The 144,179-nt window shown below is 44.6% G+C and overlaps 3 protein-coding genes across 5 annotated transcripts in view; 2 read left to right on the top strand and 1 right to left on the bottom strand.

Moving 5' to 3' along the window:
* The window catches only part of LOC110306329 (interleukin-3-like), a 1,839-nt gene extending 29 nt beyond the window's left edge, over positions 1-1,810 (bottom strand). The window contains exons 1-5 of the mRNA XM_021178497.1: positions 1,646-1,810; positions 1,511-1,549; positions 426-521; positions 250-291; positions 1-127 (exon numbers count right to left, since the gene is read on the bottom strand). The exon at positions 1-127 is cut by the window's left edge and continues 29 nt beyond it. Coding sequence (XP_021034156.1) covers positions 1-127; positions 250-291; positions 426-521; positions 1,511-1,549; positions 1,646-1,810 — 469 coding nt within the window. The remainder of the gene's footprint in view (positions 128-249; positions 292-425; positions 522-1,510; positions 1,550-1,645) is intronic.
* A 36,448-nt stretch (positions 1,811-38,258) lies between these two features.
* Positions 38,259-95,335, top strand: Acsl6 (acyl-CoA synthetase long chain family member 6). Of its 3 annotated transcripts, none has more exons than XM_021175981.3 (21): positions 38,259-38,429; positions 54,274-54,494; positions 57,345-57,459; positions 58,090-58,154; positions 59,184-59,285; positions 59,674-59,773; positions 60,456-60,634; positions 61,831-61,863; positions 63,365-63,416; positions 68,492-68,565; positions 70,384-70,461; positions 71,867-72,001; positions 72,462-72,596; positions 73,911-74,006; positions 75,292-75,364; positions 78,691-78,779; positions 79,393-79,509; positions 84,296-84,439; positions 85,779-85,880; positions 86,785-86,856; positions 94,859-95,335. In XM_021175981.3, the coding sequence occupies exons 1-21, from the start codon at positions 38,381-38,383 to the stop codon at positions 94,994-94,996; spliced, it is 2,169 nt and encodes a 722-aa protein (XP_021031640.1). In that variant the 5' UTR covers positions 38,259-38,380; the 3' UTR covers positions 94,997-95,335. The 3 variants fall into 3 exon arrangements, with proteins under 3 accessions (XP_021031640.1, XP_021031641.1, XP_029339720.1); XM_021175982.3 differs by lacking the exon at positions 70,384-70,461 and adding an exon at positions 70,519-70,596 and having other exon boundaries at positions 38,260-38,429; XM_029483860.2 differs by lacking the exon at positions 38,259-38,429 and adding an exon at positions 48,961-49,219.
* Positions 95,336-104,775: 9,440 nt separating this feature from the next.
* Positions 104,776-143,094, top strand: Meikin (meiotic kinetochore factor). Its single transcript, XM_021177911.1, has 14 exons — positions 104,776-104,939; positions 105,032-105,125; positions 105,934-106,015; positions 107,690-107,750; positions 111,009-111,140; positions 115,179-115,298; positions 116,083-116,122; positions 118,945-119,009; positions 119,672-119,748; positions 123,941-124,096; positions 126,595-126,675; positions 128,782-128,901; positions 134,175-134,295; positions 143,012-143,094. Exons 1-14 carry the CDS (start codon positions 104,816-104,818, stop codon positions 143,041-143,043), a joined length of 1,305 nt encoding a protein of 434 aa, XP_021033570.1. The 5' UTR covers positions 104,776-104,815; the 3' UTR covers positions 143,044-143,094.
* The last annotated feature ends 1,085 nt before the right edge of the window (positions 143,095-144,179 follow it).

The following is a 144,179-nucleotide window of genomic DNA, read 5'->3' as shown; positions in this document are numbered from 1 at the left end:
AGACGGAGCCAGATGCAGGCTGAGGTGGTCTAAAAGTTAGCACTGTCTCCAGATCGTTAAGGTGGACCATGTAGAATCTCAGTTTCTTCCAAAAGTCATCCAGATCTCGAATGAAGACCCCTGACAGCTGTGAGGAACCAGAAAAGAAGGCATTAGATGTGAACATGCTGCTGCGGGCCACAGCAAACTATAAGTCTGGTCATGGGCAAGGGCACAGCCTGCTAAACACGTGGGGGAAGGGCAGCTTACCGCAGAGTCATTCGCAGATGCAGGCAGGCAACAGTTAAGTTTCTGTGGAGAGACACCAAGGCATAGTCAGATTCCTCCTAAAGTGGAGAAGGCCCTACTTTCCTCTCCAAAAATGCTGGGAAAGGTAAAGGCATGGAGCCCCACCCCCACCCCCAACCCTCTGCAGCTCCACACACCTGAAGATTGGACTTGATAACATATTTGTCCTTAGGATCCAATTTCCCTTGGCTTTCCAGGAATTTGGACAGGTTTACTCTCCGAAAGGTCTTATCCTAAGAGGGCAAGAAATCTTTATGTAAGGCCCAGGGATGTGAGAGCTGGGAGGTGAGAACCAGAAATGAAAGAGCTTGGGAGTTGAGAGCCAGGGAGGTGAGATCCAGAGAGGTGAGAGCCAGGGAGGTGAGAACTGGAAAGGAAAGAGCTGGGGAGGTGAGAGTTGGGAAGTGAGAGCTGGAGAGATCGGAGCCAGGGAAGTGTGCCTGCTATTTGAGATTTCTTTGAACAGCCTTATTCCTGTCCCTTCATTATCCTGGAGCTAAAAGCTAGTGTATATCTCAGACAAGGGCCTGTTTCTCCCAAGTACCAGGTCTTAACTCCTGGCAGCCTGTGGGCTGTGTGAAGGATCTAGGCAGATTTGTCTGTACTTGAGGAAAATACATCCCTCCAGAAAAACTCTAGAAAAGGCAGAAGGTTGGCCAAGGAAAATACCAAGATGCCAAAAACCCAGGCTAATGCTTTAATTTAATTAATAATTTCTAGATACTTAGAAGAAAATGCTATGGGCTCCAACATGTTCCTAGGGAGGGGAAATATAGACATTCAGCAAAGAACTTCATGTTAGGTCCAAACAAATAAAAACAAGACAGAACTATTGTATCAAACTAGAACTAGGAAAATAGCTGCAAATAGTAATGTCTGGGGCTGGTGGAAGTGGAAAACACAAACTTCAGTTCTGGAGGAGGAAGAAAAGCAAAAGACACAAAAGTCACAGAGGGCAATGGCATCCCCACTGAAAGTGGAGCCAGAGGCCTGCAGCAGGCAGGGTTCACCCACAGCTGTCTTCAGTGTATATCCTAAAAGGTAACTCATTATTGCAGCTGACTGTGGTATATACTGAGGCTTGAGAGCAATCTGATGATTTCCTTAACAACCCCACCGAGATAGATGCAAAAACGGAAGCAAGGCAGTGTGGAGTGATGGCTGAAGTCACCCAGGCAGGAGATAGATGGAACCCAAGAATATCCCAAAGCAGGGCTCTTACCCTCAGGGCTCTTGCATGAACAGTTTCGACTTCATATTCCTGTGGGGCCATAGAGAGAAAGAATCATGAGGCTCACTGGCTTGAGGCACCTGTTGGAGCGAGCCTACACCAGGCCAACCTCAGCCAGTTACTCACTGGGAGCTTCCCTATAATCTCCTTGACAATAGAGCTGCAATTCAACGTTCTGGTTAAACGGCGGGTACCCGGGCCACTGATTGAAGCTTGGAGTCCCTGGTGGAAGAGCATCAGGAGCAGGAGCAGCATGGAGTGGATGCTGGTGGTAGAGCTGGCAAGAACCATTGTCTCGTTCTGGTCCTCCAAAGGGGTTCTGAAGAAGCCACAGGAGCCTTCACCTTATATGTATTCAGAGAGGGGTGGGGCGGGGCCCGGCGGGGCAGGGGGGAGGGCAGGCATCAGAAGTAGCTTTATCTGACATGGAACCTCCATAGCAAACCACAAACTTATTCATCACTTTCTAGTACTCAAGATTATCGACATGGGAAGAAAGACTGCTTATTCAAAGGCCATCTTCTTCCTTTGTCATAGAGATGGACGGAGTGGAAACGGGTTGTGGGAGGAAGTAGCCTGGCTCTGAGCCAGCTTGGGCTTTCTATGCAGTGGAACCTCATCCTACCATCCCTTGTACAAACTTGACCCTGACTGTACACCCTACCTGATGGAGGTGGTCACCAGAGTCACTGGAGCAGACTTGAACTTGGTAGGCATTCTGGCACATGGTTAAACTTCCATGTGTGGGCTAGTCCTCTGCCTGGTGGTAGCCAGAGCTAAATGTGTCTCTAGGCAGCTTTCCCGTTGACCCTTATTCCTTGCAGGTAGTTATGGAGTTCAGCTCACCCTTTCATTGGCCTAGTCTCAGTGCAGTTAAGGCAATACATGAAGGCCCAAGTCCAGAGGACAAAACCCTCGATGGACATATGGCTGCAAACACTAGGGTATCCTTCTGATAACCCAGGCAGTTAGGACTGGGGACCTAAGGACAAAGGTGGGCCTCGAGAACAGTATTCCTGGGAGCTGTGGGATGGTTTAGCAGGTGGTATAACCAAGTCTAAACAGGGAGTGCAAGTGAAGAGAGGAGAGCATTGCCCTGAAGGAAAGCCATATCGAGGGATTTATATCCCAGTTGACCCTGGAGCATGAATGTGATGGGAGCCTGCCTGCAGATCAGGCCTGCAGAGGTGGGAAGGAAACAGGGACAGTTAGGGGAAGTTCTCAAAGGACCTGAGAAACCACAGCTAGGGAGAAAGTGGGAAGGCCAGGATCGAGGAGAGCCAGGGGACACTAGCCCCCTTCTCTATGGGACAGGTTGGCAGGCCACAGCACACAATAGGGAGCCAGATGAAGTTTTGGTAAAAGATGGGTGTGATGAGGCTGGTTAAATATTTCTTCAAGATGACTAGGCTGGGGTGCAGGGAAGCAGAGGCATGGTAGAGAAACCAGGGTTTGGGTCGGGTTGTGGTGTGATGTGATCAGCGTAAGGCGATGAAGGTTAGCACGTTATGCTGAGGCAGGGGAAACTGGGTGCTTCTGTCTTCAAAGTAGGAGCAAATATGGTGAAAGATAAGGGTGAGACAGCAAGTGGGGGTGCAAAGACTGATGCCATCTATGGCCTGAATACTCCCGGTCCAGCCAAGCAGACCTTGTACTAGGAGACTGGACTCCTGGATCCAGATCAGAGCATATTCTACACTTAAGGGGAATCTCACTAGGGAGCATTTGGGGGTTTGGGAACCAGTTTGGGTGCCCAGGAGGCATTACTCATCAAATAACTTATGTTAAGTAATTGCTGTGTGCAGGAACCATAGATAGGACAGACCTCAGCCTCGAGGGAAAGGCAGACTAGTGCTCTGTTCCTGTTCTAGTGGTCCTCAGGCCTGCAGGGTCAGCACCACACTCTTGGCTTTCAGATTTTCATTTTGACAAGACCCTCTGCAGCACACAAGGAGCTCTGATTTAAATCTACCAGTGACTGAGACTCAGAAGAGGCCCCCGGGCCCCAGAGACCAGCGTTTGTTTCTTGACCTCTCCATTGTTGCTTGCTGTTACTTTTAGTGTCAGCACCTTGGGGATGGAAGCATGCACCATGCGATCCCTCATTAAGGAAAAATGTCTATTTTTGTGTAAACAAGCTTTTGTTGAGAAAACTCAAAACAATGAATTTTAAAGCTGTGGCAACCAAACACTTTTACATGTAGTGTCTGCCTCCTTAAAACTCCCAGTTTTGTGTTGTAGTGAGGAAACACCAGCAGCAGCAATGGGAAGCATGGAGCAATGGGGGAGTAGAGTACAAGCAAGGTTTATGATCTACATTTGTGAAAATGCCATAATGACTGTCCCTCTTGTGCTATGAATATACACTAGTGATTTTAAAAAAGTAATTGGCTGGGAAGATGGCCAATGGGTTAGAGTATGTGAATCTTCAACACCCACATAAAAAGCCAGGCATAGCCATGTGTGCCTATAAACCCAGCACTGTAAGCCAGAGAGAGTAGGATTACAGGGTTCTCACATGTATGTACACGTGTATGCATACACCACACACAAACATATACTGCATATGTACCCACATACATATGTGTGTGTGTGTGTGTGCACCACATATACTACTCATACAAAAGAAATTTTTTTTTTTTAAGAAAAAAGGGGAAGAGGGATCATTGGCATTTAGTAGGTTTGTTCCTTCTTTGAAACACGATACTAAGCTAGATATGGCTGCATACCTATACTCCTAGCCACTCAGAGGCAGGAGGATTGTGTGAGCCCAGGAATTTGAAGGAACTTGAGCAACATGACAAGAAGCTATCTCAAATGCTAGTGTCAACACTTTTAATCAATGAAAGTAACTATAAAGTTTATTGAAGGGAGGAGCTAGAGAGATGGCTCAGCGGTTAAGAGCACTGACTGCTCTTCCAAAGGTCCTGAGTTCAAATCCCAGCAACCACATGGTGGCTCACAACCATCCGTAATGAGGTCTGACACCCCCTTCTGGTGCGTCTGAAGACAGCTTACAGTGCACTTAGATATAATAATAAATAAATCTATAAAAATAATAGTTTATTGAAGAGAACGAAACTTCATGCGAGTAGTATTGAGACATGTGGGTTGGTTGCAAGAGGAGGATATAGCAAAGTGTCCCAGGAAGCTTTATCTAGTTTGAGACAACAGCTGAAAGATTGGAAAACTGTTACTAAAGGGGTTGAGAGACTCCTCTGGACCTGAGGAAGGTTCTGGTGCCGATGGAGAGATCCAGATAGCACTGAGTGTTGTCTAAGTTTATAAAGTGCCAAGAGCAAAGTCCTTGTCATGGTTAATTGCCTTATTCTTCATGATGGGCCAATGAGGCAGTACTGTCATTTTCTCTGTTTTACAGATGAAGAAACTGAGGTTTAAAGAGGCTGGGCTCAAGGCACTAAGAGATGACCTCATAATCAGATGACTGAATGTGACTAGCCCACAGGGACTAGCTTAGGAGATGAAGTGGCATGGCTGGAGGGGCTAGGAGTTCAAGGAGAATGTGGCACTGGTAGAAGTTGGTGGCCTTGCACTGAGGAGTGAGTGAGAGTGGCAGGGAGAGCAGAAAACTCCTCTAATTTGTCCTTTTAAATTTTTTCTCACTTTTAAATTTTACTTTGTATGTATGTATGGCCTTAATGTATGTATGTGTGCCTTGTGCCTGCCTAAGAAGCCAGAAGAGGGTGTTGTCCCTCTGGAAGCAGAGTTACAGATAGTTGTTAGCTACAATGTGGGTGCTGAGAACTGAACCCCGGTCCTCTGCAAAAGCATCCAGTGCTCTTAACAGCTGAGGAGTCTCTCTAACCTTCATATTGGTATTTTGAAGAAGAGAGGCATAGAGGCAGCCAGCACAGTCATAGAGTCATAGAAGGACTTTTCCAGACAGGGACACTCTATATCTGATGAGACCCACTGTCAGAACAAGATGACCAGGTGACGGATGGATACAACATGCCTGAGGGGACAGGGAGGACCTTCTCACCAGAGGTCACACCAACTCCTAGGTGAGACCTGGGGACAAGGCTGCCTGCGAGAGTCTCATCTATCTGGTGGGGAAGGTGCAGCATGTTGGAGTCCCAGATTTGATGCAGAGAGAGGAAAAATGGCTTCTTTGTCCGCTGTGAGATACGTCACACTCTGAGGGTGATGGGGTCAGAGGTGAGAGGAACAGTAGGGTTGGATTGCTTGAGCTCCTTGTCCTGGGTGACCTTGAGGGGATGGGTTCACAGCCTTGTGTCAGAGAATGAGTTAATTGGGAAGACCTAGGCCTCTGATGGTAAAGCCACTGAGGCAGGGTGCTGGGCCCAAGAGAGTAGGCTCACAAAAGCATGAGGGAGCAAAGACATACTCAAAGGAGTCAGATGTGGTGCGGACAGCTCCCAGGGGGAAGCCTCTCTGAGCAGCCCAACACGCCCTGCTATCCAAGGAACCAGAGGCAATGAAAAACCCTATTCCTAAAAGCCAATGTGATTGTCAGAGGGCTACCCAGCTATCCCTGCTGCACATATCTGGGCACCTGTCACCTCTATGATGTCATCTTGTCAAGACGATGAACCTGGGCTTCCCTGGGAGTCTCCTTTGAGGTCTTAATCTACAGGAACAGCTTTGGTGAAATCACAGAAAGCCACTTCCTCCCTTCCCCGTGGGCCTTGGTGTCTAACCCCTGGGAGATAGTGATTCCACCCCTGACACTTGCGTCAGCCCAGCCCAGGGAAGCCTCTTCCACAGGCGGGCTGATTACTATCTCCAAGTCTACAGCTTCACGTGCTTTCGGCTAAAGCATGCCTGACAGAAAACTTGGCTAAGCTGAGGCCCCAAAATCCATCAAAAAGAGTTGTCTAGAGCCTGTAGCACAGAAGCCCTGGAGGTTCTGTGTTCCCTAGGCCTCACCTGCATGATCTCTTTTGGCCTTGCTAGGTCCACTGTGTGACAGTGTCAGGATTCTCACCCTAGGAGTGAGACTAGAAAGTCACACCTGCTTCTTGTCATCATCCACCCCCATAGCCCAGTGGAATTTTCTGAGGCATCCACCACTGGCAGGGACTCGGGCCCCAGTCACTGTGACAAGCTTCCCTGCCACTTTCTCCACAGCATCACATGACAGATATTGTCTGCCCATGACCTCAGTTGTACTTCCGCTAGTGGCACTGACCACACAGCCTGGTTTTGTCTCTATGGCAGGCATCTTAGGGCCCAGGATGGCTCAGTGGGTATCATCAGGTATCTTGTGCCCTCTTGAGAGTGAGGGGCCCAAGAAAAGGCCCATTGGATAGTCCAGATAGGAAGGCCTGGACTGCTGCCTCACCAGGCCCTGCAGACCTTCCCCAGGACTTCACTCACCTCCCCTCAACTTTCCATCCCATGCTACAGGGACACAGGCTTCCCAGCTCCCAATCTGATCCTTGTATATGACCACTGGCCCCATTCTGATAGCAAAGACAGGTAGAGACTCTCTATTTGGAAAGACACACTTGGCCACTTGACTTATACCCAGGCCAGCGGTACAGCTGGGTTCTTGCTCTTGCCCTATAGAAAATGGAGTCCAAGAACAAAGGCTTCTCATGCAGGAGAGCTCAGAATTCCAATGTTGGGGCTCACCGCCTTCCTGCTGTCCACTGGCATTGTGTCGCAAGTATGGAGCAGCCTAACTGAGCCTCGACTGTTGAGAAGACTGGCAGAAGGGACCACTAAGTCCTGCAAGATGGTCTGGAGCAAGGCAGAGGAAATGCTCTCAAGAACAGATGGAGATGGGCTGCAGGTGTTTCTAATATACTGGTAGCTGGGAGTGGCCATCTTGTTTCTAGTGAACCAAATACCTGATAGGCCAGTCACTCTTTTGACAGGGCCTGTCATTCTCTTGTTACCTACCTGGAAGATGAAGATATGCAACATGCATTCTTGTTGTGCTTGCCATATGTATCTTGGACAAAACCAAGGGAAAGGGCCAAGATGCAGAGTCCTCAGCTCCATGTTCTCTAGTCTCAAAGGGTGAACTTAAATGCTAACAACTCACTATTTCAGGCCCCCAGCAAATGCTCAGCTGGGTGGGTGAGCCTTCAGGGAGATAGTGGCTCATTAGCTGTGCAGATGATGTTGCCAGGCAAACTTCTATCTGCCTCTCAGGCAGAGATAGAAGGAGAAGCTTGAAGGTCTTAGTTTCTATCAGGATAGCAGAACCAAACCATGGCTAAGGCTGGGCAAAGACAGACTCATGTGAGCATAGAGCCTGGCTGCCCTTCCCCCTGTGTCCACTGTCTCCAGCAGATAGCCAGCTCTTCCTTTCCTTGGTGAGGTAAGAGGAAACCTTTGCAAATGCCCTTTCATGTTCTATCCATGGAGACTGTTTCACAGCAGACTTCTGGTTTTCTGGCTCTTTCAAACTTTCCATCTCCTTCCATGATGTTCCCTGAGACACAGATGCAGGAGCTGTGGTGTAAATGTATCCACTGAGGCTGGGCTCCCCACAGTCTCTTCATTGTGCTCAGTTGTGATTCTTTGCGATGATCTCCATTTACTGGCGAGAGAAGTTTCTTTGATGATGGGTGGTAGCTACACTTCCCTGTAGGTGTTAAGGATAAGATTAGACTATAGTAAGGAATTATGCTGGTCTAGCAAAGTGTGGTAATAATAGATCATTTTCTAAGATCCAAGACCTCACTAGCCCTGAAAAACTGACTAGGTTTCTAGGGGTTACACAAACAAGGCTGGCACTAGTGTAATATCAATGAATATGCTATTGTGAAAGGAGAATTTTGGGGGGGGTCTCCCCTTAGAAAACTATAGGCAACTAATAATTGCTAGGAGAGTTAGTCTCTCCCACAGCCTCTTTTTGGTTATTCAATGCAGAGTAATCAGCCACAAAACTATATGTATGTAACAATAATAATCAAAGGAATAGGCTAGCAGAATAAGGGGGATATAGAAGAGGCTAGAAATGGGAAGGGAGGGGATACTGATACAATTCTATTCCAATTAAGAAAATAAGAACAAGCTCTCTTTTCTCTTGCTCTCTTGCTCCCTCTCTCTCCCCATTCCCTTCCCCCCCTCTCCACATGGTCATGGCCGGCCTCTACTTCTCTACCCTCTCCCTCTCTCTGCCTTTCTCTGCCTCTACTACTCTCTTAACTCTGCTCCCCATGCCCTAAGTAAAATCTATTATAGAAGAAGAAGAAGAAGAAGAAGAAGAAGAAGAAGAAGAAGAAGAAGAAGAAGAAGAAGAAGAAGAAGAAAAGAAGAAGAAGAAGAAGAAGAAGAAGAAGAAGAAGAAGAAGAAGAAGAAGAAGAAGAAGAAGAAGAGGAGGAGGAGGAGGAGGAGGAGGAGGAGGAGGAAGAGGAGGAGGAGGAAAAGGAAGAGGAGGAGGAAAGGGGAAAGAAAGAAAAGAAAGAGGAAAGAGGAAAAGAGGAAAGAGGTAAAGAGGAAGAGGAAAGAGAAGGAGGAGGAAGAAGAAGAAGAAGAAGAAGAAGAAGAAGAAGAAGAAGAAGAAGAAGAAGAAGAAGAAGAAGAAGAAGAAGAAAAGAAGAAGAAGAAAAGAAGAAGAAGAAGAAGGAAGGAAGGAAGGAAGGAAGGAAGGAAGGAAGGAAGGAAGGAGAAGAAGAAGGGGAAGGGGAAAGGGGGAAGGGGGAGGGGAAAAGGGAGGGGAAAGGGGGGAGGGGAAAAGGGGGAGGGGAAGGGGAAAAGGGAGGGGAAAGGGGGGGAGGGGAAAAGGGGGAGGGGAAGGGAGAAGAGGAGAAGGAGAAGAGGGGAAAGGGGGAAGGGGAAAGGGGAAGAGGGGAAAGGGGGAAGGGGGGAAGGGGAGAGGGGAAAGGGGGAAAAGGGAGAGGGGAGAGGGGGAGGGGAGAGGGGGAAGGGGAGGGGAGGAAGGGGAAGGGGAAAGAGAAAGAGGAAAGGGGAAAGAGGAAAGGGGGAAGGGGGAAGAGGAAAGGGGGAAGGGGAAAGAAAGAGGAAAGAGGAAAGAGGAAAAGAGGAAGAGGAAAGAGGAAAGAGAAAAGAGGAAAGAGAAAGAAAAGAGAAGGAGGAGGAGGAGGAGGAGGAGGAGGAGGAGAAGAAGAAGAAGAAGAAGAAGAAGAAGAAGAAGAAGAAGAAGAAGAAGAAGAAGAAGAAGAAGAAAAAGAAGAAGAAGAAAGAAAGAAAGAAAGAAAGAAAGAAAGAAAGAAAGAAAGAAAGAAAGAAAGAAAGAAAGAGAGAAAGAAAGAGAGAAAGAGAAGGGAAGAAAAGGAAAAGAAAAGAAAAGAAAAGAAAAGAAAAGAAAAGAAAAGAAAAGAAAAAAGATCAATAATGATTTTTACCCCATGGTAAGTTCCAGAAAATGACACAGACATCAATGTACTTGTCAGAAAGATTACAGATCAAGAAAAGATATTAAGTAGTTCTTCTGAGTCTTCTTAAGCTCCACCACCATGCCATCTTCCCAGCACACCCCCCTCCGCCCCGCCTCAGAGTAAGCTTATATGGAAAGGTATGAGAGCCAGGAGTCCTTAGATCCTCACATGGTGCCTCTTGTCATGTGCTTGGACTTGGTTATGTTTGGACCATCGATGTATCATGTACACCTCTGATACATCACCAGCTGGGTGGCACCGCCCATTGCCCTGGACCCAGCATGGCACCTGCCCTTCCTCCCCACACCTCATCTTAGAGGAAGCAATCAGCCCTTGCTAGCAAAAGTGTACCCTCACACAGTTTGTAAGGAGTAATTTTGTCTTCAGTGTTGCCTCTCCAGAAGTTGTCTCCCTTTGACTCAGCCCAGGTCATGCTTTCTGTTCCACAGTTAATATCTTTGATTCTGAGCCGTGATTCCTCCTGGAACCCTCTCTTCAGATATCTCTGTCTTGTCCCCTCAATGGCCCCACCTCAGTCCTGCCCCCCGGATCCATCAGCACCATCAGCAACACCCAGCCTATGCCTCTCCTCACTGCCACACCAGCCTCCTAGTGCCCCTCTGTTCTAATTCTTATGAACTTCTCACTCACCCTGTATTGTGCCCCAAGGTTGGCCACCCAAATTCCTATCACAACTCCCAGGCTGTGCCTCCCTTGGTCATCCTGGCGGCCTCTCTAGATACTTGTGTACTGCTGTTTCCCTTCCAGTGTCTTAGGGCTGGTCCATCAGGACCAGGCCAGGCCCCAAGGAAAGCTTGTGCATAAGTCTTTCATCTTATGGATCCCCGTGGCATGACACTCCTAGGGCTGTCATGGTCTGGGGGACATTTGGCTCCTTTTCTTGTGTAATCTTGCCCTCCAGACTCTCTTAGCTTCGAGAAAGAGTTTCATTGTCTCCAACTCTGAGAGCTGGAGCCTGGAGTCACACCCTTAGTTCCCAGGAGCCTGCATCATAAGATATGAACCACGCTCTGATTTTTTTTTCATGTTCTGAAACCCTCCCGTGAGATTCCATTTAGAGCAACTCTAATGGACAGACACTGTGTGACTTCAGTGATGTCTTATTTCAAGGTTACTGCCATCCAGCAGCTGCCTGTTAGTGCTAACCTATACAATCAAGGTTAGGAAAGAATTTAACAGGATTCTGAGTGGGACCTGATCTATTGCTCTGGGAGACACAAGGGTCAGCTATCTCACTAGCCAGTGTCTAGTGTTCTACACACAGAGGGGGGCTGTGGATGGCAGACTGCAGTGTATTTTTTCAGCCAATAGAGAGGAATTTTAGTACCTCATGTAAAAACTGATAAATATTTAAGGAGAGGGATATGCTGGTTGCCCTGATTTAACCAAAATGTACTGTGTGTGTTGAAATACTACACTTGTACCCCATATGTACATATACTTATAAGGTGTCAATTCAATAGGAGACCATCAAGATGGAAGATCCTAGATTGTCCTCATCTTCTTTCAGACCTGCTCATCTGTCAGGACTCAGTTCAAGAAGTTGCCAGAACCTCCCACCCCCCAAAGTCAGTGAGATATTTCCTAATGATATTCTGCTATATTCATAGATTGGGGTCTAGCCCAATTGTCATCAGAGAAGCAACACCTAGCAACTGATAAGAACGGATGCAGGATTCACAGTTAAACATTAGGTGGAGCATAGGAAATCCTGTGGAAAAGAGGAAGGAAGAATTGTAGGAACCAGAGGAGTCAAGGACACCTTAAGAAACTCACAGAATCAACTACTCAGGGCCCACGGGCCAGGAAGTCTTCATGGGCCTGACGTAGGCCCTCCACACATATGCTACAGTTGTGTAGATTGGTCTTCTTGTGGGGCTCCTAACAGTGGGTGCAGGAGCTGTCTCTGACTCTGTTGCCTGCCTTTGGGTCCTTTTCCCCCTACTGGGTTGCTCCATCCAGCCTAAATACAAGGGAAGTCTTTCTACGATTTGATACACCATGGCTGGTTGATATCTATCAGAGACCTGCCCTTTTCTGGGGAGAAATAGAAGAGGATTGGTTGGGGTAGGTCAGGGGAATGGAGGGAGGAGAAATTGTGGTCTTGATGTAAAATTAATTGATTAACCAATCGATTAATAATTTTAAAAATGTTTTCAGAAATCTCCATCTTTGTAGGGGAGGAATCTATATCCCCAAACCTCGCAGAGGCCTGCTAATCTGGCTTAGGCTTTTTTGAGGTCAGGAGATGACTCTTGGGTTCCTGTGCCCATGGTGGATAGCTGTGAATTGCAGCAGCTAGGGATGTGTAGTGAGCATCCCAGAGCCTGAATGCATCAGAGCTAGGGCTGGGCACACTATGGGCAGCCTGAAGGTGCCTGAGGAGGACAGAGAGGGTTCCCTGGTGCTGCAGTTGCAAAGTGTTGTGAGTGCCCGACATTGGTGCTGGGAACTAAACTCTGGGCGCTTCTAGGAGCTGAGCCATCTGTTTGGGTTAGTTTTTTTGTCATCTTGCACAAACTTGAGCCCCCTGGGAGGAGGGAACCTGATGGAGTTGCCTCCATCAGATTGGCCTGTAGGTATGGCTATGCGGCAGTTTCTTGATTAATGATTGAAGTGGGGAGGCAGTCTACTGTGGGCAGTGCCATGGGGAACAAGCTAGTAAGCAGCATTCTTCCACGGCCTCTGCTTTGGGCCCAAAAGTCAGTGTTTTATCACAGGCTCAGACAATCAAACCAAGCACCATCTCTGTACACTGACTGACTACTTGAGCTTCCATTGTGTTGGGGGAGGGGCAGGGTTCTTATTTACTAGAAAACATGTCTGTCTTCTTCTTACTTGGAATACTTTAAGTGTTCTGAATGCTAAAACTCTGTGAATTGTCTCATCAGTATCTTTTTTTTCCCCACTCGATGTATCTTCTCACTCCACGCATCTTTCGAGGAATCAAAGCTCTGACTTTTAGGTAGCTCAACCTTCTCTCCATGGGCATCCACATCTTGTGTAGGAGTTCCATATGAATTTCAGAGACCTAAGATCTTTTTCTTCTGAGCTATCTTAAAGCTCAGTGGTTTTACCTTTCCTATTGATGCCTTTGATCAATCTGGGGTGTGTGAGCTAAGGCTTTAATTGTTAAATTAAAGTTGTTAATTGTTTCCATAGCACTGTTCATTTGCCCCAACATTATTGATTTATTGCCTTATCTCTGCTGATTTGCATTGATGCCTCTGTCCCATTTCAAAGGTTCATGTGGATGTGGGTGCAGGTCTTTCCTTGCTCTCTGCTCTGTTATGCTCTTCCATTCACACCTCCTTGAAAACTAATAACATTACATCACTATAAATGTCTTTATAATGCATCTTGGTATATGGTAGAGAAAATTCTCCCATCTTGTCTTTTTCCTTCAAGGGTCTCTCTCTCTCTCTCTCTCTCTCTCTCTCTCTCTCTCTCTCTCTCTCTCTCTCTCTCTGTGTGTGTGTGTGTGTGTGTGTGTGAGTGTGTGTGTTTGTGTGTATGTGGTGTGTGTGTGCCTCATACATCCTCCTCTATCACCCTCATTCTTATGTTTTGAGATAAGATCATTCATTGAACCTGGAACTTGCCAACTGGCTAGATTGGCTGGCCAACAGCTACATAAATCTGCCTGCCTCTGCATCCCTCCCCCACCAGCTTTGGTGTAATGGATTTGTACCTACATATAATACACATATCTACATATCTATATCTTTCATCTCTCTATCTATGCATTGCAGGGTCTACAAACTCAGGTCCTCACACTAGTTCAACAAACACTTTACCCACTGAACCATCTGCTCAAATGAGATGGATAAAGGTGCTTGCCACCAAGCCTGACAACCAAAGTTCAAACCCAGGCACCTACACTGTGGAAGAAGGGACACAAGTAATTCTCTGACTGCCACCAGAATATACTGGCAGGCATGATTCTGCATGCACATGTGTGTGCATATGTGTGAATGTGTGCACCCATGTGTGCACTCACGCTCACACATACTAAATAGCTGCAATTAAAAAAATTAAAAAGAAAACAGAGCATTTCTGTTTTTATTTTTGTAGTATTTCTCAGTTGGGACTGGAGAGACGGCTCAGCAGTTGAGCGCGTTTGTTCTGGCAGAGGACCTGCACTGGATTCCCAGCACCCAAATGACAACTCACAACCATCTGTATGCAATTCCAGTTCCAGGAAATCTGACACCTTCTTCTGGCTTCTGTGACATGCACAGAGTACACACACATACATGCAGGCAAAATACCTATATACATAAAATGAAAATATATCTTAAAATATCTCAGTAAAGTTTAACTTTTTGTTCTCAGCATGAGGCTTATACGACTCTTATCAGATTTAAAGTCTTAGTGGTTTAGAAACATTTTTTATGTTAAAAAGTTTGTAATTTTCTTTTTTATTGGATGTTTTCTTTATTTACATTTCAAATGTTTTCCCCTTTCCAGTTCTCTCCTTTGAAAATCCCCCTCTCCTTGCCTCTATTACAGTGCTCCCCCACCCACCAACTCATTCCCATCTTCCTGCCCTGGCATTCCTCTACACTGGAGCATTGAACACTCTCAGGCCCAAGGGCCTCTGCTCCTACTGATGTCCAACAAGGCCATCCTCTGCCACATATGCGGCCAGAGCCATAGGTCCCTCCATGCGTACTATTTGGTTGGTGGTTCAGTCCCCGGGAGCTCCAAGAGATCTGGCCTGTTGACACTGTTGTTCCTTCCATGGGGCTGCAAACACCCTTAGCTTCTTCAGTCCCTTCTCCAATTCCTCCATTGGGGACCCTGTGTTCAGTCCAATGGTTGGCTGTGAGCATCCATCTCTGTATTTGTCAGGCTCTGGCAGAGACTCTCAGAAGACAGCCATATCAGGCTTCCATCAGCAAGCACTTCCTGGCATCTACAATAGCGTCCAGGTTTGGTGACTGTATATGGGATGTATATGCCCCGGTGGGGCAGTCTCTGGATGGCCTTTCCTTCAGTCTCTGCTCCACACTTCATCTCCATATTTCCTCCTGTGAGTATTTTGTTCATCCTTCTAAGAAGCACTGAAGCACCCACATTTTGGTCTTCCTTCTTCTTGGGCTTCTTATAGTCTGAGAATTGAATCCTGGGTATTCTGAACTTTGGGGCTAATATCCACTTATCAGTGAGTACATACCATGTGTGTTCTTTTGTGACTGAGTTACCTTACTCAGGATGATATTTTCAAGTTCCACCCATTTGCCTGTGAATTTCATGACATCATTGTCTTTAATAGCTGAGTACTCCATTGTGTAAATGTACCACATTTTCTGTAACCATTCCTCTGTTGAGGAACATCTGGGTTGTTTATAGCTTCTGGCTATTATAAATATGGCTGCTATGAACATAGTGGAGCATGTGTCCTTACTACTTATTGGAGCATCTTCTGGGTATATGTCTAAGAGTGGTATAGCTGGATCCTCCAGTAGTAGCATAGTAATTGGACATAGTAATGTCCACTTTTTTTTTTTTTTGAGGAACCACCAGACAGATTTCCAGAGTGGTTGTACCAGCTTGCAATCCCACCAGCAATGAAGAAATGTTCTTTCTCCTCATCCTCACCAGCATCTGCTGTCACCTGAGTTTTTGCTCTTAGCCATTCTGACTGGTATGAGGTGGAATCTTGGGGTTGTTTTGATTTGTATTTCTCTGATGACTAAGGATGTTGAACATTTCTTTAGGTGCTTCTTGGCCATTAGAGTTTCCTCAGTTGAGAACTCTGTTTAGTTCTGTTACCCATTTTTAATAGGGTTATTTGGTTCTCTGGAGTCTAACTTCTTGAATATATATATTTATATATATATATATTGGGTATTAACCCTCTATCAGATGCAGGATTGGTAAAGATCTTTTCCCAATCTGTTGGTTGCCATTTTGTCTTATTGACAGTGTCCTTTGCCTTACAGAAGATTTGCAATTTTATGAGGTCCCATTTGTCAATTCTTGATCTTAGAGCATGAGCCATTGGTATTCTGTTCAGGAAATTTTCCCCTGTGCTCATGTGTTTGAGACTTTTCCCTACTTTCTCTTCTGTTAGATTCAGTGTATCTGGTTTTATGTGGAGGTCCTTGATCCACTTGGACTTGAGCTTTGTACAGGGAGATAAGAATGGATCAATTCGCATTCTTCTATGTGTTGACTAGAAATATTTTTAAAAGCAACATATCTTCTCAAATGTGATGCTAGTGAACCTCTGAGTGTATAGATAAATCTATAGTGTAGTTGATTTTTATAGCTTGATCTCATATCCATCAAAGGTATAACATTTACTCATGAACTGAAACCTCCTCTGTAGCTTCCATTGGATCTACATACATAGACCATCCATAAGTAATGACTTCTGTCTACTTTTTATGTTTCCATGCATTTTATTTTTTTCCTTCCTTGCTGCACAGGCCAGGCCCCTCCACCCACCCCCTGCATCATGTTACATGAGCTCATGCTGTCTGTCATCCCTGTCTAGTTACAAACCTCAGAGGAAAATATCTCATCTCTCTCATTTACCATTAAGCACAATGTTTCCTCTCAGACGATGGCAGATACATGTTAACAGATTAAGGAAGTTCCCATCAATTCCCAGGTTCGCTAAGAATTTTCAGGCTGAATACATGTTAATTGTTCCACAGATAGGCCATCACACACATTTCCTTCTTTCATCTTCTGATGTAATGGATCACACAAATCTACTTCCTAATTATGTGAAAAATCTATAGTCCAGATAAATCCAAGGTTACCACTTTTATGTACTGCTGGGTTTTATATCATAATTTCTTAGGTTTTGTTTAGACTTAAGTTCACATGTGAGGTTTAAGGAGGTGCATGTCTTGGTTTGCTTAGGAAAACTTCAGTTTATACATGTTATCCTGATTCCATCCATCCATCCATCCATCCATCCATCCATCCATCCTAGGAAGAATAGTTTGCTGAGTAAGAGAGTTGTGTTGACCAGTACAGCATCATCTGCCTTGAGCCATCATTGCTTTCAGCACTTCCACTCACAGAAATGCCGTGGTCAGGACGATAAAGTCTCCAGTCTCTCTGGTGATAGTGTCTTACCTGTGCTTTGCCCAGTTTTGGTATCCCAGGTCCATCTGCTCATGTTGTGCTTTCAAGAAGAGTCTGTACAAACAGAAGCCATATCTTCCCTGTATGTTCGATAGAGTGCAGCACTGGAGTCATCTGGGGATCAGAGCTCTCTTACTGACTATGGTGTTTATGTAGGCTATGAAATTATATGTGTATCTTTATTTCTTTTGCCAATTTTGAGGGTGTAATTGTCTGTTAATTTGTCATCCAATTTCTAGATTTTGCTAGTATATAACTTTTAAAATATGAGCTTCTCAGGACAGAGAGATGGCTCAGTGGAAAAAAACACTTGCTGCCAAGCCTGATAAACTGACTTTTATCCCCAGGATACACATGGTAGAAAGAAAGAACTAACTCCCACAGTGTCTTCTGATTGCCACCCTTGTGCCATGGTACACTCCCACACACACTGCACATACAAATAATTAATGTAATAAAAATTTAAAATAAAAAATGAGTCTCTGTTTAATGTGTGTCTATTCAGTAGTGATGTTTGAATGCTGTTAGTTGTATATATGTATATGCATATGTATATGTGTATGTATATATATATATATGTATATCAATATCATACCGTATATTGTATCAAATCAATTTTTTTCTATAAAGGGCAATGTGAATATATTTGGCATGGTAGCTCTCTCACAGCTATAGTGAATAATCCTCTCAGGGCAGACCAAAAGCAGTGGTAGGCAACAAATCACCAAAAATGAATGTATCCTTTCAGAAGTGGTAACTTATGCTTGTAAACTCAACATTTGAATGGCTAAGGCAAGAAGATCATAGCAAGTTCTAGACCAGTCTGAGCTATATAGTGAGTTAAAGAACCACCCAGGCTAGAACAAGAGCTTATTCTCAAAAAACAACAAGGCAGAATGTGTCTTAAAAGTCTATTTACAAACTTGATCCGTGGTCGAGTTTTGTCTTCTGAAGTGTGTAGCCCTTGCTTTGAATGTTGTTCTATGCAGTAGTATCCCCATAAAGTTTGATATTATATATTATTATTGTTTTCAACTCTAATATTTATTTTTATTTCTTCTTTGATATAAGACAAAATTTTGAAGTATGTTTCTCAATAATAGCATTTGGATGTTCTTAGTTTTGTTGTTTTTGAGTTGTGTGTTTCACTACAGAGTCTTATTTAGTTGAATATGGTCAAAGGATATTCCCTGTGCCGATGCTATTCAGTGGAAACACAATGCAAACCCATGTGTCATTTTTAATTTGTTAATTCCCATGTTTTCTAAAGTAAGAAGGATGGGGCCAATGAGATGGCTCAGGAAGTAAGAATGCTTGGAAACAATCCTAAGTGTCCGAGTTCAATCCCCTAAAACCACACAATGAAAGGAAGGCATAGACTACAGACTCTTGCATGTTGTCCACTGACCTTCACACATAGACTGGTTTGTACACGTGTACACACACACGCACACACACACACACACACACACTTAATTTTTTAGGTAAAAGGATCAGGAAGAACTTAATTTTATCACCTTTTATTGTAATATACCTAAAATATGTGTAATAAGTATAAAGAAGTATTTAAATGCCCTTTCCTTGGACAAAGCCTTCAAAATACAGTGTATATTCTCCACATGCAACACCATCTTTTTTTTTTTTTTTTTTTTTTTGGTTGTTGTTTGTCGAGACAGGGTTTCTCTGTATAGCCCTGGCTGTCCTGGAACTCTCTTTGTAGACCAGGCTGGCCTTGAACTCAGAAATCCACCTGCCTCTGCCTCCCGAGTGCTGGGATTAAAGGCGTTGCGCCACCACGCCCGGCTGTGCAACACCATTTTAGGACTAGCCATATTCCAAGTGTCTAGTGCATGCCATATTGAAGGATGATAGATGTCTTAGTCAAGGTTTCTATTCCTGCACAAACATCATGACCAAGAAGCAAGTTGGGGAGGAAAGGGTTTATTCAGCTTACACTTCCATGTTGCTTAGTGCTGTTCATCACTAAAGGAAGTCAAGACTGGAACCGAAGCAGGTTAGGAAGCAGGAGCTGATGCAGAGGCCATGGAGGGATGTTTCTTACTGGCTTGCTTCCCTTGTTGCTCAGCTTGCTTTCTTATAGAACCCAAGACTACCAGGTCAGAGATGGTACCACCCACAAGAGACCCTCCCCACTTGATCACTAATTGAGACAATGCCCCACAGCTGGATCTCATGGAGGCATTTCCCCAATTGAAGCTCCTTTCTCTGTGATAACTCCAGCCTGTGACAAGTTGACACGAAAAACCAGCCAGCACAATAGATAACCCCAGGCTTTCAAGTTTCCTAAGGTTGCATTGCCTGGCATACCATCAATTTTTAAAAATGCCCCATGCGTGTTTATAAGTAGCCTACAATCTTTTGTTACTGGACGCAGCATTTTATACGTGTTCATCGATCAGGTGCTCTTGATGTGTTATGCAAGCCTTTGTATGTGTCTCGGCTACTTTTCTAGTTGTAACAAAACACTGTGACAAGAAGTAACTCAAAGGAGAAAGGGTTCATTTTGGCTCAAGGGTACAGTGTCTCATGGTGAGAAGTCCTGGCATTTGAGGACTTTAGGGGAGCTTCAGGCATTTGGTCTCATTGACTCCACAGTCTGGACACAGAGAGTGATGAATCATATGCTCAACACACTCTTCCTTCCTTCCTTCCTTCCTTCCTTCCTTCCTTCCTTCCTTCCTTCCTTCCTTCCTTCTTTCCCTCCCTCCATCCCTCCTTTCTTTCATTCTTTCTTTCTCTCTCTCTCTCTTTCTCTCCCTCTTTCTTTCTTTCTTTCTTTCTTTCTTTCTTTCTTTCTTTCTTCAGTCCAAGATTCAGGGAATAGTGACACCCATAGTGGGCAGGTCTTCTTCACCTCAATTAACCTAGACAATCGTCCATAGACATACCCAGAGGTTCATCTCCCAGATGATTCTAGTGCTCATCAAATTGACTTCGAATGTGTTTTAACTCCTGGTCCCAGTTGGTAGCTTGGTTTGGGGAGAAGATGGAGCCTTTAGAAGGTGGAGCCTTGCTAGAGGAAGTTTTATCGCTGGGGTGAGCCTTGGGATTTTAAAGCTTCATTCCACTTCCAGTTTTCTTTCTTTGCTTCTTGAGTGTGAATGAAGATGTGATCAGCCAGCTTTCTGCTCTACCACCATGGTCTCCCAGCTTGCTGCCATGCCCTCTCCACTGATGTGGACTCTACTGGAACCCTAAGCCAAAATAAAGGTTTTTCTTCCTTACGATGTTTTCTGTCTGGGTATTTTATCTCAGCAACAGAGGAGTAACTGAAATAGTACCCTTACTGGATTTTTAGTATGCTTGCTTATCCAGTCAGAAGATATGAAAAACCTTCCACAAGTTTTCATTATGTTTTTGAAATATGCCCATAAATCTTAAATACCATGTCTTTTAAGTTCAACAACTTTTTTGTGATAAAATGACTTTTTTGTTCTAGAAAGGCTATGTACTTATATTTGTACATGGTGTTTTATTTGTATATATTATTGTTAATAAGTATTTAGCTAAAACATGATATATTGAATGTTAAATTGTAAACACTATTTCTTAATCTTAGAATTTGTCTTCTGGGGGTGTGAAATATTAGAGTTGATGGAATTCATCATGTGGTGGTCAGAAGAACTTGAGAGACTCAGTTATCTCCTTCTGCCCTGTGAGTCTCCAGGACTGAACTCAGGCCATCAGTCCTGCTGACAAGTACCTTCATCTACTGAGCCATCTCACCAGCCCCAAAGCACTGTTTTTAAAGGCTACAGTCTGTGGGCATGTTTCCTCTGTCTGGTGCTTGTTTATTCCTGGTGCTATTCAATGTATGCTGGTATGCGAGCATCTTGTGGTCTTTTAGGGGAGCAGGAGTAGATATGACACTCCTAGGACTGGCAACATTCCAAGTCCCTATGTGAGTTCTGCCTCTACAAGAATGTGCATGTAAAAGTTCAGAGTCAGGTGCATGTCTTTGCATATCATCCCAGAGAGTATAATCTAGCTCTCAGTTAAAAGTTTTTGTTTCTTTTATTAATTTTTAAAGACATTCAGTGACTCCATAACTGGCAAGTTGGGCAGCCAAGAGTGAGTCAAGAAAGGCAAAGACACCCAGCTGGCCACCCTTTCAAACAAAACCTCTTCACATGCTGCTGTGCTGAGGAGGTCAGAAGTTAAGCTTCATCGTAGATTACAAGGTCCTTGAATTCTGGACAAGGGCTTGGCTTTGTTGGTGCCTTCTCTGCACTCAATCTTACACCAAGTCCTGAGTCCAAGTGATGACTTAGCTTTGGACCTTACCTTCAAAGAGCACCACATCCCAGCAGGGTACATACACTCACTGTTACTGTTCTCCATGATACCAGGGCTATAGCTCAGCAGTAGAGCACTGGCCTCGCATGTTCAAGGCTCTAGATCCAACCCCAACACCAAATAAAGACCTACACATTCCTAAAGACAGTTCGAAGGACTTAAAGATACACACATGCTCCACTCACCCACCATTATAAAACTCAGCATAAAAGAGATACAACAGGGCTGGAGAGAGGGCTCAGTGGTTAAGAGAACTGACTGCTTCTTCCAGGTGCTGCTCAATTCCCAGCAACCACATGGTGACTCACAAACACCTGTAGTGGAATCTGTTGCCCTCTTCTGGGAAGACAGCAACAGTATACTCACATACATTAAATAAGTAAATCTTGGGGGTCAGGGATGGAGATAACAACAGATAACAGTATAGTCCTGGAATAGTGGATAAAGTCACTAGATACCAAGTGTGATGACCTAAGATTAATTTCAGGAACCTCATAAGAGTGGATAGAGAGAACAGACTTCTGAAAGTTGGACTCTACGTACCCACTGTGGCAACTGTACCCATATGCATGCTGTGTGTGTGTGTGTGTTAAATATATATGTTAAAATTAGGAATATATATGTGTGTGTGTGTGTGTGTATAATGTAAAGCTCATGTGATGTGTTAGAAGGTGATAAATGCTTTAAAAGAAGTAGAAATAAAAAGGAATCAGTCGTGTTGAGGAGAAGAAAGGTAGAGACATTGGTGTCAAATACCAGGTTAGATCCAGGCAGCCTCCTGGAGAACTTCAATGTTCAGGGGATGAGGGAGAATGGAAGGTTGCTTTAGATGACAGTCGAAGATGAAGGCTGTTCCCAGGGGAAGAGTCACATGAGATGACTTGGAAGGAAAAGAATTCAGGGAAAGGATTTCAGCAAAGGATGTAGTCTGGAAGAAAGAGACTGGGACCCAGGGAGAACCATGGAAGGCCAGGGGGAAGGACCCCTTGGTCAGTGTTTTGGTTAGGTTTCTATTGTAATAAACAACATGAGCAACTTGGGGAGGAAAGGGTTTATTTCATCTTATACTTCTAAGTAAATAGTCTATCACTGAGGGAAGTCAGGGCAAGAACAGAAGCAAGGCAGAAACCTGAAGATGGGATGCAGATGCCATGGAGGGATGCTGCTTACTGGCTTGTGCTATGGCTTGCTTAGCTTGCTTTCTTATAATACTCACAACCACAGGCCTAATGCAGCACTGACCACAGTGAGATAGAACCTCCAACACCAATCATTAATCAAGACAGTACTGTAGACTTGCCTACAGGTCATTCATACTCAATTAATATTCCTTCCTCCCAGATATGTCTTGACTTAATGTTAAGTTGACAAAAGCCAACCAACACCATTGGAAAGTTGTAGAAAACTCTAAAGCTTGTAGATCCTCTCAAAAATAAAATAAAATAAAAACTGTGCTGAGACCAAGTCTGCCCAAAGTTGCCATCCCCAAAATATCAGACGACTTGCCTCCAAGTCATGGGGTGCCCACCATGGGATGGGTGGGGGAGGGCAGAATAACCATTATCACATGTCTAGTCTGTCTTCTGGGAAATCCTGGCCCTCTCTTAGTATAACATCAGTTGGTAGGGCATGGCTGAGACTCTGTCTTTCACTCTCAGAAGGAGACAGGAAACTGTGGCCAAGGCCCCAGAAACATTTGCCCATCAGACAGGAGAAAGGAAGTTGTACCAGGAAGCATGTCTGGCAGCCCCTCCCTAGCCTGGGCTTTAGTGGCCCAGTCCAGCAAAGTCTCAGATCTCATCTGAAGCCTGTCATGGTAGCAGAGATCACTCCTTCACAGATGGCATCATGCACCTCCCCCCCCAATAGTGGTCAAAGTAGTCAGTATGGCTCCCCAAAGGCAAGGAATATGTGACTAAAGGCCCCAGGGTGACTTGAGATCTTCATACACACACTCTGCCCCCCATGGCCTCTCTGAGTTGGGACTTCCCATGAGTACAGGCGCAGTAGTTTCTCAGGCCCCTTTTCTTCGACATTTTTTCCATAGACCACTGGGTACTGTTGTAAAGCATCTTCTTGAACCCGGGTCCTGAAAGCCTCACAGATTCTCCCCAGAAACCTCTCACTTTCCTCCACACTCTCGCTTTACCCAGAAGCCTGTCAGAGAACTTGTGCACATTGCAGGGGGGCAGAGATTCCTATGACAGCAACCACAATCATATTCTGCCTCAGTGATGGCCCCAGATATAAGTGGAAATCGCAGCTGTTTCAAACACAGTGTTAGAACCTGAAATATTGCAACGAATGAGACAGCCTCTCACCAGGGAGTTCCAGCAGGAGAGAGAGAGAGACTACCAAGAGACACAAATGAAAACTTCAGATAATGTTGTAGTATCAATTAAATAGGACACTAGACCAGGGCAGTGTGTGACTGGATGGGTCCCATGACATTGAGTCATTGGCAAGACCTGCCTCAGAAAGGGGACATCTGAGTTCAGAGTGACAGGAAGAGTGGGGGTTATATAAGAGCAAGTGGTGGGAGAAGAAGGGGGTCTGGGGGGGAACAGGCCAGTGTAGTCAGAGAGCAGGCAGGGCAGGGGATGAATCTAGGCAGGAGACTAGGTGAGGTCACATGACTTGGTCTTCCATTCCAAGTCAAAATTTTTTTAGGCAGGCTCATAACATGATCTGATTTATGTTCTTCAAAGAGTGATCTGGCTGCCATGACAACGTGAACAGCATTAGGACAGAAGTGGGGACAGGGTCACCTGCTCCAGTGGTGGTTTCTTGGTGAGGAGTAGATGTTCCCCCTTTGCATTATTTTAAGATTTATTGTTACTTTTAGTGTGTGTGTGTGTGTGTGTGTGTGTGTGTGTGTGTTCGCGCTTGTATGCCATATTTATGCAGGAACCCCTGGAGGCCAGAAGAGGGTGTCAGATCCCCTGGATCTGTAGTCACAGGTGGTTGTGAGATGAGCTCAGGTCTTCCAGAAGAGCAGCAAGTGCTCTTCTCTGGTGGCTCCTCTCTCCTTCCTCATCCCCACTCATGTTTTCAACAGAGCTGTGTTAATGTTAATGAAAGGCATCAAGGGTGTATCAAAGGATCAGCTGTGTTCCTTCAAAGACAGGGCACTATGAGCTGAAATGAGAAGGACCACAAAGGACAGTGTGCTGGGGCAGCAAGACTATAAGAGTTCTGTTTGTACAATCACATGGGTCAGAGTGTCACTGCCAGCATATGATGGAAGACACATCACGCCTGGCCTGCTCATCAACTAGATATCTTGGCACCAATAATTGCAAAGTCTGGGCTACACTGATTGTTTTCATGGCAGAATATATGGCTACCGAAGAGGACAGGGAAGACTGGAGTCTAGGGAAGTATGCCAGAACTAACACCTACAAGACCACAGTTCACTGCAACAACTGAGAGAAGGGATGAGAACACAAGGGAGCAGCCAGTGGGGAAGGCAGAGAGCCTGGGAGTGTTTTGTTAAGTCCAAAATTAAGAAAGGAAAACAATTCCCATCAGCTGAGCAAAACAAGTGCCTTGGATGTGCACAGCCATCCATGACCTTGACAAGTGACAATGTCAGCAACACAACTCGATGGCATGGCGAAGAGACGGGGAATGCACATGACTTCCAGAATGTGAACAGGGAAGAGAAGCGAGGTATTTGGACAGTACATGGGGTTAAGCGAAGCTTGTATACTAAGGCTTGAACCACAGTGAGACCTTGTTCCAATAAAAGAGAAAGTAGAAGAAGAGGCCATGTTAGAAGGGGCTAAGTTGAGCCAATCAACAGTCCTGTCCTGCTGCTCCAGGGATTGCAGACCTGGGCCTGGCCAGAGGATGAGTTGACAGTGACTCATGGGAAGGACACGGTGATCAGATCAGGGCAGCTGTATGGGGCAAAGATGTTCCTTAGCCTGAACTTTTCTTCCCTCCCACTTGTCTTTCTGTTATCAGGATCTCACACCCACTCCTCTGCCAGGTCCCTTCCTGGGTACTCTTTACCTCCACTGCCAGAACTGCAGGTGCCCCATCAGCAGCACCACCCCCGTCTTCTCTACGGGAGCAGGGAGGGTATGACGGACATTGTGCTCAGGAAAAGAAATCCTGAAAACCAACTGTGATGTAGATCTCAGCTTGTATGCTTATAAGAATTAAGATTTTCTCCATTTGTATGTGTGTATTGCCTGCATGTATGTATGTGCACCATATTCATGCCGGGTACCCACAGATATCAGAAGAGGCTGTGGGATCTCCTGTAACTGATGTGACAGACAGTTGCGAACCATGTGTGCTGAGAGTCAAACCCAGGCCCTCTGCAAGAGCAACAAGTGCTCTTTACCACAGAGCCAGCCCAATTTAGGGTCTTCTACATTTTTATTTTAATTACATTCACCTGCCTGTGTCATAATATGTGGAGGGGTGGTTACAAGGCTGCCACTGTGTATGTGTTGGGGTCAGAGGACTATTTATAGGACTCAGTTCTCTCCTGAGGATTGAACTCAGGTCATCAGGCTTGGCAGTAAGCAGTGCAGCCCTAAAGCATCTCGCTAGCCCTTAACTTGCACTCTTTTAAAGCTATTAGCCTTTTCCTCTGTGGTCACAAATATGAGTTCTGTTCATGACAAAAATAATTTGTTGGTTGGGGATATAGTTTGGTGGTATACTGACTACAAGGTCCCGGGTAACCCTAGTATCACAAATAAATAGATAGATAGATAGATAGATAGATAGATAGATAGATAGATAGATAGATAAGCATAAAAAGTTTGGAGACCTCAGAAAAGGATTAAAAAGAATCCAAAACCTACCCTCAATCCCCAGCCCAGCGGCATTCACTTCTCTCTCTCTCTCTCTCTCTCTCTCTCTCTCTCTCTCTCTCTCTCTCTCTCTCTCTCTCTCTGTGTGTGTGTGTGTGTGTGTGTGTGTCCACCCATGTGTTGGTAGCATAGCAGGAAAGTCCTCATATCCACAGGTCTCCAGAGAATACAGGAATGTTATTTACACAGCATGTCTTTCCAATGGGAAAGAAAAAACAAAACAAAACAAAACAAAACAAAAACCTTCCATCCAGAAAGTTGGGAATTGGAGGTGACTAACAGCCTGGTGACCCATGTTATCTGTTAGACCAGGCCATATCAAGCTCCTATAACCAGGACCTGAGGTAGCTTAGTAATCTACATGACCCTGATAGCTAGAGGCTTCCCCAAGCTCCCATAAGCAGGACCAGAGGTGGCCAATAGTCCAAATGACCTCTGTGCTATCTGAAGGACTGAGAACAGGCCAGAACCTTAGGCCCTTAAGCTAGTACAGGTAGTATCTGTAGAGTGCATGTTCTTAGAAGAAATGACACTTACCCTGTGCTGAATTTCAATGTAATTATTCTTCCTTGGTACAACAGGGATTGTATTACATCAGGATTTTTTTTCCAAATTATACTGGGCTTAAATACATTGGGAATAGACTTCAAGGCTATTGATGAAGCTGCACCAGGTTTTCATTCTTATCTCTTCAAGTAGTTTACTTCTCTGTCTGACCCCCCTTTACTTCTCTCTCAGGGACCCCTGACCTGTGGGTCCTTGTGTACATGTGTGGTTGTGCATATGCATGTACGGGTGGAGAACAGATAACAAGATCAATGTCATTACTCAGGAGCTTTTCACTCCGTTTTTTGAAGACAGGCTCAGGTTGGTCTGAAACACACCCTGAGCAGGCTGGGCTGGCTGGCCAGTAAGCTCAGGGACACTCCCTACCTTTGCTTCCCCAGTACTGGAAATCCAAGCCCTCCTCACTCACCACAGCCAGGGTTTTTTACACCCGATTCTGGATGTAAAAAGGCAAGGCAAGCACTTTACCAATGGAGCCATCTCCAAAGCCCCAGGTGTTTTCTTCTGACAAATTTGTTTGTCTTTACCGACTCCTAAAGGCATCTTCTTTTTTATTAAGAAGTGGGGCTTTATTACATATAGTCACTCAAATATTTGTTAGAGAAGTAGACCTCATGGTCCTTTGTCAGCTAAGGCACAGGGATCATTTTCTGGGCTTATCACCGTCCTCTCCCACTGCTTTTAATAGTTATTATATTATTTTATCTTGCAGGCACACAAAATATTTATTTCTCTAAATTACTATCATTAGATACTGCACCTGCTTTAAAGTTGTTAGAGGAGACAGTATGCAGGATATCCTTGAATGTTCACTTGTAGCATCCATATTTCTGCGCATCATTTCCTGAAGATTAATTTGTAAAGTGAACCTGTTGGGTCTACACTGCTTACTAAAAACACTTTTTGAGACAGGGCCTCATGAACTCAGGCTGACCTTGAATGTACCGGAGGATGACTTTGAACTACTGATCCTCCTGCCTTCTCTTCCCAGGTGCTACAATTTGTGGTGTATGCCTCCATGCCCAGTAAAGATGTAGCCCAAACTAGCCTTGAACTGGAGACTCTCGTGCCTCACTCTCTTCGCCATCTGCCTACTGGCATGTGCCCTACAACCAGCTTACAATGTCTATATTTTGCCAAATTGGTATTCTCTTTAATTTCTACCCATGTCCTTAACCCTTTTTTCTCTTAATCCACGGCCATACCTTACTTTTAATAACTGACAAAAGATATGAATTGTAATGTTGTTGTTTGCTTTTAAGACAGTCTCGGGTGGCTCAGCCTGGCTTTTAACTTGCTATGTAGCTAAAGATGACTTTGAGCTCCTCATCTTCTTACCTCTCCCTCCTGAGTGCTGGGATTGCGTGTGAATTACTACATTTAGTTTTCTTTTTGTTTTTATTGCTATTTTCTTTTATTACTTGTGGGACTAACTAGCCACTTGCGTTTTATCTTTTCTGTTTTACTTAATCAATTTTTTAGTTTTAAAATGTTAACATTATATTTATTTTATTTTTTGCTCAAGATAGGATTACATATAGCCCAAGCTGCCCTGAAATTCTCTTCATAGCCAGTGATGACCTTGAACTTCTGATTCTCCTGACTCTACCTCCCAAATTCTATAATTACAAGCATGAGACAACCATCACAACCTAGTTTATTTGGTACTGGAAATCAAACCTGGGGCTTCATACATTCTAGGTAAACACTACCAGCTGAGCTGTGTCTCTAGCCTAGTTGGCTTCTTTTACTGTCTGTCCATCTGTTTGTCTGTACTACTACATCTGTGAGCATGTGTGTAAGAGTGTATGTGTGAGTGTGTGTCAGTATGTGAGTGAGTATGAGTGTGTGTGTGTGTGTGTGTGTGTGCGCGCGCTCGCGTACGCGCGTGCACGCGCGCACGCATTTGTGCATGTATTTGCTGTGAATCAAACTCAAGTCTTCTGCAAGAGCAGCCAGTACTTCTAACTGCAAAACCATCTTTCCAGCCCCTGGCAAATAAAATAAACTCATTTTGTTATGCTCAAAAAAAAAAAAAAAAAGAGAGAGAGAGAGAGAACAAATTAAATATAAACACACCTTTGGAGAGAATCTACACCTTTGTAATGCTCTACATATACAGACATATAGAGACAGAATCCAGGGTGTGCATGTATAGCCCAGGCTAGCTCAGACTCTCTATCCTCTACTTAAGCTTCCCATGGGATGGCAGGCATGAACTGCAATGGCTTATAAAGCTTAGTATTTTAATTGGTCTGTACCCCATTCTCTAACATCACCCATCATGGTCTTTCCTAGGGATGTAAAATGAATGATTAGCCTCTCCCTATCTGGTGGGCCTTTGCAGATTCTGACCTAGGAACCACTTCCTCAGGGGAATGGTTCCAGGCCCTCTGGAGGTTCGTATCTGCCTTGTGATTTCTCCTTCCTTAAGCAACTCTAGAGCACCAACTTTTTTCTTTCCCAACGCCAGATGGCTGAGTGACGTGCGGGCCTGCACATCGAGTGACAGAGGTGATGAATGGTCAGGGAAGCAGGGGCTGGCCTTGTGGCTTTCAGTTTGACTCTCCACAGATGTTGCTGACCGAGTCCTGTCTTTCACTCCTGATCCTGCTGCTGCTGGGAATTCACCCTGCAAAATCTCTCACCACATGGATCTCCTGGTGGCCTACCCCAAACGTTTAATGTTCCATCGCCACTTCCCTGTTTGGGCGTTTTCACTATGCAGATCTTGATATTTTTTTTTCCTTTTTTGGAAATTACTTTGCATGGGATTGACATATAGCATGCACTTTGGGTGGATTCATTCCTGTTGTGTCATGGCTGAGCACTTGTGGTTGGTCCTGGTGTTTCTACAAATACAGAAGACATTCTCTTTCATCCTCTCTGGGGTTTGCCCCCTCCCGGAACCAGGGCCTAAAAATAGCTTAGCGATGAGGTGACTGAGGTTTTGTTTATCCTTCTACTGAAACATAGTGGCTCCTGAGGTCCACACTCCTCTTTGAAGACAATTAGCTCTTGCTTTCTCCATTTTCCCAATTAAAAAAAAAAGTTTCTATTCCTAATTTTAGGAGAAGAGAGAGAGAGACGAAGAGAGGGGGAGAGTGAGGGGGCAGAGAGAGAGAGGAGAGAGAGAGAGAGAGAGGAGAGAGAGAGAGAGAGAGAAGAGTGAGAGAGAATGCTCATGCACCAAGCAGTTCTCTAGACCAAGTATTCTGACGCTATTCCTCCTCTGTAGGCAGATTGTTGTTCTTCTCTCCTCTGGCCAGGAGCCAGGAAGCTGAGTACACCTTTTCTCTCTCTGTACCTTTTGCCTCAGTTTCTCAAGAGAGCTCTGAGAATTGGGTCTCCTTCCAGGTCCAGGGGATACACCACCCTCTTAAGAATTCTCTTTGCTCTCCCTGGACCTCCACAATTTCCCCCTTCTACCCCTAACAGGAGCTCCCTGTCTTTCTTTTTCTCCCTCCATTTCTTCTTCCTGGGCAGACACGAGCTACTTAGAAGGTATTCACCTCCAACCCTCATTCACTGTGAGCCATTGATGGCACAACAGAATATGGGATCTTGGGCAAATTTCCAGAGACTGCAGGGTCCACAGGTGGTGGTGGCCATGATAAGTTATGCACATGTAATCCTGATTTTTCTTGCTTTGTGTTAAGTCCTAAGCCAAAGCAGTGGTGGTCATCAATGGGTAAGAACTTTGTAACATGGTTTACGAAGTGGTCTTTAGGAAATCAGATCCTCAGATACCCACATCATCTTTGATCTTCTTTTATTGCTGGAAATCATCTGGCCTAACTTGGGCGGAGAGAGGTTGATGCCTCACTGAGTCCTTAGAAAAATAGCCTTGGTGTTCAGGAGATGGAAGAAGTGATGATATTATTGGAGTTTTATACAAAAAGCCCCAGTTTCGGGAATCCCAACAGACTAAACTCAGCTTCCCATTCTAGTACACGAATTAGAGAGATAGGTTGGTCTGGGGATATGTTGTTCAATTGGTAGTGTTCTTGTCCATCAAACACAAAGTCCTGGGTCTCCTGCCAACATGGTGTAGACTTGGTGTGGTGGTGCATGCCTGTAATCCCCACACTTGGGAAGAGGAGACAGGAGGATCTGAAATTCAAGGTCATCCTCGGCTACATGCCAAGTCTGAGGTCAACCTACTACATCCTCCCCCCCCCCCAAAAAAAAAGCTTTAAATCAAGAGAGATGAATAGTTGTGAATGACAGAGAAAGGGAGTCTAATCTAAGTGGCTGTGTTAGGAAAAGTCAGAGATAAAGGGCTTCAGAGACCCAAAGTTTGTCATTGGAGTATTGGCTTGAACGTTAAGTTGAAATAGGGGATGAACTGGATTTTAGGTCACAATGTATACGTAATTAAGAAATCCTGGTAAAGGCCACTATCTCAGTTCTGGTTCTTTGAGGCAGTCTGAAGAAATTGTTATCACGTTCATCCCCAAAGATATCTGCTCCCACTCCAGGGCAGGGCCTCAACATCACAGATAAACACTACCATTTGGTGGGCTATCTGTCCTAGACTTGCTGTTTGTTATTGGAGAGTGACTTCAGTCCCTTGTCATAAAGATGTCTATCAGCCAGTCCTAATATCCCGGGAATACTGGGCAGACAAAGGCGATAGGGAGTCAGGAGGATGATGATAAGGAGGAGAAATGGAACCATAAAAGGACAAAATAGAGCGACTGAGGTTAGTGACTAGTACTCTCCTGTAGCAGTGTGGACGGGACAGGGATCCTCTCTCAGGGATCAGAGATGTGGCTGTGAGGTTTAGAGGAAGGAGACCCTTAGGCCATACTTTCTGGAGGAAGGCGATTAGACCATCCTGGCAGGTGCCTCATGTCTCCCCTCCCTAGGCAGTCAGGAAGTGCCAAACATGACAAAAAAGGGAGACATTTCTTATTCTGGAAACATCCATCTACATCTGTAGCTTCTCTCTCTCTCTCTCTCTCTCTCTCTCTCTCTCTCTCTCTCTCTCTCTCTCTCTCTCTCTCTCTCTCTCTCTCTCTCTTTCTCTCTCTCTCCTTCTCTCCATCTGTCTGTCTCTCTGTCTCTTTGTATGTGTGTGTGTCTGTCTCTGAATCGTTTGAATTACATATCAGACCCTTTGTTGTGGAATGGTATAAATATCTTTTACATTCCATTCCTCTTTTAGTTGTTTTGATGGTGGGTTTAGCCTGCAGATCTTTTAGATTTGCATGTGTCCGAACTTCAAGTCTACTAACATTTCCCTTTGTGGGTTCTACATAGAAAGACTTTCCCCATCCCCAGCCAATACAGCTTTCATCTATTTTTTTTTCTTGAACTTGCTTTTCAATGTCTTTACATTATACTTTGTTTTGCAACAAACCCCAGCCTTGTATAGCCAGAGACACATGCATAGAAGCCTTCTTGGGAACCTGTGGGAACCAGTGGTTTGACCATGGTTCACCCTCAGGGTGGTAGACACAGGAAAACCTACAAGGGTTTTGATTTGTCTTCCTGTAATTCTGAAAAAACAAAAAACAAAAAAACTCTCAGGAACTCCTCAATTATTAGTCTTTTAAAAAAATCTCTTCAATTATTGCCACAGACAGGACTCAGTTGGTCCTTCAACCCTCCGGGAACCAGGATTTCAGTAATCAGATGAGCAGGGAGTTCATGGGATGACAAACAGACATGGACACCAGAGGGATTGCTGTATCTGAATGTAATTTCTCAAAGCAAGCATCAGACTTATAATACCGAAGAGAATACGGAAGTTAGGTGACACATCAGCCAAGGTACAATGAGGTTACTGGATGCTTAATGACTCTTACACAAAACAGAGGAATGCATACATAAAGACTGGCAGAACTAGGCAATATAACAACTGAGACAAAGTCAGCTCTATCTAAGGTCAGCCATATTCTTAGAAGCCAGGTGTGAGGTCTTAATACTCCAGGGGCAAGTGCTTTCACGTCCAAGTCTTGGTTCTAATTAGGGAGTTCAGCTCTAGCTAACTTTCTCATGAATAATGCAATACTCTAGTTCCTCCTTAAACTACAGCCCAAACTACTTCTAAATCATTGTAAATTCCTGTATATGGGAGTGACTCGGCTTTTATTCTAAGTGATAGTGTGGGGGAACTTTCTACTATTAAGTAATGTAGTCTGCCATACATAACTATAATAAGAATTCTAAACTTACTCTGCTAAGCTTGCCCTGAGATTTCTAACTCTATGTAGTAGATAATAATGCCTGATTTATTTCACTATCTCTCTTACGATACTAGAGGTAATTCTGAATGTCACTGAATAGGCAACATTCTTACTGAATTCCAAGCCCAGGGTCAGCTCAAGGACTGCCTAGGACATTGGTGAAGGCCAGGAAGCAAAGTTCAATTTCGCTTAGGTATTTGACAAGTCATTTCTTGGAGGCACCTATAATAAAACAATACTGAAAGAAAGCACACAGATCCATTCACTGACTAATGCAGGGACAGGTTTGGAGAATTCGTTCTACAGGATGCCAAAGTTTTCAGTAGGCTAAGTTTCCGTGAAACTCTGCCTCAGGACTGTGTCCAAGCTTTTGGGACTGTCACGGCAGTCTTCACTGGAATGGGTGTGGCAAATTATGTTTGTCTAATCAGCTCATCACAGAGTTCCCAACTCAAAGAAACCTTTCTTAATAAATGGGTTAATTCCCGTGTGATTTCTGGGCAACAACAGTTCCCCAAAGTGAGGGCCTCACGAGCTGTTTCTACTATGACCCTTTTGACCAAGGGGGGGAAAAAATTAAGATTTATTTATTTAATGTGTATGAGCACACTGTTGTTGTCTTCAGACATACCAAAAGAGAGCAATGAATCACATTATAGATGGTTGTGAGCCACCAGTGGTTGCTGGGAATTGAACTTGGGACCTCTGGAAGAGCAGCCAGTGCTCTTAACCACTGAGCCATCTCTCCAGTCCAAGGAAAGATTTTTTAATTAAAACATACATTTACTTATTTATGTGTGTATGAGGGGTGTCTTGTGCTATGGTGTACATATAGAAGTTGGAGAGTAACCCGTGGAAGTCCATCCAGCCGTAAGAGTTCAGGGAGTTGAACTAAGGTCATCATGTTTGGCAGTAAGCCCTTTTAACTGCTGATCCATCTCACCAGCCCACAGGAAACTTTACTGTATACTTCTCTGTAGTTCCCCAAAATTCTACATTTCTACATAAATTTCTACATAAAATTTAAAATTTCTTTATTTACTTCTATTTCATATTTATGTGAATACAGTGCCTGCAGAGACCAGAAGAGGGCATCAGAACCCCTGGAGCAGGAGTTACAGCCAACAGCTGCATGACATGGGTGCTGGAAACTGAATTCAGGTCTCCTATAGATGCAGTATTTCTAAGCAAGGAATTGTCTCTCCAGCCTGAAGTGAAAAATTTTATTAAGTGAGAAGAAACCCAGTAGAGGACATGATTTGGGCATTACATTTCTCTAGCTGTTGTTTCTTATCGTCAAAGTCTTTGCAGGAGCTGGGATGGCTCTTCTGAGTAGATTCTTTACTGAGTTTCAAGAAGTTAGCACAGAGCCAAGCATGTGCACACACTTGCAGTACCCAGTCCTGGGAAGGCAGAGGCAGATGGGTCACAGTGAGTGAGACTAACCTGTTTTACATAGTGAGTTTCAAGCCACCCAAGGCTATAGACTTAGACCCCGTTCAGCTCAGCAAGCCTCACTAGCTAGAGTCCCCATCCCCACAGTATAGGCAGCCATTGGGGACCAGGTATGTACCATGTTACCTGCTTAGCCCCATAGCCATGAACTTCCAAGGGCTGAACAGTCCTTGAGCAATTGGAAAATGAAGGACATGATCCGAGTTCTTGGCCATAAACCACACCAAATCCATATGGATTCTTTTGAACATAAAAAGAGCATACTGAGAAGTTGCATAACTCACAGCATTTGTGGGAGGTCCAAAAAAGAGCCTCACATTTCCAAGAGAAGCTCTCACAGTACCCACCATCCACTGCTTCTGCCTCATTCCCAATGCCAGCAAGATGGATGCCACTGGACCGGATTTTCTCCAATTCATTTCTAACTTTTGGATCAGAGGCTTGTGAAGAGATATCTCATTGGTACTGCCTAATTCACTTACCTGCTCCTAGATTCAAGGAAGGCTGGAAAAGTGAGTTTTCTGGGTCCCTCCAGAAAATTACAACATGGAGAATTATCAAAATCTGGTCAAAACTGGCAGGGATAACTAGTGATGATTCCTAGTAATGCATCACTTGGCCTAGCACATGGGAAGCCCTGGGTTCCATCCCCCAAACTGAAAATGTGTTACAGACTTACAAATACCAAAGGGTCATGGCTCAGATGTCCTACATGTAAGATCAGCTGAACCCACTCATCCATCTGGGGCTATTTCTCATGGTCATTAGCAGACCAGATGAGGTAGATGGAGGCTGGTTTAGACCTAGAGGCTGGTCACTCAACCAGAACCCTCTAGATCAGTATTTACTCATATCCACAGAGACAGAAAGAGTAGAGACTTCCCCCTGGGTTTCATACAATGGCGCACTCAGAGCAGAATTTAGACTGGTATCCTTTGATCAACCTTGATGGCTGATGGATGTGTTAGTTAACTCTCTGACACTGTGGCAAGATGCCTGAGGAAAAGTCAACCTAAAGTTTTATCTTGGATCACAGCTTCAAAGGACTCAGGAGAGGATGCAGAGCTGCTCATCTGAAAGCAGAGAGAATAAGAGGAAAGAGCTAGGGATAGGGCACACCCTTGAAAGCTGTGCCTTCCCCACCTACTTCCTTCAACCAGGTCTCTATCTCCACAGCCCACTCAGCTATGAACTCACCAAGGGATTTCTCTACTGATGAATAAACAGCATGCTCTCTGTCTAGTTGTACCTCAGTAACACCACCATCTAGAGATCAAACCTTCAACATATGAGCCTTTCCAACGGACATCTTCTATCTAAATATTTACCCTAAGGTTAAAGATCCAATACAAATGATTCATCCCTGAGGAGATCCTCCCAGGGTTAGGTTAGAGCTATCCTTCTGTTTCTAGACTTACCATACTGGCCTGCTGTTATTGCTGCTTCTGACTTGCCTGCCCGTACTCCAGCTCCTACCAGAAGAGGGCACAGAATACACAGTAGCTTAAAGAGTGAATGAGTACATGAATGAGTGGGAACTAGGAGGTCACAGCTACCTGATGGCTTGATGTAAAAGCCTCATCCCACCTTGCCTGCACATCTCTGGATGCTGGCTTCTCTCCCTCTGTGTTCTAAGGTTGCTGGACCCATGCAGTCTAGAGATCTCAGAGTTACAGCTGCCTGATTCATGATGGAGATCTACAAGGAGGAAGAAGCCCTTGGTAACTCAGTACCGAAAACAACAGCCCTGTGACTCAGTGGAAGGGACACACGCAGAGTGAAAAGCGACCTGGCCGTGATCCCACAGCCAGCCCAGCGTCTTCCTGTCGATGTCCCTCAAGAGAAGCCAAGTACTGCTCAGAGAAAAGCAGAACCCCACTCGGCTAAGTTGTCATCAGCTCGGCGCCAGCACAGAGCTTTAAACTGTGATGCTCGCAAGAAACAGAGACATCTATAGGAAGAGTAACTGGATGCAGCATCCTGCAGGAGGCCAGGCTAAATGTGTCCCATGACATCACTCTGGAGAAGAGGCTGCCAGAAGCCACCCAGGAGCCTAGATGCTCCTGCAACTTGGTGTTGCAGAGGACTGGCCCCAGAGCCTGCTGCTTGCCTCCTAGGACCCCTGCTCTGTTAACAGGTATTCACTGTATAGATAGAACAGTGTACAGATGATAGAAAGACCAGGGCATCCAAGAAGGGGATGGATCTTTTCATCCTAACTATAATGTGAAATGGATATTGACAGAATGCAGAAGGAAGGCACAAGAAGGAAGAGGCCCTACAGTGCATATGATCAGAAATTGCAATGGGATAAACCCTGATTATGGCTTCATTGTATTAAAAAATGTGTGATGATATTCTGGCCAACTCCCTAGGCCAGTCTGACTTGAAACCATCTATTCCCTCTCCCAAGCCTAGAAGTGTCCCCTGACTGGGTCTCCACCTGAGCAGGCAGGCCTTCAATTAGTTCGCTACTGCTGCTGGGAATGCAGGAGGGATTTCTGATTGCTGTGTCACCCACTGGGAACAATCCTGCCACATCACCTCCATGATCTTCTCATCGAGGTGTCTGCCAAGTTTAAGATTCCAGCAAAACCCTTGCCAGGAAGAGACTGACTTCAAGCAAGAGCAGCCCTCCCAAGACCCGGTTCCTGTAATGGGAAAGAATGGTCTATTGTAGAGACTCACTGTAGATGTTTCTGCAGACTGTACATCTCTAAGGTTCACAGAGATAGGCCTAGAGACACATACCAAACTAAAGATGCAGGACCACCCCCTCCCCAACACATAGAGAGACACACAGATACACAAAGATACACAGACACACAGATAAGCACATACAGATACACACACACAAAGAAATTGAAGCCCAGCTATGAGTTCAAGTGCACAGAGAGCATGCAATCTCACCTATCCACCCCTTGCTTTCTGATCTCTAATGTGTGGTTTCTCCCCCTCTTACTCCTGGTCTGGGTCCTAGTCTTAACCAGTGCCTGACCAAGGTCTGTGCTGCTTGAGCGCTGTCCTCGGTGCTGGAAGCCTAATGAGTCCTGAATGCTTGAAGAACGAGGGGGGCTTGGTGAAATCCACTTGAAGATGTCCATCGAGGCCCCATCAGAATATCTACCTTTATTATTTTAGAAAATCACAGAGCCAGGCTTCCTCCTTTTGTTCCCAGACAAAGGGATTCCAACTCTTCAGCTCAGCAATGCGACCACCAACAACCTAGTGACCGTAGGACCATTTATCACAGCTAAGAGGAACTTGAGCTCTTATGTACCACACATATCCATCACTGCCTGTGTCCTTGGGAGACACCTGTGATTCCATGTGGCTGTCTGTGGCTTCATGTGACATGCCTGGGGACATGGCAGCTGGTGAGTCTTCCCGTGACCTTGTGTGGCCTCCAACCTGACCTTGAGCATTTTTATTAAGTGTGGGCATTATCCAATCTAGCCTCACCTAGATGGCCCCCCATTACTCCCTTCCCTCTTGGGTTTGCAGATGTGGCTCCCAGCAACTACAAAATCAGGTCCTAGGGGGGCGTCTGACTCAGCCAGGAACCGGCACTTCAGCATGTGCACTTTCTGGGACAGAAGCCCTGGACCCCCACTGCCATTTGAGCCTGCCTAGCCATAAAACCTTGGAGGCCGGTCGTGTGGAGGTAAGGGTCGTTCATGGGTGGAGGCACGGTGAGGTAGCAGCGGCAGTGAGCCCGTGAGCCCCTTCCTCCAGCCCGTTTCCCCCAGAACGTTGCGGGGCGGGCGGCCCAGGCCCCTCCCCCAGTCGGGCTCGGCAGTTCGGATGCCGCTGTCTCTTTGCCCAGGAGTCCCGGCGCGCTGCGGGGCTGGGAGTCGGGTTCCGTGAGGAGCGCGCGCTGCGCCCTCCCCCTCCCGCCGGGTCTCCGCAGCGGCGCGGGGAGGCGGGGGCTAAAAATACCCGGCGGCGGCGGCAGCGGCGGTGGCTCTGGGGCTGCGGGGCTGCGGGCCTGGGAAGCAGTGCGGGCCGGGCTGGGCCGGCACACCGACATGCTGACCTTCTTCTTGGTGTCGGGGGGTTCTCTCTGGCTGTTTGCCGGTAAGTCCCGGTCCAATCCTGACCACCATCTCCCGGAAGCTGTAGTATCTCGGCCCAGGGTGCGGGTGTGACATCTCCACCTTGCGGAGCCCTCTGCTGCGGCTGCTAAACAGTCCCTTCAAGGTCCCCGAGCCGCCCCCCAATTCTGGTGGGGGTCCATGGGCAGCGTTGGGGAAGCAGCTGGGTCAGCCCGGAGGAAGGGCCTTGCTAGCTGAGACCCCTATAGCTCCTTTCTCCTTGTGATGAGAACCGGTGATCAGATTAGGCCCCGTGTCAAGGGAAGGGCAGACTTTTTGTGTCTGTGTCCATCTCCAGAGACCAAAATCCAAGTTATGTTGCCCCCCCCCCCTCCCCAAGGTCCCTTGGTAGGTGAATTGTACGGCAGAGCTGACCTGGGTTTCCTGATCCAGCCAGAAACCTTTCTCACTAGCGGTCCCTGCTGCCCTTTAGCCAGAGGACAAGACTGGTTACTTGCCCCTTAGCTCTGCCCAAGGCTGTACCCTGGCTTCCCCACACCCCTTTCCCTCCCTCATCCCTGCACCCTCTTAGGAAGCTACAGGACTCCTGATAAATCTCTGCATAGTACTTTCCCCAAATTCCTACACCCATACCTGTACTCTCCCAACAGGCCCACCCCTTACCAATACTACTTCTCTGCACTGGCCTCTCCCCTCTCCAAGCCTCTGGCTAATACCTCTAAAGGGTTTCCAGCCCCACCTCGGCCCCAGCTCTATGCAGAATAAGCCTGATAATGTACGTGAAAATGCTTGGCCTAGTCCAGGCCAAATGCTCTCCCCATGCTAATATTTCTTATTGGGTATTCGGATAGCACCGTCAGCGGTGGTGACAAAGTTGTTTCTGAGCTAAAGGAAAGGCAGAGGTTGATTCTTTTGTGAGAATCATGTGTTTTCATGTGTGAGTTTGTTTTTGTTTTTTTTTTTTTAATATTCACAGTGAAACCTAGGAGGTTGGTGGGACCTCTTCTATTGTTGAGATTTAAAAACTGACTTCCCCAGTGCCATATGGATAACCCTGGGCAGATTGGAATTTGATCTCAAGTTTTAGCTGATCAACCCATGCCAAGTGCTTGGTTATATCCTGTCTGAACCTGAGGGGATGGTGGGCCAGGTAATTATTTTTCCCGCCCCCACAATTGTCCTGAGTTAGGCCACAGGGCCATAGTCTCCCTGAGCTGGAGAGACTAAGGCCTCTCTAATCCCTTCAGCTCCCTAAGCTCCTTCTGTATGCCAGTGTCTGGTGACAGGCTGCTCGGGGCCACTCTGGTCTTGCCAACAGGCAAGGATAGGCTAGAGTTGGGATCATGGATAATCAAAATATGATGATGATGATGATGATGATAATGATGATGATGATGGTGGTGGTGGTAACACACAGTATTTATTGCCTACATGACAAAATGGCCTATGAGCCTCTTCTTAGTACCTGGTCCTCTTTGCTCTACTCCAGGAAGAACCCCACCCGGCATGGGTTCAAAGCGTTGGTCTTTGGTTCAGAAGTTTTTGTGGTTCCAGGAAGGTGTCCGGAGGCTCCGGGGCCACTTGTGATAGGGGTCATCAGTAGCCTGTGAGAGAAGCCCCTGACTGGGAGGGCTTCTTGTCTACAACTTGTATACAACCGTCACTGAGTCAGGGTGAGCTTCTGTCATGCTTCCTTGGATAAGAAAAAGGGGGCACCTGCCTCACTGAGGGGTTAGACAAGGGCTCTGAGAGTCAAGCAGAGCTTTTCCTGTGCTCGGTGGCAGCTGCTTTCACAGAGGCCAAGCTGCTCTGATTGCTGGAAGGCAGAGTCTGACATGTGCTTTTTCTTAGATGCAATACCCCAGATACATGCATGGTGGGGGCTTTATAGGTCATGTGCCTGCCCTTCTTGGGGCTTTGCTAGATCTCAGACTTTCTCTTGGGATGGAAGGGTGGAAGGGTCTGAGAAATGTGCATTCACACACACACACACACACACACGGATGAATTCTGCTTTGTAATCTACTTTATAGCCCAGTGTAGCTCCCAGGTTTCTGCCACTCTGTCAAACAGAAAGATGCTCCTGAGCCAATGCCTGTGTGCTTTTTGCTACTCAGTGCGTCCCTAGGGAAACAAACCTTGGTCTGGCAAAAGTTGACCTCAAGGGCTCTCGGGGAAAGATGGGGGAAAAGCAGCCTGGAAGAGCCACGAGCTCTGGACTGCACAGTACTGAGCCATTCCAGAACTAACCCAAATGTTGAGTTGTAAACAAGGAGACAAGGATATGAGTCCAGCATGAGTCATGTGCCCAGTCTGGTAATAAATATGCCCACCATTTTCCAAGCACTCAGAGGACAACGGGATCAGTGGGTTGGGATTCCTGCCCACCTCTGTGACACCTGTATGTGGACTGTAAAGAGGTACCTCTCTTGATACATTACTAAAAGGTGCCCCTTCCTTCAGGCTGATGTAGCTCTAAACTCTTGTATAAGATCCAACCTGCTTAACTTCAGACCATACCTACCAGTGATGCCTGTATGGATTTCTGCAGGACGTGGGGCATTTATCAGAGACAGGTAGCCAAGTACCAAATAAAGGAAGTCAGAGCTGTCGAAGGTATGCAGAAAGGACTATGATGGGGCTGAGTTTTCATGTCTTCTGCCTTGAGGACCTGGGTTGTTGGATGGGTCCTGGAGGAGAGGATTTTTTATCATGGAGCACAGAAGGACCCTCTGTTTAGGCACAGTGGCCAGGCTAAGTCAGGAACAATATAGACTGGAGGCCTGTTATTTGGGGACTGTTAAGTTATGAGAATACATGTAGCCCAGGTTGGCCCGAGTGGCAGCTGGGCTCCAGAAGGAGGCAGAGATGAACCTCCAGTCCTGACTCCTGCTCTGGGGACATGGACCACACCCTATTGGAGTGGGGCTTGGCTACAAGAGGCTGATGTGACAGATCTGGCCCAGCAGGTGCAAACATGCTCAGTTCTGCCCTATCAGATCCCACCCCTAGCCCCAGACTCGACTGGGGCAATGAGGCCTGGAGCAATCAAATGAAGCCCAAAACAGTGGCTAAAAATTGGGGCTGATGGTGAAGCTCCAGAAAAATCAGGTATTTGGGGCATGACTCCCAAAGGAAGAAAGTTTGAATTTGTACTCAAGCCTTTACCTTGATTTTTTTTTAAGCTGCTTGGCAGCCTGCATGTGCATAAGGCTGCACTAGGAAGAGCAGGCTGGCACCAGGGGGCAGCAGAACCCAGCCATCCTGTTCCCCTGCTGATTCTCTGGGATTCTAAGGTTGACCTTCTTGAAGCTGAACTTGGCTCAGCTACAGATGCGATAGAACTCAGGGCTGTTCTGTACACGGGGTAGTAAGGAGTAGGTCTGTCTTGTTTGCAAAAAGAAACAAGTTTCATATAGTAGTAGGCATGTTGTTTATCTAACCAGCACCTGACACACAGTAGGTACTTAGACAGTCATTGAATGAAAGGAGGGAACAGAGTGTAAACATATCATCTGCACTTCTGTGTGACCTTGCACACACTGTACGTCAATCAAAACGTTTCTATGGTTCTGCAAGCTCCCCTTCAATCTTCCCATGATGCTGTGTTGCTGTTGTCACCACCTACTGCATGAAGCTCTGAGGCCCAGAGGAATTTAAACAGGAAGCCGCCCGTAGAAGCAGAGGGTCAGGATGTCTTCCCAAACTTGCAGCCCAGGAGAGAGCCAGGTTTCTAACAAGCAGAAATGAAGTAGAAAAAAAAGAAAAAGCATTCTAGGCCAGAGGGTTCTGATGGGGTGAGGTCAGCAACAGAAGTGTCTGAAGTTAAAGTTGAGTGCCTACAATCCCAGCCCTTGGGATGCAGACACAAGGCAATCAGGAACTCAAAGATAGCTTTGACTGCATAGCAAGTTCCAAGTCATCCTGGGGAATACAATATTGTCTCTCAAAAAAACCAAACAGATTGGATGTGTGCTGACTGCTCTACCCAGCATAGCTGAGAAGGATCTCCAGGCAGTGGCCTCACCTTGCAGGGACAAATTCTGGTTGGTCCCTGATATTGTCAGGAGCTCTAGAAGTGAAGGCGAAAGATGGATGGATGGATGGATGGATGGATGGATGGATGGATGGATGGATGGATGGATGAATAAGTGGATGGGTGGATGAGTGGATGGGTGGATGAGTGGATAGATGGATGGGTGGATGAGTAGATGGTGGGTGGATGTCTCACAGCTTCAGGATAGATGGTTTGTAGAAGGGAGATTTCTCTGAAGGCTCTTGCTTCCTTGTAATTCCAAGATCTAGTCTCCCTATGGTCAGGTAGTTCTAGGTACATTGCCTAGCATACTTGAGAAGAAGATCCAGTCAAGTCCCTGCCTTTGTGGTGGCCCTTACCTTGACTTAGCCATAGTTCTCACTCACCATCCACCTGATCTCAGGATCTGGTCTGAGGCTGTCCTTAGGATGCCTGGATATGGATGGATTCCTGCCCCTCTCACCTATCAGGTATAGTCATACCCAAATATTCTCCTGACTCATGGCACACTTGGGGTCTATGATAAGTGGGAATAGGCAACACCATATTGCAACAGAAATTCTAAGGTGAACTCCCCTATCTGTTCTAAGGTCTAATCAATAATCTCAGACCCTGGATTGTTTCATGCCAACTAGACCCACTGTAGCGGTGAGTTTTGCTACACCAATTTGGCACCCAGTGGATTGCATGTGCGTACCCGCCCAGGGGCTATCTTTGGATCCTCGAGTGAAAGACACACAAACACATTAGCTTATTTTTTAAAATGCCTTGGCTACCTCAAAGGTTTGGCACTCCTAAACCTTCCTCTGCTACCCCAGGCCCAATTGGGAACCCCACCTGAATTCTCACATAGCTTGTTGGTGCTCCTGTAGCTCTCCTCTTCCTTCTCCCATCACATCATGACGATTCTGCTCTATTCTTCTCTGTGTCCTAGCATGCACAACTCTAGGTGTCCTGCCCCGTGTCCAACCATTGGCCACTGACATCTTTATTGATCAATCAAAAAGCAATTGGGGCACTTGGACATCCAGATTCCCGGCTGAATCAAAGCATTAGAAGAGCATCTCCAACCACCCACCTGACTCTATCCATCTGCCCTTCCCAGAAATGGCCTTCATCCCGCCCCACCCTAGACTAAGCATTCAGGTAGAGGATATCTGTGGAAGGTTAGGAGTTGCTAGCTCTGGCTTGTGCTCTGCCCAGTCAGGCTTGCATTCCAAGATGGCTTTAGAGCAATAACAATCAAAATCTCAGTTTCGAGACCCTGGGATAAGCAAATCCAGATTGGGACCCTTTGGAGCCAGGAACCAGCCCAGTGATTAGTGACTACCAGGGGGAGGAGGGACAGGGAGAGAAAAAGCAACCCTTGGTTGAATAGGCAAACCCTACTAACTGGCTCACAGCACTGTCTGTCTCTCCTATGGATCTGGAAGCAGTAACCTGGACTGAGCCTATTATCAGCCCCATTTCTCCTACTACATTGAACTGTTGGGACTTTGACCCCCCTGCGAGATCTACCTGCCCACCTACTCCTGCCTTAGCTCCAGCTGCAGACCGGTGTGAACACTGACAGCAGTTTCTGAGGAATGATTAGAAAAGCCAGTCGACACTGAGGTCACCCAGAACCTGGACAGGAAGGTCGGTCCCAGGCTATATGGCAGGACGATCAGAGCTGAGACAGAGAGAGCAGCAAGGTAGGATGTGGGCCAGTCAGTGAGATCAGGTAGGGGAGTACTTAGAGGTGGACAGGATGTTCTCAGGCCAGTGGAAGGAACATACTTATCAATGTGGGAATAGGGGTGTCAGGCAGGAACCATCCAGGCTGGCAGGGACCATCATGGCTTCAGAAGTAACAGCCTCTCTGTTCTATTTCCAGAGCTGGGGCCTCATGAAGCCATCTAGACTCTAGCACTCTGCTTAGCAGGCAGAGAATTTCAGTAGTGAAATTCAGCAGATTGGATGAGGTTTTCTGGGATAAACCTGCACCTCACCCCTACTTAGCCTACTTAGCTGTCACTCTGCCAGCTTTTAAGCCTGGCCATGTCTGGGGTCCACGCTCTTCCCTTTGCCAGTAGACTAGTTGGGGATTTAGGTGTATGTGTTCCTGGTCTCCGTGCTGCAGGTCTGGCAGAGGATAGGATATAACTTGTGAAATTCCCATTTTCTGGGCCCACAGTGTCCTCTCTCCTTCTCTTCCTCTGCCTTTGATTCTCCTCCCTGGGTAGTTCTCTGAAATTTCATGGAGACACATCTGGCATCTTGGTTTCATAAATATCCTGTACGGCCCCACCCTAAAGTAGGACAACAACTGGAGGCAGGTGGGTGGTGGCAAATGGCCCATTTCCTACCAGGGCTGGGCCTTTTCATAGGCCTCAAAGCCAACAAGGTCACATGCCTTGGATTGTAGGAGATCCATGTAACACCTCTCTCACCCTTGTATGGCTTCAGAAGGAGCTGCTAAGGCCCTGCCCTGTCTATGCTTTCAGGCTAAATGATGCTGCCTGTATCACTGATTCTTAAGGCAGCATTCTGAACCTCACATGGGTCTTGGTGACCCTGGGGTGTCAGAGGTGAGGGGACAGAGACACAGCAAGCCACTGTCACCCTCAGCAGCCTTAGGTCTACTTTTAAGAACCTCCAAACCAGGACTCCCGGCTTCAGTGTGGAAAAGAATTTCGGGACTATCCAGTTCGAGATGAGACTTAATAAAGATGCCTTAACATAGGCAAAAGCCAGAGGGTTCAGAGGAAGAGGTGTGTGTACCCCGAAAGTGAGACACACCCAGAAGCTCGGGCTTGAGCTTCTCAAAGAACTGTGTTAAACTCAACAGGTTGTTAAGAAACTGTTCACCTGTTCTCGTCTTTATGAGTTAGATGGCTCGGAGATGCCTTGAATGAAGTTATACTGATCAGATGAAACCAGGGGCCCCTGGGGGGGGGGGTGCACAAGGGCATTGGTGTGCTTCCTTTTCATAAAAAAATGATTTTCTGGTGAGATTCCTAGAAAAATTACAGCTTTACAGCTAGGAAAGGGGAAAAAAGGCCTTAAGCAGCTGCCGGCTGTGTTGGAATTCTTGCTTGTGGTATTGTTTGCTAGTGTGGAGCTCTGACTGTATCTCAGATTCAGGAGGTCCAGACCTGTCCTCACGTCCTACCCCCCCCCACCCCCCACCCCCGACATCTCCCTGCCTCTCCACCCTGAAGAAGTAACAAAAGCACCTGTGACAACACTGGGAGTTCTTCTGGTTTCTGGCCCGTGCCCTTCCCTCTGTTCTCCCTTAGCATTCACCATAAACACCACAAGAGCTATCAAGGTCTCTTTATAAAAAAACAAACAAACAAACAAACAAACTTGTCCTCACTATCTCAGCCATCGATGTTGCTGCTTCTGAAAAGGGACAAGATCCACAGAACTGCAGGGGGGGTGGTCCTACTTGCTGCCCTAACCGTGATACCCACCCCATGCTTTCCTCAGTGGCCAACAGAGGCTTCTAGGGCACTCTCCAAAGATGCTGGGCTCTTTTCTTTGGATGGGAAGTCAGAATTCAGGGATGTGTACCCTCAGTAGGTCAGCGTCAACAGCCTCCAATAGCATTGCCTGGACCGGCTGGGGCCTTCACTTCGCCTTGGTCTGAAAGAGATTTTTGTTTTCTGGTGAGAACAGCCCCGGCCTGACCTGGCTGCAGGAGCCAGCAGCAGGAGTGCAAACCCTTTCATGTGACAGGCCCAGAGTGGAGTGATGCCGGCCTGCCAGCAGCAGGCCCTCCCCTGCAGCTTGGGAGGCAGGGCGTCCATTTGCATATTTCCCCATTCATCCTGCCCTTGAAAAGGAGGCCCGAGTTCTTAGTCCCTGGCCCAGCCAAGAGCCCAGAACTTGAGCCCTAAATTAACCCTGTGGGCCAGAGGCTGAGGCTGCAAGTGCTAGCTAGCCACCACCCCTGACCTCCAGAGTGCTGCTGCAGAAGACAGCAGACTTCTGTTTGTCAGCACTGCCTACTGCAGCACTGGAAGAAAATTCCCTTTTATTTCTTTCAGTGGTAGCTAGGAAGTGTGGTAATTTATCTTTGTTAGAAAATCTACCTTGAACCAAAGATAAGACTGATTAATTTATTGTTTAATATGTAAGGTACACACACACACACACACACACACACACACACACACACACAGAGAAACCTTACCTGGAATTGTGGGTAAAGGAGCCATATGGGTTCCAGGCTATAACAGCTGCACTCCTGGCTAAGACACAGCCTGCCTGGGACATTTTTGTATCTCAGGGTATCTACAGACCTTGCCTTGGAAGACACTTGCCAGCTGTAATCTCTTACCTTACGTGACTAATGTCCTCCCATTGGCCTCAGCTTGCACCTCTGGTCCTTGTTACAGCCAGGCTCCTGCCTCCTTCCCTACACTGAGGGATCTTGGCAGGTACAAACAGCTTACAGGCTTTTGTACCAACCCATTGTGTCACCCTGCCCCAGCTTAGCTGTCCTTCAGGTCCCCACCCTGGCTCTCCCTCCATTTCTTTCTGAGCAGTTATCCCCCAAGGAAACAGCAGTGTTCTTAAATGACAGGCAAACGGGGCACTGTTTAGTTTGCCCCTTGCCCCTTAGCAACCTCCAGTGTGTCCTTCCAGGACCTTTTCTTCCTCAGGGAACATGGTCCTTTCGAGAGGAAGCTATCCATCCCCCCAGAGCAGATGTGTCCATCACCAGGCTTGAACTTGCAGTATTTGTGACAATGTCCTCAGTCTAGGCTACAACGAGATGGACTCCTGGCCCTGAGGCCAAGGCACTCCAACCATGGACTTGACTGAAAGGGAAAGGATCTTGGTATGCCCAGGACTTGCCTTCCTGCACAGTGAGACCTAGCCTCCATCTGTGTGGTGATCACCTCCAACTGTGTGCAGTGCGGCAGGAGGAATAAGGAACGTCAGTTTAGCCACAAGCCCTTAGTCCATGACAGCCACCATTTCTAGCCATTCTGCCTGGTAGATGTCTCCAAAGGGGCAGCTACCATTGCTGCTGTTATCCCTGTGGTCTGTGTTTTGTCTCTGCCTGACTTTCTTCTCTGCTAGGGAGAGCAAGGCTTATCTCAGGGCCGGTGAAAAAGATACTGTGTTTCTGTTGGTGACTCTGATCTCAAGGCTCCTTCTGTTTCTGTGTCTCTGGAAGTTCAGCCTGAGCCTGGCTTCCTGCTCTGTTCATCACGTTTGTGTGGCCAGGGCCTCCAGCAGGGGTTTGGGGATGAGTGGAAAAAATTTGAGAGGTGCTTGTCTTGAGGTGAAGGTTGTTGAAGGCAGATGCTGGAGGCATTTGGTCATGGTAAGTATGTGGGTAGCCAGGGAAGTAGCTAGCTGCAGTAACCCTCCATCAGGGTCTTTCTGCATGTAAGGAGTTTTCAGCCACCCTTATGAGAGAGCTATAATCAGGCTCCCCAGAGAGCTCCAGAGTGAGCCACTTGGTAACTCAGCAACCCTATCTCACAAGGGATGCACACAAAGCCTCTCCTGGCAATGCCTGAGTTGGGAAGGCTCTTTGCTCGGTCATCCGTGGCTCTGTAAATCTAATTAAAATCCAGTGGGAAAGTGGGGTAGAAGCCCCCCCAGCCACACAGACCTGAGCTTGGACCCTTGTGCAGATGAGACCACTGCTAGGCTTAGCAGAGTCTGCCACATAGCTGTGCGGGGGGGGGGGGGGGGGTTAGAGTTATTCAGGTGTGGTAGTAAGGTGGGTCACACTTCCTGGGACAGAACTGCCTCTCCCCCCTCTCCCAGCTCCAATGTCCTGGCACATTGTAGTTTTCACCCCCCCACACACACACACACAAGTCTGGTTGCCCCTTAAGTGTCCTTGAGAAGCACCACAGGAGGTGTTTGTCCCCCTGAGAGCTGTCTGGAGGAAAGCAGAGGAGGGATGGCAAGATGGCTCAGTGGGTAAGGACACTTGCCCAGTCTAATGAACTGAGTTTGATCCCAGAAACCCACATGGTGGAAGGAGGGAATTGATTCTCATTCTCTGAGCATGTATACCATGGTACTCTTGTACACACACACACACACACACACACACACACACACACACACCACGTACATGGTGAGCAAATATAATTTTTTTTAAAAAAGTGAAACAAAGGACCAACCTAAGAAGAGAAATCTAGCAGATTGGGAGATGCTGAAGCCAAGTTCCCTGGGCTCCAATTGATGTCTCAGAAGAGTGTGTGAGTGTGTGTGTGTGTGTGTGTGTGTGTGTGTGTGTGTGTGTGTGTCTGTGTGTCTGTGTGTGTGTGGGGGGCTTTGTTCTCTAAGAAGCCATGGCCAACTCCCCCCTCCCATGACAACATGGGGTCAGGGAAGGCAGAAGGGCATGGGTTGAGGCCCTGGCAGGCTGGCAGAATAAGGGTTAAGACCTGGTTGCTTGGCTTTGAGCTGGCCTGAGCCAGTACCGCCCCATGTGCAGATGAAGGGGGGGCCAGTGGGGGCCTTGAGGGGCCAATAGCTCCTCACAGAGCTGCTCTGTGCCTTGGTCCCTGCAAGACCTGTTCCCACAGGCACCGGGGAGCCACTGTCCCTACAGTTAGCGCCTCTCCTAACCCCATCTTCTCAGAGCAGGCAGCTGTTGCTATCAGCTGTCCCCAGGGGCAGGGCCTTCGCAACTTTTGTCCTTTGATCAAGATGTGGTAACCTCTTTCCCTGGGCTCCATAGGCCCTAGAAAGGGAGGCTGGTTCTAGCAGAATCAGTTCCACCACCTCATCAGTGCCCGGAGCCTGCTGGAAAGGTAGGATGGTGAATGTATCGCCTTTTGCAGCTTGCCTTTGAGCCCCTTTGGCTGCAAACACATGAAGTAACCAGATTCAGCTAACTGCTCTCCACTAAAGGACTCTTCCTTTACTGTGTGCCCCGCATCTACTCCCCGCCCGCGATCTTATTTGAGAAGAGGTCCAGTGGGGTCCAGTGACTTGGCCAAGACCACATAGCTATCAAGAGTCTTAATCAAGATTCAGAGGCTGTTCATCCCAGCACTGGAATCTACCTTCCGGCTCTTTCCCTAATTTGCTTACTAGGGTGCTACCCCCTGGAGCCTGGCGAGGCAGCGGTTTGAGCTCTCCAATGGGAGGTGGGATGGTTTTTTGATGATTTGATGGCTTGGTTCATGTTGCCCACCATTACTGCAGGCTGCTGGGGTTTTCAAAGGTCCAGGACCCCACTAGACCAGGCCTTACTGATGGCCAGAGTATCCAGGGTGATGCTAAGGAATCCAAGAGAAGATTCAGGGGAACGTGGGCATCCTCGGGGCAAACACGCTGAGCCTGGACATGGGGTCCTGAGGCAGTAGGGAAGCAGGTGAGGCGTCTGGGCAGTGGCATGACAGAGTCACATCTGTGTAACAGGAAATTAACTTCTGTGCAAACGTAAGTACAGGTTAGAGAAAAGAGATACATGAAGAGGCTAGCTTGGGGGTCTGGGCTGCACTGGGTAGTGGCCAGCTGGGGGTTTGCGGCTGGGGAAATGGTCATGCCTGAGAGCTTTATCTACAGGGGCAGTCATTCTATACAGAAGTATAAAGGCAGCCTAGGAAGGTGTGGCGTACTGGGGTGGGAAGCTGTACTAGCAGAGGGGTCCCTCAAAGCTGGCTCACCGTGTCCTAGGCCCATTTCTATAGGGTTTGTGCTTGGTACTATGTACCACTTTATCACCTTGTAGTCAATGTATATCCCTTTGTTCTGTTCTCTCCCACCCTTGATGATAAGGGGCATGGCATGGACCATCTACTCCCCCAGGGTAAGCTGGTAGGCAGAAGCCTATGTGAGCTACTACTTGATCATCCAAAAGGGTCCTTGCTAGAGGGAAAAGCTTGGTAGGAAGCTAGTTTCTGCTGAGCATTGGGTCCTCCCTGCCAGGTGAATAGTTACAAACATCCACAGCAGCTCACTTGGCAACGGCAGCATTGGCTAGTCCCTGGGGTATTGTCTGTATACCCCCACCCGCCATGGGTGCTGCAACCAGAACAGCCTCCTGGGGCATGGAAAGAGGCAGCTGGGCTTGGACCTCAGGGACCACCCCAGGTAACAAGAGGTCAGAGGAGGCCAAGGCTGTGTAAGATAACCAGAGACCAAGACTCCCAGAACTAGTCTCTGCTCTCTCCTCCCACATGCCAAGGGTTTGGTGGTGGACACTGGCTCTGAAGCCAGTGTCCTCACAGGACCTGGACTCACAGCTCTGCCCCCAAAGTGGCTCCCAGGTCTGAAGGGAAACTCAGGGGGGGGGGAAAGCCCCAGCACTTCTGACTGTCTAAGGAGGTAAAGTTAGTAAAACAGAACCCTCTGGTTGCCAAGGAGGCTTGCAGGCCAGACTTGGGGCCAAAGGAGCCATGGCCACTGTAGACAGCTCCTTAAGTAGACACCCACCTGAGGAACAGTGGGCTGTTCTTCATCTAATGTCCTTCAGTGGTCCATGTGGGAAGAGATTTATGGTGTGTGCAAAGCAAAGCTCCTCCTGGCCGATCCCATGTCCAGAGTCTAGCATCTCTGCACATTGGCCACCACCACCCAGGACCTGGTCCTTCTGACCAGGAGAGAGGGATTTTTTTTTCTGTGTGTCCAACATGATTGCAAAGGAGAGGAACATTGTGGAAATGTCTGTGTTGGCAGGGGTGAGTGGCCACAGAAGACAACAGGGTGCATTCCGTGCCCCTCGCTTGCTAACATAGTCGGCTCCAGTTCCTTGCAGTGACTGTAAGAGCTGTTGTCATGACTAAACAGTGTGGTGTATAGGACAGGTTTTTCTAGGAAACAGGAAGTCAGGAAGTTCAATCAAGTCCCACTTTTCCTGAAGCTCGGGGACTGTCCTCATGGGCTTGCCGTGGTGACCTTTGTACAGGACTTCAGGGGCTCAAAGGCATTATTACCTGAGTAGTCTACTCAGTTCCCTATGGGTTCCCGGCACTCTCCAGCTTTTGCATGTTGGCTTCTCTCTATCTAGGACTCCCTATTCTCCTCACCCTTCAGCCTCCACTTCCTGCCAGAAGCCTGCTTTGCCCTGTCATAGCTGAGTCAGGCACCTCCTCTGCCGCCTTGTGTCTGATCACAGCCTAGACCATATTGTACAATGCTGCCCACTCCCTCATGTCTACCCTGCAACTGTGAGTTGGTGAGAACAGAGGCCATGTGGAGGGAGGGTGGATGGGTGACCGAGCCCTCCCACGGCGTGCCCTGTGACGGAGCCAAGCATTCCAACCCTCTTCCTCGGATACCTAGCTATTGCTGTAGCTTGAGGTCTGTCCATCCGTGAGCAACTGCCAAGGACCAGGGACTTGTGATCTGAAGATATTCTTTCATTTTCTTTAACATTGTTTTAAACCATCTAATGGAGTCTTTGGGGCTGGATAAGGGGTCCGCTGAGTCAGTAAACACCCTCAGCTCAGAGCCCACCCCCAAAGCTGGTAGAAGCGTTTAGATTTCCCACTAAGTAGTGAGTCACTCATCTGGTAGGTCTAGCAGGAACTCGGTCTTCCCATCTACATTTTTAGGTAAGGGGACGTTCCGAGAAGAGAAGGCCACCTGGCCACCTGCCCAGAGCCCTCCCTCCACAGAGAGGTTTTCCTTGGTGGAGTTACTTGGTTCATAGCTGTGACTCTGCTTTGTTGATGAGAATCTTAATTTAGTCAGTTAACTTAGAGAGAGAGAGAGAGAGAGAGAGAGAGAGAGAGATTGTTGTGGTATGTTTGTCCTTATAATTGGTCTCGCTTAAGAAGACTGCTTTCTAGAAGGAGCTGAAGAGGTGGTTCTGCAGTTAAGATCATTTGCTGCTTTTCCAGAGACCCAGACTCAATTCCTAGCACCAACACAGTAGCTCACAACTGTCACTTGCTCCAGTTTCAGGGAATCTGACACTCTGTTCTGACCTTTACCAGGCATGCATGTGGCACATAGACACACATGCAAGCAAAAATAATCACACACACATTTAAACAACAAAAAAGACTGCTGGTAAAATCAGGTTTCAAGCTCCACAGATCAGGAATGATGCCTTTGCCAGACTAGGGGCCCGCGTTCACAGCTCTCTAGGAACACCCGAACCTAGAGTATCCCTGGAAAAATCAGGTTTCAAGCTCCACAGATCAGGAATGGTGCCTTTGCCAGACTAGGGGCCCGCGTTCACAGCTCTCTAGGAACACCCGAACCTAGAGCTTCATGAGTATCCCTGGAACTCAGAAAGCCTGGTGCACATCCCATGGAAGCACAGGGTCCGGGCCAAACTGCCCCTGTCCAGTGTTTGGACCACCTGGGCTAGTCCTGCCTCTACCCTTCCCAGGGCTGAGCAGCCTCCTCCATCTAACAAGAGCATCTTGTAATTATGTCTATAGTTCTGTGACTATGCCATGCCCATTGGTACTGTGCCCATTTCAAAGATGGGGAAGTGGAGGTTCAGAGGGGGTAGAGTATCGTAACTGTGTCTAGCTTATAAACAGAGACTTGAACCGAAGAGCTTTCTTCCCTCTGCCTACGATGATTTTGCGTATTATTGACCTCATGTCATGTGATAACGTTATAGGTTAGCTCAACTACTATTAATTGGAGGAATAAATAGTCAGAGGTCAAGCAATTGTTTAGCTCCTATCCTGTGGCTCCAAAGTCACCAGTGCTGTCATTTATTTTTGTTTCTCGAGAAAGAAAGCCATAGCTAGCACCTCCATTAATGTCAATGACCCATGAAGAGGCAGCCTGCAGACAGGGTGAGGTGGTCCAGAGCCTTCCCTGCAACCACTGGAATGGCAAGCCTATGCATATCTCAGGAGCCTCTAGCTCCAGGTCATACTGGGTAGTGACACTAAGAGGCCCCAGTGTGAGTTCCAGCATCTGGCACCTGACCAATTCCTCTGCAACCTCTCAGTCCTGAGAAAGGTACAGAACCCAGAGTCTATCGAGCGGTACCTGCTCTGCCAATGTCTCATCACCTAGCAGCTAACAGAAGGGTGTAGGAGATCTCTGGAAGATGTCCTACTCACCTCCAGGGCATCTTCCATGTCTCCCTGCATTCTCTAGACTGCAGCGGGTGGGAGTGTACCCTGACCACCACCTGCACGTCAAAGGAGGTGCTGGTACCACTAGACCCATCCATCACTATAGTCCTTCCTCTTAGCCTTGTTTATTTTCCTCTTTCCATCAGTTTAATGCCTAAACACTTCCCTCTGCTCTGTTAACTATATTGGGCCAAGGACTGGGCCAGCTATGTCTGTTGGTACCCCATGTGTGGTAGTGCCACGATGGCCATATCACCTTACAGGTCATCACCTTCCCTCGAGCTATGTATTCGGGCTAGTCCACGGACTCTGCCAAATTCCCCTTCCTTCTCTCCTTCAGAATCAAAGCCTCGACTCAAGCTCAGAGGTGGATCAGGTAGAGCCTGTGTCCCTCCACCTGACTCATCCTGTACACAGTGATGGGTGCTTCTGCTATCTGTTTATCTTCTCTGTATCCCATGAGCAAACATAATCAAAGATCTGTGTGACCAGGGTCACAAAGGACCCTGAGGCCTGAGAGACTCTGTGCCCAGGGCTGCCAGTGCATACTGGCCCCTGGAAGATGTGGAATCAGCTGTCAGCCGTGGCCCCAGGCATGGGAATGTGGGTCTCAGGAAAACTGATGGCAGGCTCTCAGCTGTGAATACTGAGGGCTCTAGTGTTTCACCAGAGAAAAGCATCTCCAGGTGTCCAGCTTCTGGACTGTACTATGTTGTACTAGAAGACTGCATCTCTGACCCATCCACTGACGATCCCTCCACAGCTCGTCTGTCCAGTCTCCTCCCTCACCTATCTCTTATCTCCTACAGAGATTGCTCTCTCACTTCTGGAGAAGATGCAGACCCAGGAGATCCTGAGGATCCTGCGGCTGCCCGAGCTATCGGACTTGGGCCAGTTTTTCCGCAGCCTCTCAGCTACCACCCTCGTGAGTGTGGGTGCACTGGCTGCCGTCCTTGCCTACTGGCTCACTCACCGGCCAAAGGCCTTGCAACCGCCATGCAACCTCCTGAAGCAGTCGGAAGAAGTGGAGGTGAGCAGGGCAGGAGCTGTCCCATCACGCAAAGTAGCTCCAGAAGGTAGAAGCCAAACCTGTAGCTTGTTTGATTCCAAGTAACCACACACTCCCCCCCAAATATCCTGGAGTTCCCTGGTAACCAGCCAACAGGCTCTGCAGCAATCTTGGGAAAGGCTGCCAGCAAGATGGTCCTCCCACCTCTGCCAAGGACTGACCGTTGGCAGATCCTGACCTTGACCACCAGGAAGGCGAAGCAGGTCCTCGGGGCCTGCATGGAAAGTTCACTCCCAAGCTCCTGCCCCTAGTCTTGGCTGACAAGGACCAGAGCTGAGCTCATTCCAAGGCCTTCCCTCTCACAGCAGCTGGCTCTGAGGGAGGTTAGCAGTAAACAGGGAGATGCATGGTCTTGCCAGCAAGGAGCTATCGAGATTTGCTTACAGACTTTGGCCTTTGTTTCAGATTTATTTATTTGTATGTGCATTGGTGTCTTCCCCTGCATGCATGTCTGTGGGAGGATGCCAGGTCTCTCGAAGCTGGAATTACAGATAGTTGTGAGCTATCATGTTGAATACCAGTCCTCTGGAAGAGTAACTAGTTTTTGTTGCTGTTGTTTTGATTTGGGTTGGGTTTCTTGGGGGGGGGGGGGTTGTTTGTTTGTTTGTTTTGGGCTTGTTTTATTTTTAATTATGTCTGTGTTCTAAATGTTGCTGTGCAATTTCCATGGATAGTGCGTTCCCATAGTTCATAAGAAACGAAAGGCCTCATTCCTAAAAGCTTGTACCTTGGGCTTTTGGTTCTGTTAGCAGTTCTGTGCCAGCCAGGAGCAAAGAGAGAGCCTCATCTTTTAACCATTTTGTGGTTGGTTGGTTGGTTTTTTTTTTTTTTTTTTTCTTCTAGACAGGGTCTCGTGTAACCCAGGCTGGCTTCAAACCCCTGATCCTCCTGCCTCTGGGGCCCTGGTGCTAGGATTAGAAATGCACAACACCACACCCAGCTCCCCAGTTCTTAGTGAGGTCATGCTATGCACACTTTTGCATCTCACTTTGTTCTTGATCATACATCTTGGTGGCCATCAGCCTGGCAATGTTTTGCCTGCTGGGAAGACCACAGGGAGAACAGAGAGCTGGATTCCCAGGCTGTCTTCCTAGAAGGAGTGATATGTGCGAAGGCCCAGGTGTGCTTGGAAGTGTGTGGCACTGGGAAGCGCTGGCTTGTTGTTTGGAGCTGGTCAGTTGGAGAGGGGCTGGAAAAGCCCAGCAGTGTGGTGATGAAAATGGAGAAGAGAAATCCTGGGCTGCAGGCCTGAAAGTACCTCCCTAAGCTCTGTGGTTCTGGGCCTCACTGAGTTTGTAATGTAACTAGTCAAAGGAGCACCACACGGTTGGTAGAATGGAGGACAGAAACCACTAGGAGTAGCTGGGTTTGGTTCAGTTTATAACTGCAACTCACCCAGACAGACCTGAGGAAAGACCCTCTGACCCTGTCTTCCAGAAAGACCCACCCTTTCAGGGAAGACTTCTCTGTCCCTGTCCTTCAGGAACATGAGTGGCTGTGTGAATTAGGCAAAGGTAACAGGGGCAAGAAATGAGGTGAGGGTGGCAAGCACTCTTGGTCTCCTTGGGACACACATGATTCAGGCTATTTCACTCCCTTAGCTTAAAGCCCTTCCCTTCCCTCTGCCCAAAGCCCAGCCCTCACTCCTGGGTCTGTCTCCCTCACTGCTCTCACCTCCTGTTTATCTAGAGCACCACAGATTATCCACAGTTCCCCAGCACTCAGTGCCTCCTATACCATACATGTGTGCTTGCTACTGCATGCTGTACATTCTGCCTGGCCAATCTCTGTGCCTTCCTCAAACTCCAACCAGGTGCCCCTGCCCAAAACACACACAGCCCGCCTTCTTGCCCCCATCCCTGGCACACAGTCTTATGCAATGTCATATTTGCTGCCCAGGTATGAAGCAGGTCTGACTGCATGCACCTCTAACTTCCCACGTGAGTCCCTCTTGGGCAGAACTGGCCGATCAGAACTTTCCACTCCAAATGGTTGAGAGCTGTCTGTGGTTTTGCATTTGGCTGTTTGTTCTGTGGTGCTAATTTTTCTTTAGACTCAATGTTCCAAGAATTAGCCAGCTCTGGGCCATCCCAGGACAACCCAAATAGCACTGAGAGATCAAACAGGGCCGTGGTAGAAGAGTTCTGGGCTTGGGGACCCTGGGGAAGAGGAAGGCACAGATGCCCAACTCCTATCCCTGGCCTGTCATAGAGGGCCTTCATTTCATGTCTCTCTAGATCTGCGTTGTTAAGGCCCAGGATCTGGCTGCCAGTCTGTTCTCCCCCTACACTCTCTCAGGCTTCAGTTCCTTGGAAAGTCCTTTAAAGCATAGTCATCAGCAAATGAATGTTAGCATGTCAATGATGGGTACCAATCTTCTCAGCTCAAGGTTATACATAGCTGTCCTCAGGGCTTAGCAGTAGATGGCCCGGTGCAGGGTACCTTGGCAGGTTGTTCCTGATTCTAAGTGATAACAGACTCACATTCTGTTCTAGAGCTATGTCTCAAGAGTTCCTGGAAAATGTGGGCATTATATGTCTGCTGATCTGGTACAGAAGTGCTGTGTGCTTGCCAAGTGTAGATGCGTGTAAGACATTGTTAAACCGGGCCGGTGTGCAGTAACTAGTTATGTTGAGTGTGGGCACAAACAAACTGGGTGTGAATACTCTGGTGTGAACAGGCCATGGATGTGAGCACTTCTGAGCCTCAACTGTGTGAACCAAGAGTGCATCCAAGCTGCGTACACTCCAGGACCCATTCCTGATGATCCTGCCTGCCTCAACTAACCTCTCTGGTGTGTTTGTTTTCTAGGACGGTGGTGGAGCCCGGCGATCTGTGATTGGGGGTTGCACTCAATTGCTTACCCACTACTATGACGATGCCCGGACCATGTACCAGGTGTTCCGCCGTGGGCTTAGCATCTCAGGTAAGGAGAAGTGTATGGAAAATTGTGTCAGGCACTGGCGAGGGACACAGCAGTACCCAGGTCAGCAGAGAGTTCCTGTTCTTTCCACCAGTAAGAGAAGCAGCTGATGTACATGGCTTAGGGCTCACTTCAGCTTTGCTTCAACCCTTCACACTGAGTGCCTGGTATCAGGCCTTGTACTCTCCACATCCTCCATGGGCATCCCCTGGGGAGCCTAGAACTGTCATATCACACTGTCACCCATGGCTTGGAACCTGCACCCCTGAGATGCCTCAGTGGTCCCAGGTATGAGGCAAAGGGAGGCAGTCACAGAGGGCCATCCTGATACTTGCTCCTACTACCCCTGCCACCAAGTAAGTGCCCTGTTGGATCTCCCATAAGAACTGCCGTGTAAGTATTAGCGGAAACTAGGTATCATGCTATATCCATTCCTGGACTCCCTGGTCCCCGGGGAGAAGCTGTTCTTGCATTCTTATAACCTTCTTGGGCCACAGCAGGCGGGACACACTGCTAGAGGGATGTTTCCCTGGAGCCAGAGGCACCCATGGCCCATTATTTCCACCCTGTTCTTGGTGGACAGGGGCAGGAGGTAAGTCCTCCCTGATATAAGGCCCTCTTTTCTCTCTGCAGGGAATGGACCCTGTCTTGGCTTCCGGAAGCCAGAGCAACCTTACCAGTGGCTGTCCTATCAAGAGGTGAGTGAGGGCACAGACCCCATCCTGTCTATCCCTGTCCAACCCATTGGGTTGGGGGTACCCAGCTGGGCTCCAGGGGCCTCATTTCTTAAAATTCAAGGTAAAAAATATAGTGTTTTTACCTTGAAAAGTGTAGTATGTTTTTATACAGCATAATATGAAAAATAGAACAATGTGAATTCGGTGTCTGGTTTATCTGCATAGTGACAGTCAATTCAGATATTACCTATGGTTAAAAAAACACTCAAATGTGGTAAAAGAATAAAACAGGAAGCCATAAAAGTAAAAATAAAACAGACTAAAATGTACAAATACTTGTACAATATTAAAGTCTTCATTGTTCAAAGTCTTTAGAGAAATGCATTACACTTAAAAATGCCCACATTTGAAGCCTGATGTAGAATGTCTACAAGGCCCTTGTTTTGTTTTGTTTTGTTTTGTTTTGTTTTTCATTCTTATACTTGATTTTAAACTCTTTGTCAGTATCATGATGTATATAATGTGTCTGAGTTGCTTTTGCTTCTCATACTGCTGAACTCTTTCCTGACAAATCTCCCCCAACACACACACACACACACACACACACACACACACACACTCCTGTCTGTCTGGCTTTTGTGACCCACTGAGTTTCAGTGTGGTTGCTTACATGGGAATGGATAAAGGCTTAGATACAGGAACATGAGCAACTTATAAGTGACTACACCACTGAAGAATATGACCCCACCCCCACCCCAGCCATTGACCATGGACATCTCCCAGGAGGTAGACTGGGCTTCATGAACCCCTACACACACACACACACACACACACACACACACACACACACACACATCTGTGATGGAATGCTGACAAGCCAGAGTGGATCACGTTTTATTTTTCTGGCCTTCCTACCAAATCCCTCTGCCTCAGCCTCAAGGGGCTGCCTGTGCGCCTGGATGGGGAGCCCAGAAGAGACAAGACTGGACAATCCCTGCTCAAGCCTTCTCCTTTCTCTACCACCCCCCACCCCCACCCATCTGTGTGCAGGTGGCCAAAAGGGCTGAATTTCTGGGGTCGGGGCTTCTCCAGCACGACTGTAAAGTGGGCACAGAGCAGTTCGTTGGTGTTTTTGCACAAAATCGGCCGGAGGTGAGGATGTGTCTGACTGCTTTCAGAGGTACCAGTGGAACAGGGATTGGGAGTCTTGTTCCTGCTCTTGGTAGGGACTGTCAAAAAGTGAGATCTGGGGCCATAGTGTGACCAGCTGCGTGCCCAGCTCTTCCCGGCAGCAGGAATGGCTGTCCTATCCAAGCCCCAACCACATTGTCCCTGGAGTCACAGAGGACGAAGAGTCATGATGCAGGGGCCCATTCAGCATCAGGGAGGGTGGATCCGGACTGTTTGAACATGAAATCCAGGGCTTAAACACTAGCGTAGCAAGCATCATCTAGAGTCCTTTGGGTTAGCCTTAGCACACGCTGACTCACTGAATTGATCTTACCTCATTCCCCTTAACCCCAACTTTGCATTTCTGTAGTGGATCATTGCCGAGCTGGCCTGCTACACGTATTCCATGGTGGTGGTACCGCTCTATGACACCCTGGGCCCAGGGTCCATCAGCTACATCATCAATACTGGTGAGCCCCAGCTCCACTCCCTCCTGGATAAGCAACCAGCCCTCATCCTCCAGCCTCTTTCTTGGGTCACACTGATGGTTGGGCATCCATAAAAGGCCTTTTATTTCTGCTCTCAGAAAACACTAAGATACTCGCCAGACCCAGTGGCACATGTCTGAAATCCCAGCACTTGGAAAGTCGAAGGAGGAGGATCAGAAGTTTAAAGCCATCCTCCATAGTACAGCCAGCTAGAGACCAGCCTGGGCTGTGTGAGACTATCTCACAATTTGAAAAGAGCAAACCAAATCACTAGGGGCTTATACGACGGCCCCTGACTTGGCCTCCTGAGTATGAACTGTTCTTATTCAGGTTTCACCTAAAGCCTCCTCCCACGGGTCTGGGATGCCAAGAGAGAGCCTCTCTCTCTGTTTTCTAAAAGGCTATGGCCATGTAAGGCTCCTGCAGCTTAACATCATCCTTCCTATGGCAGTAAATATCCCAGGCAGACAGGAAAGTGTCTGCTTCAGGATGCTCCCTGGCCTTTGCCCTTTCCTCCCAGTGCATGACACTCATAGCTCCTCCCAGTGCATGACACTCAGTCTCACATATGTATTTGCACCCCAGCTGGCATAGTGGCCTGTCTTGGCCTGTCCAGTCCCAGTAGGTACCTACTCAGTCTGCCTCTCCCCGTTGGTCCCCGCAGCGGACATCTGCACGGTAATCGTGGACAAACCTCACAAGGCTACACTTCTGCTGGAGCACGTGGAGAGGAAGGAGACTCCGGGCCTCAAGCTGGTCATCCTCATGGAGCCGTTTGAGGATGCCCTGAGAGAGAGAGGAAAGAAGTGCGGGGTGGACATCAAGTCCATGCAGGCTATAGAGGTGAGAGTCTATATGTAGGACACTTGTGGGGTTACAGCTGGCCGGCTGCCAGCTCACAGCTGCTAGCTACCTACCCCGCTCATGCCTGGGGGGTGAGGGGGGTTCTTCTGGGCCCTTCAGATTCATCGGTGGCAAGACAAGGCAGACATTGCAAGTAGTAGTGGAGGAAGTTCTTTGGTTTGTGCTAGCGTGCACCTTCTAAGTCGAAGCACTTGGAGACTGGTCTAGCAGTGGCCCCAGGCACCAACAGACGGATGGTGTCACTGGTCTGGGAAGCACTCACATGGCCTCTTGAGCTTCCTCATGTGCAGAAGGTGTAAGCTTATGTGTACCACAGGACTGATGATCCAGGAACCTGGGAAGGTTCTTGTCAGTAGGATCCAGACCCTTGCAGCAGCCCACAAAATTAACTTTTCCGTGCATGGCCACCCAAGAGGCATCGGATTGGTGGCAGTGTGTGAGCTAATAGAGCAGTGTAAGGTGTCCTGGCCTCCTGAGCCTCAGGCTTGCTCAGAGCAGTTGTCCTCTACCACGCTGTATGGGTCATAGACCCTGCCCTGACTCTCAAGCCTTCCAGTTGTCCTCATGCCCCTCTCTCTCTCTCTCTCTCTCTCTCTCTCTCTCTCTCTCTCTCTCTCTCTCTCTCTCTCTCTCTCTCTTTCTCTCTGTGTGTGTGTGTGTGTGTGTGTGTCCTTCACTGCACCCATGACCCTAGGCACTTCTAACACTTTGTGACATTAGTCACTTCTGCACTGGCAGCTCTTCTCCCTGTGTTCCCACTGCCCCTTCCTCCCACCCCATGCCCACCCCCCATCGCTGACTGCTGTCAACTAGAAGCCCAAGTCATTCGGCCATTCTTTTGTGTATGTTTCCCAACATGTCGCAAACCAAGTGGTATCTATATAGTACTGGCTTCTCCTTGAGCATCAGGCTCCCTGTCTATAGCATATGGTGTGGGTCTGTGGCCCCTCGGCATTCTCCCTCTTACCAGGAGCCTTAGGCTAGACTGCATCTGAGGAGGGACCACCCATGTGGCATTTGTCACCACAGTCCATGTCTGATCAGGGACACTAAACTCTGGACTTGGTATAAGAGCAAAGCCCACTGTGATGAGTGATTTTGATTTTTTAAATTTATGGCAACCTTTGAGCCTTTTTAAGACAGTATTTTCTTTTTCTTTTTCTTTTTTTTTTCAGGACTGTGGCCGAGAGAATCATCATGACCCTGTGGTAAGCTAATCTCCCAGCAGGCACTGGCGAGCGAGCTAGTGAGTAAGAAAGATCCTCTCTGTACATAGGAGCCCCTTACTGCACATAGCTGGGTAGACAGGCCAGCAAGCACCTCCATATTAACAAGCAGATCTTGTACGCAGCCTAGGAGTGCCTGCCCAGCTGCCCAACATTGCTGTGGGCTGGGAGCCCAGGGAGGGACTGAGGACAGGAGAGAGACACAAGGACATCCAGGCCTGGCTACCCTCAGTTCTCCATTGTTATGGGGAGATCTTGCTTTTCTTTTTCTCCTTTGAATGTTGTAAACCCCGCAGAGCATGAGACAGACAGAAGAAGCATCCAAGAACTAGAAATGAGTCTCACGGCCCAGGGGTTTGTGGCTCGGCTGTCTTTGTACTTATCTGTGTGTGTGTGTGTGTGTGTGTGTGTGTGTGTGCACATGTTCACGTTTATACGTATGTGGGCATTTATGCAAGTGTACATGAGGGAGTATGGAGGTCCAACGTCAGCCTCAACTGATTTTCTTTAGGTACCATTCTTTGAGGCGGGGCCAAGTGGGCAAGGCTGGCTGGCCAGAGAGCCCCATCAGTCTGATGGTCTCTGCCTCCTAGTACTGAGATTACAAGCATTAGCACCATTCTGGGTTTTTCTTGGTTCGTTTTCATTCTTTGAACTTCTCTGGGTGTCAACTCGTGTAGTCCTGTCAGGTCAGGTTACAATGACGGTCTCTGCCTTCTGGACAGAGACCAGGGAGGAGTTCAAGTTTCTCACAAGGCCTCTGGCTTCTAGGCCCCATCTTGCACGGTCTTCCCCGCTCCCTCACCACCCCTAGAAACTTTCTCACATCCAGGCCAGAGCAGACCAGAGCTCTGCTTCCTAGACCCTTCCATGAGTACTCTGTGCATTTTTTTTTACATCTCCCCTACCCCTGGCTCAGCCTCAGAGAATGGCTCCATGATTCTTCATCATGCCCTGCGTCCAGCGATACGGTGTCTGTGACCAGAAAAGTCCCCTCCCAGAAGCTCCCTTCATCCGGATAAATTTTGCTGGCTTTTGCACATCCTTTACATGCCACCTCTTTAGGAAGCTGTTCTCTGTGTACACATGGACTAGGTGGGCTCCTCCCACTGAACTAGAACCATGGGCCCAGTGCTGCAGCTAGGGCCTGATGCAGAGCTCAGAATGCTATAAACAGCTCAACTGCAAGCCATGACTACTAGAAAGGAAGGGTCATTGGTTTCTGCAGCCCAAGCCAATGTCCAACTCTGCTCAGGCTGGAGGAGAGGAGATGGGACCAGGTATGAGGTTGGTAGGACAGACATGTATCCACGTACATGCGTCTTTTCTCTTTCCCAGACAATTACCTGCCCATCTTTCCAAGTGTAGCACACAGAAGTGTGTAACATGCCCAACACATCACTCACTATCACACATGCATGGGGTAGGGTGGTAGAGGATCCCACTGGCTCTCCCCAACGTATGTCTCTTCTCGCCCCTGCAGCCCCCACGGCCTGATGACCTCTCCATCGTTTGTTTCACAAGTGGTACAACAGGTAAGCCAAGGCCCAGATGCCCCTCTTCCTGGCTGCCTGGCAGGAGACTCCAGGCATCTTTTATGCCCTCTGTGGAGTGGAGTCAGCCTGGTCCTGTCCAGCTACTGCTGTTGGCTTTTTTCTGTTTCCGCCATTGGCCATGGTGGGCAAGGCAGGGCTGGGTAGTTGTAGATAGATGGTGAGGGGACTCATCATCTGCTAGACCCAGGACAAGGGAGCCTCTGGGCCACAAGCTAGAAGATGGTCTCTGCTCGTGGAGTCATTCCTTTATGGAAAATAGCTCTCCCCTCTGTCTTCTGCCGCTTCCTGGCCTTTGTGTCAGAGACCAGGAAAGGAGTATGGGCTTACTGTCCCCAAGTCCTCACCTGGAAGGAGGCAGTTAAAGGTGCCAAACAAGATGTGGGGTGAGATGTGCAAGGACAGCCATGGACAAAATAGCCAGGAAGAAGACATGAGCATAAATGACTGTGCTTAGTGCTGACCAAGGAGTAGACTGACAAGAATAGTCTAGAAACACTTCCTGGAGAAGGTCTGGATGGAGTCTACAGACCCCCATCCCTGCTTTTACTTTGCTGCTCCCCTGAGCACAGTCTGTGAGGCTAGCAGGCTTGACAGCAAACCAGCTCCATGTTGAGGTCCCGGGACCAGCCTCCTGCTCTTTGAACTGCCCTCCTGGTGTCCTTGTCACTGCCACCTCATTCATCAATGACTTAGAAAATATCTTAATTACTTTTGTATTGCTGTGATAAAACTCCATGACCAAGTCAACCTATGGAAGGAAGGGCTTATCTAGGTTTGCAGTTCCAGAGAGCTGGAGTCCGTGGTCGTGGAGACAATGAGTCAGTGGGTGGCCGACACAGTGGCTGGAAGCTGAGAGCCCATACCTCGAAATGCAAGCAAGAAGCAGAGAGCAAGCTAGCAATGGTCTGAGTCTTTACAGTCCCAAAGCCTGTCCCCAGTGATATAGTGGCCTTCCTCCAGCAATGGCACACCTCCTAAACTGCCCACACAGTGCTACCAACTGATGACTAAGTACTCGAATGCACAAGACTCATTTACATCATCACTTGTTTCACCTTGAATAGACAAGAAGTTCCCAGCATCCACTTCCAGACCAGGAACTGGCCAGCCTGATGATTGTTCTCCATGGGAAGTGACTTGGAATTCCCCAACGTTTTACAGCACACACAGCATTTGTGTAGACCCCTGACCAGCCGCAAAGGCTGAGTTATCAAGCCAGTAGGTCTTGAGGGTCGGACCTTTATCAGATAGCGGATGGGGATGACTCTTGCCATTGACTCAAGAGGGTTTCAGGATTTTTTAAACTATGTTTTATTAAATCCTTTCAGAAAAGCAATATAGTCTCTACTCTCCAGAGCCAGCCCAGAATTTTACAAGTGTCCTTTAGGCTTATGTTGCTTTTAAAATAGCACTTCCTGAAGTCTTTTTGGTGTTGAGTTTCATAGCATGATTTTTTTTTTTAGTGACATGGTTTTGGGGGACAAATCATTGCTGTGGCTTTTAGCTTTGGCTCTCCCTGCCCTCCAAGAGTAGCTTCAGATTTTAGTGGCTCACTTGGTCAGTGATGCTGCCCTTTTATCTGGGGAAATACTTCACGCAGTTGAAATATGCTGTTGACCAGCAGGAAGGGACAGCTGTCAGTATCCAGTGCCTTCCCAACTGTGGACTCACATCAGAGGCCACACTGTCCTTACCTAGCTGGGCAGAGGGGCAGCATTCATAGGCAGGGCTGGAAAACTGGTTGGAACTTAGTGTTCTATACCTTCTGCTGTAAAGCCACGACCAGTGCCTGGCGGGTCTGAGATAGCGGGCGGACCTTTGGCTTGAAACCATCCGACTGGACCACATGCTTGAACTTCCTTGGATTTAGTCTAAGCCTGTGTTGTGCCTCTTGCATTCATCCTCTTGTCAGCATGTCATCCACACTTGTCCTCGATGTCACAGCACAGCCACATGCTTTCTTTGCGTGCCAAGCGTCTGGCTATGAGCCTTGATGGATGTTACGCTGTTCTTCTAGTGGTGAAATGTAGGAAATATGACCTGACGCTGATATTTGGCAGGAACATCCAAGAAAGAGTTTCTTCTACCCTGTGGGAGGAATGTCCTAGAATCAGTCAGTGCTTTGGAGCCCCTGGTCAGGCCAGAAGAGAGCAGACTCTGTCAGTTCTGTGTGGAGCCAGGTTGTACCCAGTTACTGAAAAACACCTGCTGGTGCTCTGGGGGACACCTCTTGCTTATAGTAACCTTGGAGTCACGTGACCTCTCTTCAGCCTCCTTTTTGAAAGTTAAGTGAATGCACTGTGACTGATGCAAAGAGGGGTAGCTTCCGAGTGGGAGCCAATCTTGTCTCCCTGAGATTTTGACCTGGGTGGCAGTGTCTCACTGTCTGTGCCAGGCACAAAGACAACTACAGGAAGATCTGCACTTTGGCTCTGCAACCCAGATCATTCGAAACACAAGATGACTTCTGTTCTCAATGTGAGCAATCAGACACTTTCTACATCCAGTTTGAAAAGACTGCTTGAGATGATGGCTCATCCTGGATCGGAGGAGCATGCAGAACCTTCTGGAAGACTCACCTCACACTTCCTAAGGAGACCTTTGTTGTCAGCTCCCAGAATCTGCAATGAGCATCCATTTCTCCTTCAGTCTTTGGAGTCACACATAAAGATAACTTATGCAGATAATCTGAACATTTCTGGGAATATTTAAGAGTCCTATAGTTGTTTATAAAGTGACATTGGAATCTGGAAGAAAAAGTGTGTTTCGGAAAGGTCTGAACTGTGCCATTATGCTGGAGAAGAACAGAACAGAACAGAACAGAACAGAACAGAACAGAACAGAACAGAACAGAACAGAACAGAACAGAACTGAAGAACTGCCAACAGGGTTAGTCTCCTGCCTCAGTTAAGAAGGTTGTGGAGAATCTTCATCTGTAAAGACAACTTTCTCCCCTGATCCTCAGGCCTTCTTGCCTCGAGTTGATGTTGTTCATCCACACGTTAGCCAGACCAGCTCTGTGGCACAAGGATCTATTTTGTATCATTCCTCTTCTGTATCTGGTATCTGGATCCTTAGAAACTTCCAGAACCTGGAGGTGAAAATTGCCAGGTGATTCTCAGAATACCTTAAGGACTCCAGGACTTCCTAGGATTCATATCTTGAGGGTCAACTAGGAGAGAAAACATGGGTCCGGGCCTGAAGGAGCGCTGGGATAAAAAGCCAAGCACAGGTGAGGCAGATCCCATGAGTCTTTCTCTTTTACAAAGGAAGACATTTTGACAACTATCTATTAGGGGAAAAAATAGTCACTTTTTAAGAAGCACATCCTTCTGTGTCCCCCTGAGCCACCTCTAGTTGACATCACAGGAGAAATCACCAATTCATAGGCTGAGATCTCATCCATCACACATCTTAGGCAGAGGGACACCTCTGTCACTTGAATTAGAAGAAGAGGCTGTGACTGATGCCAAATGGATCACCTGCAAGATGAGCAAACAGGCCTCAGGGGATATAATTATGAGAAAGAATTTATTTTTATCCTCGTTACTGAATTCCACGTGATCATGGAGGGAATTTCTCTGTTTCTGCCCCTGGATAAATGTCATCATGGTTACTATCCAGCAATAAAGTGTCCCATGGTCATGATCACAGAGGCTGAATTCAGAGATGTCTAGCCAAACTAGGAACCAGCAGGCTTCTCCAAGGCCTCCCTGCCCCTGTGGGCTTGGCATGGAGCAAGGACACAATCCCCCATCCTTTTCCCCTCTCTTCTTCTCCTGCTCCCTAGCCTTGTTAGTGGGTGCTCTGCCCTCTCCTACCAAGTTTGACAGGGGGATCAAGAACAAGGAAGTGGGTTGTGGAATTTGGAGGAAGGTCGATTGAGTATGTGTAAAGCTCATACTTTCTTTCACTGATGGATGCTTTTCTGAGTTCTGATGTAGGGATCAGTGCTTCTCCTGGGCTTCTGAACCCTCTGCCACCATAGCTCCTAACTCTGTGCACACTTAACTCCCTCCTCCAGGTTTATGGGGAGGGAGTGTGGATCAGTTGCCTTTCTCATTGATATGACAAAAGCAGCTTAAGGGGAGAAGGGAGGGAGGGAGGGAGGGAGGGAGGGAGGGAGGGAGGGAGGGAGGGAGGGAGGGAGGGAGGGAGGGAAGGATGGAGCCAGTCATGATGGGAAACCTGGCAGCAGGAGCCGAGGCAGCTGTCACACTACATCCACAGTCAGGAAGCAGAGAGGGATGGATGCTGGTGCTCAGCTCACTGTCTCCGTTTTAATCACTCTGGGATCCCAGCCTATGGGTTAGCTCTGCCTTTCACTCAAGGTGGGTCTTCCCATCTCAGCCAGATCTCCCTGAAAATGCCTCATCGAGCAGTCCTGAGGGTTGTCTTCCTAGGAGATCCTGTCTAAGTTAACCATTACAGGGAGGCAGGCTCCATTTCTCCTGGCACACCAGCCTGGTAAACAGATTCCTCTTAAAAAGCATCCATCCCAACCTTCTCAGCCTGACCCTGATTGTAGGGTGCTCCTACCTTTGGGTCTATTACTAGCTTGTGACCACTGATCTCTTCTCTCTTCTCATGGGGTTCCCTGGAGCCTAATAACATCTATGTGAACTTAGGTTTCAGATTAGGATTGAGAGAGAAGACTTGAAGACTCAGTATAACCCTCTCCAAAGAAATTCTCCTCACGAATTTTGCTTCTCTCTCCCCTCTCCCCTTTTTTAAAGGCAAAATTTACATAGCACATAAGATTAACACCCTCTTTTAAAAACAGAGTCTCAGTCTATAGTCCAAGCTGGCCTTAAACTCAAAGAAGTTCTCCTGACTCAGCCTTCATAGAACCAAGACTACAGTTGCAAGCCACCACATCTAGTTTCAATTAACCGTTTACAACCGTTAAATCTTTTTGACACTTGTTTATTTATTTTGTGTAGGGTTTTGGTAGCCCCACCGTGTCATGGTGTGCCATGCTATCGTTCATATGTCAAGGTCAAAGGATAACTGTCAGGCTCCTAATGAAACCCTTTCTTGCCTTCTGTTTTCAGGGAACCCTAAAGGTGCGATGCTTACCCACGGGAACGTGGTGGCCGATTTCTCAGGCTTTCTGAAAGTGACAGAGGTGAATAAAGCCAACTTCCTACACAGGCCTTTCTTCAGGACACACCTCCAGTTATTCTAGCCAGGGTGTCAACTTTTCAATATTACCATATGACTCTCTAGTCTTCACATGTCTGGGCTGTATTCACGGTCATCCTGAGATGAACACCATGCAAGGGTCACGGAGTGGGCGTGGTTAGAACTGTAGTCTATCATCATTGTTTTAGGGCAGCCGCTTGCAGGCAAGAAGTTCTTGTTTTTACTAGGGCTGCCCCGCTTTTACAACCACTTTTAGCCTCTAATACTGGTTTGGTCTGGTTTGGTTTGGTTTTTGGTTGGGGACTTACTATGTATTTCAGGATGGCCTTGAATACCTGATGCCCCTGCCTCAGCCTCCCAGATGCTGGGATTACAAGCATGAGCCATCAGACTAGCTTTCAGCCCCAGTGAGGAAATGACCCATCCCCCAACATCACTTGATATCAAAAAGCTCTAAAAGCCCAGGGTGGGGGTTGGGGAGCATGTAAGCCTAATTTCATTCTTCAGTTCAAAAAATGAGATCCCTCCCAGTTCCTGTGTGTACCTTTATCTCAGAAGTGAGCCTCCGTGACTTGTTTGTCAAGCAGGCTGGGGTTTAATTTGGCCGTTTTGTGTTTAAGGACTACTAGAGTCTGAGAAACAGCAGCAGCTGCTACGGCAGCTGTACGTAAAGGTAACTGCAAAGTCCAAAAAGCTTGCTTTCTTGGTCTGACCAAAGCATGATAGTATTTATAATCAGTTAAGGAAGGAGGAGGGCCTGTCCCAAGCGGGGTGAGTATGTGCTATAGCTTCCTTCGGGAGAAGGAATGCCAGGCCCTTCCTCCACTGTGGAAATGGTCTGAGTGTGTGCCACATGATACTGTGGGGCATTATCCTCCAAATGCTGAGATGCTTTGGTGGGAAATGGAGGCATGATTGCTGGTTGAGATCAGGTTCAGAGTCATGATCCAAGATCCCCAAGTCTGTCCAAGCCAGCTCAAAAGCAAAAGGAGAGTGAAGACTTGTAGGACAAGACAGAATAGTTAGGTCCCACTAAGGAAGTCCCCACCCTTTGTTGGCTGGAACAGCCTGTGTCTCTGGGACCAGTCCCATCTGGGAGACAGCTGTGGGATAGTGCCCAGCTTGTGTATTCTCCTTTAAGGACAGCCTGATTCCCAAGCGGTGGCTTGGGAGGCTACGTCTGGCCACCTGTTTGTGGCTTGGCCTCTTTTCCTCTGCCACCCGCCCACAACTCAGCCCAGCTGGCATAAATGATATGTAGGACTCTCTGAACCATTTTCTCCACGAGGCCTAGAATGTGCCATCAAGCCGACTGAGACTGTGTGACACTGCTCAGGTAGCCAGGGCAGTAGATGTTACTTACAGAAAGGGTGGGGAGAGGAGAGAGCCCAGGTAGGTGCCCACAACAACAGACAGAAACGACAAGTGAGGTGCAGGCCCGTCCTGAGAGGAGACTTCCCTGCGGAGCCTGGCTCTGCTGGTTTAAATGTGCTTCCTGTGGCTCTTTGCTTCTGCAGATAACCTACACCCACTGGCGCTGCGACCTAACACTTGGCTTCCCATGCTGCCTCTCTCTCTCCCTCTCTCTCTCTCTCCCTCCCTCCCTCCCTCCTCCACCTCTCCTCCCCACCTCCTCCTCTCACTCATCATTTTTCCCTCTCTTCTCACCTCTCTCTGTCCTCCCCACTCCCTCCTCCCCCTCCCCCAGGCCATTTTTTTTCTCTTTATTGTTTGATGACTCTCTCGTTGTCTTCCTGTCAGTGTTTCTTTCCTTTCTGTCTCCCATGCCCGTCACCTGCAGAAAGTGATCTTTCCGAGACAGGACGATGTGCTCATCTCCTTCCTGCCTCTGGCTCACATGTTTGAGAGAGTGATCCAGGTAAGCCTCCAACCTGGCTGACGGGGACTCGCCTGGGCTCCCTGTGTTTTCTTGCAGAGTCAGTGGGCCCCCACCTGTGCGGACGTCCACTTTTCCTACTTGCCTTTAGCACACATGTTTGAGCGCATGGTGCAGGTAAGGCCCTGGCATCAGGGAGGCTACCCTCCGTGCCCAGAACCTACACTTAATGGCAAGGTCTCACCTGCCACTGGTTGTGTGAAGTAGGACCAAAATGACTGTATTCTTAGAAGGTAGCATGAGGGGGGCCAGAGAGATCTGAGGACCTTGGCCACCCCACCTGTCCTCCCTAGGCAAGGTGCTTCAGGAAACACCCAGACCCACCTCGCCTTTCTCACAGTCACGCCTCAGCTGGGAGAGGACCTGGGTTAGTGGCATTGGTTCCAAGAGCATGACAGACCTTCAAAAGTGCTTTGCGACCCCGGCTGTGTGTGGGACTGCTCTGATAGCCAGCATGCTCCTGTTCCATGACTTACAAACTTCTTAAGGCCAGAATGAAGCAGTAAAACTGCGGCATCCAACTGTCATGGCTCTCAGTCTACAGACCTGGACTATGCACTGGTCCTCAGACAGTTCTTGGGGGCGTGGGGGGGGGAGGGGGTAGGAGAGCAAAGCAGGGAATCCATATAGGATGGTGGAGTCGAAGAATTTCCCACACATGTGTCATTGAAAGGATCAGCCAGTGAATAAAAGATATCTTTCAAGTATATCAAGTATATTTCTGCTGTCTGGCGGGGAGAGCTGGCGTCATTGGGCCTGGATTAGAATGCAAGACATTATCGTCAACTAGTTTTATGCAGCTGAGCAAGCCACTTTATCTTTCTGAGCCTTGTGTTCTTCTTCCACCAATGATCATAGCTGGAATACTGCCTTCCTTAAAGAGCTGCCCTGGGCGTTAAAGAACAGAGCACATGATAAGGCTCCTCGTGTGCTTCTGGCCCCATAGGAATCAGCCAGGAGCCCCTGGTCTCCCATCACCTCTAGTAACCAAGGAAGATAGCACTTCATGCCACAGTTGCAGAGATGTCTCTGGGAAATCCATTATGGAGTGTAGATAATAAAACATTTCAAGGACCCAAGTTTCCAGGGTGGGATGGGGTGGCTCATGTCTAGGGTTGAGAGTGGGTGTAAAGGAGCAGGCACCAACAAGAATGGCTACTCCAGTGTCATTCCACTTGACCTTCTCCTTAGGCCTGGCTGGGACTTGGTACAAAGGTTGTGGGTCAGTGGGTGGGTCACTCACCTGCCACTCAGTATCTTATGGCAGCAGCCAGAGCTGGGTTGGGATCCTGGGTGTTCTCCACGGAGGGCAAAACTTTGGATAGCTCTGGCCTGCAGCCAGGAGTTCCCACCCTAAGCAATCCCACCTTCTTATCCTCTCCCCCAGTCTGTTGTCTACTGCCACGGAGGGCGCGTGGGCTTCTTCCAGGGAGACATCCGCCTCCTCTCAGACGACATGAAGGCTCTCCGCCCCACCATCTTCCCTGTGGTCCCACGGCTGCTGAATCGGATGTATGACAAGGTGGGTCCCATGGACTGGAAGGTTCTCATTTGCTGGTGTGGATAGAATCTGAGGTTCCGGGGGAAGGGGTTCCTTCCCTCCAACCCAGGTCTGAAAACTAGCCTCCTTCCTGTGTTCCCCAAGTCTTCCCTATGTTTCCTTCTCCGGTTTCCTTCCAGTCTCCAAAACTCTGGTTAAAGAGACCTGAGCTGCCTCTCCTCCCTTCTCCCAACCCCCCCCCCTGCCTCCTTTCTCTTCCCCTGCCTTCTTTCTACCCCATCTTCTTCCCATCTCCAAAATGTGCCTGGCCCTTGACAGCATTAACCCTCAGCTTTACGCTACAAATCCAGCGACCTCTCACAGGTGTACAAGGGAACACGGGTCCTCTGCTGGCCATCATGGGCCCTCTTCCTGGAGGGTGTGTTTAGAAGGGAGGTAATCTGGCCTTGCCTGACTGCTGTCTCCCGATTCTGCTTCTCAGATCTTCCACCAGGCAGACACCTCACTAAAGCGCTGGCTCCTGGAGTTTGCGGCAAAGCGCAAGCAGGCAGAGGTCCGGAGCGGAATCATCAGAAACAATAGTATCTGGGATGAACTCTTCTTTAATAAGATTCAGGTAAAGAAGTGAGTCTGAGTCCAGAATGGCACTGTGCCTGGTGGGTGATCTCATGGGAGAAATGGAGAAGATGGCCCAGTGACCTGTAATATGGTTAATAATAATAATAATAATAATAAACTACTCTTGTGTTGCTGCTGGAATTTTAGAGCCATGATTTTTTTCCATAAGTTTTGGAGATGTGCTGTATCTGCTGAAAAACATCCTTATCAATAAGGATCCCTAGGTTTGACCACACTCTGGTAGATAGCTTCACACCCATGTGTAGATGGCCTGTACAAGCTGGACCCCATAGGATATTAAACAAACCAAAAAGAAAACAGGAAGTTGGGAGAGAGGTGAGGGAGTCAGGGATGGACCCTGGTGGAGTTAACAGGAGGAGTGGGGAAATTAATATGGTATGAGACTCTCAAAGAATTAATTAAAATATTATATACTTATACTTACATACATACACACACACACAAATACATGTATATATATATATATATAGACATATATAAATACATACACACATATATACATACATAATATGTATTTTAAAGGCCCTTAGAGAGTAGGTCCTTTGGCTGGGTCCTTGCTGGGTGCTCAGGCCATTGTTCCACTGAAGATGTCCCCGGGACCTGGAGGCCTGGGCTTCCTCCCGCCATTCCCAGTAAACTGGTGATGCTGGGCTTCCAACGGCACTCACTTCTCTCTAGATAAGCAGGAGTCCTCTCTCCCTTTCCTTGTGCCCTGTCCTGTCAAGTCAGCTTCTCCCAAATCAGGCCAGTCCCAAATTGTTCCTTGCTAAGTCGCCACCACAGTCCCTGTGTCCTGCACCACCCTAGGAATCTCACTCATTAGTGGTATCAGCTCAGTCTTCTTCTTGCTAATTCTGTTTTTAGCCATGAAAATTAATATTTAAGCTCTCTCGGCTCAACTTTCAGAAACAAAGTGTTTCAAGTATCCTTTGTCCCCTGCAGAACGTAGTAAATAAAGCATGGTATTGACTTCTACATGAGAAAAAGTCAATGCCATTAAAATGGAAGCTGGAGCCCGGTGAATAATGAGAGCACAGAGAAGCAGATGAATCATTTAAGGAGGGAGAAGCACGGCATTAAAATTGCCTCATGGAATCATGGCACTCAGAGTTGGCCACAGAATTGGACAAACTGGGTTATGTTGACAACTAGCCACATTTATTACAAAAGAGAAGCGGCTTCCTCAGCACGTGGCTCTCTTCCAGCACCCAGGGTCCAGCTGTTGAAAGCAGACCATAAATGAAGACCATCTCGTGTGTCACCATCATTGGCCACTTCTTTCTTCCCACAGGCCAGTCTTGGTGGGCATGTGAGGATGATTGTCACTGGAGCAGCCCCCGCGTCACCAACGGTTCTGGGATTCCTCCGAGCAGCTCTGGGGTGCCAGGTATCATCATCCCGGGCCTTCCTTGGGGGTGGTGGGATGTGTGCTGGGCAGCCGGGTTCAGAGGAAGATGCCAGAGGCCCAAGCCTTTCACTCTGTGGGTAAGAAAAGTGCACAGTCACAGAGAACAAGAATGGCTTTGCCACCTTTTTGGAACCCCCAGGAATATCCATGCTATAAGAGTCCTTTACCTGGAACCTCGCAAGATTTAGCAAAAGGAAAAAGAATCAGATGAACTATATATCTATGTATCTATGTATCTATATATCTGTATATCTATATAGCTGTATCTGTATCTCTCTCTCTCTCTCTCTCTCTCTCTCTCTCTCTCTCTCTCTCTCTCTCTCTCTCTCTCTGCTGGAGAGATGCCTCAATGGTTAAGAATACTTAATGATCTTCCAGAGGGCCTGAGTTTGGTTTCCAGAAACCACTTGGTGGGTCACAACTCCAGTTCCAGGGGATCCAGCACCCTCTTACCCTCTTCTGACCTCCTCTGTCACCACACACACATAGTGCACACACACACACACACACACACACACACACACACACACATATATATATATATATATATATATATATATATATATATATATATATACTCAGACACATATATGAAATAAATATGCTTTTAAAAATAAAAATTTAAATGCATCCTTAGTGTGCTGGAGACTCTGTATCATACTGCCCTGCCTCTCTGCTCTCTATAGCCTTCAAAGTGTCTCCCATCTCAAAGCAAGAACATCAGGAAAGAACAGCCCATCTGCGTGCTGTTGTTTGGTTATCTCTGAGAAGCAAAACAATCAAACAAAACCATCTCTTAATTTATCCATTCAGTTAAAATCTGTCAGTTTCCTACAGAGGCAGGGAATGGTGTTGTGGCTGCAGCAGGGCTTCAAGGGAAGCTAAACATGTCTGTTTCTTATGTACAGTGCTTCCGATGCCTTGAACCCCAGGGCCTAGAGAGGAACACCAAAGATAAAATCAGACCTGTAGTAGACCTAGAATATTTATCTTGAGTATGCATTTATCCAAATGAAGATAGAGCCTAGGGCTAAAAACTGGCCAGAAACCTTTATTACAAACCACACAACCTAAGTGCTCATGGTTAAAAGTAGCAGCACAGCCCTGCTGTGTTCATTTCTGCCAGTGTCAGCTACCAGGGCACTACACATCTCCACAGCCTCACTGGGAGCCACAGACAGTCAGCAGGAGGCAAGCTGGCCAAGAGGGGCTCCAGACGGTTCTGAAGCAGTGGCCCACATCACGGTTTCTATTTTGCTTGAAGGTCTATGAAGGTTATGGGCAAACTGAATGCACAGCTGGGTGTACCTTCACAACGCCAGGGGACTGGACATCAGGTAGGAGAGCTTACAGGGGTGGGGAGGGGGCAGGATGGGAGGTAATGTGGTGAGGGGTCATGTCAGGGGTTATCTGAATTGTGACACTGTGGCTCTAATGTTTTCTTTGTTGTAATTTTTTGCACTTTCTTTTTTTGTACTTTCCCCTATTTAAATTTTTATTTGTAATTTAAAACTGCATTTATTTACTTAGTTTATGTGTGCATGCGTGTGCACACACACCCTGGCACACTGTGGAAGTCAGAGAACAACATTCAGGGGCTTGTTTGCCCCTTTCATTGTGTGGATTTCTGGGACAAAGTGAAAGTCTTCAAACTCAGCAGCAAGTGTCTGTCTTTGCCCTCCTGCTTTTTGTTTGTTTGCTTTTTGTGTTGGTTTGGTTTGGTTTGATTTTATTAATAGATAGAAGCTGTGCAAAGTGTGGAGCACAGGCTAGAACTCCATGTGGTAAATGCTTCTAATACCAGCACATTGCTTTTTGTAGATTCTATGTAACCACACTGCTCTATACAACAAAAGAAGAGGTCTATGAGTTGAATGTGACTTGTAACAGACAACTCTCTCTTTTAAAAAAAGATGTAGAGTGTTTTGCATGCATGTACATATGTGCACTGTGTGTGTGTGTGTGTGTGTGTGTGTGTGGTGCCTGTTGGGGTCAGAAAAGAGTGCTGGACCCCTGGAACTAGAATTACGGATGGTTGTGAGCCAGTATGTGGGTGCTAGGAGTTGAGCCCCAGCCCTTTTGGAAGAAGAGCCATGTTTTCAGCTCCTCTGAGGACCATGTCTTAAGGATGGGGCTCTTATGGTGTAGAAGGCAGTGACAACCTCAGAGAGGAGGAGGCCGTGCACACTCTCAGTGTGAGGAGATCCCTCCTCCTAGGCATAGTGAAGTAGGTCTGTAGTAGTTAGCTTTTGGATCACCCATCACCAGACCTCCACTAGGCACTGAACAAACTTGGAAAGCACTCAGCAAAAGAATTCCTTAGGATGCTTCCCCTGCGACCACTGTTTGTGCTTACGTTTGCTCAAATACAGACTGGAAATTTTGGAATGATGAGCTTGCAAAAGAAAAAAAGCCAGTTAATGCAACAGTATTTCACAGGATCTTGAAACACAATAGGTAAACTCAAAATGGAAACTGCATTTGACTGATCCAGATAAGAAGTGATGTTTTTTTCATGAACCCTGTCTCATTTCACTCAAGCTGGGTGAAGGCTGCTTGCTTCCCATACAAACTCTCTGCTCATTCTCCTACTGACAGATATTCTTTGGGAACTCTCTTTGAAAGTCGTGTTCACTCACTATTTTTTTAAAAAATATATATACAAATATTTAATTTTAATTATATGTATGTCTGATGTGCACTTGAGTCCAAATGTCCATAGGGGCCAGAAGAGGGCATCAGATTCCCTGGAGCCAAAATTACAGGTGGTTTTGAGCTGCCTAATGTGGATGCTGGAAATCAAATTCTTCTCTGTAAGAGCAGTAAGCTGAGCCATTTCTCCAGGACCTAGCTGTGTGTATGTGTGTGTGTGTGTGTGTCTGGTATGTGTGTGTGTGTCTGTGGGTCTGTGTGCCTGTGTGTGTCTGTGTGTGTGTGTATGTGTCTCTGTGTGTGTGTCTGTGTGTGTCTGTGTGTGTATGTTTCCACTATACCAAGTCACCATTCCATGAATTGCATTCCTTTCGGGCACTTTCATTCTTTTAAAAAATTACATTTATTTATTTATTTGTGTGGGTGAGAGAGCATGTGTATTTCACAGTGCACATGTAAATATCTGAAGAAAGATTGCATGAGTCAGTTCTCTCCACCGTGTAGATTCTGGGGATCAACCTTAGAACCCTGAGCCCACTCTAACCCCACTTACCTCGGATGCCATCTTTAATGCTGTCCTAGTTAAAACTATTGAGTTTTTAATTCATCCTTACTGGAAGCCCTAGGAGGCTGGGTGTCAGAAAGCTGATGTCTCTTTGTATAATATCATAACAGGTTTAGCAATGTGTCTTCTAAAAGAGAAACCCAAGTGCCCCAGCCTTCTTTTTCATACCTGTGGCAGTCTGGTTCAGGACCTTGGCCAGCACCTACTTAGCGCTCCATTTGCTTCCCATCATGTGAGGTAAAGACTACAAGGGCTAGTGAGTGACTTCGATAGGATCTTGTGGCTGGAGTGCATAAGATCATCAAACTTTAGAATTTGATCCCCCCCCCCCGCCACCGCCAACCCCAGGGATGAGTAACTTCATCCTGGTTTTCTGTTCCTTGCCGTACTGAGTACAGTGGCATCCATACTGCCTAGGTACTAGTGAGAAATGAAGACCCTCATGCCTCATCCCAGACCTCAGTCCAAATCTGCGGTGTAGCAAGCACTCTGGGTTGTAGTTTATGATCCACGTGTAGCACACGCTGGCCTCCATCTCCTGATCCTCAACATTCATCTCCTATTACAGCTGTGCACCACTATGCCCAGCTGGAAAAATGTCTTGATGTGGGTACCACTCTACAACCTCCTAACCATGTGCATGGTGGAATGAGAGTCCCACCTTACTCAGAGCCTCTATGTAGTTTTGTGCTGGGTCAATTATGCTGGCCCCACTCTGTAAGAACCAAATATAAGGGTCAGTGAGTGTTTCAGAGGTAAAGGCTTGTGTTACCAAGACAATCCCCAGAATCCACATGATGTAAAGAGAGAACTGACTCCTCCGAGCCCTCCTCTGACCTACACACACAGACACACACACACACACTATACTAATAAATGTAGATAAATTAAGAACCAATGTAAATCTCACATGATGATGCCTTCCCATAATTGCAAGACTGGTAAGGATGACACACAGAACCACAAGTTTGGGGTCAGCCTGAGTGCTGTAGTGAATTTCAAGACAACCTGGGCTGCACAGAGAACCCTATGTGTGAATAGATATATTAAAGTGGAGCTCACACTCTGCATTCCCCGGAGTTTAGTTTTGCCCTCGGTTTGTCCCTGTCACCAGCACCTGCGTAAAGGTGTGTTACTCTGGTCCCACAGCTCCCTGCTTTAACCCACCTGGGGGTTTGTTTCCATTTTTGTTTTGTCTCTGTTTTGTTTTGATAGAAGTAAGGCCTCAGGTGGCCCAGGCTAGCCTCAGGTGGCCCAGGCTAGCCTCCAACCACTCACTACACAGCCTAGGATGACCTTGAGCTCCTGATACTGTTTCCTCTACCTCTCGACTTCTGCGATCGTAGGCATGCTCCACTCTACCAGGATGCTTGGGGATCCCCCAGGGATGTCAAGCACCATGGTACCGAACCACTGAACTAGCATCACCTTGTTCTGGTGTCCTAGGGCATGTAGGGGCACCTCTGCCCTGCAACCACATCAAGCTGGTCGATGCAGAGGAACTCAACTACTGGACCTGCAAAGGAGAAGGAGAGGTGAGGTTCAGATGTCACCCTTGCTTCTATGGATGTCACATGTAGCCAAGCAGAAGCAAAGGACAGTGGGGATAAATCTGCATGCAAAGTCATTAATTTCTGGACTTTAAAGGAAGTACTCCCTCCCCCACACGTGCGCCCCGTTGTGGTATGGGTTGCTACAATATAGCTTGTCTCATCAGAAACACGGCCATACATCAAATAGGCCAAATGAAGTGGGCCAAGCTGAGCTGTTCTTGCTCAGCCCTAGGGAGTGGATGGAGTGGATGGAGAGTCAGGCTTCCTGCCAGCCAGCAGGGGGCCTGAGCATCACTGGTAGGATCAGCCAGTCATCAAGTATCTGTCGTGAATGTCCCAAAACAGCATGAGCCCAAGGTCAGGGACTCCTGAGGGAGAAGTGGCAAATGAAGAAAGGACAACTAACACAGGGAAGACACTACTTCAGGGAAGGCAAGGGACAGCAGAGGGGCAGTTCACACCCTCTGGTCCACAGCAGTCTTCCAGTAGATGGAGAGCACACTCTTTCTCGTGTCCGCTGACGGTCTGTCACTGTTGGATCTCCTGTATCATGAGTGAGCAAAGCTATGCCATTTGCCCCCCACCCCCCCCACAGATATGTGTGAAAGGACCAAATGTGTTCAAAGGCTACTTAAAAGACGAGGACAGGACAAAGGAGGCCCTGGACAGCGACGGCTGGCTTCACACTGGAGACATTGGGAAATGGCTGCCGGTATGTAGGTTTGGAGTCTGGTGCTCCACACTCATGTCAGTAATGGTTGGGCATGCAGACCAGTTCACCGAGGGGCACCTGTCCATATGTGCCCCAACTTTGTCCCAAGCTTCCTGCTCCCATTGCCCCAATGACAGTGACAGTGGCCCGTGTGGAAGGCAGAACTTGAGCCTTAAAACAACTCCCGGTCTCTCATGGAATCCAGGAAGGGTTTACTTGTGTGTGGAGGCTGCTAGCTAATTAGAAGGAGGTACATTTTTGAGCAGATTTGAGAAAGTCAACGTGGAGTTTGGGTTTTATTTCTCTGAAGAGACACTATGACCACAGAAAGTCTTATAAAGGAAAACATTTAATTGAGGAGCCTCTTACAGTTCAGAGGTTTACTCCCATCATGATGGGAAACGTGGCAGCATGCAAGCAGATATGATGCTTAGAGTTCTATACCCAGATGGGGAGACAGCAAGAAGAAAGACAGCTAGTGGGCCTGGCTTGGGCTTCTGGAACCCCAAAGTGCACCCGCAGTGACACACTTCTTCCAACAAGGTCATACCTACTCCAACAAGGCCCTCCCTCCCAATAGTGCCACTCCCCTGAGCCTATGAGGGTCATTTTCATCATTCGAGCCACCACAGCAAGGGACATTGGCCCCCAGCTAAGAGATTGGCATGGAAAAGGGAAACACTTGGTGTTGATGGATAAGGGGTACTTCAGTTCCTTTGACACTTCTGGAAGTTGTTTTTATCACTTTGAGCAAAGCTATATGTAGGGCTAGTGGGGTCCCGCATCTACTCCACCACAGGGCTCGGGCCACTCAGGGAGACAGGAGACAGGAAGTTTTGACCGCGCTTACCCTTGAGCTGTGGGGAGCCTTGGGACACTGCTTCAGGAGTAGGGGAGCGCAGTCTGAGGAGATGGTTCAGGGGTCTCTGGGCCTGCAGGGAGGCCTGGGGCATCTGATTCTCAGGCTCTTGGGCACCCAGGTGCCACTGGATGCTGCAGAAGAGCTGAGAATGGAGTGGGGGCCCTCAGGCTGGATCTAGCCTAGGGCTGAGAGAGAAAAGAGGGGATGGCAGCTCTTTAAGTGGAAGCTTTCTCCATTGCTCCCCATGGCAGATCCAGATGAAAAGAGGCAGTCTGTGGTTTTAAGAGCTTTATTGTCATGGCAGAAAGTGGATGAGTAAAACTGTACCCCACTTCTCAGGGCGGGCCTGAGGTTAAATACCTTTGGTAGGGAGGAGTGTCTGGGAAGGAGAGTTTATTGGCTATGTCCTCCAGGCCTTTAGGTACCTCAGTAAAATGGAGATCTGTCTTGAGCCTATGCGACCATAGGTCACATCCCCTATATGTGGAGGGGCTTGGGACACTGTCCTTACGTGACTGATGGCCACAAATCTATGGAGGTTTGCAGCCTCGTGCCAGGAGCCTGGTTCTCTGGGAGCAGGGCAAAACACCTTCTGTCCCTTTAGGGTCACCAGGGTTTCTAGCCTTAGCTCAACCAGGAACCAGGCTGCCTTTCAGGGTCCTACAGCTAGCTATTCTCCTCTCTTGGGCTACACCCTGGCCCATTTGTAGAATATGAAGCTAAATCTTCATGGCAGTCTTTGGCTATGGCTCCCAGCTTTTTAGCCCAAGCAAATATGCCTCATTCTCTCATTTTAAAAAGTTTGTCTCTCTCTCTGCCTTTCTTTGTTTCTTCCTTCCTTCCTTCCTTCCTTCCTTCCTTCCTTCCTTCCTTCCTTCCTTTCTTTCTTTCTTTCTTTCTTTCTCTCTCTCTCTCTCTCTCTTTCTCTCTTTCTTTCTTTCTTTCTTCTTTCTTTTTTCCTTCTCCTGTGTACCTATGTGTGTTATTTATTTAATTATTTATTCATTTATTCTGTGTATCTGTGTGTGTGCCTGTGTCTGCACTCCTCATGGTGATCATGAGGTCAGAGGACAACTTGCATGCATCAATTCTCTCCTCCTACCATGACAGTCTTGGGGATCAAATTCAAGTCACAAGCCTTAACCAGTGCCTTCACTCACTAAACTCTTTCTTGTCCACATTTCCTTATTTTAAAAATGAGGATAATAATGTTATTTGCCTCTACAAAGCAATAGGATGCTGCCTTGGATGTTGCCACAAGGAACAACTGAGATCATGGCTACAAAGCACTTAGCACAGTGCCTGGCAGGCATTAGACACTGATGTAAATCCTGTGAAGTGGAAAACACTATTGCCAACACCCCAGCCCTTGCCTGGTGTCACTCAGCCAGAGGGCCTCTCTGTGTGTCTGAAAGGTCCTTACTGTTTGGTTGGAATCTGGGTGTTGAGTTTGTCAGGTGCATGAGAAATGTGAGCCCTCCCTGGCTCTGGGGCCAGATGAGCCAATTTGCCTGTGCTTGGGCCTGTGTGCTTACCTTTAAGAAATCTTCATATGTGTAGCAGAGAAGGACAAGTCCTGTGTATTCCCTGGGACAGGAACTCTGCTCAGGGAAGATGTGCATTTTTATGTGTTGATTTCTGGCGTGAGTAGGGTTGAGGGAAGAAGTAGAGAGCAGGCACTCACTGGGTCTCTCTCTTAGGCCAAGAGGGTAAGAGAGACTGGAAGAGACAGTCAGGCCAGGATCAGTAGACAGTCAGCTCCAATGGAAGGCCCACAGATGTGTAGGAGAAGGGCTGGAGAGGCCTGTGGGACATGGACACCCTTGGAGGGAAGGTTGTCCCATAAGCCAAGGACAATTGAGACTCGAGGCTCTGCAATCAATTTTATCATTTTTTGCTTTTATGTATTGGTAGTGGTGGTGGTGGTGGTGATGATGATGATGATGATGAAGAGGAGGAGGAGGAGGATAGGGCTCTTGAGAGGTCTTTCTGTTTAGCCCTGTGTATAGCCCTGGCTGAGCTCAAATGTGCTGCCATCCTCCTGACTCAACCTCCCAACTGTTGGGATTATAGACGTGTGCCATAACGCCTGGCTCCTATTTTTTTTTCATAAAGAAGCTACTATATGTGTCTTCATAAAGAAATACTATACATGTCTCAGAACAATAAACACTCAAATCTGAGGCACTGAGCCTGAATGAAGCCGCCACCATTTCAGGGCACGGCAGGAAGTGAGTGACTAGACTCCCGAGAAGCAGTTGGAGTGCTCAAACAGCAGCCAGCAGCCATGGAGTCAGAATTGAAAGTTATCATCATTCCTAAATAAGGGCTTAATCTTCATTAACATTTTCCTTCCATATGAAATGAGTGTTTATTCTTTCTGTGTCTCTCCCGTCAGGCTAATGGTGCATTCGTGGTTTCAGTTCATCGTGGCTCCAATGTGACTTTCTTGCATACTGTTCGCCTAACCATGTGTTTGTGCCTTTTTGTTTTTATCCACAAACAAGATCAGTCTGTAATTTTTACTCTAAGATGACTCTGGTCTTGGCATCAGCTTATTTGAATGAGCAGATGGGCAATGTCCTATTTTTTGTCCCATTTTCTAGAAGACCATGTGCAAGGCTTCAATGATTATGTTTAAGGAAGATTTGTGCTTTAAATTTTTATTATTTCATAGTAATAGATAAAAAAGAAGCCCTCTAATCCAGAAAGCCCTGGGTCTCAACCCTGCATCCTCTGTTTTCTAGTCCTGTGGCTGCTGAAGGAGTTAACTAATTCCTGACTAATGAGAATCAGTTAAGGGACCCTCATTTGCTTTCTAGAGGAGCAGAGGTGACAACAGCCAGCTGTGGCTATGAAGACCAAAGAAGCTAGTGTAGGGGAAGCATCGGGGATCCAGCCCTAGTGCTGAGAGAAACAGACCTGCTTTCTTTTCCTTTCCTGGAGAGATTGGTCTGGCCCTGGAGGAACAAACAGTTGATGTGGGCATGGAGGGTCTGTCTGCTCAGAATGTAGGTTTCGCATGGGGGGAGGAAAAAGAGGTGAGGGTGAGAGAGTCTACAAGTGAGGATTGATGGGCCTGAAAAAAGAGAGAGAGAGAGAGAGAGAGAGAGAGAGAGAGAGAGGAAGCCATATCCTGGGTGGACAGATTTTCACAGCCTGATAGGAGTCACTGACCACGATGAAGTCTGGGTGCCCATGAAGAGATCTAGCCAGCAACGTAAGCACACACAAATGTCTATCCCTGGTATACTGTTCCCAGAGATAATGAAAGTACTACATTCATGGCTTATGTGTCACTTCATCACCCCAGAAACTCAAAAAGGTCCCAGGGTCAGTGAGGTGAATAAAGTCCTGGAGGCCACTGGCACCGGCACCCATTCCCTGCCCTCCCTGCCAGTGGGTGCTGGGGAGATGATCTAATGGCTAGGTGGAAGCACCAGCTCTCTGAGGACCCTGCTTTCAACCAGGAGACAGCAAGGGCACTCTGGGTCTGAGGCCGTAGCTGCTCAAAGGACTCTAGTGAGGTCAAAGAGAGTAGATCTGGAGATGTTGGTGAGGAAAAGATACAGCTGGAGCATGGGCCTGGGCAAGAGGAGCCTTGGTGGGATGGACATGGATCTGAGCAGAGGCACTGAGTGCCTGCTGGGGGTGGGGGACGGGGGGCGGGGTGAGGGTGAGGGTGGCTGGGGAAGTAGGAAGGCCTGGTAAGGCCCATACAGAAGAAGGGATGGTGGAGAACTGGCATGTCACTTACCTGTGGTGGGCGATGGCTCCATCAAGCCCCATGCAACATCTCTATAGACAAAGAGCAGAACATCTCTGGGGTGCTGGGGTGTGCAGGGTTAGTCTGCACAGAGGAGGGGCGGCTCCAGCTTGGAAGTGGGAGCGCTGTCTTAGGAAGCTGTCTGTTCCACTCCACAGGAGGGAACGCTCAAAATCATTGATCGGAAAAAGCACATATTTAAACTTGCTCAGGGGGAATATGTTGCGCCAGAGAAGATCGAGAACATCTACATCCGGAGTGAGCCTGTGGCACAAATCTACGTCCACGGGGACAGCTTAAAGGTGAGCACCGCTGCTCCAGTGCTCCTGCGCATACCGGCCCTCCAGAACCTCCAGATTGCGTTTTGATTTCTAGTCAACCACCAGGACTCACCCATACATTTCTAGTCAAGAGGAAAAAATCCTTTCTAAGTGAGAAATTATGGGGCTTGGAAATCTAACTCACCGAGCAGAGCATTTGCCTGGCAAACAGGAAGTCCTGGGTGCCCAGCACACATAAAACCAGGCAGGGTGATGCATGCAGAGGCAAAAGGATCCTGAGTTTGAGGGCAGCCGTGGCCTCAAAGCAAAAGCACAGAAGAAATCTTAATTACTTAGGATTTGGTTCATTGCAGTTAGGACAAGCGAGTTCCTTGAAGACATAGAAATAGTCATTTCCACTAACTTTTAGTTGTATGCCACTAACTTCCAAGGAGGGGTTTCTTGGAAAAAAGATATTAAGTAAAAATTCAGTATTTTTGCTTTCCTGATTGTGTGTGTGTGTGTGTGTGTGTGTGTGTGTTACTGTGGGTTGAACTCAGAGCCTTACTGCTTGCTATGCATGCACTCTCCCACTGAGACCACTGAGATACCCCACCCTCTAAGCACTGTTGTTTCGATTTTAATATGCAAATCAGTTAAATTAATATAGTAATGCAAGGAATGTTACTGATGATAATATTGCTTATCAGTATTAAAACATTTGCTGTCAATATCATTTAGGTCACTGTCAGAAAAAACAAAAAGATATCCTATGGTATCAGAACTACTGACTCTATTCTATCCTGTGCATTTGTTTATATAATTAAACTTTAAATCACTTTTAAAGAAAATAACCCAAAAGTTTAAAACAGTTCTTCATGAATAAATTGGAAGTAGTTTGGAAGTTCTGGGAAATGTTTGGGCTCACAGAACCGGGATCAACCAGTTAGATTAGTTAGATTAGATTAGCACCCAGTTAGTTAGATTAGCACCCTCCAAGATGTGCAGATCTGAGGTTGACATGAAAATCTGGGGGTATAGCAGAAGTGTGTGTGTGTGTGTGTGTGTGTGTGTGTGTGTGTGTGTGTAGGAGTGTATTTAATTTTTGGGTTTTGGAACTGGAGCTCGAACTCAGTGCCTCAGGCAAGCTAATCAAATACTTAACCACCGATCAGGCCCGTGTCAGACATGATCAGTCAGGAGCATGTAGCACATTAATGGGAGTGTTTTGTAACCTCTGAACAAATGTTTCATAACTGTAGACTTATTTTTAGGAAAGGGTGGAGTCTGAGAATGCCGAGAGATTATTTTTACTGCTGGACCACAAATGAGAGCTCTAAAAGCCTTTATCATGACTGTGCTTTTCTGGTGGGCTTTGTAGGCCTTTTTGGTTGGCATTGTCGTGCCTGACCCTGAAGTCATGCCTTCCTGGGCTCAGAAGAAAGGAATCGAAGGGACCTATCAGGAACTCTGCACGAAAAAGGTCTGTACCCCAAGGTGCCTCCCGACAGGCTGCTGAGCATTTTATATGTCACATAACAAGAGGACAGAAAAGCTGATGACCATGAAATCTAAATGCATAAGATGTGTCTGGTATTACTTTACACATTGTAGGAACCCCAAAGCAGAGATTTGCCCTTTTGTGGTTATTGAAGACCTCCCTGCTTTCTTTTTTTTAAAAACAAACAAACAAACAAACAAACAAACAAAAACCAGAGTAAACCATTGGGTTCTTGGGACCAGGAGCCATCATCACACAAAGTTTATCTAACCCCACTGCCCCATAACTTGAAAGGGAGCTGTCTAAGAGGAGGTGATTTGTCCCAGACCACACAGCTGGTTCACGGCAGAGTCAGATGTGAACACAGGCTCTCTGCCCCACTGGCCGTGCCCTTGCCAAGGAAAGGTGGATCTCATGTGTACTAGGTTAATAGGTATAGATAAGACGGAAACAGTACACAGCTCTTTCCGCTTAAAGCACCCACGGCTCCATCATGGAATTGTCTTGACATCGAGGGAGGGTTGCTCTTCTGTGTTTCAACAGCAGATGCAGGCTGGCATCTCTGGTTCTACTCTCCCCGCCCTGAGGCCCAAGCTTGCATAAGGGTGGCAGCACTTCCACGCTGCCCAACAGACCACTTTAAACAAAGCATGCCCTAACCCACCCACAGTGACCTCTTGGGCCATTTGCCTCCCTTTCTCTCCCGGAGAGAGGTATAGATTGGCATGGCACCAGGTTACCCTCGATAGGGAAGAGACCGAGAGAGAGCATGTGTCTCTCTCACTGGTTGACCTTAATTCAAAACTTTGTTCCCTCTATCTGCACCGCCCCCACCCCATCCCTGTTTTGAAATGTGTTATTGTTTCACTTACATGGTTCAATTCAGGAATTGAAGAAAGCCATTCTGGATGACATGGTGATGTTGGGGAAAGAAAGTGGACTGCATTCTTTTGAACAGGTAACTGACCTTTCTTCCCCACCCCCTCCCCACATTACAAAGAAGCATGGTGACCCTAACCTGGCCTCTTTCCCTGCCTGGTATGTGGCCAACCAGAAGGCTACACACACAAAGACCCCCTGAAGGGCTGTTGTGAGCCAACTGACACCTCCCGCTCCTGAGCTAAATGAGGTCGCTGGACAAGTAAGGCTGTTGCTTGTTGCCCTTACAACCGCAGGCGATCATAAGGCTGAAATAGAAGCCTCGCTGTCCCCGGGAGATCACGTGGGTCCGGTCAGGCTCCCAAGCACCCTACCTTATTTTTACTTTTATGGGCACTGCTGTCTTAGCAGCTGCAGGCAAGCTTACTTGCTAAGAGGACACTATCAGCCCAGTGGCCTTTCTGCAAAGGAGAAAGAAACAAAGCCCCTGCAAACAAAGGACACTCAGTTCCTCTGAGACTTTCTGTAGCTGGGCTCAGGACTGAGCATGCTCAGTCCACCTCCCTGCTAGCATCTGTACTCTTAAGTAAAAGCCAAAGAGAAGAAGGTTCCAAGCAGAAAATAGTAACACGCTAATAAAAAATTTATCCTTTGGATTTTGAGATAATTGTCTTTTTATAAAATCAGCATCCATAATTGTTCTCTGGGGACAGCAACATAGGTCAGCAAGTAATGGTGCTTTGCTGTCACACCAGATGACCTGAGTTCAGTTCCTGTGCCTCATATAATGGGAGAAGAGGACCAACTCCTGAAAGTTGACCTCTGAACTCCACACATGTATGTGTGTATTTGTACATGCATGTGTGTTCTGCACGAATGCTTGTTTACACACACACACACAGAGAGAAAGAAAAAAAGAGGGGGTTAAACAAAATGTTTTTTCAATAACTGCTTCTTCAAAGGGTTTGGTGACACATGTCTTTAATCCCAGCATGTGGGAGGCGACTCTTTGAATTCAAAGCAATCCTGATCTACATAGTTCTAGAACAGCAAGGGCTCTGTAGAGAGACCCTGTCTCAAAAACAAACAAACAAACAAACAAGCAAACATGTTTTCTATCAAAATCGCCCAAAAAATATAGTATGAGGGCTCTGCAAGGCTTATAAGAAGTTTTAAATTTTAAATGCAGTTTTGATGATAGCCTACAACTAATTTTAAAGTTGGTTTTAAGTGTAAAATTCTTATGTTTAATCTGAATCAAAATATGTTTATGTACTAAGGTTTCCTTTTTTATTGTTGTGTTGCTTGGCTTTGGACAGGGTCTCATGCTATAGTGGTTTCAGGTCAGAACAGGCTGGCCTGCTACTTATTATGTAGCCCAGGCTGGTCTTGAACTTATTGCAATTCTCCTGTCACAGCCTCCCAAATGTTAGGATTACAGGTGTGAGCTAACTACCATATCCAGCTAAGGTTTTAAGTATTTAAGATTGTTTTTCTCTTGGAACAGATGTTTAAATCTAACCAATTTGAGAAACCAACTTTTGCTTGTCAGTTAAGTGTTTCAGGCTGGCTAAAGCTCGACTCCAAAGCATGGTGGCTAATTGGTACTTTTCAGAGTAGAAGGTCCATTTTTGCAGCTATGGTTATTTCAATTTCCAAATGTGGTAGAACGTATTGTGTGGTCTGTCCTTAATGGGGATCTGTGTGGGTGGATCACATGTGGTCGTGTGGTTCAGGGGCTACCCCTGAGTGGTTCCAGACCCTGTATCCTGGGGCAATTTGAAGGACCAGCTGGGGCTGCACCTGGTGACATCCTTGTGAATTCCCAAGCTCTGTACGCCATCTGTTGGTGCTGAGATGTATAACCTACACGGGACACAGATAAAAACTAAAATAAAATTGGGGGCGGGGAGGAAGGAGGGAGGGAGGAAGAGAGGGGAGAGAATGTGTGTGTGTGTGTGTGTGTGTGTGTGTGTGTGTGTGTGTGTGTGTGTGTGTGAGACATTTATTTCCTTAAGATTATTTTAGGAACCTTAAAATCTCAGTGTTCTCCATTGCCTTTGGTTAGAACACTAATGAGGAGAGTCCTTGAGTTTCCATGTGCCTGTGTAGTTTCTGCTCTAATAATCTGCCCTCACCATGGTAACCTCAGATGCAGGAAAGTCATGTGGCATCCCAGAGGTCTTCGGTGTCATTGCCAAAGTTGTCACCTCTTGGTCTTCTCTGTCATTCTGTCCTCACTGCTTTATGCCATTCCACCCCCCACCCCCACCCAACACACACACACACACACACACACGGAGCCTCTGCTGACAAATGGCAGGACTCCTGTCCAGAGGATGGTGCACTCCGGACACAGGCTGTCCCTCACAGAGGTTGCCCCAATTGATCCACAGTCCATATTTGTCTTGGTCTTTTCCCTTTTCAAAATTAAGTGGCCAGAGGCTAGGGGAGTGGTTTAACTGGCAAGCCATTGCCGAGAATGTAGCCCTGGATTTGACACCCAGCACCACGTCCACTAGGCATGGAGGCAGTGTATATAACCCCAGCACGAGGAAAGTAGATGTAGAGAGATCAGAAATTCAAAGCTGTCCCAACTACAAAGCAAGCTCCAGATCAACTGAGGCTCTAAGACCTTATCTCAAGCGAACAAACAAGCAAACAAACCCCAAAACCATCAACCAATGATAGTGGCCTGCACTTGCCATCCCCGCTCTGGGGAGGCTAAGACAGGAGGAGGAGCAGAGACTCAGGGCCAACCCTGGGCTATGTAGTGAGATTTTGTCTCAAGGGAGAGGGGGAAGCTATTAAGGATAAGCTCTATTTTTACAGGTGGCTCGCCTGCATGTATTTAAGTGCACTACATGAATGTTTGGTGCCCTCAGAGGCCAGAAGATGACCCCACATCCCCAGGATGGTTGTGAGGTGCTGGGAACCAAGCCACTGTCCTCTGCAAGAGCAGTAAGTGCTCTTACCTGCTGAGCCACCTGTCCAACCTTGAAGGATTAGCTCTAAACACATGAAGAATGACCATCCAGAGTTTACGTTATCCTGTATAAACTTTAGGGGTTCAGGGTTACTGAGCTGGGTTGCTTGTCCTAAACTTTGAGTTAGAAAAAAATGGATTTACTGTGGCATAAATTCCAGAAACACGCAATTCTAAGAAATAGGTCAGCCATTAGGAATTGACAGAGATCTTTAAGAGATGCGTATCTAAATGAGTAGATTAATAAATAAATAGGATAGACTTAAACTGTCCCAGTAACAAGTCGATGACTAGCATATACTTGAGCACATTTAATTGTGAATTAATAATGTTCTTGATATTTGCATGCCTCACTAATTTGCATAGACAATACAGAATGAAATTTGACATGTAGATTTTTTCAGCTTCTAACCAGTAACCTTCTCCTTAGTCATACTGTGTTGCTTCTCATTGAAATGGATACTTGTGGAATCAGTTTAGAGATGATTTTATCATTTCCCTAATTCAAGGATATGCTTATCTTTCTTTCCATCTTCCATCTTAAATGATTTATTTATTTATTTATTTTGTTTATTATCCACAAGCAAACTCGAGTTAATACCTTTGAAAATCTTCAGAATATAAAAGTATGTTTTTGTTGTTGCTTTTTACGTTTCTGAGTTTTTACATTTCTTTATTTTATGGGTATGGGTGTTTTGCCTGAATATGTCCATGTACCACGTATGTGCAGTTCCCTTGGAGGTCAGCAGAGGGCGTCAGATCCTCTGGATATGAAGTTGCAGATGGTTATGAGCTCCCAAGTGGATACTGGTCATGGAACCCGGGTTCTCTGGAAAAGGAGCCAATGCTCTTAACCAAGAAACTATCTCTCCAGCCCCTGGAAAGTTCATGGTCTTGTGAAATAACATAATTGGAGACTTTGGAGGTCTTACTTTCCAATGCAATGTTTAAATGCTATCTTTTTTTAAATGAAAGTTCTATAAATCTCATTTCAAGGACAAGTTTCAATATAGAAGCCTAAGCTAATATCAGACATTCTCTTTCTATTTCTTCTATAAAATTTATTAAAAGTTGGAAAGAACCAGGCATGGTAGTACACTCAGGAGACAGAGGCAGGTAGATTCCCTGTGAGTCTACATAGTGAGTTGCAGGTCAACCAGAGATGCACAATGAGAGATACCTGTCTCAAAAAATACATATATTCATCCATATGTATGTACATAGATACATACATTCATACCTACATGCATACATACGTACATACATACAAATGGGCTTGGAAAGGTGGCTTAGTGGTTAAGAAAAGTTGTTATTCTTCCAGAGAACCTGGTTTTGATTCCCAGCACCTGCATGGAGGCTCACAACTGTCTGTAACTCCAGTTTCAAAAAATATGATGCCCTCTTCTGGTCTCCACAGGCACTGCATGCACATATCACACAGACATACAGGCAAGCAAAACACCCCATGCACATAAAATAGATAGATAAATAGATAGATGAATGGATGGACAGACAAATGGACGGATGGATAAATTTGGAAAGCCAGTTTCATGGACATAAATGAACAATAAGATTCCTCTTTTTTAATACACTGAAAATTAGACAATTTTTTTGTCTTAAGGTTTTTGTGGGGGTTTTTTGTGTATGTAAAAAAAAAAAATCAGTGGATATAATGGAGTTTTTGAGCAAAGAATTCTTTGTCACCTCTAAATAGCCCCCTGCTAGGATGCTGCACTGTTAATAACAGAGACATCTTCCTAGCCCCTTGATCCATCTTAAGAGTCATCTTTCCAAAGAGCCATTCAGGCTTAATTTTCCATGTCAAGTGTCATGTCCAAACTTGCTAGCAATGTATACTGCTCTTTCCAATATGGCCATTCTTTCCAGACCCATCCTCTTCTATGTCACGTGTATCACATCTGTAACAGGCTGCAGAGATTTGAACACCACTGCCTCTGCCTGAGCACACGCTTCCAATAGGGCCACTCCACCCTGTCCCTGGCTGTCTACAGCTGGCTAACTTACGCCTACGCTTCACAGTTCAGCTCACGTACACCTATTTAAAGAACCTTGTCTCTCACAGGATCATGGTTTGAGCACTCATTTTCCAACCTGTAGCACTATCTTGAAAAAGTCACCGATCTTTTAAGAAGTGAGACCTGACTGAAGGAAGTAGGTCCCTAAAGTCTTTGAGCAAACACCTCTTGTTCTAGTCTCTCTGCTTTCCATCCACCACCATGTGAACAAGTTGCAGCCTCCCTCCCTCCCATTGCCACTGATGGAGCCATTGTGTCAGCCTTTCTGCCATGAGGAACTCAATCCCTCTGAAACCATGACCCAGGAGATATTGGTCTCCCTTTAAATTGATTCTGTCAGGTATTTTGGTCACAGCAATGAAGAGAAACATAATAAGGAAACACAGCGCAAACTCTGCTAAGCCTAGGGTCTGTGGTGTATCAGAAAGAAATGCCAACTCACACAGAAAAACCCCACTCCCAGTCTATTGGGTTTTCCTTCTTTGCATAAGTGGAAAGATGGATGATCCCAGGTAGGTACAGGTCCTCAAAGACACGGACTTTTCCTGTCTCTCCACTTCTCTCAACCCTTAGTGTGTTGGCTTTTCAACCCATGGTGGTGAGGTGGCTGCAGTAACTCTCAACACTGCTCACATTCAAGGAAGAAAGGGGAGAGGAAATAGAAGTAGCTGTGCTTGAACTTTTTTAATTAGGGAAGAATTTTTCTTCTCTACCAGTAACCAGATATGGATCTCATGGCTGGCCTCTAGCTGCAAAGCAGAGCTGAGAAATCAGAGAACAGGACAGTCATGGTATGAATTCTGGGCCCAACTAAGTCAGGTTCCTGTTAGCACGGGGGCAGCGGGGCACGGAGATCAGGGGAGCAGCTGTAGTCCTCCCCCGGCGCTCATCCCTGCACAGGTCTGCCAAATACTAGCATCTCTCATTGGATTGTAGGTTCCATGTGAGTAAGCGCTACTTGTTGTTCCTTGTATCCCTGATGTGAAACATCGTACCCAACACTCTGTAGGTGCTCAGGGAACGTTAATTACCCTAAACTATACCTGGCTCTCTGTGTATTTTAACACACACATTTTGATGTGATTTTTAAAATACGTGTTAGAACTCTTTAATAAGTGCATTACCTCTGCAGAAATCACTTGATTTGGCCCTAGTTAGGACACAACTTCTTAAAGATCACACCATTAACGTGTTCAGCCCTGACTCAGATGTAATGTTCTCAGACAACTGCCTGGAAGTCTTCCTTTTGGAACCGCACAGGACAGAAGTCCTATGAGACACTCCTAGACCATCCCTCCATCATTTCTTGTACACATCCCACCTCGAAAAAAGACTTTGTCTGAGGAGCCTGGGCTCTGCCACACAGAAGGCAGCAATGAGAATGCTAGATCAGCTTCCGCCATGCCCCTCTCTAAAGGACTCCACAAAAGCTCATGGCTCAGGCTAGGGATGTAGCTCAGTTGGTAGAGTACTTGCCTGGGATACACGGAACCCTGGGTTCTATCCTCCCTCCTCCTGCTGCACAAACCAGGTATGGTGATGTGTGCCTGTCATCCCAGCACGGAGGAGAGAGGAAGGGAGCTCCTACGTTTTAGGTCATGCACAGCTCTATGGTGAGTAAGGCCTGTCTGAGCTACATGAGATCAAAAAAAAATGTCTACAGTAGAATATTGATTTAATTCATTATGCTCCCCCCTCATTTCCCTTTGCATTCTTTGTAAAAATGACATCATCCCTGGGCAACCATCTAAAGCAGGCACTGGAGTCCTCACAGCAGCCTCCCTCCACATTACATCTGTCACTGTGCCTCCGATTCATTCTGACCTGCTCACCTATCTCTGTGCCTGCTTCCGCTCTATGAGTACTGGCTTGTCTCCGATGAACGGGACATATGCTTCTGTTCTTAACTCTCCCAAAGCCATCTTCCAGTTTCTCCCGAAGATTTCTTTCTATAGCACGTACGTGTCTGCTTTATTTAGAAATCTCCAGCCCTTTCCTCTCGCACTTGGAATAAAATTCCACCTTCTCCACACTGGCCTGTCTATGCCTTCAACCTCATCCCTACCACACTTGACTTCGGTATGTACCAATGAGAAGCCATTAGTTGTCCCTTTGTACATCCTGATTCTTCAATCCTGGTTTTGTTCTTGATGACTGTGCCTGTGTAACCCTTCCCCACTCACTTTCCCACCCCCCACTGCTGCTTGATTTTTTTTTTTTTTTTTTTTTTTTTTTTTGGTTTTTCGAGACAGGGTTTCTCTGTGTAGCCCTGGCTGTCCTGGAACTCACTCTGTAGACCAGGCTGGCCTCGAACTCAGAAATCCTCCTGCCTCTGCCTCCCGAGTGCTGGGATTAAAGGTGTGCGCCACCACGCCCAGCTCTTTGATTATTTATTTAAGATGGGGGTGTCCCAAACTGAACTTCAGCTTGGTAGATGGCCAAGGGTGACTTTGAACTTCTATCCTTCCTAACTCTACCTCCTGAGTGCTGGGTTTTGTGCCACCATATCCTGGTTTTATAGGATGTTAGGGGAGCAAACCCACGCATCCTACTCAGTAGTCAAGCACCAGCTAAGAGCTATACCTGGCCTCAACTCATTTTTTTGAACACTCACCTGATTGTGAAATCTTCGCTGACTTCCCTGACTGCACCTCACTACCTACCTCACTGACTACCCTACCTCAGGTCTGTGCTCCTCATTCCCTGCTCATCATGTTAAAAAGTGCCCAGCATCCTGCAGTCTGCTCTGTAAACACTAATATACACCACTTAGGGTGCTGGTATTTAGGACCCCTTGTATTCTTGGTGCCTAGCAGAACAAACAAACTGTTCATGTCTGTAAAGTTGTTGAATGAATGAATGAATGAATGAATGACAAAAGGAAAGGGTGGGTTCCAGCCATATCAAATAAGCTGAAATGTGTTTGTATATAATTTTGACTCAGCATGGTACTCTTAAGTCAAGATGCATATTCCTCTCTGCCTGCTTACTCTCACCCTGTATGCTATAAATGCTGTGTTTAACTCCCACTAAAGATATATTCTGCCTTTGGTTTTTAGGTTAAAGCCATTTACATCCATTGTGACATGTTCTCTGTTCAAAATGGCCTGCTGACACCAACACTAAAGGCTAAGAGACCGGAGCTGAGAGAGTACTTCAAAAAGCAAATAGAAGAGCTTTACTTAGTCTCCATGTGAAGCTCCAGGAGGGTCCTTCTCAGTCCGATGAACTTTGCAGCAATATTATAGTTATTCATGAGAGAAAGGAATCAGAATGCCACAGCTCAAAGTGAACAAGCACCTGATTTTTTGCAACTGAGCCTTTCCTGACCCAAGAAGTCTCTAACAATATTTTCTCTACCATCACCAAGTACACTTTATTTTTATTAAATGATATTGTAGCAAGCTGCTAAAAAAAATTATCGCAAACGGTAATGTAAAAACAAATCAAGACACTTTCTGAAGAACTGTGTACCACTAAAAGTAATATATTCGCAATGTTCACAGAATTCCATTAAACATAAAGAAAAAACATAACTGATATATTGTACTTAATTATTTGTGGAGTAATAACCAGGTACAGTGAAAGTCTAGGCAATGTGGACTACCTCATTAAATAACTGATTGTCAACAATCACAGTTAGATCAGACCTAAAACTTAAAGCAAGCTGTAGGAAGCCACGCCAAAACAAAACCCGATAGTTCCCATGTGAGCTGACTCCTCTGCTCTAATGCGAGCACCTTGGCCCGTACGAAAGCCTTCTCACTGATTCTAACTCTTATTCCTGAAAAGTGGAAATGCAGCTGTCCTTAAAGCAAATATCATATCTATCTTAACAACCCCATAGGTCTTTCAGTAATCTGCTCATTTATCGAGCTCACTGAAGTATTCAGAATCTATGCACAGAAGAATAGGTGGGGGGTGCGTTTATTTGCCTACTTCTTACCATAGGGAAGCTTAAAAGATGTTTGTTGACTGCGGCAAATGGACTCTTGGCAAACATTTAGGGGAAGCTACTCAGTGATGTCTCAGGGTGGGCAACAGCTCATGCACCCATGTTTCTGCTACAGTCCTTGCCTTTTCCATTCTCAGTATGTCTGTGCCAGGTCTGGGAGACGCAATATGGCCGAAATTGTGAACAACCTCGATTTCTTTTCAAATGATATCACAGCAAATGTGAGAGGAATAGCTGATAATTCCAAATAAAAGAACTTCTTCAAAATTCCCCTAGAAAACGATGGAAGTCCAACATAGAAGAATCCCTGCTAATGCCGTGATTCCATTCCTAGAACCTCCAGATGCTCCTAATCGACCATAAAACCTTAATCGTATCATATGTTTAGTTGCACCCTAAATCTGGGTGCCAAGCTTCTGATGTCCCCAAAAAGCCTCGACACCATGGGCAGTGCAGCTCAAGTCCGCACTATAAATTGTGCACCCAAGGAGGGCAAGGTCCTCAGGGAAGTGTTTCTCTTCTATGGGAACAGGACTCTGAAAGTACATAGAGAACTCATGCAGGTCGCACGATCTTCCCTAACGCATCTATGATCAGGGTGGCAGGACAAGGAACTCCCTAGCTCTGAGGGAAATCCAATTTATTTGCAAGTTCCCAGTCAGAGCCTGCATCATCACACAGGCCTGTTGGATGGTCCCAACATGTATGTGAGTGAATGTTCTCAGTCAGAACCTGAGTCATCCATCACGCAGGCCTGTGGGATGGTCTGCACATTGATCACATACCTGTTTCAGTCATGTTGCGTCATGACCTCAGCTTCAATTGATGTAGTTGTTCAGGTTTTTTTTTTTTTTTTTTTTACACATTCCTTGGGCATCATCTCTCTGAAGACTCACTGTTGCACCTATTAATCTGACATTGACTAAATGAGCAATTCTGTGCACATTAATTTCTTTCACAGTATGAAGGAGCAAGACCAGGACCTTGCACGTGCAAGGCAAGTAGTGCTCTGCTAAGCTCCACTCCCAGCCCTGTGTGTGTTAAATTTGAAATACTTGATGTGAAAAAATAATTGAAATACATTTCTGGCAAGACAAATAACACATTGAAAGCCACACCTGAAGAGCACTGGCTTTTTAAATGTTTAATGTATGTTCGATCAATTAAAATTGAACATCATTACCTGAATTAGATTATCTATATTATTTTAAGGGCAAGGAGTTTTGCATTCCAAATTTTAAAATCTGTTTTTCATTGTCCTTCTACTTGACTATAACCCCATAGTTGGTTTTGATTCCAACAGAGTTTTGAGCACTGCAGTTTTGGGCAAATGATTTTAAAAACTACCCTAATTCCATTTACGTGTCTCTGTAGTTAGGTGTGACCAACTATAAACAAGCTTTGCTTGTATGTTTCTATTGAACTTCAAGATCTGTGTGGAAACCATCACACTAATGGGAGGGTACAAATGTGCTCAGAAAGTAAACAGTGGCCCTTAAATGTATCCTGTGTCCTCTTCCTCCTCTGCAGAGCACTACCCACTACAAGAAAGAAATGAAAGGGCATGAATCCGTGGAAAAACCCCTCTTGCTTCAGACTTCCCAACTTTATCTCAGGGGATGAAAAATAAGTTTGTGTTTCTCGTTAATCAATATAGGAAAAAGCCTAGGTACTTAAGACTTGTCCTGATCCAGTGGCCACCATATACTGATAAAAGTCTAAAGACCATGGAGACTTGGTTCCTTAACCATAAATACGTTCTTAAATGTTTGGCATTTTTATCTATTTGTTACTCAAATGTGTTGCTAATTCTCCCATTTTTTTCTTTTGACAAATTAAGCCTGTTGGAGTAAGCTATAAAACAGACATATACATTTCCCCCACTTGTTACAAAAGATGTCTATACATAGTATTGAGACTTCCCCTCCAGATGACAGGTTTGGCCAGGTGTGGTATGGAGGCTTGTACTAGGTCCATGTGCTAGGATCTCAAACTCAGAGGTCCAAGGAGTAGCCATAACCTACCTTCCTCACAAGTCTAAGGGGAAAAAATTCTCTACTGGGAGTTTTATAGTCAGGTAATGTTTTAGCCATTTGAAGTCAGCACTTAAACTTAGATTGCATTGCCCTTGAAAGAACCAATGATTATTCATTTCTCTGCCATAATAAATGAATTGTTCTTTATTTTTCACATGCACAGGTCTGATGCAATTATTTAAGGTATAAAATACTAGAAAATGAATGTAAAGAATGGGAAATTATATTTTTTGCATGAAAATAGACTGCTTACAAATTTGCTTACTATCTCAGGACAAAAGAATGAACAGTTGTATGTAAAATTGATAAATAAGTTGTATTTTCTTTACAGTTTTTATTTTAAGAAAACCCTACAATGGGGGGGGGATGATAGTTTTAGGGTCTCTCTTAACTTTGCTACATAATCCTGCCTGTGAGTCTACAAATCCTCCCATGAGAATGAGACCAGCTCCATGTGAGGACCAGTCCCCGAACGAGACCCTCTTCACTGAGAACACATTAGTGGTTGTACTGCAGAGGTGATGAATACTCGTAAGAAAGCGTTTCTAAACCTAGTCCCAGACATCAAGGGTTTTCACGAGGTAACAATGCCACGGAAGCATTCATCTCTCCACTCATTTTACGTTTCTTTGTTAAATCATTGCAATGATTGCATGGGGAAGGGGAAATGGCTATTTTTTGAAGAATTGCTTATCCTACTTTCAATTTTTGAAAATCAAGGAATTAAAATATTACTTTTTAAATATGCATAGATGTATCTTAACTGTAATTATATTTTCATTTGCTTTGTTATAACAGCATGAACAGCAAACACAAAATGCACTTACAAAAACTTTTGTAAAAAATAAAGATTTTTTTTTTATTTCTCAAAATTGTTGCTAATTTCCTTATACTTCATATGCTTACATAATGTAATTCCCTCATGGGGATGTGTTTGATAATCACCAACCATGGTAAAGCATGAAGCTTTACCATCAGATATTCTATATCCCCTGTACGCTTTCCCAAACTTTCAGTAGTTAGACATGCTTAACTATGGGCAGCTTAAGTACACCCGGAGACTTCCCTCTATGGAAACCCTTGCTATTATCAAATATGTCCTTGATTTAAATAATTTTCAGTCCTCCAAAGAACAAGTGTTCAAATTTCCCATCATGACGATGGTCCTTACCATTTCCAAAATGTCATGTAATCAAGTAGAAAGTAGAAAGTAAACCTGAAAACGGTGCCCTCTCCCTCATTAAATTGGTGCAGACCCCACCTTCACACATTTGCCTTTACCCATCCCTCTCCGTTCTCACAGCTATGTGTGTAAGTTAAGAGTCTCCTGTTGTTGGTTTGAAATAGTACAGTGATGTCTTAAAACAGCCTTCATGGTCCCACTCTGCTTTCTCAGATTTCACAATCTATATAGTTCAGCCATGGCATCTTTCGGAGTTGTCATTCTTATTATTTCTTTGAATCTGCCCCCTGGTTTCCAGAATGAAGCTCTGACTCTTTGTTCAGTCCACAAAGACTAGTAACACATCCTCATGGAGCCTTGGCTCCAACCATACCAGTGACTCTCCCTCTGCCTCTAGGCCTTGCCCTTTATTCCATCCCACCCCTACTTTCTGCAGTTTTTCTTGGAAAACCCAGTTTTGGGGCTGGAGAGATAGCTCAGAGTGGTTAAGAGCACTTACTGCTCTTACAAACGACTAGGGGGTTGGTTCCTAGTACCTACATCGTGGCTCCCCACTCCAGTGCTTGTCACTCCAATTCCAGGATATCTGATTCCTTCTCCTAGCCTCACAGCTTTCTACACATACATGGTACACATAAAATTCAGCTTGGCATACATGCATACATTTATAAACAAAACAAAGCAAAGCAAAGCAAAGCAAAAGAGTAAGCTCCAAGCATAGATGTTTCCCAAGTAACTTATTGGTTGATGGACTCTGACCCATCCCCACTGTGATAATGGCCTTCGATTTTAGCTTCTGTGCCAAAAGTGTAGCCTACAGTAAGTGCTCAAAGACTTGTCTATTAAAGGAGAATCCTCTTGGCCCTTCTTATACATTTCAATGCATTAAAACCGCAATGTCTGCAGGCAGTGGTGGCACATGCTTTTAATCCCAGCACTTGGGAGGCGGAGGCAGGCAGATTTCTGAGTTCGAGGCCAGCCTGGTCTACAGAGTGAGTTCCAGGGCAGCCAGGGCTATACAGAGAAACCCTGTCTCAAAAAACAAAATAAAACCTGCAGTGTCTGAGGCTATATTTTATTCATCTTTGTTATTTCTTCCATTCTTGTCACCTAAGCATGTTTAAACTAGCCTTCTGTTGGATCTTTGATGCTCATGGATGGATAGCAGTGTAAGCAAAGCCTCTCAGTGGATTGCTCCATCAAACACAACACAACACACACACACACACACACACACACACACACACACACTGTCAGCAGCATTTTCTTTGGGTTTTAAGGACTTCAAACCCCACAGATTGGATGTTTAAGGCAGGGGATCCTTCAGATATCTCTCCAACTTTTAAAACTTGTTTCCCCATAGAAGTCCATGTCTCTGTGACTATTTCCAATCTAGTCTAACTCATCATGTGTTGGACATGAACATGGCCAGTGGTGTTCTGGGTCTAGTGTAGGATCTGTAAAATGGAAGAGAGGAAGAAGTTCATGAGCCATGAGTGCGAATACTTGCACAGATTGTGTGCATTTGGAGATGGAGAAGAGAGAAAGACGATTGAGTTGAGATATCTTTACCCACCTCACTTTCTTGTGGGGCACTTGTTTCTTTTCATTAAAATTATTTTATTTTATTTTATTTTATTTTTATTCTATGTGTATGTGTGTTTTGTCTGCATGTAAGTTTCTGCACCAACTATGTGCCGTGCCTAAGGAGGGCAAGAGAGGGCATTATATGCCCTGGAACTGGAGTTACAGTCAGTGTGCTGGAAACCAAACCGTGATCTACTGGAAGCAACTTGTGCTTCTCTTTTATTTAATAGGCTGGTTCTAGGTGAAGCTATAAACAGAACGCTTCTGTCTCAAGTCTCTTCCTCTCTCTTTCCTGCTAAGGCTTGCAAGCTCCTCTCCTTATTCCCCTTGCCTCTTTCTCTTCCCTATTTGAAGGCACAGGAAGCATGGCCACCTTACCAGACAAATGCCAAGGCAGCTATGCTGCCTATGACCACCACCTGCCTTCCTGAATTTCCCTAGGACATGGTTTCCTCAACTGCAAAATGTGTGACTGTGGTGCCTATGTGTCACAGCATGTGCAGGTAAGAGGGCAGGTTTTTAAAATATGATTTTAGTTTTGTGTGTATGAATGCCTGGTGCCCAGGGAAGCCAGAATAGTGCATGAGATCTCCTAGGACTGGAGGTACTGACATTTATAAGCATCATGTGGGTGCTAGGAGTTGAACCTGGGTCCTCTGCAAGGACAGCTCTTAATTGCTGAGGTACCTTTCTAACCTCTAGAGGACAACCTTTGTGACTTTTTTCTTGGGGATGGAATTAAGTTGTCAACTTTCCATGGAAACTACTTTTAAAGTTTGGTTTTTTTTTTATGTGTATGAGAGTTTTTTCCTGCATATATATACACATACCACCACAGGTATACTTGGTCTTGGGGAAGCCAGAAGGTATGAACATCCCTGGAGTTGGAGTTGTAATGCCTATACTCTTCCATGTGAGGGCTGGGAAGTGAACCCAAGTCCTCTGCAATAGCAGTGAGGGCTTTTTAGCCACACACCAGACTCAAGACAAGTACTTTCTTTTCTCTTTCTTTTCTTTTCTTTCTTTCTTTCTTTCTTTCTTTCTTTCTTTCTTTCTTTCTTTCTTTCTTTCTCTCTCTCTCTCTTTTTTTTAAACCTATTAAGACATCTCAGTGGTCCTAATTCCCACAAATGTTTGCTTGCTGGCACACCCATGAATGCTTTCACTAGGGTTAGGGATGTGGGTAATTATCTCAGTTAGTAGAGTGCTTGTCTGGCACACACCAAGCCTGGAGTTTGATTCAAGCACCACATATAACTGGGCACTGGGCCACCTGCTGGTTATTCCAGAACTGAGGAGGAAGATAAGAAGTTTATGATCATTCTTGGCTATATAGCAATTAGATATTAGCCTGGGCTAGATGAAACTGTATTTGGGGGAAAAATAAACTTTAGGGAGCTGGGTGTGGTGGTACATGCCTTTAATTCCAGCGCTGAGGAAGTAGAGGCAGGTGGTGAGTCCCACATAGTGAGTTCCAGGTAAGCCCCAGACTCCATAGTGAGACCCTGTCTCAAACAAACAGACAAACAAAACGATTTAGGGAACAGGATCACTGTTGGGAGCTTATCACAGAAATCTGTGTACTCACAGATCTCCAGAGAAACCAGACATGTTAAGAATACAAGATTGGGGGCTGGTGAGATGGCTCAGTGGGTAAGAGCACCCGACTGCTCTTCCGAAGGTCCGGAGTTCAAATCCCAGCAACCACATGGTGGCTCACAACCATCCGTAACAAGATCTGACTCCCTCTTCTGGAGTGTCTGAAGACAGCTACAGTGTACTTACATATAATAAAGAAATAAATCTTTAAAAAAAAGAATACGAGATTGTCTTCTCAATGGGAAAAAAATGAAAACAAAACAAAACAAAAAAAAAAAAAAAAAAACAAAAAAAAAACAACAAACCTGTTCTTTCATCCAGAGAGCTGGGGATTGGATGGGTTAACAACCTGATGATCTGTGTTATCTGTTGGCCATATCAAGCTCTTACAACCAGAGAAGTGTCTAATAGTCCAAAAGACCTCTACTTTATCTGTTGGCCAGCCCTGAGGCCCTCAAGCAAGTACAGGTAGCCTATCTCTAGAACCCATCTTCTTGAAAAAAATGACATGTACCCTGAGTTGAGTTGTGATGTAATTATGCTTCCTTGTGCACTGGGAATTGTATTAAACCAGGACTGCCTCCCCTATTATACTGAGCTTAAATACATTAGGAATAAACTACCTGGTATTTAGACTCCCTAAAGTCTGATCCAGGTGGGCATAGTCAATATATACCAGGTTTTGTTCTTCTTCTTTTTTTTTAACATAACATTATTATTGATTTTTCTGGGACTTTTCACATCACTTTCTAGTTCTTCCGTGTATGCTCCCATCCGTGTAACATCCCCTCAAAAATAGTAAAGGTAAGAATAAAAAAATAGAAAAAAAAAACCCAGTTTGTATTATCTATACACTCACTGGAGCATGATGAAACTCATGATCAAATGTGCCTTCTCCCCCTGCACCCTGCCAGAAACCATCAATTGGGGAGAGCCACACTACAACATCCCCATCACTTTTTAAGGGTTCTCTTCCATAGCTTCCTGTCTAGACTGTTACTCTGGAGGGGGCGGGGTAAGGGGGAAGACATCAATATGGCTTTAGGCAGCAGTCTGGATGTGGTGCAGTTCACCTCCTGGTCTGACACCTGCAGGGACAGAAAGGCTTTTGACTTAAGCTGGTTTTATTCTTGCTGTTTCTTATATTTCCAGATCTAGTTGCTCCCAAGTTTCAGGCCTCCCACAAATCATTTAAGAACTGCAGTGGGTTACTGTCTTTGTTTTCACAAGTCTCCCTAAGCAATGAGAGGACCCAGGGGACTTGTTCTATGAGTGAGAGACTCTCCATTTTCATATTATGGGTATGACTCAAGAAGGAATGTTGGACTGTGATTATCAATTAGAGTGCAGCAAGACTTTGAGATTCTTGCCTGAAGGACCCTTTTTCTTTCTTCACATCCCTGGGACACAGAGCCTAACACAGTAAGATGCTCGGCCAGTACTAAGTCAGTGACTCAAAACATCAAAATGTCTAAGCAAGCAAGAATGCCCATAAAGAGCCCTCTATTCTTTACAAAGTTATATTTTCATGAGTAAAAGGCTGGCATAAGTATGTCTATGGGCCCATTTTCAATTGTAAATTTCAACATAATTTTATTATGCAAAGTGTTTGTACTCATATACATAATATTGGAGTCTTAGGATGAGAGACGGGCTGAGTTGGTAAAGTGTTTTCCGAGTAGGCATAAGGATCTGAGTTCAGCTCCCCTGTATCTACTTTAAAAGCTGACGTGGCAGTGTGCATCTGTAGCACCTTGCTGGGGAGGCAGAGACAGGAAGATGTTTGGAGTATGCCAGCCGGGTAGTCTAATCAAATCAGTGACTCCAGGTTTGCTAACAGACTGAGCCTGGAAACAAAACCAACAGAAACAGTGCAAGTTAAGAAGGTCCAGTGGTGACTCTCCTCCACACACATTCGTACTCCATATCACATGCACAGTATTGGGGTGTCACAGAGAAGCCTCAAAGCTCCTGTAATGTCATCTCTACAGAGTGAGTTTTCAGTGTTGTCAAATGCTATTTTTTTTTTTTTTTAGAATAAAAAGGAGGTTGCCACGTGCTCAATATTCTATGAGATGAAGCCACCTTCTAACAAATCTACCCTTTGTTTTCCTGCACTGAGTGAGGCTAAGCCCCAGCCCCCATCTTCACCCACTGAGTTTAGAAACCTAAAACTCTATGGCTAGGGCTTCCTGCAGAGCTCAGAACAGCAGGGAGTGAGTACCAGGTGTGGGGATGGTCTAACTAAAAAGCAATAATGAGAGAGACAGAGAGGCAGAGAGGCAGAAAACAGAGAGACAGAGAGACACAGAGTCAGAAACATACAGAGAGAGAGAGACAGAGAGAGAGAGACAGAGACAGAGACAGAGAGGCAGACAGAGAGAAACAGAGAGAGAGAGAGAGAGAGAGAGAGAGACAGAGACAGAGACAGAGACAGAGACAGAGACAGAGACAGAGACAGAGAGAGACTGTAAAACCACCTAAGGAGCTTGGGTTCAGTAGTCCATAGGAAACCCACATAGCCAAGGCCCTACTCGACAGGCCCAGAACGGCCCACCATCTTCCCAGAAGCCCTCGCGGCCGGGCCGTAAAAAGCGGGACTGAGGCAGCCTCGGCAGGGTGTTGCACTGTGGGTGGCCAGTACCTCGTGAAGGCAATGGACAAGATATGGCATATGGGGCCCAGAGGGGACTATACCCGCAAGAAGAGGTCTGGTAAAAGGCTCAACCTCACCCCGAAGCCAGACCTGGCCCTCCCTGGGAAGACAGCGGCCCTGCCAGGTTGAAGCTCAATGGGCCCGGGGTGGTGGGTGGGCCTCGGCAAGGGCTGAGGAGGGCACGAGCAGGTCCCCTGAAACGCCACCCTCCCACAGGTCTGAAGGGAAAGGGCAAAGAGCAGGGATTGCGGAAGATTACTGAGAATGAGGAATTGAGCAGGCTCGCAGGTAGCAGCTCACAGCGGCCAAGGTGGGTAGCCTAGGCTTAACAGCCCTGAGCAACTTGGCTTTCTCGGGAAGAAAAGTTTTGTTTCTGCTTAGTTGCCTCTTCTTCGAGGAATCAAAGAAGAAAATGAATACTCTGGTTCTGCTCCTAAGACACAGACCCAGAAATTCTCATGTCTTTTTCTCGAATATGTGTGTTATGATGTGTGTGTGTGTGTGTATATATATATATATATATATGCATATATGTATCTATCACATATGTGTGCATATATTTTTATGAGTGGCAGGATCTCATGTAGCCCAGGCTGGCCTCTTAATTCCCTATTAATAGAGATTGACATTAATAGATTTTCATGCCTTCACCTCCCAAATCTGAGATTATAGACTTGTGCCACCATGGCCCACTTTAAGGCTCGGTGCTACCAACTGAGCTTTAGTCCCCAGTCCAGACAGATTCACTGTATTAATGAAGGCTTGCCAAGTTACCTAAAAGTGACACAGAAACTCTAAGGAAAACAACATTGAGCTTTTGGTGCAAATCTTGAAATCACTTTTCCAAGAACCCCTTTAAAGTAACTTCCAGATTTTACTTTTTGTTGTTTTTGTTGTTGTTGTTGTTTGAGATGGGCTTTCTCTGTGTAGCCCTGACTGTCCTGGCGCTTGCTCTGTAGACCAGGCTGACCTTAAATTCCCATGTCCTCCTGCCTCTGCCTTCCAAGTGTTGGGATTAAAGGCGTGTATCGCCACACCTGGCAAACTTTCAGATTTTAAACAACAAAGAGACAGTCAAATCCAGATGGTATAAACTGAACTGTTGTGTTTGTTCGCAGTCCGGTAAGTGTTACAGGAGGGGAACACCTGCAAGAAAATAGCCCTGGCCAAGAGACCCCAGAGGAAAAGACGCCACTGAGTGTATGTATGTTTCTCCTAGCATTCTTATATAGAGGCAGTGTTCACCAGTATTAGGAGAGCTGTCGCAATGGACCTCAGAATGAAAGAATGAAGTATTCTTTGTTAATAGATATCAAATGATTTTTAGTGTTTTTATTACATTGATATACATGTCTTTGTCTAGTCAGTTCATAATTACCCCCTTCTGTCTTCTTCACATCTTTTGGTGAATTTTGGGGAAATGTCACTGGTTAATGTTCTATTCTGCAGATTCAAAATTTTACTATTTTAAAGCCACTTTCCTGTTTTCCATTTGACTTTGTCTATTAGCAACTAGAAACATGATTGATCACTAAGGATTTAGTTTGCTGCAGAGCATTCTAATGTTCTCTTAATATAATCTACAACTTTTTGAGACATGATCTCACTGTGTGGCAAAGGCTAGTTTTAAACTCTCAATCCTTCTGCCTCAACCTACCAGTCCTGTGTTTAGGAGATGGCTGTTCACAGACAACATTTTAAAAATAATTCTTACGTAATGTTTTAGCAGTACACAGTGAAGTATTCTATATAGATGATCTAAATATTCAAAATAGTACACTGAAAGTTTCTTCAGATTTCTATCTATTTCTTTGTGCTCCATTTTTTTCTGTGCTTTAAAAACATTTTACAACTTATGCATTACCTTGTTATTAAGGTCTTTAAAGTATTTATACTATTTTAATGTCTCCATAGTGGTTTATCTAATAGACATACCGAAGTGTATTTGACTGTTTCCTGGAGACTAGGAGGCTGAGTACCCAAGGTTTTGCTTCTTGTAGGCATCGTTGTGTGTGTCTCAGATTGTTACTCTAAGATAAATACCAGGAGACCAAAGGGTTGATGTGTTTGACATTTTGTGATTCATGCTGGCAAACTGGCATACTCTTATTCAAAATGAAAACAGCATGTTACTTTATTTTCCAGTTGTTTGAATGCTAATGATGCTGGTCCTTTTTCCCCCTCATTATGGTCCATTTGTATTTTTTCTGTTATGAAATATCTGTTTATTATATACTGAAGATAGTCTACACACATAAGAAATAATTTAATTGACTTGTGAGTCTTTAATTTTATTATTTTGGACTTACGTATAATTTTTTTCTTTTGATTTTTTCCCTCTTTTTTTTAAAGGGTGAGAAAAAGTCCTTCCTTCTTTCCTTCTTCCTTTTTTTCCCCCTCCTTCCTTAGTTATCAGAGAAATATTCACCTTTAGTCAGGCTGTAGTGGTATACGCCTTTAATTCCAGCATTCAGGAGGCAGAGGCAGAAGGATCTTTGAGAGTCTGAGGACAGCTTGGTCTACAAAATGAGTTCCAGGACAGCAAGGGTTACACAGAGAAACCCTGTCTCAAACAAAACAAAACAAAGAAAATTCAGATATATCTTCTACTATCTAACCTCATGACATTGAGTTGACTACTGCTAGTTCTCCATGTTTATTCATAGTAATTTTCACATTTATTTTTAGATTTTATGTTAAATAGCAGATTATCTGTGATCAATATTCGGAAATAATCTGATACACTTATGAAGTTAACATACAAAGTTGACACTCATGTTTCAAACCAAATCAAATATTATAAAGACAAATTAAAATATAGCCATCTCATTCATAATTTGTACTCTCTCTATCTTTAATTCTTATTCTACATAGGAAACAGTGACTGATACCTTTGAGATTGACAGCTTGTCGTCGAGTACTGAGCTAGTTTCAGGTAAGATTAACATAACAGCTTTTCACCTTTCCTTCAAACGTGGGCACTCGTGTATCTCTTGACTTCTCATATCAGTGGAAGAGAAGATGTCTTTCCCCTAGTCCAACATGAACCCTTTTGACTGGGTTCTAGGCCTCATTCTCACTGTCTCCATGCACACACCAGTAAATGTGAAATGACAGTTGTGACGTGTGACAAAAGAAAATGACTTGAATGTAATTAATTACACTTTAGCTAGAAATATGAGGAAATGCTTCCAGGCAAGGATGGTGACTGAACTGAGATCAGAAGGTGAGTAGAGATCATCTCCACAGAGAGAGAGGGAGGAGAGACATCCACTTGGAAGATACAGCGGGCACAATGATGTTGCCGGTACCCAGATCTGGAAGAGGCACGGCAGGCATACTGCTGGACATCATAGCAAGCAAGCCCAGGACAGAGCAAAGTACTGCTCACCTGTGCAGGAATCACTCCCCTGCAACTCAGGGATGCATCATGCCTTGAGTGGACCTCCCAGTGTGGAGGTCTAGGATGATAAGGAAATGCAGTGGTGCCTCTTGATTCTGAGCTGAGAGAATATAAGAAAATCTGAAGTTTTACTTCATGAGCCCCTTTGAAAATCATCAAGCTAGACACCAGATGCCATGGAACCTGAGTGTGTATGTAGATTTTCAAGATAGCTGTAGTCACCACATAACTTGTTAGATTTGTCTTAATCAGTGGTGGTTTCATTCAAAGAAGAGGGCACTGAGCTGGGTGTGGTGGCTGGCGCACGCCTTTAATCCCAGCACTCGGGAGGCAGAGGCAGGCGGATTTCTGAGTTCGAGGCCAGCCTGGTCTAACAAAGTGAGTTCCAGGACAGCCAGGGCTATACAGAGAAACCCTGTCTGGAAAACAAACAAACAAACAAAAAAACAAAAAACAAAAAAAAAAAAAAAAGAAGAGGGCACTGTTGAATTTTAAATACTTGGATTTAGTGAGAATGTGCTGGTATAGATGAAAATGGCTGTCCTAGTTAGGATTACTATTGCTATGATGAAACACCGGGACCAAAAGTAAGTTGGGGAGGTAAAGGTTTATGTGGTTTACACTTCCACATCACTGCTCATCACTGAAGGAAGTCAGGACAGGAATTCAAACAAGCTCCTGGAGGCAGGAGTGGAAGCAGAGGCCATGGAGGGGTGCTGCTTACTGGCTTGCTTCCCTTGACTTGCTCAGCCTGCTTTCTTATAGGACCCAGGACCACCAGCCCAGGAATGGCCCCACCCACAATGGGCTGAGCCCACCAATATCAATCACTAATTAAGAAAATGCCTTACAGGTTTGCCTGCAGCCCCATCTCATGGGGGCATTTTTTTTTTTTTTCAATTGAGGCTCCCTTTCCTCTGATGAGTTTAGCTTGTGTCAAGTTGACATAAAACTAGCCAGCACAGTGATGATGTCTAAACAGTGCATCCTATGTACTCAAGTAACTACTGAAGAGAGCATCTTCTTTGCTTTTTCAGTCAGTATCACCATCTAAAGAAAGTTTCCCTGGAGGCACTTGATTGTTAACAAAATTAATTAGCAGCACTAAAAGAAAGGGCCTGTGTTTTCTTCTGATGAGACCCTGAATGTTGAAAGTGACCATAAGATAGACTCTAAATGCACCTTCAGCACTGGACACATTCATTCTTCAGATTGGAATTTTACTGGCTCCTCAAAAACCCTGACTTATAGATGACATCTTCCCTTGAGTTATCAGACTTTAGGTCTTTCATATGATCCCCTTTACAAGAAAGCTCGCAGATGCGAGATCAAAATCTATTTTGACATTAAGTACCAACATCTCAGAATATAAAGACTGGGAAGTATCTGGATCCACGGAGAAAACACTTTCATAAATCCTCCTGTTTGATATATTTTCATTGTGATTTTCTTGGCATCTCTTATGTTGTGCACAAGAGGCAGTGTTTTTGATGTAAGATTATAAAAGATATGTCTAACTTTCTTGCTAAAGAAGAAAATGTGGCATGTGTGTGATATTGACCAGTGGAAGTTCATCAATAGGTGGTATGTCCTGATAATTATCAAAGATATAGCACTAATTGGGACCATATAAACATGGAATTTAGGGGCTGGGGATATATATATACCAGAAAGAAGACCTAGGCTTCCAGGGATGTGCAGGCAATATGGCAGGAGTTGCCATTGGACCAATGAGTGTAGGTCCAAGACAGATATCCAGGGCAGTTTCTTGCCACTGGTAAATAAACGGGGGGGGGGGGGGGGGCTAGCTCAAGGCCCTGTAGAAAAAGTATGAGCCATTTGTCTCTTGTCAGCCAGGAAATAACAAGCAGGCAGAAAAACCTCAACTAAATATTGCAGACCTAATGCATGCTACTGCAGGCAGTATGTATATATATATATATATATATATATATATATATATATACATATTAATTACATATACACATACATACATACTGGGCATTTTGAGATCTGAAACCTCTAGTGGTTTGGTCACAGTCTCTTTGTAAATGATGCTATCTTTCATAGTTAATACATCATGCATTTTGAAATCTAAAACCTTTAGCTATGGATTGCCCAATTATTCAGGTATTATACACACTAGAACCAATATTGGTCATCTCCCTGATCCACTCGTCCATGTTGTTATAGGGATTGGATCCAGGACTTTATACAAACGAGACAAGTATTTGTGTTGGTTTTACGTATGCATATGGAGTGATTCTAACGCAAGTTGTTTAAAAGACAAGCCTTTCTTCATTAAGTTACTTACATGTCTTCATACAAATCAGTTGTGCACATACTTATGAGCCTATTTCAGGGTTGTCTGTTCAGTCTTCTGTTTGTGTTTTTCATTCTGTGTTGTTTTAATCTGTCACTGTTTTTTTTTTTTTTTTAGATGGGAGAGCTGGATTCAACTTTCTTTTTCTTAGCTAATGAATTGAATATATATAGAATTGAATTTTTGAGCTAGATTATAGCTGAAATGAATAAGGAGTAGTCCATAAAAGTAAAACACGGGGAAGCTGTTAGGAAGGATTATAGTGTGTTTATCAACACCAAAGCATCTGTTTGTCTAAGATCCAAATCAAAATTATTAATAATACTGTGACTTTGTAACCATGTGTGAATTCAGTGTTACATTCTTGGTACATAGCTGCATATACATTTCCACAGCTGTGAATTGTTGGGATTTCAATTCTGCTCTCTATTCAGCTCAACCTTTTTCACTATCGCTTTGCTTTACAGGACCAGCCGAGCAGGATGACTTTTCCAGCTGTCTCCCGAGTTGTTCAAATGCAGGGTCACATACAGAGAGCACTGACGAGAGAGGAAGTAGCTTCCCATCACCAGAACTGTTCAGAGGGTCAGACTGCTTGGGTGAGAACATAACTTCCTCCTTCCGTGGCTCTGCTGAAAAGCTGTTGCTTTGTTGATACATCCTTCAGTGACTCCATTCACACATAGTGAAGGTGTATTCCTTCTCTAAACATGCGTGCTGTCTCGGCCCACTTCTATTTGTTCTCTTCTACTTCATGTAGTTTTCTTACTTTTCACCATATAACAGGTGTTATGTGGGCCAGGTCCATGCTTGAATTTTCTTCACAGTTATTCACATTTATTGCTTATTATAAATAGAGACTTTGGTTGATGATGGAAGGCAACATAGGCTTCTCTCTACAATTTCCTGCAACAACAGAAATTTGTTTCTTTAAAAACAAACAAACAAACAAAAAAACTGCCGGGAGGTGGTAGTTCACGCCTTTAATCCCAGCACTTGGGAGGCAGAGGCAGGTGGATTTCTGAGTTCAAGGCCAGCCTGGTCTACAGAGTGAGTTCCAGGATAGCCAGGGCTACACAGAGAAACCCTGTCTCGAAAAAAACAAAAACAAAAACAAAAACCTAACTCGTAAAGACACACATGCTCATGCATTGGAAAGAAGAAACATTAATTCTAAGCCAGACACAAAAACACAAGTATTGTATATTTTCTCTCATATATTGAAACAAAACAGAAAAATGACTTGGCAGTAGAAGGGGAGAATCTAGGATAGAGGAGGCCTAGTGGAGAAGAGAGGGAAGGACAAAAAAGGTAGAAGGGAGGAAAGTGCTATGACAGCACAACACTTGTAAGTGGGAACACGTCACAGTGAGACTATTCATTTGTACAGTTATACATAAATGCACACAGATGCACACATGCATGCATACATTCACACATGCACACACTCACATGTATGTACACATGCACACTCACACATGCATACACTCATGCACACACAGATACATATATGCATACACACACATTGATATAATTTTTAACTTGCAGATCTGGTCACTTCTCCTTTTTACTCAAAGGGGGGAGCCTCTTTCAAGATAGGACCTAGCCATATAGCTCAGGCTAGCCTTAAACTGAACTTGAGTTCCCCTGTCTCAATATTCCGAGTTCTGGGGTTCTCTGAAGACTTATCTTTGGGGATGTTTTCAATCAGAGGGATTATGGATTAGATAACTTTAGGATCTGCTAATAACAGGGATACTCTGAAGTTTTGATTTTTGATCTAAATGACTCATTTTGCTATGCTAGTTTTCTGTGCTTTGGCTTTAGATTAACTATGTAGCTTTCTTTGGGCAACAGGGTATCAGTGAACAAACATAAGAAAGGCCTGGAAATGTTCTTAACTGGCTTGGAGTTATCCTCTTGTGCTTTTATATTCATGAAAATATGTATCCTTATTAACTTTTGTTACTGCTCTGGGACCCAAGAATGATAGGTCAAAATAAAACCAACTGTGGGTAACTTGAAAACTACACAGAGCTATCCCAGTTTGTCTTCATATCTGGAGCAGAACTACCCAGTCTAACCATTATACATAATAGAGGGTACATACGGCAAACCTGTAGCTATGTTCAATGAAAAAAAAAAAAACCCTTAAATTTCCACTGAGATCAAGAACATGACCAAGTGTCCACTGTCTTCACTCTTATTCAATATAGTGCTTGAAGTCTTAGCTAGAGAGGAAAGATGAGATAGGAAAGTAAGAGGGCTATGCCTACAGAAGGGAAAAAATCCAGTTGTCCAGATGTTTTGATTCCAGAGGTGAAAACTCTAAAGATTCTGCTAGAAAATTCTTAGAGCTGATAAACATTTTCAGTAAAGTAGCAGGATACAAAATTAACATTAAAAACACCCTAATAACTTCTCTATATACCAAAGACAAACATGTTCAGAAAGAAATCTGAGAAGCAATCCCATGTACAATATCCCTCCTCAAAATAAAATGCCTTGAAATAAGTCTAACCAAGAAAGTGAAAGACCTTTGTGATGAAAATGTTCATACACTGAAGGAAAAAACTAAGGAAGACACCAGAAGGAAAGATCTTTCATGCCCATGGCCTGGAAGAATTAATATTGTAAAAATGTTCATCCTGTCAAAAGCAGTATGAAGATTCAATGCAGACCCAATCAAAATTCTAATCCCATTATTTTCAGAAACAAAAAAGACAATTGTGTGTTTGTGTGTAAGCACATGTGCGTGTAGATTGTTTTTCTCAGGTACTCTCCACCTTATCTTTTGAGACAGGGTATCTCACTGAACCTGGAGCTGCCTTTAATCATAGAACTCAGGAGGCAGAGGCAAGCAGCTTTGTGAATTTGGGGCCAGCCTGGTCTACATAATGAGTTCCAGGACAGCCGGGGCTACACTGAGAGACCACATGTCAAAAACAAAAATATAAAAAGTCAGTGTATTTAAACCAGTCAAAGTCTCTTTCAAAAGTTCAGAGTTTCCCTAAAATATCAACAGACTCTAAGGTATTCCAAAGTTACTCTAAAATTTCAAAGTCTCTCTAAAGCTTGTAAGTCTTAACTGTGGGCATCTATAAAAATAAGTTACATATTTCCTTACTCCAAGAGGGAAAAAAATCAGTGTACAGTCAAAATAAAATTAAAGCAAAGTCAAAATTCATCAGTGAAAAACATTAAGTACTTGATAACCGGGACTGACTCTTCCTCTTCTGGGCTCCAAAGGACCTACAAAACACACAGGTTGTCTCCTAGTCATAGGCCAGCTCCTTTTTATAGCTGCTGCTATCCTTGGCTGTCATTCCACAGTGCTAGCATCTCCAAAATGTGGAGTTCTCTGCTGCAACTGGGCTGCAGCATCACCAGGAGCCTCTCCTGGGGTTCTCATCAGGGACTCTGATTCTGCCATGTTTAAGATTAAATAGTAACTGGGCAGTGGTGGTGCACGCCTTTAATCCCAGCATTTGGGAAGCAGAGGCAGGCAGATTTCTGAGTTCGAGGCCAGCCTGGTCTACAGAGTGAGTTCCAGGACAGCCAGGGCTATACAGAGAAGCCTTGTCTCGAAAAACAAAACAAAACAAAACAAACAAACAAAAAATATTAAATAGTAAAACAAATAAAAAACTAAAGCATCTTGGAAGAGAGAGAAACATGATTCAGGAAAGCCAAAGGATTGCCACAATATTCCAGAAGAATAAGATTTTGTAGTATTTTATCACCACTATGTCTACATTTAATACGTCTGAAGATAGATCTCAGTGGTAGAATGTTTGTCTAGCATGTATGAGGCCCTAGGTTCAATCCACAGTCTCCAGATGTCTTAGTTAGGGTTTTACTGCTGTGAACAGATACCATGACCAAGGCAACTCTTATAAAGGACAACATTTAATTGGGGCTGGGTTACAGATTTAGAGGTTCAGTCCATTATCATCAAGGCAGGAACATGGTGGCATCCAGGCAGGCCTGGTGCAGGAGCTAAGAGTTCTACATCTTCATCTGAAGGCTGCTAGAAGAAAATGCCTTCTAGGAAGCTAGGGTGAGGGTCTTAAGCCCACACCCACAGTGCCACACCTACTCCAACAGGGCCACAACTTCTAATAGTGCCATTCCCTGGGCTGAACATATACAAACAATCACACCAAACATAAAAAGAATATCTGATGATATATTTTTGTGTGGACAGTGAGAAAGGTACAGACAGGGATGCAACATGGATAGCACCATTCTTCCATAGCTGAGGTCAATAGAAGGCTTAAAACCGATATCAGGTAATAGCAGTGTGACTGTTGCTCACTGACGTGCGGCTTAATTAACAGAGAGGAATACAGCAAATGGAAAGAGAGCCAGTTACATGTGTCCTGCAGCTCAGTGATGTCTGTAGTGCAAAAATCTCGATGAAAGATGAGGAAGGACAGAGGATTGGACTGGGCTTTAGACTATTAATTAGCCTGATGCCATCGTGACTTGTTCTTGGGTTCTTACCTTCAATACCATAGTACATCTGGAATGGATAGGGGCAGGGAGTAACCTGTCATGGGTAGGCTTTTCAAAGTTATATATCATTTTTAAAGTGTGTGTGTGTGTGTGTATACTATAATGTGTTTTTCTTTTAGATTGGGAGCATCCCAAGTTGGAAGATTACATGTTCTACAAGAATTCTACTCTTTTAGATACCAGTAAAGCAGTAGTTATAGAGAAAGTGCCACAGTTTGCAAACCTCTCTGCAGTTTTGAGTGAGTTCTTACATTCCTTTTTTCTCTCATTTGGAAAATCCCTCATCTGTGTTAGAAAGTGAAAGTAAGGTTCTCCTCTCTTAAATGATTTCCAAGCTAAGCCTATAAGCCAGGATTGCTTTTGGCTTCAAATAATAACTAATAATAGTTTTAGTACATATGGGCTTTGTTTTATTGTTTACATTTTATTTATTTATTATGTATCTGTATGTGTGTATGCATGACATATGAGCATTTGCATGTGCCTTAGTGCAAATATAGAGTTCAGAGAACAACCTGGGGATGAAATTCACATTATCATCCTTGGGAGAGAGCACCTTTACCCAGTGAACCATCTTGCCATCCCCTAATTTTTAAAATTACAGTTATTTAATGTATAGATGTGAGTGCATGAACATATATGTGTGCCAAGACATACTTGTAAAAATCAGAGGACAGGGGAAAAATAAATTGGTGTGTTTGGTTGACATGATTATTGTAAAATTCCCAAGATAATAGTTGGGAAAGACAACCAGATTATAAAGAACTATCTAAATATTTATGAATCTTGTAACATTCCATAATACTTTTTGTTATGTTTTACTTGGATATTTTCAAAATACCTTTGTCTGATTTAAGAGACACATACAAAAACCACTATAAAACAGTCAAACATAAAATCAGAAGTTTGGTCACTATGTATATTAAAGAGAAATATTTAGTTTTATCCAGGATAATTTTATCTTTGGGGCATGTTTGAATTATCTCTATGTCTAATGGATTGATGTTTTTTCCCCTTTGATAGGTTCCTCTTCAAAAAACTATGAGAAATGCCATAGAAAAATGTAAGAACTGAAGCGTTTGCTGTTGTGCTTTTCAAAACCCTTTATTGTAAGAGTTCTGTAATAGTGGTGACTGCCATCCCAGAAGGTCAGGTGAACTTCATTCATTCCGTGTTTGCGGAGCACTTACTCTGTGCCAGGAGTGTTCCAATTGCTGGCATACAGTAGGGAGTAAAATCAGTTAAACACAAAACCGCTGCCTGCATCAAGTTCACTCTACATCATGGAGAGGTAGACATTAGACAGGTAAATATGCTGCCCCATGCTGTGTTGGAAAGAAGGATACTGAGAAAAAGAAAGCAAAATGGGCTCTGAGGTGTTGGGCTGAGGCCTACTCCCTTAAACAGTGTGGTGGGGAGGTTGCCATTGGAAACACATCATTTGAGTAAGTTGAGCATCGAGCACTGTAGACAGAAGGACTAGCTGAGGAGGGCTCTGGGGTAATAGACTGACCTTCTGGGATATTTGAAAGTAGAATGAACAGGATTTGTTGGTGGATCCAGAGATGCAAAGAGAGAGAAAGTGGTCAAGACTGACTCCACAGTTTGAGTTTATAGCACGTATGTAAGATCATGTTTTATAAAAACCAGCAGTCTATTTTTATCTCACCGAAATTAATTTGTCAAAATTGAATTAGGCTTCCTTTTGTGGAGATGTGTCAGTGAAGCCTTTATTAATTCATGCTGGCTGGCTGTTAGTAGACAGCCTTGGGTATCCACCTCACTGAGCTGACTGTAAGTATTTCAGGCTCGTTCTTCCCTGCTTTTCTCTCTTAAGTAAGCAGATGGAAAGGCACCTTTTCTCTGCCTAAATTCATATTAAATAAAATCAGTATTATAGGGAAAATATTAAACACTTGTGGATTGCAAACAATTATATATCTAACTAAATTGAATTAGATTTCTAATTTCTTAGATTTTTTTTGTAATCTGAAAGAAAAAAAAAAATCTGTATTCATTGTGAATTGCCAAAAAGTAGCAAAGCTGACTTTTAACCCTGGTCTGTTTGATTTTAACCATATATACTATTCAGTATAACATTGAAAGTTTCCATAAATATGTGCTGATTACTTAGTTTTATATGTAGTTTTGTAAATTTAAGAACAGACTGACCTCTGTTAGCCCCTAGGAACATAAACAATAAATAGAACCTAGGAATATTAACACTAAATAGGATTATTTGTGTAATTATTTCAAAAACACTTAGAACTCTGTTTTAGAGGAATTATTGTGGAAGTGGTTATTACTAAGTGATGTCAATATCTCTTGATGATAAGGCTCTTGCAAAAAAAAAAAGTGGTAGACTTGCCATGGGGAAGACTAGGGGGTGGGGCGGAGAGAGGCAGGATCTAAGTTCAAGAGGGTAGCCACAATCTGAACTGTGAAAAGCCTTGAGGGTAGGATTTTTATTTTGTTCCAAAGGTGTTGAGAGCCATTTAAGGGAAGGGGGATAGAAGGAGGGACCATGTGATGGCAGGGAGGGGGAGTTAGGGAGGAGACCGGGAGGTGGGGGCAGCATTTGTGATGTAAATAAATAAATAAAAGATTTTCTTTTTTTTTTTTTTTTTTAAAGATTTATTTATTATTATACATAGGCACACTGTAGCTGACTTCAGATGTACCAGAAGAGGGCGTCAGATCTCATTACGGGTGGTTGTGGGCCACCATGTGGTTGCTGGGATTTGAACTCAGGACCTTTGAAAGAGCAGTCACTGCTCTTAACCGCTGAGCCATCTCACCAGCCCCAATAAAAGATTTTCAACATGACTAAAGCACATCGTGAAAATTTTTAAATAATTTAACTGTTAATGAATACTTTTACAAAACATGGGGAAATAGACATCTTACAGAATGGAGGAAGTCCACTTCCAGATCATGTTGACCCAGTGTCAGAAAAAACCAGCATCAGACAAGTGCATGTGTGTGGTGTGCTGGTCGAGGGTAACAAGAACTAGAGAAGGACCCAGGCAGAGCTGCTCTTCCCTTAGCACTGAGCGTGAGCCGGGCCAGGGGGAAGAGTAATGCATAATAGGAAGAGTTTGGAGTTGTGCTGATACAGTGGACTCTTTATCACCTACAAATTGCTCTTTATTCCGAGAATACCTGAGATGCATTAGTAAGAAGTTGTTTACATGAAAGTTCAGTCAGAAGCAAGGCAGTTCTATTTGTACATCTGAGCTTAAAGGGAAATGAGAGAAAACAGTTCACTCTTTACTGAGCCAACTTTTCAATTAACCAGTACAAGAATCTGCCCTTACTTCTGGCTGTCAACTCCCATCTTCAAGAAAATCTTCCATCTTGCTCAGATCATCTTTTGTTCAAACACTGAATCCTTTGGATCCTTATACCTTATTGTACTAGCTCACCCTCTCCTATGTGTTCAGTTAGAATGAAACACAATCTCATTTGTGGAAGTTCCAAAGACAAAAAGATATTCATCTCCAAAAACATCACTCAGATCAAAAATATCACACCAGATTCTTGGGTAGCAGGTTTGCTATCTCTTTTGCATAAATAAGGCAAGTAAGGCTCGGGACAAGTTGGATGGCTTTCTCAAGGCTCCTAAAATGTGAATAGCAGATCTGGCTTAAACTCCAGTCTACGCAATCTAAACATTATGGTTTTCCTCTGCAGACAGACACGGGTCACACTGATAAACTTGTAAGTGCACGTTATTGTTAGCTGTCACTATACACATGATGCATTTTTCTAATCAGCTGTATTTCCCCCTACAAAATAATTAATTGCACATCTTTCTGTATAATTTGAGGATAATTGAAAATTACTAAAAGATTAGAAAATATCACTAATTTGTTCTTATTACAGAGGGATGACATTAGCGGCCCAACATATTTCTCCAGAACCAAAGTATGCTTCAAATTTAGCATCAGGTAATAATTAGTGGCACTAATTTATACTGAGCACCAAAAAAATACAAATGGGGGAGAAAACATTCATAGGAAAGTGCTCATGGTACAAAAACCAATCCTGGTTGTACCTAGTTCTTCTCAAATCAAAAGTTTTGCTTTGTGATGGAAAATACTATTTTAAAAACATAATGGTTGGGTAGAGTAGTGATTCTGGAATTCTATATGCTTCTATATTCCTCCTTCCTTTCAATGTTTCCCTAATTAGTTATGCAAATGTCACTGAAAAGAGTAGAACACATGCCATTTTCATAGGAGAATTTTGGAATGGATCAGGGTGATCTGAGTAACAAGCTAAAAAGCCCATCTTTAGAAGCTAGGTGTGTGTACAATGCAGGCATTTGGGAGGCACTGAGTATTTGAAGCTAGAGACCAACATCCTTCTAGCAATTTGTTTGTGGTGTTATCCTCCATAGTCATCTCCCTACCTACTGTCCAGTGGGCTAGGCAGTGTTGTAGTAAGCTAAAGGAGCCCTTGGAAGAAATGCAGCCAAGGTAAGAGGTGCTGTAGAAGGGGGGAATATAGAGCACAGGGAAAGTTCAAATGACACAGGCCATACCTGAATTTGTTTTCAATGTACTTCCAGTTAATGGCTGGTTAAATACAATGAAACTTATGTTTTCAGTTGTAGATAATGCAGCTTCTGAGGTTGTATTTGCTGAGAAAACTGGCCCTCCAACCACTGAAAAAACACAGAAAAAGGCAAGTATTGAGAAAGGATAACTATACAAATAATTGCACTGATAAAAGTTATGATTTTAATTAATACATATAGAAATTATTTTCTGTGTATTTTGGGCAATAGAAAAAGCATTTTGGAATATAAGATTTACTCAAGTCTGTGAAAAACCTATGCAGACCATACATGAATATATACTTTATATAAGTTTAATAAAAGAGAATGAAAATGGAGAATGAAAATGTATTTTACATTTTTCTGATTTCCTTTTAATGACTAGGTATACATTACTCATTAAAGCACAGAGTTAGGTGTGACCAGAGTGACATTTCATGCTGACGATTGCAGTGAATTAGGCTTGGAGTCTGAAACTCTGGGAAAGACTTTGGAGTTTAAAAGCCTTTCACTAATTGTACTGGGTTCTTAGAAGTATAGATATCATTCAGTCAGATAGTTGTTTTGTTTGTCTGCTTGCGTGTTTGATGGTATCTATCTTATAGCTGAGAAAACAGGCTTCCATTTTTACCATTTTTAGTACTTTGTGGCAGGCCTTTCTTGATTTAAAGTCCCCTTTCTTTCTTTTGTATAGTTTAGGGAACAAATTGAGAAAAGGCAAGTATGTTAGCAAGGACACCTATCAGTAAGAAATTCTAATGATTTTTTTTTTTTGTGAGAGACTTTGTGTTGGCTTTGATTAGTGTGCTTTATAGGAGAGGTAGAGAGATGTGCATGGATTGAAGATAATTTTGCCTCTAAAGTTGACAGATTGACATACAAGATGGAGTGACAAGTGTTGAAAAAGATTTATCAGCCTTGTCCTGAGTAGCTGATTGATAATGATGTTATTGGAGGGGCTGGAGAGATGATTCCATTCCAGTCCTTAGAACACATGTAAAAGCTGGGTGCAGTAGCATATTCCTGTAATCCTAGTACTAAGGAGTCAGAATCAGGAGGATCCCCAGGCAGGGGTGGGAGAGGGCATGCTGATCAGGTTGTCTACCTGGATCAATGAGTTCCTGGTTCAGTGAGAAACTCTTCTAAAAAATGTGTGTGCACTTGTGTGTGCCAATGTTAAGAAAGAGGAGACAGGCTAGAGAGATGGCTCAGCGGTCAAGAACACTGACTGCTCTTCCAGAAGTCATGAGTTCAATTCTCAGCTACTACATGGTGGCTCACAACCATCTATATTGGGATCTGATGCCCTCTTCTGGTGTGTCTGAAGACAGTGACAATGTACTAACATATAAAATAAATACATCTTTAAGGATAAAAAGAAAGAAAAAGAAGAAAGAAAGAGGAGGCAAGCCTCACATTTCTAAAGAGTACATATTATGATAATTCAAAAACAGAGAGCTTTTAAAAGTCATATGTGAAGATGAAGTAGTAGACAAAAGATCTGAGTTGATATTTCACTTAAGAAGTTTTACAGATGGCAGGAAGTGTGTTAAAATTTGCTCACTACCACATGCTTGTAGAAAATTGTAAGTAAAACACACCATAGAATGTCCCACATCTACACTGACAAGGCCAAATTCTGCTGCAGATGTATAATCACAGGAGTGCTCCTGCATAATCACAGGAGTGCTCTGTTGTGGCTGGGAGGCTGCATATGACACAGTCACCGCTGGAAGACAAGTTTGTGCATTTCTTTTAGCAAAACTGAGCATGCATTTACCAATGATGCAGCAATCAGTCTTTAGTGTTTACCCTATGTAGGGAAATCTTCAGTCCCCACAAACTGTGGACTGCACGTGGATGTGCATAGCAACTTCGTTCATCATCTCTAGAACTTACAAGTGACCAAACTTGTATAGATGAGCATTGAACACAGACTGTAGTGTCTCCAAATGGTGTGAACAAGCAGAGAGTGGGCAGATGAACAGCAGGTAAGGGCTCTTGTTGCACAAGCCTGATGACAGCAGACCGATGCCTGGGACCTATGGGAGAAGGAGAGGAGCAGTTCCTAACACTGTCCTCTGACCTTCACATGCATGCCATGGTACAGGTGCACCTGTGCTCACACACATAAGCACACTAATAATAACTATAAAGCAATGGGGTTGTCAAGCCATGTGGAAAAAACACTTATCTGAACAGGTTTCTATGATTCTAACTCCATAATTCTAGAAAAGGCAAAACTATGGAGATAATAAAAATGAACACAAACCTAATGGTTGCCAGGAACTGGGAGAAGAAAGGATGAGGAGGTGAAGTTTAGAGGATATTTGTTAGGGCAAAGAAGCTCTCCTTTATGATAGTACATGGTGGTTACATGTTAAAGATTTGTCCAAAACTACAGCATACATACAACACTGAGTGAACCCCAAGGCTAACTAGTTTTTAGATACTATGAGTGGTATGAGTATAGATTCATTGACGATGACAAAAACAGCATCAGATAGAGGATAGTAATGGGGGGGGGGGAGTGTGTAGGACTGTGTGAGAACTAGTACTTCTATTCAACTTTGGTGTGAATTCAAAACTGTTCAAAAATTTCATTAATTTCAAAAAGAATAGTGAATTGCAATGAAGATCATGAAAGTCTGGTGATTTCAGCAGGAACAATTTTAATAGACCAATGAACATCAAGCCAAATTGGGATAGGTTAAAGCTCTGGAAGTGGGGAGGAATTCATAATTATGTATAGAATCCAACCCTGAACTCAGCCATGGCCAATATTAAGGCTTGGGACCTTTGGGTCAAGAAGGAGGAGCTGTTGAAACAACTGGATGATCTGAAGGTGAAGCTGTCCCAGCTCTGCATTACCAAGGAAACAGGTTGCACTGCATCCAAGCTACCCAATAAAAATCTGCAAATCCATTGCCTGTGTCCTCACTGTCATCAACCAAACTCAAAAAGAAAACCTCAGAAAATTCTACAAGGGCAAGAAAGACATGCCTCTGGACCTAAGACCCAAGAAGACTAGAGCCCAATGCCACTGGCTCACCAAGCATGAAGAGAAGCTGAGACCAAGAAGTTGCCATGGAAGAAGCAGAAGCAAAGTACAAGACTGGGGAGGGGGGTCTCAAGAAGCCTTTTTACTAAAACACTGGATACATCAGATTGCTTTTGAAGGCTACTAAAAATGGTGGACAGGAAGATGGGAGCATAGCATTGAATTTCACCCAGTAAGCAACTGGAGCATCCCATGGCCTGGAGATCTAGTTAAACTTCACCCATATTTCAATTCATTGTCTTATAGCAATAAAAGAAAGTCTTTCACGTGCATTCTCTATTCTTTACTTCTTTCTTACTCCTCCTACATACCAGTCCTTGTCCACTGCCTGGTGGATGGAGCTGTTTAGAAAGAGAGCAAGGCTGAAGGAGATGTCTGTCTTCAAGGGCTAACGCCTTTGGAGGACAGAAGTCAGCTGAGGCCACTGCTCTAGTCTCATGTTTACTCGTTGTCGGGGCCTATACCTTCTTAGCTCCTATTTCCTTCCCCACACTCTGCCATCCTCTCAATACCCTCATCCAACTTAAAATCCTCACGACTAGGCCATCACTATCTAATTTTATGTGAAATTCAAATTTTATCTCCCTACTTATGTTTGTTGTGACTATATTTTAAGTACTATAATATTATCAATATATTATGAAACCACGAGACAAATTCATAACTGGAAACAATGACCATGTGTAATATTCAGTTTAGGCATTAGTTAACAAAACAACATACTTTGTGATGGTTAACATGTCCTAATGTTAAGAGAATTTTCTTTTTTATAGGGTGTGGTTTCTTAAATACAGATTATTGTATAATAAAGACAATAATAAATATATTTAATGTTTTCCATAGTATTATTTTAGGCATTTGCTAACAGATCCTATAATTTATTTTGTTTTTGCAAAACATTATTTGGGTTTCTAGCTCCTTTTTACCCAAGTCCTGACCTCTGTTGGCCAAATCTCTGCCACTGATCAAGCCAAATTTCCAACCTTATAGAATACAGTGAGACTTATCACCTTAAATGTGAGAACTGAGTTTAATCTCTTTTGTCTTTTACTAGATTTTTCATTTAAATATATGGGATGCATTGTTTTTAAAGCATATGTCAGGCTTTGGGTTGTTCTGTTTTATAGTGCTGGAGATATATATCCATACATCTTTTTTTCCCTAGAAAATCATTTGTCTTCAAGTTTAAAGAAGGAATAGGACACCCGAGAATGCTTTATAGTACTGTGAATTATATTCATATTGTGAATGTGTTTCAGCCTGAAAATGAATCTGAAGATAGTGGTCGGCTCGTTCAAACAAAGTTGAGCTCCGGTCATCCAGACAACAAGGCTCTGTGCTCCCCTCTTAGGTCAGCTCTTGAAAGCAATGCAGTCAGGTATACTCTGCTGCCTCAGCCCCTGGAACCTGTGCTGGTAAGTCCTGGTATTTTTATTAACTCATAATTCTTAGAAAGGCTATAAAATGTACTGACTAGGAAGGTCTAGAAATACAAATTTTCTCAACAAATACAGAGAAAATAGGGTGCAGCTAAATTCTGGAGCTGCATGCAAGCTATATGCTAATGCTTGCAAGCTAATGCTTTGCAGAGTGAACTCAGGGTTAATAGTTGTATCATTGGGATCCCTGCAAAGTGGGTTCTGAGATATAATTAAGAGTTCCAGTGGCTGATTGGACCAAATGATACCTGAGAAAAGGTAAGGAAGAGTAAGGGAGGGATTGGACACGTCTGCTTGGATCAAATGGGGAGTTCTGAAGTAAAGACTCTGCATCAGCCAAGTCTGTATTATGTATGCTGTTGTGCTCAGGACTTGGCTGGAGGCTGAGGTGATGACCGCAGCTTGACAGCTGATACAGATCTAAAGATACTGCAGCTCAGTTATCCCTAAACATACCCCATGCAGTGTGCTAGCAGGTTCTCTGATCTAGGAAATCTGAACAGAGACCCCCCCCCCAAAGGCTGCCAGAACGATGATAGAGCTAGCTCACTGAGTGTCTCCTCTCCAGAATCTACAGGTTCTCTCTGCATATACTCTTTGTAATTCTTGCTCACCATTTTTTTTTTTGGGGGGGGGGAGGTTGAGACAGGGTTTCTCTGTTTAGCCCTGGCTTTCCTGGAACTCACTTTGTAGACCAGGCTGGCCTCGAACTCAGAAATCCACCTGCCTCTGCCTCCCGAGTGCTGGGATTAAAGGTGTGTACCATCACTCCCGGCCTCTCTCTTTTCCTCTTGGTCTCCTCAAGCTTCCCTCTCCTCCTGCATCTTTACCCCTCCACTTCCCCTTTCATTTCTCTCCTGGTCTCCACTCTCACTTTGTCTATATAGAGTCTTTCCATTAAAACATACATTAAAATACAGGATAAAAAACTTGAATAACAATAATATTGAATACAATACACTTAATAAACTTACCATTTAATACATATCAAACTGAAATATGGGTTATCATTGTAACTGTTTAGTAATGTTTCAAATTTTTATTATATTTTTATTTATATATCTGTATGTGTCTTGTGTTGGCTTGTGCATGTTATTGAATTTAATTTTTAAGCTGTTCGGGAAAATTCTGATTTTAACAAATTCTTCAATTATATCTACATAATTATTTTTAATAACTATTTAACTTAATACTGCATACATTTACATAACAAGTGGCAAACTTTCATAAAAGACCCTACCATGAAAAATACTAAGAACTGTAATAGGTTAGGAACAATATTTATAAAAATTCAAGATATGCTGGTCCTAGCAGTATCTTCACTGATAGATTTAACTTTCCTGGGCATGTATGATCATCAATTGATCATCAACTTAATAGGACCTAGAGTCATCTAAAAGACAGACCTATGGTCATGTCTGTGAGTGATTGGTATAGATTTGGTTAATTGAGATGGAAAGACCCACCCTGAATATGAGTGACAACATACCATGGCCTGAACAACATAGAGAAACGCTAAAAGGCTAAGCCCAGCACGCTCTCATCTCTGTCTGCTCTCTGACCATGGATGCAATGTGGCCAGCTTCCGCCAACATGCCTCCTCCACCATGGTGAATTTGCACCCTTGAACAGTGAGCTGCAATGAACCCTTCCTCTCTTACTTCTTGTCTGACATTTTGTTACAGCAGTAAAACAATTTACAGTATTTAAATTAAAAAGACTGAAACTATATAAAAAAGTACAGTCGTCTTCCACGATCTAAATAAATGCTGCAAATAACTTTAAGGCAATTTAAAAAGGTAGTCAAAGCACAGTGCCCTACTTATTACTCCAGCTTCTCTTCCTAAATTAATAGTAATTTTAACCTAAGCATTCTTACATAGTTGTTACACCAGATATAGTTCTTTTTTTCCATTAATTTATTTATTCACTTTATATCCCGATCAATGCCTCCCCTTCGCCTGGTACTCCCCTCACACAGCCCCTTCCCCATACCCTCCTTCCTTTTTCCTCTTTGAAGGGGGAACCCCCCCAGGGGTACCAACCCACTTTGGCACATCAAGTCACTGCAGTAGTAGGCACATCCTCTCACAGAGGCCAGACAAGGCAGCCACGTTAGGGGCACAGGATTTACAGGCAGGAAGGCAACAGAATCAGGGGCAGCCCTCACTCTAGTTGATGGGGGACCTGCATTGAAGACTAAGCTGCATATTTGCCACATATACGTGGGGGACCTAGGTCCAGCCGATGTATGCTCTTTGTTTGGTAGTTCAGTTATTATACACAATTCTACTCAGAGTTGTTTGACCTAACTCAGTTCAGAGAATTCTTCAGTTTCCTATCAGATGGTTTAAAATTTAATTCACAGAATAAGGATTGTATTATTATTGTATGTGTTCTAGTGTACTAACTTTGAATTACTATTTTAAAAATATTTTATTTCTGATCATTTCCTATTATGTACATATTTATAGAAAAAAGGTTGTATTCTTCCTGATAAGCAAAGCAAAGCCCTGCTAACAAGTACCCCATCTTCAGACATAGCTGAGTTTGTGGTAAGTATAACCTTTGGCCCTTATGGGACCTGTTTCCTGACATCTCTTCTTCCCATTCATCTTTTTATGTTGTATCATGGGCATTTGCCCATAAAGAATAATGCCTGTGCTTTTCTGCTATGTAAACATACTTTCATTGAAAATATTCTACATGTGGTTTATTTGGGAGCTTTGTTTAATTACATGTATGTATTTCTGTGTGAGTGTGTGCACCCGAGTGTGAGTGCCCACAGAAGCCACAGAAGGTATCAGATTCTCTGCAGATGGAGTTACAAGTGGTTGTGAACGTCATGATGAGGTTGCTGAGAACTAAACTCAGGTCCTTTGCAGGAGCAGTACACATTCTTAGTGGCTGAGCCATCTCTCTAGCCCCAAACTTGCCAGGTCACAAAATTTTCTCCCCTCCCCGACTCCCTTTCTTGCCCCTCCTGCCCAGACTGACCTCGAACTTTCTGTGTAAACCAGGCTGCCCTTGAATGCATGCAGATCAGTCCAACTCTGTCTTTGGAAGGTTGGGATCAAAGCCATATATTGCCATGACCAGCCTTTCTATATATGCAACATAAAATTTAGAATTTTAACCATGTTTATCTGTACACTGAACATTTCTGTGCAACCATCATCTCTGTCTGGCTCTAAAATTCTTTTTATCTTGTAAAACTGAAATTTCATACCTATTAAATAGTAGCTCCCTGCAGTTACTGGCATCCCCCAGGCCCTGACAGTTACCTCTCTACTTTCTATGTATGAAGTGAACTACATTAAGTGCCCCATATAGTTAAAACCACACATTTCTTACTCCTTTGTTTGGTTTCTAAGGCAGGGTCTGACTTGCCTTGGGATCAGTTGACCCTCCTGCCTCCACCTCCCGAGTAGCTGGGATTATGAGTGTATTCCACCAAACCCAGCAGTATTCCTCCTTTTATGACTAATGTAATTCACAAATATTATGCCGTCAAGTTTATGTATGTGATAGCATGTGTCAGAAATTACTTCCAGGGACTGAAGACACAGTTCAGTACCTAAGATCACTAGCTATTCTTTCGCAGGATTGGGATTTGATTCCCAACATAACCCTCTATAACTCCAGTTCCAGGGAATCCAACACCCTCTTCTGGCCTAAACAGGTACTACATACACATGCTGTGCAGACATACTAACACCCATACACATAAAATAAACTAGTTTTAAAAAACAGATAATGTGAGGTGGCTCAGTGGGTAAGGGCACTTCCAATAACCTGAGTTCTATCCACAGGACTCACACTGTGAAAGGTAAAATCCAACTCCTGAAATATGTTCTCTGATTTTCACATCAATACAGTTGTGCACACCAACACACACACACACTACACACACACACACACACACACACACACACACACCACAACAGACCACACCATATATGCACACACCATATCACACACATACACCATTCCACACAACACACCATACACACACATACCACACCGCACACACCATACACCACACATACCACATCTCACACACACACACACACACATACACACACACACAAACTGCACATCACACACACATGAAATTACTTACAGTTTAGAGATAAAGGCATCTGTTATAAAATCGCATTTTATTTATGTGTCTGTCAGTCAGTGGACATTTTGGTTATTTGTCCTTTGGTTGTTATGAACACTGGAGGTAAAATTATGCATGTGTACAAGTATAAGTTCCCTATTTTCGGCCTCTCGGAGAATACACCCAGGGGTAGAATTTCTAGGTCATGTGGTAGGGGCTCTTTTAAGTTTTCTAGAAAGTCTTTTCCATAGGGCTTGCATCACTTTATAGCCTTACTGGCAATGTGCCAGTTTCCAGTCCCTGTACATCATTGCCAGTATTTGTGATTTTTGTGTTTTGTTTGGTTTTAGTGAGAAAATAATTTATATACTGATTTATCCACAGTTAAGTATGATTTGAAGAATTATTTCTAAATGTAATCAACTATGTTTATTCAAATGAAATTATTTGTGCATCAAATATACAAGAAAATGCTTCAATAAGATAGTACTTTCAATGTTAATTACCTAAAGCTAGTTGTTTTTGAAACTTTAAAAGGAATTGTATTATTGTATAGATTGATTTGTCTCCAGTGCAAAATGTATCGTTTGAAGAACTATTTCCAAATGTCAGCAATTATGTTAACTCAAGTGAAATTGTTCCTGTGTCAAGTTTGCAAGAAAGTTCATCAAATGAGGTAACATTTTCTTTTTTTTTTCAATTGCTGAAAAAAATAGTTATTACACTGTGCCCGAGACTAACATCTCTTCTGTGTGTTGAGAAGAACCCGATGTTAGATCTGTGACCTGCACATCCTCCCTCCACTTGCATAAACTGCCTTCTTACTCTGCACATAGAATCATTTGAAGCACAACACTTGAAATTTTTCCTGGCTTAAGTTGTCTAATTTTTCATTTGTAACCTATATCTATGGTGTCATACAAAAAGTGATGACCAAACTGAATGCCAGGAAGCTGCTGCCTATGTTCTCATAGTTAGGCGTAAAAATCTACTTTGACTTACTTGTTTTGTGAGCATCTAACTTCACTTTTACATGGAGGTCTCAGTTTTAACACTGCAATTAAAATAATTAATTATCCGGGAATTTTATTATATATAAAGTTAAGTACAATAATTCTAGATTACAAATGTTTTGTTTTATCTTGTGTTTTGCAACTAGAACTTATAATGTAGTCCAGGTTAAACTCAGTTTTATAATTTCCCAAACACTTAGATTACAGGCATGTGCCATCATGCCTGTGTATACACACACATGCACATGTGCACACGCACATGCACTCCCACACACACACATACACACTCACACATAATCCACAATGGGACATGGGTAGTATGACTTATTGACTCATAAATGGGTAGGAAGTGACTGAATTAAAAAACTGGATAGCACTTTTAGAAATTCTTGTTGAAACTTCTAGATGTTTCTATGATTGTTTTATTTATTTATTATTTGGATCTGTATGTGTGGTGTGTGCATGTGTGTTCTCATTGTATGGGCACACAAGTGTGTGTGTGTGTGTGTGTGTGTGTGTGTGTGTTTCTGAGGTTGACATCAAGTTGCTTCCCACCTTGTATGTTGAGGTCTCTCTCTGAACCCAGAACTCCCAGTTTGGGTGAGCCTGGCTAGCCAGCTTGTTCAGGGGATTTTGTTTCTGCCTCCCTGGAGCCTGGATGACATGAGGCTACCATACTTGTCTGGCATTTTCATGGGTGTGAGGGATCCAAAGTCTGGTCCTCACACTTTTTTTTAGCCTCTTATCTTTATTTAGCTTTATTTAGCTTATCTTTGTTTGCCTTCCCCACTTAGGCTTCCGTTAGGAACAGGCTTTCCCCATCTTCTATGGTTTAGCCCGAGTAAAAGGGAAAGGGCTTGTTCTTCTGTGTATATGTATTTCCGGATTGGATAAGGACTCCTGATAGCTTTGCCTGAGTCACATGCCTGTCCTGGTCTATCTGCCGTTGCCAGGGAGATGAAACTGTAATTGTCTAAGCCTGGGTTTCCTGCCCACTGCTGTGGTCATAGAACAAGGTTTACAACCCAAACTTGCTGAGCTTATGAAACAAGTTGCCTTTCTCCATTACGATGATTTCACGGGATTTGGTATTGGACAGAGTAATGTTGAGATCATCCCAAATTGCATTCCTTTCCAGATAATTTGTTTTTCCATCCTGTAATTTGTAAATGAAAAGCTTTCTTAATCCCAGCACTTGGAGGGAAGAAATGAAGGATCCCAAGACCATCCTGTCCTATACAGGGAAGCCCTGCTTCAGGAAAGGACGCCTTCTTTCGAGGACATGTTGGAGTGTGATGTTTGAGTACCTGGACAGCCAGGGCTACACAGAGAAACCCTGTCTCAAAAAAAAAAAAAGTAGGATGGGAAACTTTAGGAATATATTGAACCAGTTACCTTTATCTTACAGAATTCTTTTTTAGCTAAAATACTTTGTTACAGCTCTGATTATTCCTTAATTTATTCTTTGGTAATATACATTTTTAACATTTTGGGGGGGTTTTATTGGTTTAATCTTTTCTCTCATTTTTTTATAGCCACTGATTTTTTTCCACATATATTTTGGGAGGACTCCCTATTATTTCCCTCAAAAAAAAAACCCACTGGAAATAAAAACCATCTAGTTTTTATCTGACCACATCTGTATACACTGGTATTGCCCAGCACTTGGCCTGGGAAAGCTTCGAGTCTTAGGAAAGGCTTTATCTGTAGAGCAGCTTTTGATCCCAGCAAAGAGCAGTGAGTGTCGGTCCTGTCAGATCAGTTTACTAATTCATTAATTGACTAAGTAGATGGTTCAATTCAAATACAGTCCTTTTCTGTGTTCACCCTAGAGAGAGGTGCTGAGTAGAGAGGAACATGGACAGCTCTTTCCTTCAGGGATTCTGTTTCCTAAGGAGGATGGTGAAGCTTTGGTCTCATCTGTACCTGTATCAGTGGAGATGCTCTCCTGCTGCGCATGTAGCAAAGTGTGATCACTTAGCCCAGTGTGTTTCTCTTTTCTGGAGCATGAGCTTGTTGAAGAGGCTGTGACAAATGCTATACAGCAGGTGGTTTCTTTAAACAAGAGAACAGGTTCTGCCACAGTTCAGGAGTCAGGATGTTAGCAGGGCACAGCTCCCCAAACCCACTGCAGGCGGATCTTTCTTCTGTCAAGCTATGTGATGTCAGTTTGTGACTGGGGTACCATAGGTTCAGTCTTTGCCAACTCTCATATGGCTGTCTTCTCTCTTTGTGTGTCTTTGTGTCTTCACAAACATTTTTCCTGTGGGTCAGTGTCCAAGTTTTCTGTTTTTATAAGGACACAGGTTACACTGAACTAGGACCTATTCTAACTTGGTGAAATCTGTAATGACAGCATTTCCAAGTAAAGTCACCTTCACAGTTGCTGATATCTTCCTAGAAGAATATGGTTCTGCCCATGGTATTGTTTTCCTGTCTAATCAATCCTAGACTCTTTTGTTAATTATTTATACAACGTTTTAGATCTGACATCCATCAAATTTTAACTCACTTAAACAAGTTTCTGCTAGAGTTTGCTTTATATGCCTGGACACAGTTGTCTGTCATCCTGAAATTTGCCTGAATCACAATTTTGGGGAATTCACTTCACAAAGCTACTATGCACACTCCTCACCCTGTAGCTGCTAGCTGCCCCCCCCCACCTCCTGCCCTAGAGTTAGAGAGGTGAACCCTCCTCTAGCCCTTATATGAAGGAGAGTGCACTCCACTTTGTTCCCCTTATTCTCCACTAAACATATATACACCACAAGAACATATGCACACACATATACACTTTCTCTGTATGCTAATGACTTATGCAGTTGTAGTTAGTATTATAGATGTGGAAAGATAATTGAACAGTCTGTTATAAGTAGTGCTTGTCAGCTGTGAAATCATTGTTATGATTGATATGATTGATATGGCTGACCTTCCAGGCTAACAATATTAGATCTTTGGACAGCTAAGAGCAGAATCTTTCAGTCTCTTGTCTGAAAGACAAGGATCCTTGGGCAGGGCATCTCAGCATCTACAGATATGTTCAGTTCATTCAGCTGTTTGCAGCACAGAACCTCTACCCTGAATGGTCAGAAATCTTCCAAGAAGGAAATGATCTGATAGCCCCTTACGACAATTCTCTGTTCTGTGTTTGAGATGGGAGGAGACTGTTGAAAGAAGTCAGAAAATAGATGTTGGTATGAAATAGCATCCATACAAAAGAGGATGTGTATGATTCACACAAGGAGTGTGCTACACCCACTCCAGTAGTGACTTGCATGACAGGCCTAGAAACCTGGACACAGTCCTGAGGTGAAAAGTTCACAGAAACTTAGTCTCCTGGAACCATGGCATCCCATATAATGAATGCTCCAAACTTGTCCTTGTGAATGGATCTGTGTGCTTTCTTTCAGTATTGTTTTATTATAGGTGTCTCCAAGCAATGACTTGCCAAATACCTAAGCAAAATTGAACTTTGCTTCCTGGCCTTCACCAATGCCCTAGATAGTCCTTGAGCTGACCCTGGGCTTGGAATTCAGTAAGAATGTTGCCTATTCAGTGACATTCAGAATTGCCTCTAGTACTGTAAGAGAGATAGTGAAAGAAATCAGGCATTACTATCTACTACATAAAGTTAGAAATCTCAGGGCAAGCTTAGCAAAGTAAGTTTAGAATTCTTATTATAGTTATGTATAGCAGACTACATTACTTATTAGTAGAAAGTCCCCCACACAACCACTTAGAATAAAAGCCAAGTCACTCCCATATACAGGAATGTACAATGGTTTAGGAAGTAGATCAGGCTGTGATTTAAGGAGGAACTAGAGTATTGCATTATTCATGAGAAGGTTAGCTAGAGCAGAACTCTCTAATTAGAACTATGGCTTGGGCGTGAAAGCCCTTGCCCCGGGAGTGTAAAGACCTCACACCTGGCTTCTAAGAATATAGCTGACCTTAGATAGAGCTGACTTTGTCTTATTGCCTAGTTCCTGTCCATCTTTATGTTTGCATTCCTTTGTTTTGTGTAAGAGACATTAAGCATCCGGTAACCTCATTGTACCTTGCTGATGTGTCACCTAACTTCCCTATTTTCTTCTGTATTAAAAGTCTGATGCTCGATTTGACAAATTACATCAGATTACAGGCACACTCCCTTGTGTCCGTGTCTGTTTGTCACCCCCTTTTTGCCTACTCCTGTCTACCTGTAACCGGAAACCTGCTTTCTCTCAAGGATTGAGGGGGGGCTGAGGCCAGTCTGCGGCAGAAGTGAATCAACACCTTTGTACCCCTCAATTAGACAATAAATCAGGACATTATAAATACCCCCTCCAAAGTGTTTCAAAGTGTTTGCTTTAGCCTCTCAATAAGGACCTGTTTTCTTGGTGTTTGATCCATTGTGTGGTCATTTGAATGGAACTGGTCCCCATAGGCTTGTGTGTTTGAATACAGGTCCTTCCTGTTTGGGAAGGACTAGGAGGTGTGTAGTTGTGTTGGAAATGTATACCTGGGGACAGGCTTTGTGCTTTCCAAAGCCAGGTACTATTGCTCTCTCTGCCTCCTGCTCATGGATTGAGATGTGTGCCCTCAGCTATTCCTGATGCTGGGGCTTCACTCCACCATATGGATTCTTACCCTCTGGAACCGTAAGCCAAACTAAAATCTTTCTTTTATAAGTTGCTTTGGTCATTGTGTTTTATCACAATAGGAAAATAACTAAGATAATTCCTCATTCCTTTTTACTTTTCAATACTAAAACCATTACTAAGCCATTCCTTTGACACGGTACATATCCTTGTTTATTTGGGTGTTACTTATTGTTTTCTGATATGATTCTGTCATTCTTACCAAGAATACTGAGACTATTTGTACTTTAAATTAGACAGCATTAAATGTAATACTTGGAGGAATTATGCAATAACTACTTTTCTTTCTTTTTCAGTTTTCTCCAAACACATCAGAGATCTGTTGTATTATTAGGTCATCACCAGGAACTAGACAGATGAGAAGGAAAGACCCTGTTGTGAAAAACAGATGTTCTCCTCCGAAAGATGTTCCTCTAGGTATGAGCTTAGCGTAGTGTTCTCATTATATAAAGTATGGGTTTTTTTTAATGAAAAAATGCTTTCTGTACACAGGAAATTCATTTATAACATGTATTATCAAGTTTTTATATAAAACAGAAAAGATAAAATTACAAAAGCCTGGACAGATTTCATAAACTGAGTAAAATAACTTTTTGAAGATGCATACTTCATCTTTTGAAAACTTTGCTTATGATATTGATTAAATATACTTATCTAGGATGCTGCTTCTTCAATAATTTGAAATTTTATACTGTTTAAATTTTATTTTAGTTGTATTCTTTTAAAAGACAGGGTATTTTTATTTGTTTGTTTGGTTGGCTGTTTTTTGTTTTTTCTTTTCTTTTCTTTTTTTTTTAATTCACCTGGTATTGGTTGAGTACTTCTGTGTGAGGCACCATGCTAAGAATCTTAGCATCTCAGTTCCTCACCATGACTATAGTAGATACAATTGGTACTGTTAGCCCACTTTTATACACTTAAAAGTAGGAGATTTTAAGTGGTAAATATTACCAAGTGGTTGTGGAAAATTTGGCCATTCAAGGCATCTAACATCAACTACACATTTTTTTTTTCTAATTCCTTAGTGCAGCTGAGGAAACGCTCATGAGTGAGGGCCCAATGAAACAACTGAAATTTAATGTATTTTCTATATGTCCACTGTTCACTCTTGACTTTTGTCCTCATTTCTACCACAGTGTTGGCTTTGAGCATGCTTCAAAGTCATGGAGAATTCTCTTTGTAAATGACTGCCTGATTTCCTAAGTCAATACTGCTCATTTTATACCTAATAATTATATTACTGAGGGTTGCCCAGAGTATCAGAACAAGTATTAATAGGTATTTGTTTCTCTATGGATATTCACAAACATAAAGTGTTTAGTACTTCTGGGAGAGGTTCTTTATATAGAGTGTGGAGGAGCGACAGAGAACCTTTCCTGGTGTCTCTTGTGCTCAAATATGTAAATACATATGTGATAGATAGCTAGACAGATAGATAGATAGATAGATAGATAGATAGATAGATAGATAGATATTTTATATTAGAGGAGACTTAATACAGGAATTGGTCAAATGGTTATGGAAGCTTCAGAACCCAGTGGCATGCTATCCAAGTGCTAGACAACCAGAGATGCCAGTAGCATTGCTAAGTCAAAACTCAAAGACTTGAGAACAAGGAGTGCCCGTGGTTGGTGTAAACTCTTAGCTAAGAACGATGAGCAGTAACCATGCATCATAGTTAGGATTTCCATTGCTATGAAAGAACACCATGACCAAGACAACTCTTATAAAGGCAAGCATTTAACTGGGCCTGGCTTGCAGTTTCCGAGGTTTAATTCATTATCATAGCAGGAAGCATGGCAGCAGGTAAATAGATATGGCGCTGGAGAAGGAGCTGAGAGTTCTGTATCTTGATTCAAAGGCAACCAGGAGAGGACTGTCTTCCTGGCAACTAGGAGTTGGGTCTCAAAGCCCACCCTCACAGTGACACGCTTCCTCCACTAGGCCACACCTACTCCAAAAGGCCACAACTCCTAATTGTCCCACTCCCTGGGCCAAGCATATTCAAACTACCACAACATAATGCTTAAAACTACTGTGACCTGATAGTTCTACTGAACAGATGAGTCCATTACTTTTTAATTCAACCTCACTCAAGTTCTCAGGACATAGGCAAAAAAAAAAAAAAAAAAAAAAAAATCGCACTGGTTCCCTTCTGAATTTTTATGAGCTGGATTGTCACTGTCCGCATTTCTTTCCACACGAGTTTTCCAAACTCCCACTAGAATGGCCAATTAATCTCTGGTTACAAATTCTAGGACTTCTTTAACCCAGAGCTCCAGATTCCTCTACATTCCTCCCACAAAACAGTCCCAAATACCTAAGAACTGCACCGTCTCATTTATCGGAGCAGTGACCACACTCTTGGTACCAACTTCTCTTCCTTCCTTCCTTCCTCCCTCCCTCCCTTCCTTCCTTTCTTTTTTTATTAATCATTCCATTCATTTACATCTCAAATGATATTCTACTTCCTGGTTACCCCTCCACAAACCCCCCATCCCACATCCACCCTCTCCCTGCTCCCTTTTGCCTCTGTAAGGGTGCTCCTCCACCCACTCACACTCTCCCTCCTCCACTGCTCCAGCATCCCCCTAAGCTGGGGCATCAAACCTCCACAGGACCAAGGGCTTCCCTTCCCATTGATGTCAGACAAGACCATCCTCTGCTACATATGTATCTGGAGCCATGGATCCCTCCCCGTATACTCCTTGGTTGGTGGTCTAGCCCCTGGGAGCACTGAGTGCTCCAGCCAGCCAACATTGCTCCGCCTAGGGGGTTGCAATCCCCCTCCACTCTTCCGGTCCTTCCACCAGCTCCCCCACCAGGTTCCCTGAGCTCAGTCTGATGGTTGGCTCCAAGCATCCACATCTGCATTGGTCAGTTGTTGGCAGAACCTCCCAAGGAACAGCCACACGAGGCAGCAAGTGCCTCTTGGCAACAGCAACAGTGTTGGGGCTTGGTGTCTGCAGACAGAATGGAGCTCCAGGTGGGGTGGTCCAAATATCTGACAAGAAGCAATTTAAAGGGCAGGAATTTATTTTGGTCCATGGTTTAAAAAGAAGTACAGTCAATAACGATGGAGAAAGCATGGTGGCAAGAACATGAGACAGGTGGTAACATTATATCTGATGTTAGGGAGCAGAAAGTGGGCAAGATATAAGCCTGATCTATAAAACCTCAAAGCTTTCCCCTAATGACCCAGTTCCTCCATGAAAGTTCCATTTCCTTTAGGTTCTACAGCTTTCCAGAATAGTGGAAACTATTCCACTAGGTGATAGTCTCATAAGGGACACTTTGTATGCAAACCATAACAGGATGATACCACTCTCACTCAGTAAAGTAGCCCATAAATTCACGTGCAGCAGCTTTGGCAGAAGTGCTATATGCATAAATGGCATAGTCATATCCAAAGTGTTTACCTTGTAAGAACAAAACACTGCCTTTTGCAAGATAAAAGTTTTTCAGTGTTGCTGACTGAGCACTTCAAAATATACTGTTATCATAGAGCCAGCTAAGTCTGTGTTGATGAGCTAAGTCTGTGTTGATGAGCTAAGTCTGTGTTGACGAGCCTGTGCTCCCTGCTACCTAGTTAATTATATACAAGGACAGAGAGGATACCAGTCAGATTCTTTCCTCTTTCTCCACCTTGTGCTGATGGAGGTTGCTAGGGAAAAAAGAGACTGACTGGTAGCCATAAGCATTGATTATACTATCCATTTGATTATTGAGAATCCTTCTCTGCTGAGGTCACCATTTGGTATATATTTGTATGTCATCCAAATAAATATATTCATGGTTTTTGTCAGTTTAGAGACCTTTATACAATGCCTCTTCTCAAATGTCTTTTCTTCTATTTTTCCAAACACATTTCTTCCAAGTCTCAACCATTTATCCAAACCTTGGTTAGCACCTATGAATTGGTATGCATCCAGCAGCTGATCTTTCCTCCTTCCAGCAAAGCAACAACCAGATACACTTCTCAAAGTCCTGCCCCAGGGCAAGCAGATTTCACAGGATTTTTTTTTTCTGAGACATATCAGAGGGACTGGTCAATATTTACCAGATCTGATCTTCTTTCCTAGCCAGCTACCTATAGAACACTCCCCATGTCCTCTTAAATGTAGCCTAGATGAGAGAAGATAAAGAAGTTAAAATATGGGCTGTGGCACTTGGATCAGTTCTTTATGTGACCTACTTGTACCTTCAGTGCATGCTTAAGGGCAATCCTATGTGTATTAGTTTCACTTGGCAATAAAGATCTGATCTTCACTTTGTGAAGTCATGTAAAATACAGTAGTGCTCAGTAACATAGTGGTCCAGTGTTATGGCCCATTCACAGGCTAAATGTTTCTTCCGTGTTTTAGTATTTATCCACCAATGATAGTTGAACTTCAGTTTTTAATCCTCCAGGCCATACTGCTCAGCTTTAGGTCCTGCCAAAAGGTCCAGGCAACATCTCTATTTGTCAGGGACACTGAATCTACTGGATGGACCATGTAGTGCAAGTGTTAGAGCATTTTGCACCATAGCTTGTTCTGGGCCTCTTGTTAAATTGTGTAATACTTTTAGGTCATTTGGTAAATGGGCTAAAATAGCACACACAAATAAGATACACATTGACAACAAAATCCATAATGGCCCATGAAGAAGTAGGAATATGCCTTTTCTGGTTATACCAGAACTATGCTATGCTTCAGGGGTCATCTCACAGTACGGGACCCCTAGGAGCCCTGAGATAGAAGATTCCTAGCACAGTTCCACTTGTCAGCAATGATGTCTCTGTATGTTCATCAAAAGATACAGACTACAAGTCCTACTATCTGGGAAATCCCAGAGAATGGCCCTGACCAAAGCCTATCTCTTGGTCAGTATTTAATATTTAATAAAGCTTGATTTAAATTTGCACAGCCCCCAAAAGATACAGACTAGAGCCAGATTTAGGGGTGTACATATTTAACTTCAGCACTCAGGAGTCAGAGACAGGTGGGTAGATCTATATGAGTTTTAGGCAACATAGATTTCTGTTCTATGTAGCAAATTTCTGGCCATCTAGGGCAAAAGACTTGTCTTAAAAAAGAAATATACTAGAATATGTATTGGTCATAATAATTTGAAACTATAATCTAGCCAGATGCACATCAATTAAAAATAGGTAAGTCAACTATAGTATGTTCATTCAAATGCTACACAGTAATAATCAACATAGAGTTAAATGAAACTGTTTTGTTGGATCATGTTAATAAACTTCACATAAGATATTAGACATTCTTAGGGAGCATATTTACTATTATTTATTTATATTTGTATAGCAAAAACCAGGTAAACTGGACTCTGAAGGAACTGGGAGTGGACACCTCCATTAGAATGATGGTTTTAACTAATGAAGTTGCTACAGATAATGTTATGGTGCTGGTTATGTTAGCGTGTTACACTTATGAAAAATCCTCAAGCTGAACATATGTGTGTATGGGAGGGTTGTTTATATGTATGCCAATAAAAACTTTATTAATAAAAATAGGAAAACTATTGATCTTTGTAGGTCTGTCATACTAGTTTATGACATCAGATATTGTCAAAATTTAGGGGTTAAGTAACAAATCCAAATTAAAATGTGCATGGGAGATTTAGATGTTCACAGCTGGCCAATGAATTTAGAGACCCTTGATGAATGGTGAACTGCTGCCGCCATCTCCTGGCTTCTTGCTAAGAGCAGCCTCCTCACCTGACTGCCCTTAGACATCTTGCTCCTTGTGTCTGCCTTTCGTTTAGTAAAAATAGCAAAGCACCAAGCTAACTTGTGATCATGTTATTTAAAATATTCAACAGCCTATTCTTAGCATTGGCATTTAAAGTTTTCTCGATTTGGCAGTAACCTAATCAGGGCTGGAGTGTAAAGTTCATTTTGATGATCTAGGACCCTGTACATATGACTGAAAAGGGACCGTGTTGATTAGCACTATGTTGCCTAAAGGAAAAAACTTGATTCAAGGAAACACTAACCACAAAAATGATGGGACAGGGAAGGCAGAGTGGTACATAGGTTCTGAAAATGGTTTCTACTAGGTAGCAAGGCCTTAGAAAATGTCTACATCAACACTTCTCCTTGAGAGTCTTCTGGCCACCAGAACAACTGAATACCTGATGAGTTATAGGTGCCAGAGAGAAGGCAGAGGACTCTGACTCTTGTTAAAGTTTCCAGGTGATTATAATAAACACTAAAATATGAGAGCCATGTTCTTTTCTATTTTCTCCCTCTACAGATGGCAAATTGTTTTCACCAGATTGATAAGTGATTTTTGTCCTAGTTTACTCAACAGATAATTACTGGCCAAATCAGAACTGTCTGTACTACATAAACCTAAAAGAGAATACTCTTTTTGGTGGTGGTGGTGGTTGGGGTTTTTTTGTTCTGTTTTTGTTTTTGTTTTTGAGAGACAAGGTTTCTCTGTGTAACCCAGCCCTGGTTGTCCTGGAGCTCACTCTGTAGACCAGGCTGACCTTGAACTCATGGAGCTCCTACTGTCTCTGCCTCGAAAGCACTGGGATTAAATGCATGTGCCACCATACCTGGCTAAGAGGACACTTTTAGCCTTTAATCATATAATCATATAATCACAGATATATATGCCCTTCTCTTTCTCTCTTGATAAGAAACTTGAGTTTTTAGATAATGATAGTGGATAGAAATGGACACAGACACGCAACAAATGAGGTGGAAATAATTCTGTGTAAGTAGCAGAGTGAGGGTAGCAGAAGCCTTTGGATAATTCTTACACATGAGCAAATTCCTTAAAAGTCTATGGATTTTAGTATGCTATCTGTAAAATTTAAATAGTAATTGTAAATACTATTTAAATAGTAGTTAAATAGTAGTTGTTACCTAAAAGAATTGTAAGGCTTATAGACAAACTATGTAAAGTATCTGGAAAATATATTAACCACTCATTATTAAGTCCTATAGCTCAGTGAAGAACACTTCCCTGATATATGTGAGACTCTGGGTTCAATTCTCAGCACTACAAAAAAGAAGTCACCTAGTGTGCAGTGAGGATTTGCTGTTAGGTGTTTGATTAGTTCCTCAAGTGTAACTGACATATCTCTTTTGAAAATGTTAACTTGGTTTTGCTTAAATTGCAAAAAGTCTAAAATATGTGTGTAGTTGCTGTATCTAATTATACACTTGATTATGCTATCTCACATGAAGAATAATTTGTCAAGTAAGAATATATCAAGTAGGTATACCAAATATATATAGTTATAACAAATATGTATAGTTATATATAGTTATAGTTTTATAGTTATAGCAAATATATCACAGACAGACATATTTACCTACTGTAATTACAGAGGGGAACTATGGCCAGTCAGTGCTTTAGAGGAAAAGAAATCAACATGTTTCGACATCATAAAGAATTCTCAAGCCTGTTGTTTGGTTGACATGCATCCATGCATATAAATATGGAATTCTGTAGTTAGCCGACTCATTTGGGAAATACTCTTGGAGTGTGAATGTCATGTTCTAGATGGTTACTTTCTGGAGTTGATATAGTTGCCTCCTTCTGTCAGTTAATAATCTGATAGAAGATATCAGATAACTAAAACAACTCCGATGGAGGCATGTGTGCCTTAATAGAAATAAATATGGAATGCTATTAGGGTACACAAGGAAGGGGGTCTCCTTTAGTAGATGATCTAAGGCCCACGGAGAACCTTGGGTACAGGCCTTCTAAAAGGAAGTATCAGTATAAATATAAGCATAGATGTCTAATGGTCTTCCAAGGAGTTGAAATTAGTTATGCCTGCTGCCCTTGCAGACTTGACCTTTGAAAAACTTAAGAGTTGACTTGTATTGGGAGGTAGATGGTGGAGCATCTCTGAGGTCATGCTTACTTTCTACCTTATTCTGATCAAAGTTACTTTTTGATTGATCATTTTGTCAAGAAGGTTTAGATTTGGAAGAAGTGAGCAGAAAGTAAAAAGGATGGTTGTGACTTTTGTCAAGTCCATATGAACAGAGATGGGAAGATAGACCTGTGCTGGTCTATCTCCATCTATGTTACTCAGACCACCGGAATACTTATAAATACGAATTCTCAAGTTAAGAACCAATCTAAAGAGTTGATAGGACTTAGTAACTAGCCAGTTACTTGTAAGGAGTGGTAAGAAAAGATGACTGGAAGATGATTCCCAGATCTCTAGTAACTTTTAGTTCCAGAAGTGAGGCTTGATAGTTTATAACTGGGAAAATAAAGGTCAAATCTCTGAGTCTGAGCATATGAAGGTGACATGAAGGTGAGGCTGGGAAATTACAGAGGCTGGGGGTGTGTGTGCCAAGTGACAACGTCTAAGTTAGTACATCTAACACAGTGAAAGTGGCTTTCCCAACTTAAATAATTTGTGAAGCACTTGAGGATCATGTTCAGGTGGAGCTTTTGCTGCAGCTCCTTTAGAGTGGTACCGAAGGACCCTCCATTCTAATACAACAGTAAGACTGCAGTTAGATGTGGCTGCTATTACTGGTTTCTGGATGGGCCCCACTTTAAGTGGCAATGGATCTCTGGTTTATAATCACTTTCCTGACCATCTGATATTTGGTAAGATCATTCGAATCTTACTCACAGATTCCAGTGGGCACAGAGCATGCCTATGATAGCAGGGTTTTCTGAGGTGCAAGAATGGACCGGTGACAGTGGGAACACCCTTAGGCTTAGTCTGCATTCTGGTCTCCTGCTGTTAGCTCTAAAGGGAAAGCTGCAACAATGTCGTATTTGGGAAGAAAGTGAATGTTCCTGCAGCCTGAACTAGGGGAATGAAAAGGAGTGGTAGATAGACGTGAGATGTTGCCTAGACAGTCACGGAGGGGAACAAGGACAGGCAGCATAGGACAGAGTTCCTCTGGGCTACAAGGAGGGGCTACGAAACCACACTGATGCTTCCATTATCAGCCTTTATCAGGTTTCCCTCTAGAATGTTACTAAGCAGGTCTCTTGATGTCTCCAGAAAGAACTCTCTGTCGATTTTAGGAAGCAGTGGGTGTGGTGCAGACAGGGAGAGCTCTCACCCTTGAAAACTGGTTATTAGTAATGATTAGACACTTGCTTCTCTACCAAATAATATGTCTATTTTTCCCTAGATATTATAATGAAGACAAATGGCAGAACATAACAGCTGTGACTGAATTTTCACTGCTTTGAAGATGTGAATGTAAATATTAAATCCATAGGAGCAGAATGTCTGCCTGAAATTATATAAAATTAAAATTCTCTTATTGTTTGCGATAAACTGTGGGGAAATTCTCCTAATGGTCTTGTCATTTGCTTTAGTCAGTTAAGAAAAGAAACATTCTCCCATATTCTTCTTAAATGTATGTATTTGTACTTTAAATATGAACCAGTTAGATGTTATTAGAAGACCATGCACTAAATAGAAGATTTTGTGCCCATTATGGGCTCTCATCAGGTTCCTTCCTTCCTTTCTTCCTTTCTTCCTTCCTTCCTTCCTTCTTTCCTTCCTTCCTTCCTTCTTCCTCCTTTCCTTTCTTTCTCCCCAGATCTGTCCTTTGTATGGATCAAAAGTAGTAAAGTCGTTGAAGTGCTAAAAATGAAAATGATTATATTACAAGCTATTTTTAACAGAACTTAATTGAAACCACATGAGTGAGAGACCTAATTCCAGGTCTGACTAAAAGAAACTCTACACTCAAAAATTGCTGAAGCAGAAATATATGGTGTGTACACTCAATCATATACTAAGTATTTAATATGTTACCTCATCTCTAAACTAGCATCAGCACTCTCTGTAGGGCTGTGATTGTGCTTGTCCCAGTGGTCTCATGGTTTAACTTGTGGCATCTGTACTGTGCCTGTCCTAATGAAACAGAAGCCTGTTGTCAGTGAACAGAGTACAGTTGTATAACTTGGCGAGATGTTAACCCTGATGTTGGGACTAAGGCCACACATAAAAGCAAGAAGTTTCAAAGCTGCTCCAGTAGCAAGGAAAAGCATAAAACTTTCTGTTTAATCTGAGGTTAAGTGACCTGTACACTCTTTCTTTTAAATAGAAGTCCTATGAAAAGATTCTTTTAAATGTTCCGAAAAGCTCTAAGCTACTAAGAAAGCACCCCCGCCCCCCCCCCTTTTTTGTTACTCTGACTTCTTCTGGAGGTGAACCATGAAAACACAGAAGAGAATGTTAATGATGGAAGAGGAAACGAGTGCAGACGTGTTTTCCAGATCAGTTCAACTAAGTCAGCGACTCCTATAACGGTTTTAAAAGCAGAAATAAAATAAGCTGTTGGGGAG

Source organism: Mus caroli, unplaced genomic scaffold (genome assembly GCF_978045245.1).
Source record: "Mus caroli unplaced genomic scaffold, Mus_caroli_1 scaffold_13, whole genome shotgun sequence".
Lineage (NCBI taxonomy): Eukaryota > Metazoa > Chordata > Mammalia > Rodentia > Muridae > Mus > Mus caroli.
The sequence above is the reverse complement of the archived record's forward strand: the minus strand, read 5'-3'. Positions and strand labels throughout refer to the sequence as shown.

Bases quoted from the DNA above. Each gene is read 5' to 3' on its own strand.
- Acsl6 (XM_021175981.3), top strand. From the start codon at position 38,381: ATGCTGACCTTCTTCTTGGTGTCGGGGGGTTCTCTCTGGCTGTTTGCC. The intron at 68,566-70,383 runs GTGAATAAAGCC...CGTCACCTGCAG, and splicing joins GCTTTCTGAAAGTGACAGAG to AAAGTGATCTTTCCGAGACA. The intron at 78,780-79,392 runs GTGAGGTTCAGA...CCCCCCCCACAG, and splicing joins CCTGCAAAGGAGAAGGAGAG to ATATGTGTGAAAGGACCAAA.
- Meikin (XM_021177911.1), top strand. From the start codon at position 104,816: ATGGACAAGATATGGCATATGGGGCCCAGAGGGGACTATACCCGCAAG. The intron at 104,940-105,031 runs GTTGAAGCTCAA...ACCCTCCCACAG, and splicing joins GAAGACAGCGGCCCTGCCAG to GTCTGAAGGGAAAGGGCAAA. The intron at 119,749-123,940 runs GCAAGTATTGAG...AATGTGTTTCAG, and splicing joins CTGAAAAAACACAGAAAAAG to CCTGAAAATGAATCTGAAGA.